Source organism: Coregonus lavaretus (genome assembly GCF_964263955.1).
Source record: "Coregonus lavaretus genome assembly, chromosome: 6".
In the NCBI taxonomy this organism is placed as follows: domain Eukaryota; kingdom Metazoa; phylum Chordata; class Actinopteri; order Salmoniformes; family Salmonidae; genus Coregonus; species Coregonus lavaretus.
Window position 1 is genome coordinate 35,288,571 of NC_139993.1, and position 121,896 is coordinate 35,410,466.

General features: G+C 43.8%; 4 protein-coding genes across 5 annotated transcripts; 2 read left to right on the top strand and 2 right to left on the bottom strand.

Moving 5' to 3' along the window:
• Positions 1–8,546: 8,546 nt before the first annotated feature.
• On the bottom strand, positions 8,547–13,185 carry atp5f1d (ATP synthase F1 subunit delta). Its single transcript, XM_084164662.1, has 5 exons — positions 12,962–13,185; positions 11,766–11,919; positions 10,780–10,868; positions 9,210–9,351; positions 8,547–8,681 (listed from the first exon to the last, which is right to left on the bottom strand). The coding sequence occupies exons 1-4, from the start codon at positions 13,076–13,078 to the stop codon at positions 9,229–9,231; spliced, it is 483 nt and encodes a 160-aa protein (XP_084020788.1). The 5' UTR covers positions 13,079–13,185; the 3' UTR covers positions 8,547–8,681; positions 9,210–9,228.
• A 14,034-nt stretch (positions 13,186–27,219) lies between these two features.
• cbarpb (CACN subunit beta associated regulatory protein b) lies at positions 27,220–50,303 on the top strand (the record flags this gene model as incomplete). Its single annotated transcript, XM_084164396.1, has 9 exons — positions 27,220–27,267; positions 28,954–29,102; positions 30,240–30,301; positions 32,176–32,347; positions 33,869–34,040; positions 34,275–34,445; positions 37,537–37,771; positions 42,967–43,165; positions 48,773–50,303. 9 exons carry the CDS (start codon positions 27,220–27,222, stop codon positions 50,301–50,303), a joined length of 2,739 nt encoding a protein of 912 aa, XP_084020522.1.
• A 5,460-nt stretch (positions 50,304–55,763) lies between these two features.
• On the bottom strand, positions 55,764–103,619 carry LOC311131423 (serine/threonine-protein kinase stk11-like). Of its 2 annotated transcripts, none has more exons than XM_084164397.1 (11): positions 103,424–103,619; positions 101,899–102,770; positions 101,407–101,490; positions 94,788–94,877; positions 94,554–94,686; positions 94,304–94,440; positions 93,753–93,880; positions 92,815–92,872; positions 81,627–81,829; positions 58,296–58,569; positions 55,764–56,341 (listed from the first exon to the last, which is right to left on the bottom strand). In XM_084164397.1, exons 2-10 carry the CDS (start codon positions 102,183–102,185, stop codon positions 58,340–58,342), a joined length of 1,350 nt encoding a protein of 449 aa, XP_084020523.1. In that variant the 5' UTR covers positions 102,186–102,770; positions 103,424–103,619; the 3' UTR covers positions 55,764–56,341; positions 58,296–58,339. The 2 variants fall into 2 exon arrangements, with proteins under 2 accessions (XP_084020523.1, XP_084020524.1); XM_084164398.1 differs by having other exon boundaries at positions 93,765–93,880; positions 103,424–103,521.
• A 3,284-nt stretch (positions 103,620–106,903) lies between these two features.
• On the top strand, positions 106,904–113,110 carry fstl3 (follistatin-like 3 (secreted glycoprotein)). The gene is made up of 5 exons (XM_084163187.1): positions 106,904–107,092; positions 107,935–108,120; positions 110,798–111,013; positions 111,187–111,414; positions 111,610–113,110. Exons 1-5 carry the CDS (start codon positions 107,017–107,019, stop codon positions 111,660–111,662), a joined length of 759 nt encoding a protein of 252 aa, XP_084019313.1. The 5' UTR covers positions 106,904–107,016; the 3' UTR covers positions 111,663–113,110.
• Positions 113,111–121,896: the final 8,786 nt, after the last annotated feature.

A 121,896-nucleotide genomic window follows, 5' to 3' on the forward strand; every position in this document is an offset into this window, starting at 1 on the left:
TGGCAGCCACTCTTACAGAGCACAGCCAGATCTAAATTGTGTAAAGTTAACACCCCCACAAAGTGGACTTGATAATTGCAGCCTTTTATGGCAGTGGCGTTATCACGTTGAAAGGCCCCACAATAAGACTCACCCAGGAACTCGCCTCAATGTGTTAAATAAGCTAATAAAATCCACGCACCGGACACAAGCCAAGCACGATAAGAGCCTTTATTGCGGTGAAGTTGGTCACGCCAGGAGGGTGTTAACTCAATTTGTTTGTTTGGCAGCTAGAGGCAGTGTATCAGAGGGACCCAGCGTGGACTGGAAAAGGTTAAACGTGACTTCATGGGAGGGAAGTGCATGGCAGAGCAGAACAGGGGATAGCTTACCACTGAGGAATGAACTTCTTGGACATTACCAATTTCTTCTGGTAAATCTTAGTGACTTCTCTGCGACTGCCCTTATGAATATGAATCCCATCAGTTGTACGTCTGTCCAGATGTCAGTGACATAATAAAGGCTGCCATGTTCCTGGTGTGTTTTCAAAAGGAACAAAGCACATACACTATGCAATGATACTGTGTACAGTACACAATGATCAGTACCAGATGCAGCCATTTCCTTTCTCGGTCCAAACAAGTTTAGAAACCACCCACTCACTCTCCTCCCACACACGTATGAACACATCCACACCCACATGCCAGGACTCTGCAGAATCCCCTGACCACTAATCCCTGTGTATCTTGGGCTTAATGCTGGATGACGAGCTGGGCTAATCTAATCAGCACTGGACTGGCACCCGCACACTGGACTACCACCATTTTCTTCATGCTGTCTCTTTATTTCTCCTTTTCTCTCTCTTCCTCTGACTCTCGCTCTCTCTTTCACCATCTCTTTCTCTATCCCTATCTCCCTCTTGGTTCTCTAATCATTGATACAGAAGGTGATTATCAGTCACATGGCCCCGTCTGCCCAGCCAGCCAATGCTAGCAGAGTAGAGAGCCTGATTTAATCTCTGATGTCAGGAGAGTAGCTGCGGCCTTCTCCCTATTGCACGCTTAAAATAGCACTCTATCATCGCTGGTGACGTCATTCATTCCCCTCTCCTACTGGCTCGGCCCCGGCCGCCCCCTCTCTCTCCCCATCTCCCTCCTCCTCCCCCAGACTTTTTTCTCTCCCTCTGCCAGCTCCTCTCTCTCTCGTTCTCTCTCTCTGATAACAGCATAGTGTGGGCTGTAAATCTACAGCTGAGGGTTCATTGTACTCTAGACTGCAGACTGGGAAGTCAGATGTTCCAAGAATAGTCACTAGCAGGACAAATAGATGCAAATCAAATGTAGCTATCTTCCCCCACCCTTGACTTCCCCAGTTGGTCACAACTACATTGCACAAACTGATGACTGAAATGATCTCAATCCATCATTTCTTAGAAGGCATGTTTTTATAAATTTTAGTCATTTAGCAGACGCTCTTATCCAGAGCGACTTACATGAGCAATTAGGGTTAAGTGCCTTGCTCAAGGGCACATCGACAGATTTTTCACCTAGTCGGCTCGGGGATTAGAAACAGCGACCTTTCGGTTACTGGCCCAACGCTCTTAACCACTAAGCTATCTGCCGCTTAGTGGTTACCAGTATACCAATTTACTGACAATGATATCCATCTGCAGTTAAAGCATTTATTCTGGATAGATTACATTACATCAATCAGTAGTGAGTCAGAGCAGCAACTTCAAACTGACCGTCTACAGTATATCTACAGAAGTGTATGACTAATGAAGGGGAGACTTGAGAGATCAAAGGGGAGTCTTAAGTTCAAAAGCAGCCGTCTGAAAAGGAATTTGATCACCTCGTGGCTATCAAACGTGTAGGGAAAGATTCTCCACACCAGACCCATTTTAAAAAAAACATTTTCAAGGATTGTATTATTCTGGGAATAATTTATATCAACAGATCTGATGTTGCACAATATACTCACATCGTCGTCTATTATAGTCAAGAAAAATACCTGAGGTAATGATAATACTTCAGACTAAGCATAGCGAGATAGCTATCTGGCTATGTTTAGTCATGTTGGTGTATTATTTCTGTTGACGTTACTCGATACAGACAGTCAGCCAACTATAACTTCACAGTTAATTAGTCAGATGTGTCTATTTTTACTGTCCAGTTGACATATCTGGCATTAACTGCTTGTTAAGGATGTGTTTATCATGCACGGCAAAGTTTAGCCAAATCAATTATTTTGGAAAATACTTGGTAGGAGAGTCAGACCCCTATTAATGACCCCTGGACAATGTAGAATACTCCTGGCCTCACAGTATTCTTAATAGATGCAAAGCTACCAACAGAGAGAGATAAGTACACCACTTCACTTTAAACATCTCCAGTCTCAGTCCTTTTCTGAACAATTTGGAAAATCCCCTGAGATTCTAGTTGGAGGGAGTCCTGGATTGACCACCATGCTTTTGGAAAAGCACGTGGCGTACAGATCAATGAGGGATTCTGGGGATTCCTGACCGCCCTGGCTGTGGCTGAACACACACCTAACCACTGTAATACAATGTCCTCTGACAAACATATAGCTGCAATGGTTATGGGCAGATTGAACCATAGCTGTCCCTGTAGCCCTGTTTGGTCTGGCATCTTAGGTCACTAGGGCACAGGCCATAATATGCAGAGATAAGCAGTGAACGTCATCATCAAGACCATGAAGAGGGTGGAAAATCCAAAGTGGGCTGACGTAGGGAGGAGAGTTAGGGAGGAGGCGGGTGACGCAGGAGCCAGGATGGATATCAGTGGGAATCCTCTATGGAACATTCCCCCTCTAGACAGGGATAGTCATGGCCTATATTAATCTACAGGTGTCTATCTATGGGGAGTTCTGCAGTCTAAATGGGTTCACTGCTATATCAATTCAGACAGTGCCAAACCCCTGGCCGAACCTGTCATTGTTTTTGTCATCGAGTCCCCCAAAGTGTCACTGGCCAATCAGCACGTTGAGTCCGAGGGGACAACTGTGATAACTGCATTCCTCCGGTCCCTTAGTGCTGGTTCACAGCCACCTGACAGAATTTGATTAATGGGCCTGGACTCCGGAGCAGACATTGGTGCCAGCTCCACTGTCCCCCGGACTGGAAGGTGTCGGGGGTAGATTGCGTGCAGGCGTGAGGAGGACAGCTCTGAAATCTGGGCCCTGCCAGAGCTGGTCTAAGCGTGTTAAAGGAGTTATGCATGCCTGCCTGCCTTGGTTGTCCTCTGTGGCATATTTTCCAAGTGCTTCAGAGGAGAGTCATGTGATTAGGAAAACACTGAGCACTCAGTCACACAGGGAGAGAAGAGGGGCAGCTAGCTAGCCAGAGGGAGGGGAGGATGGGGGGGGGGGGGGGGGGGGGGGGGGGTGTGTGACGTGAGTCACTGACAGACCTTGCAGTGCGGGTACATTCTAAATTAAAGTCCTCTGAACTTCAATGCTTGTCAAAAGTTTACAAACAACTCAAAAGGCAGAAAAAATAAAGCAGATACTCACGAAGGTGTTCCCCTAGTTTCCGTTCTGAACCCTTTGACTCTATTCCTCTAATAACAGGTCCTTACACTCTTATAACCACATTATACTTATCTGGACTTACCAGGCTATCAAAAGTGCACTGACATGTCTGAGTCAACACTTGACTCTCTTAAGAGTTCTAGTTGTCTGTCTGTCTGTGTGTGTGTGTGTGTGTTGCACAACTTTGTGTGTGTAAAACAAATGCATTCCTTTGTGGTGCTCTGTGTTACGGAAAGAGAACAACCAGAACAGGAGAATGTGTGTGCACGAGTCTTCTTTAAATTCACATCGGGTAGGAAAACAAAGATCATCCCATCCCAGATCCCTCTGATGGACAGCTCACAGGAAAGTACCACATAGCCAAAACACGACTAACTCAAAAGGCCAGTGAACTCAGGTGGTGGCAGCCAAAAGGTCCCTTGTTTGGTAAGAGTAAAGTGAATGTCTTGGCCAGGATCTACATGTTAGCGCTGTCATCCACAGCTGTCACCAGAAGAGGCCCTCCCATCCGGCCAGGCCGCCATGCAGTATTACTGTAGCAACATGCTGTGAATGACGTGGAATTGACTGTAAGTGATCAGTGACGACAGTCCATCAAAGGATGATAGAAAAAGGTCAATAGGACACACAAAAATATGAAAGTGTTCGCTCATCGCAAAGTCCCCTCTCTCTCCCAACATAGTAACGTCATTGGCCAAATTAACAACGTTGGGGCACTGTTACGATCTTTTTAGCGCTGCTGCAAATTTATTTTCTACCAGACTATCTGACTCAATCTAAATATACAGCACATAGGCCTTCTGTTTTAGTGGGAGCATGAAAGGACATGCTTGCCTTGATGAGCTCTCCCCCACTTACCTAGTGAATCACACAACAGTGTTAGAAAGTGAAGGGGGTTAACGCATTTATAGACCCCTGTGTCCATAGCCTCACCCTGGCACTCCCCTCATCTCTCCCCCGTCTCCCTCTCATCTCTCCCCCGTCTCCCCCTCATCTCTCCCCCGTCTCCCCCTTTGTCCTACCCTACAGTTGGAATGCCACACTGCCACAAACATCATTGTCAGCAGCCCCAGGGAGAGCCGGGGATATTTTACACATCGATCCCAGCCAAGGCACAGTCACGACTAGCCCCAGCCATTTTGTTTTGCACAACCTCAGACGGAGAGAGAGGGGAAGAAACAGATGTCTTTGAATTGGAACACTAGCGGTGTCTGTAAAATCAAGGTGTGTGGAAGATGTTTTTTGATGCTGGCATGAACGCACAACTGAATGAGGATCAAATGTGTGAAAATGTAAGGATTTACCAAGAGAAATCAGAGAAGGCGATGACTCAGAGCTCATTGCATGCAAACATGCAGCACATCTCTGACATAAAATGCGGCCAGCCTCGGCTCTCTCTAGGAAGTGGATAGGCAGCTTTAAACAGCACAGAACAAAGGAAGGCTGGTGTGCTCTGTGTGTGTTCACAAAGTAACAGATACAGATAATAAACCAGAGCAAAAACTATTTCTAAAATGCTCTCTCTCAGGAATACACACACGCAGGCACACTCACACACAATGATTACCTGACATGCCAATGAAGGCCATTTGCTCCTAGCCACAAAGCTGATTATCTCAAGGCAGCAGCAGGAGGTGTTTGTTGCGGATTGGCAACTTTCTCCGAAATGCCCCCACACTCCTATTTGTGGAAATGTTACCTAGCTGGTGCACTGGCTGGCTGTTTGTGAGAATGAGAGAAATGGGTCAGTGGCGTGGGCGCCAGTGTCAGGCCCCAACTCCCACTCCCAGCCTGGATGCAGTATCTGACAGCTGACTGAGAGTCTGCAGGCCCCCTCTTTACACAGAACCACCAAAAGGTCAGGTACTTCAATCAGTTTAGCCCTCTGCCACCTCTCAGTGCACAACCACGCTTTATTTTGCCCCCTTGATGCACACTTAGCTGCGCTTGACCAGGCTGTACAGGTGCCTGCTAGCTTTAGTGCACACTACAGATAAACAACCTGGATTTAATTCTGTTTTTGTGTGTCTGACTACCGATCTAATTTGCGGTTGATGATTTCGCTGTAGGTGATGTTTGTGTGCAATTCAGATGCACTTTAGTAACTATCCTCAATAATTGGGGACAGACTAGTAAACATAAATGGTACCGTAGATATCTGACCAAATGACGCAAGATTTTTGTTCTGGGTTAACTGCGATAAGTAACTATCTTTCAGCATAGACTCTGTAATAGCAGTTGAGTAAGACTGGTGCACCAGAGGGGGACTGATTAGTGGTCAGAAAGCATTTAACCTCTACGGGATCGGTGTCCCGTATACGGGACGGTTGAGCTAACGTGCGCTAATGTGATTAGCATGACTGTTGTAAGTAACAGCAAACTTTCCAGGACATAGACATGTCTTATATGGGCAGAAAGCTTAAGCTTATTCTTGTTAATCTAACTGCACTGTCCAATTTACAGAAGCTATTACAGTGAAAACATACCATGCTATTATTTGAGGAGATTGCACAGCAACAAAAAACGTATCACGGCAACTGGTTTGATACATTCACCTCTGAAGGTAAATAATGTACTTACATTCAGTAATCTTGCTCTGATTTGTCATCATAAGGATCCCAGAGATAAAATGTAGCATCGTTTTGTTTGATCAAATTCATTTTTATATTCAAATGTAGGAACTGGGTTCTACAGTTTGCATCCCTGCTGTCTCTGGCTCCACACCCACCCCACCCGGCCATCTAGATGTGGGAAAGTTAGTGTATAGGCTAATGATCCATCATATATGACATTCCTGGGAGTGTGTAAACTTACATTTTGTATTACAATATCATTTTTGTATATTCTCTATAGTTATGTACTTAAAAATGTATCAATTGACCAATTTGGCACATTTGGGCAGACTTTATACAAAATAGTCCAGTATTGCAATGCTTCACTGGATCAACCTGAAACTTTGCACACACACTGCTGCCATCGAGTGGCCAAAATCTAAATTGCATCTAAACTGCAATATTACATTGTGGCCTTTCTCTTGCATTTCAAAGATGATGGAACAAAAAATAAATAGAAAACGCATGTTCTTTTGTTTGTATCATCTTTTACCAGATCTAATGTGTTATATTCTCCTACATTAATTTCACATTTCCTCAAACTTCAAAGCATTTCCTTTCAAATGGTATCAAGAATACGCATATCCTTGCTTCGTGTCCTGAGCTACAGGCAGATAGAATTTTTGTCATTTTAGGCGAAAATTGAAAAAAAGGGTCAGATCCTTAAGAGGTTTTAACCAGCCTATGGAGTCATGTTATTGTGACATGGTTGAGCCATGCTAGTGCAAAATAGGAACCCTGTGTCCTTGTTCTCTGCCTTCAGTTACAGCTTCCTCTGAGATCTCATTCTAATGCCACAGGACAACCCCAAAAATGGCCTCCCCTTCCCTGTCATTTGTACAGTAACTGGAATTCCCAAAAGCGGCATCCCCCTAGATGACTTCTCAATCCACAGCATCACCAACTGTCACTGCTCAGAAACTAGTATGTAGAGAGTAGATTGTCAATTGATCGCAACCCACTCTTTGGATCTCATGCCCAGTATATGAGTAAGCCTGCCCAGTTTGATTTACAAACTCCTCACATGCCAACAAAGCACGAGCACATGGAAAACGCATGGACATTTTCTGCTTCAGCTTTCTATAATGGGGAGTTGAAAGGGGACAAAACTGGATCAGTATCAGGTTTCTACATACTGATAATCAATCTTGAATAAATAAAAGAGTGTCTGACAGGATTGTTTGATCTCCTCCCGGGCCCTGGCCTGTTCGGAGCGGTTCTGCTCTGTTCTCTTCTGCTTTCAGGCCCAGGGGCTGCGCAGCTGGAAGAAGACTCAGTGAGAGCGGCAGATTGGGGAGGAGACAGGATGTGGAGGCTTTTTTTAAATATCCCATGTTAATGGAAACTGGAGTTTCCACTATTGTGAATCACATGACGTTGTACTCTGCATAATGCTTAGTATAGTCTAATAAAACGTCATGTTATTTTCCTGTAGAAACTGATCCACGTTTTCCACTGTCTAGTCTATGGACAGACAGTGTGCTGGTCAAAGGCAGGGGTACGGATTTTCCTGACAAGGTAGAAACCTCAATAGAGGTGACAAGCCAGCACCTCATTAAATACCCATTTTAATGAGCAGGCTTTAAAAACAATTGACAGTTCCATCATGGGTCCGAATGTGGTTATGACAGAGTTAATGACTTAAAAAGGTGCAATGGGCCTCCTTGCTCACTAGTAAATGGGGCCTGGCTAGAGTTGTGACATTCAGAAAAACGGTTGAGGTTGGAACTCTGAAAGCATCCAGTACGCACATGATTAGGGCTCTAGAGTGCTCACGTTAAGATGAACCCTATGGTTGAGGCCAGAGGCCTTTTCTTCCATGCCACTGCATTCTCTGTTTCAAATGGGCAACTTTCCTGGCAGCGCCACAGAAACCTGAGGTTACCATATTGACTCACAGTATAAACATGCTCACGCCTAGGGACAAAGAGGGAGTAATGGAGACCTTTAAAATGGCCAACAACATTCCCCCGCCCACCACCACATACATGTCATGGACATTGAGTAACACTAAGCGAACCACCTGACAAAATGTCAAACAATGAAATTAGCATGCACACCAAATTCAATATTGGACAAAAATAACATTCTCAGTACCTTTAATCATTTAATTATAAGGCGTGATAAATCAAAACATTGCTGAACCAAAATGTGATTATAATAGCTACCCTTGGTTAAAGTGGTTCTTACCACAAAGGAACAGACTTGCTGTGACTGGCCACGGTTTATGAGGACACACTGCCACCAAGTGGCGGGAATGAGTACTGCAATAAGCTCCATCACAAAATACAGGAGAAACACATTGTACACAGAAGGTTTGTTCACTTTCCCCTTATAATATTGGGCTCACAATGCCACTCACTGAATCCTACATAAGAGGGACAAAGACAGAAAATGACTGGCAGGTAAATCCAAATAAATTTATTGGTAATTTCATTCCACTGTACAAAGCAAGCATGAGATCTTGCGGTTACTGACTTTCCGGTGCGGGGAAACAAACAAAGTTGGAGAATTTTCATTTCTGTTATACCAACACAACACCTAGAACAAAGGAGAAAATATGATTAGGGTAAGTACACAGGCTTTAAATAAACATTTTCACAAGTAATCTAGAAATAACATTGGAGTGTGCTAAAGACCCTGTCTGAATACTACCTCTGGATGGACACTTGCCGAGATAATCAGCGATGAAGTCGTTGCGATCCCCCTGGTGGGTGTGTCCATGCATGATGTCAATAATTTGTTGCAAGCCAATATCGAAGCTTGCCAGCAAGAGCTGCCCTCCTGATTGGCTGTTGCGCTATTCGCCGACCTTTAAGTCGCTGTGTGTCTCCTCAGGTCTCCTCCTTTCATTAAAAATGACTGGTCGCTGGTAGCTAGGTCGCGGATTATCTCGGCAAGTGTGAACAGCGGGTAATAGTTTAGAAATACGCATCAGTGATAGCATCAAGGAGGAAATGATCAAAGGTGGGATGCATTTGAAAAGGTATTCCAACAAGGTCTAGGATGCGAGAATCATATACTCTTCACTTCTTCCACCACACAAAGATAAATGTCTGCAGCACTTACCACAGACCAGTCCCACGGCCTACTCCAGGGCTTTGACGATGGCCTCATTGGCGTCTATGTTGATCTGGACCTCTGCCCTGGCAGCCTCGTCAGACGCAGACGCCATCTCAGACTGGGCCTTCTCCAGGTTGGCTTTGGCAGCCTAAGAACCAGAGAGGCGTTAGATACACTTTAATAAAATAACAGTTTCTGCATATGCATACTATGATGAAATGTGTTGGATAACATGCATACTAAATATGCTAGCACAGTACTAACACTGTCTTTATATTTCTCACATTTAACTGAATAACCAATTGAGGCAAATCGTTTTTAGACGGGTCAACAGAACTAGGCAGCCAGGCCAGTGTAAGCGTTGTCAGGGGAAACACTGCTTCAGCGATACTCCAGCTGCAGAAACCTATACAGTTAAGTCTCATTGGGGCAAAAACACGAGGGGGGCATCGCCTATTGCGCTTTATGATTCTTCCAGGCAGACACACATGAACTCATTCCAATATACCAGTTCAGGTTAAAAAGAGGTCAGGGAGCATATCTGGGAAGAGAGAGACTAGCATAGCAAATTCACGCTGCCTCCTTTCTGTGAAAGACCCATTTGTCACAGTAGCGTTTACAGCGTAGAAATGCCAAACATTAGTTAAAGGTCTCCCAGCGGGGATTTGACACATCTGCTATAACTCAACAGTGACTGACCTTTCCTGCCTTATTAACAGCAGGGCCTCCTGTGCATTTTTATCTCACTGAGGGAAAAAATCATCTATTTCTATGGAGTCAAGTTGACAGTGTGTGCCCTCCTTGGATGGGGTCAGAGAGAGAGATAGAGCACCTCTATGATGAATGTGTGTAATTGGCTGATGTGGCTGTGAATGAACAACATGGCCTTGGGGACATTTCATACACACTGACATGTTTTGACTGACATTTGAGTCAATGCTGTGTGATATACTAATGTTGAGGAATTGATTTGGACATTTCATGGAAGGTTTACTTCATAGCTTTGCAAAGGTCTGACTGAGGAGAGCTGTACACAGTTAACATCTTTATAAAGGGCACTGGGATTGGCAAAGGGCTCGCGTTGGGTTTCAATCAATCAATGACTGACTGGCTCTGCATGGGCTGAATGATCCTGCCAATCACACCTCTCTAGCCTGGCTTTTCCAATCACTAGAGTCTTCCCGTAAACCTAATCTACAAAATGGCATAAACCTAATGTCGAGAATGGGCATTTCTTGAATTGGGTTGGCATCCATTTAAGGCTAGGCGATATATATATTTTAATCTGATAGACAGCCATTAATGAGCATGAATCACTGAACAGGAATAATTTTTCCCCAATTGAAGCATTAGAGAAAACAGAGGGCATCCCTCTGCCTGTCTTCCAGTCCAGCTCTAACACACCTGGTAAAACTATTCATGGTCCAACCAGCAACTATGATTAGCCTAGTTGATAACTAGACTCAGGGTGTGTTGGTGGCACAAGCCTGCCCACCCTGTGGTTCTCAAGGACCAGAATTCCCCATCCATTAACATAGTAATAGTAAATAGGTATATAGGAGTTGGTGATAATTACAGCCACATCCAGCTGGTCCAGGGGGACGGCCTCCTCAGCCAGCAGCTGCACTGAGGAGTCTGCGTTCACTGTGATTGACCCGCTGCTCACTGCAAAACATACACACAGCATCTGTGAATATACATACCAACCTCTTCCACCCAGCCATCATACCACCCAGCAGTAGGACTACTCTGTTGAAATTAATTAAATGCACTGACTTCATGCACTGACTGCACCAGCAAGTGTCTCAAAGTTCAGTGCAGCCACAGATACAAATGTGCCATTTTGTTTTAGTTGATTTCAAATCAGGAAAGTAGCCTACAATTTGAAAGTGTTACACTAAAAAGTGAGATTTCTCTAGGTCTAGGATGCAGTCATCATCATCCCCACAAATTGAGACAGGACTGACCCCTGCTGGACGGCCCACATTAGTGGCCAGATATTGATATGGAACTGACCCTTGCAATCATGATTTTATTCATAGGAATTTCAAGTATTGTCCTCATTTGGAACATTTTACATTAAGAAAGTTAATTAACTTTGAAATTATTGCTTTTAGTAACCAGAGTTTTCAGTATCGAGATAATACAGTGGCAGTGAAAATGCAATCAAAGATTCCAAATTATGTATAGGCCCACTATTGGTATTTCCACATTTCCTGATACCATATGGCTGTCAGGGTAAACTTCTAGCCATAGTGAATCAAATACAGTTCTTGAAGGTGATGCCACTAAAGTCCCTTTTCACATAAACATCAGAGGTTAGACATTGTCCCACCATTTTATAAAGGATTAAAAACAGTGGCATTTTCACCATGTTGCTACACCTATCCAACTCCAACCCTTTTAGATGTAGCCTAGGCAAGGACCTAGAGGTTAGGGAAAAGGCTTAGGGGTTGATTTGGGATTGGGCGATCCTGAACCAGCATCCCCTCTCACATCATGTACGTCAGAGATCATGAGACCCTCCCACTATTCCATCTACATGATCAAGCCACATCTTACCAAAGAATTTAGCTGCTGAGCCGTCATCGTTGAACACTGTGACCACGCCGGGCCTGAGGACCTGCAGCGTGGGGACGTGGGAGGGGAGGATACCGAAAGCACCAGTCAGTGTGGGCACGTCAACCTGTTTCACACTGGCCTCCTTGAAGTACACCTGGGAGGAGAAGGAGAAACATAAGCAGACATTACTGTACTTGACTTATTGATTTTCATAAGAGAATTGAAGTGGGATGTTTCAATATTATCTGTGGAAATATACACTATCTGTGCATGCAGTACGCATATGTGTATGCATATTTACTGAGGTGTTATGTTACTCCATTTTGAGGTCCTGGTGCATTGCAGATAGTTATGATGTTAATATGCCATTACTGCCTGACAGAGGTTGAATAGCAAGCACATACTTTTCTCTTCATTTCATCTTTAAATGACTGTTGAGTTATGTAGCTAGCTAGGTATGACATTGTGTATTTAACTAGTTAGCAAATCTATCAAATAGCCTACTGTCAGATGCACTGTCAGTACATTTTACATTTACATTTTAGTCATTTAGAAGACGCTCTTATCCAGAGCGACTTACAGTTAGTGAGTGCATACATTTTTTTGTTTGTATTAGTGATATCTAACTAGCTAGCTATAGTGTACGGCTAACTTATACATAGCTATCAGAATAGCTATAAGGGTGGATAAAAGGGTGCAGTCTGCACACTACTGAAGATTTAGCCAACGAGATTAAATCAAAAATTCTTACTAACAACTGAATAGTATTCCCTTTCTATTCTCAAGGTGACAGAATAACAGAAACTGCAAGGCCCTGTGACCCAACATTGTGGTAACTAGCTAGCTAGTTAACGTATGGTTATCAATTGCAAGCTAGCTAGCAATTGGCAACACTGACAGTAGGAATGCCAAACTGACAAGCTTTGGAGGCTTGGTTGGAAGAATATCCACGCTCGACCGTCCCTTTCCAACGATGTGCACCACAGACTGGTGACAAGTTCAAGCTAACTAACCAACAAGCTAACTAACCACGCCACTGGCAATGTTGGTAATATTCACATGAATAACTAGCCAGGTGCATAGGGCTTTTATAATGTGTCTTTATTAAAATTAGATAATATAATTGGAGAGGAAGTAAGCTATCTAGCCAATTTACTAGTAGGCCCAAAAGCCTTGCCAACCCCGGACTCTCTTACCTGCGTTGGCGACGCAAATGTGAAGGACATCTGGGAAGAGCCTGACGGTGCGTCGGCGTAGCATCTTGCTTGCCTCAATACAGGGATAGTGCGACGGAGAAACCTTGCTGCCATCATTTTTGTGGAATAAATCTAATTCAGGTTCAAACCGAAGAAAACAGATCACCAAGCCCTTGCGTGAAGTCAGTCAAACAGTGTGCGCCTGATAGGACAAGGACGTTGGTAACCTACCCACAATGCATTATGAGTGCTCAAAGCATGAAGGGAAATGTAGTTATTTTCCAGAGGCGACGCACTCAATCCAAAGATTCAGTGTTTTATCTGAACACAGTGTGTCGTTCATTGTGATCTTTACAATTAAATAAGTCAAATTTTATGAATCTTCTGCTATTGTAAATAACCAGAATAAGTATACGCTTATTTATGGTCGTGTGAAACATCTCATACTTTACTGCCAGAGGGTGGCGCTGTTAGAATGTCAAAGAGTATGAGCTGTTGGTTAGTGCTAACCTTAACCCTCACCCTAACCTTAACCTTAACCCTTAGCCAACCCTTTTACATTTCAACTTCAGTGGGGTGACGTCAGAGTTAGGACGTCCCAAGGATTCCGTTTAGACTTTTCATCCTTGATCGATCATCAGGTGCTAGCTGACCCATCAAGGTGAAGAAAATCAGAATTTTTGTGATAGCCTACTGATCTGTTTTACCAGATGTTAGTAAATAATATAGAGCTGCTAGCAGGCCTACATTAATTAAAGTAGCCTACTACATAAGAATGTTCAGAACAAACTTATCACAGAGTAGGCCTATTTTAGGCCTATTCACTTGTCATCTTGTCGATCTGTCTAGACCTTTTCAATTTAATTATTTGTGCAGTACAACCGATTTTACTGAAAAATTATTCAATTCAAACATAATGTGAATTTAGGCGTACATATTTTCATTATGTTCCACCAGAAGCCTATTCATAACGTCACCACCAAATACTTGAATTGAAGGGAGGGATGCTGATGATCTTCAGCACGCGCCTCCTCCTGCTCGTCAATCACTTACGTCACGTGGTGCGTCTCTGCCGGTTGGTGGGTGTGTCTTGAGCATAGGGTTTCATTCATAAATAGTTTTTCTGTTAAAGCAACATTACAGTGTTCTGCGAAGGTTTGGCTCTATTGGCTTCTGCCTACGTATCCTTTACAGGGATCACCTGAATTGTAATTAGGTGAGTGGCATTTCAGTTTTTTTGCACATGCATGTTTGTGATGAACATCAACCCGTAGTTTATCGGTTGCACATCAAAATCAGGAGATTTTGGTATTCTATTTAATCGAATAGCCTACTTGTTGGTATGAATATTTTCCTTTTTGGTCAAAATGTATCCCACTTGTTTAATTGAATACCAGCCTAAATCGATGATATTGCAGATAATCCTATAGAAAGGCTGGAAACAGCTGGCAGTGCAAGGAAAGCTTTTCTATAATTATGTATTTGAGTAAATAGAATCGAATAGAAGGAAATACATGTAATTGGAATAGTCGCATCTAGAGCAGGCGCTCCTTAACACCCTTAACGAAATGTAAGAGCCTGTGGAATATGAGGCACTCACCAAGACGCGTTCTTCTAGAATAGGCTATTATTTGGAGCGAGCACTACACTTTTCTGTTGATCAAGGCAAATGCATCTCAACGTCTTGGACTGTACAAATGAAATAGCATTATATGGATCCAGACAGAGACAAACCATTAAGAAGTTATGTGTTTTTAATAACAACAAAGGCAAACATTTTGAATTCAAAGGTTTATTGCCATAGCCATGTTTATATGAGGAATGCAGCTGATTCAGAGAGAGCAAGAGGAGAAGGCTGATATGAGATGTAATATACTAGTGCAGAATTATCAATAGTCATTTTCAGTTTTCCTACTGACATACAGTAGCAGTCAACTGAACAGTCACCTTGTAAAATCAGACATGATTCATCATCATGGATCATTATGCATGTAACAGCATTCAGACGTGATGCACTGTACATGATGGGTGGCTTATTTGCATGCATGGTTTTATAGTAGGCTACTTAAATTACAGTAAACATTCCTAGGGATTGCTTCACACTTTTTGAGAATTACAGTAGCCTAATGTGTCTTAATATGGGAAGGGGAAATTCTTAGGAATCCTACAGTACCGTGGAAATACAACATATACCCTGACTGAGGCTTTCTTATTATAATCTTTAATGTATTGCCTATAAAAGCCAGCTTGAGTGATGTTACAGTTGAGGTTTTCCTAGGTTGTGCAATTATTTCTTGTGGGTTTCATCAGAGGCGTCATGCCCAAAGGGGGCACAGGGACACGTGCCCCCCTCAGATTTGTCCTGTTAAATTTTTATTTTTTTTAAAGACTTGCCAGCTAGCAAGTTTATGAACTTGGCTTTAGCTAGCCCAGATATGTTCCCAATCTCCCAACCTCATAACTAGCTACCAAGAAGCCATTTCGGGCTATCAATCAAGTTAAAGTAGATAGCTTGTCGAACTACAGGTAACTGACAAAATAAAGGAAACACTAACATAAAGTGTCTTACATTTTAGCAGACGCTCTTATCCAGAGAATTTAGGGTTAAGTGTGTTGCTCAAGGGCACATCAACACATTTCTACCCTAGTTGGCTCGGGGATTCGAACCAACGATTTTTCGGTTACTGTCCCAACACTCTTAACCACTTGGCTACCTGCCGCCCAGGTAGCCAGAACAGCGTCAATGCACCTTGGCATAGGTTCTACAAGTGTCTGAAACACTATTGGAGGGATGCAACACCATTCTTCCATGAGAAATTCCATCATTTGGTGTTTTGTTGACGGTGGTGGAAAACGCTGTGTCAGGTGCCTCTCCAGAAGCTTTTTGTGCCCCCTCAGATTTTTGGGGTGCATTATGCCCCTGGGTTTCATATACACGTCCTTATAACAATTAAATAATGATGAGACAGGAGACAGAAATCAGTTAAACCATTTATCTAAAATGTACTCATCTCAACACACATTACCCATGATGCTCTGCGTATAGAACTACAGTAAGTATGGAGGTGCAAATGGTACAACCCTAATACACAACACCTCTTCCCCTCCTACATGAACTGTCGAGAGAGTCTGTTTTTACAAGTTCAAGCATCACTCGTAGCGTAACGGCGGCCAACCTGACTCTCAACAACAATGTCTTTGAACTGTGTCACAGTCTTGTCACACACTTGTCAAATCAAATCAAATCAAACTGTATTTGTCACATACACGTGTTTAGCAGATGTTATAGCGGGTGTAGCGAAATGCTTGTGCTTCTAGCCCCGACAGTGCAGTAATATCTAACAATTTCACAACATATACCCAATACACACAAAAAAGTAAGGAATGGGATTTAAGAATATATACATATATGGACGAGCAATGACAGAGCTGCATGGACTAAGATACAGAAGAATATTATAGAATAGAATGCAGTATATACATATGAGATGAGTAGTGCAAGATATATAAACATTATTAAAGTGACTAGTGTTCCATTTCTTAAAGTGGCCAGTGATTTCAATAGGCAGCAGCAGCCTCTAATGTGCTAGTGATGGCTATTTAACAGTCTGATGGCCTTGAGATAGAAGCTGTTTTTCATTCTCTCGGTCCCATCTTTGATGCACCTGTACTGACCTCGCCTTCTGGATGATAGCGGGGTGAACAGGCAGTGGCTCGGGTGGTTGATGTCCTTGATGATCTTTTTGGCCTTCCTGTGACATCGGGTGCTGTATCTGTCTTGGAGGGCGGGTAGTTTGCCCCTGGTAATGTGTTCGGCAGACCGCACCACCCTCTGGAGAGCCCTGCGGTTGTGGGCGGTGCAGTTGCCGTACCAGGCGGTGATACAGCCCGACAGGATGCTCTCAATTGTGCATCTGTAAAAGTTTGTGAGGGTTTTAGGTGATAAGCCAAATTTCTTCAGCCTCCTGAGGTTGAAGAGGCTCTGTTGCGCCTTCTTCACCACACTGTCTGCGTGGGTGGACCATTTCAGTTTGTCAGTGATGTGTACACCAAGGAACTTGAAGCTTTCCACCTTCTCCACTGCGGTCCCATCGATGTGGATAGGGTGGTGCACCCTCTGCTGTTTCCTGAAGTCCACGATCATCTCCTTTGTTTTGTTGATGTTGAGTGAGAGGATTTTTTCCTGGCACCACACTCCCAGAGCCCTCACCTCCTCCCTGTAGGCGGTCTCGTCATTGTTGGTAATCAAGCCTACTACTGTTGTGTCGTCTGCAAACTTGATGATTGAGTTGGAGGTGTGCTTGGCCACGCAGTCATGGGTGAACAGGGAGTACAGGAGGGGGCTGAGCATGCACCCTTGTGGGGCGCCAGTGTTGAGGATCAGCGAAGTGGAGATGTTGTTTCCTACCTTCACCACCTGGGGGCGTCCTGTCAGGAAGTCCAGGACCCAGTTGCACAGGGCGGGGTTCAGACCCAGGGCCTCGAGCTTAATGATGAGCTTGGAGGGTCCTATGGAGTTGAATGCTGAGCTATAGTCAATGAACAGCATTCTTACATAGGTATTCCTCTTGTCCAGATGGCATAGGGCAGTGTGCAGTGTGATGGCAATTGCATCGTCTGTGGATCTATTGGGGCGGTAAGCAAATTGAAGTGGGTCTTAGGTGACAGGTAAGGTAGAGGTGATATGATCCTTGACTAGTCTCTCAATACACTTCATGATGACAGAGGTGAGTGCTACAGGGCGATAGTCATTTAATTCAGTTACCTTTGCTCTCTTGGGTACAGGAACAATGGTGGCCCTCTTGAAGCATGTGGGAACCGCAGACTGGGAAGGGAGAGATTGAATATGTCCATGAACACACCAGCCAGCTGGTCTGCGCATGCTCTGAGGACACGGCTAGGGATGCCGTCTGGGCCGGCAGCCTTGCGGGGGTTAACATGCTTAAATGTCTTAATCACGTCGGCCATGGAGAAGGAGAGGCCACAGTCCTTGGTAGTGGGCCTCGTCAGTGGCACTGTGTTATCCTCAAAGCGGGCGAAGAAGGTGTTTAGCTTGTCTGGAAGCGAGACGTCGGTGTCGGCGACGTGGCTGGTTTTATTTTTGTAGTCCGTGATTGTCTGTAGACCCTGCCACATACGTCTCGTGTCTGAGCTGTTGAATTGCGACTCCACTTTGTCTCTATACTGATGTTTTTCCAGTTTAATTGCCTTGCAGAGTGAGTAGCTACACTGTTTGTATTCTGCCATATTCCCAGTCACCTTGCCATGGTTGAATGCGGTGGTTCGCACTTTCAGATTTGCTTGAATGCTGCCGTCTATCCACGGTTTCTGGTTAGGGTAGGTTTTAATAGTCACAGTGGGCACAACGTCACCTATACACTTCCTGATAAACTCAGTCACTGTTTCAGTGTATATGTCCAAATTATTTTCGGAAGCTACCCAGAACATATCCCAGTCCGCGTGATCAAAACAATCTTGAAGCGTGGATTCCAATTGGTGAGACTGGCGTTGAATAGTCCTTAGCACGGGTACTTCCTGTTTTGACTTTCTGCCTATAGGAAGAGAGAAGCAAAATGGAGTCGTGGTCAGATTTGTCGAACGGAGGGCGGGGGAGGGCCTTATAAACATCCCGGAAGTTTGAATAGCAATGGTCAAGGATTTTAGCAGCACGAGTACAACAGTCGATATGTTGATAGAACTTCGGCAGCCTAGTCCTCAAATTTGCTTTGTTAAAATCCCCGGCTACAATAAATGCAGCCTCAGGATATGTGGTTTCCAGTTTGCATAAGGTCTAGTGAAGTTCTTTGAGGGTCGTCGTGGTATCGGCTTGAGGGGGGATATACACGGCCGTGACTATAACCAAATAAAATTATCTTGGGAGATAATACGGTCGGCATTTGATTGTGAGATATTCTAGGTCGGGTGAACAGAAGGACTCGAGTTCCTCTATGTTACTACAATTACACCATGAGTCGTTAATCATGAAACACACACCTCCGCCCTTCTGCTTCCCGGAGAGATATTTATTCCTGTCTGTGCGATGAACTGAGAACCCATCTGGCTGGAACGATTCCGACAGAATATCCCAAGAGAGCCATGTTTCCGTGAAACAGAGTATGTTACAGGCCTTGATGTCTCTCTGGAAAGAAATCCTTGCCCGTAGTTTGTCGACTTTGTTAACTAAAGATTGAACATTAGCGAGTAGAATACTTGGAAGCGGTGGGTGGTGTGCGCGCCTCATAAGTCGGACTAACAGGCCACTCCGAGTGCCTCTCCTCCGCCGGCGATGTTTTGGGTCAGCCGCTGGAATCAGTTCAGTTCAGCAAACAAAGGATCTGCTTCGGGAAAGTCATATTCCTGGTCGTAATGCTGGTGAGTTACCGCCACTCTGATATCCAGTAGTTTTTCCTGGCTGTATGTAATGATTCAAAACACTTTCTGAGCTAATAATGTAAAAAAGAATACATAAAAAAACAAAATACTGCGAAGTTTCCTAAGAGCTAGTCGCGAGGCCGCCATCTTCGTCGGCGCCTGTACCAGTTGTGCGGGTGTGACTGAGTCAGTGTTCTGAGAACGTAACTGTGAGCCCCTAGGTGATGACTGCTGGGTCAGGGTGTCACCCAGTAACAGTTCTGGACCACTCCCGACGGGTTCTGTCGGTGTTGCTTTACTCAACAGTAACTTATCTGTGAGCCTTTTCCAGATGACTGTAGCAGGAACCCACTTTGGTCCTTTGAGGTAGTTCTTAGCTAAGACCGTTTCTCCAGGATTGAAAGCGCTGTCCTTTGCGCTCAGTTCACGACTTTTGAATTGACTCTCCTGTTGACGTTGCACTGTCTCCTTTACGTTCGGAGGTTTGAGTAAGTCGAAACTTCTGCGTAGCTCTCCATGAGTAGTGATGCAGACGAAGCTTTGGTGGTTGCATGAAGCATGTTCCTGTAGGATAGCAGGAAGCTGTTCAAGCGTTGGCGCAGTGCCGTTGACCCTGAGACGCTTTTAAGGCATGTTTCATGGTCTGTACGAACCTTTCCGCCAGCCCGTTAGTAGATGGGTGATACGGTGCAGACCTGATGTGCTGTACACCATTCACCTGTAGGAACGTGGCAATTTCTTGGGACACTAGCTGCGGTCCGTTTTGTCGCTAACGAGTTCGAATGGCGTTCCCAACCGACTAAACACTTCTCCAAGCTTCTCAATGGTCTTCTCAGCAGTAGTAGACCTCATGATGGCAACCTCTGGCCATTTGCTATGAGCATCCATGAGAAGCATTTTGTCTTTGAATGGACCTGCGAAGTTGACGTGTATGCGAGGCCACGCCTCCTCTGGCCAATCCCACGGATGAAGAGATGCAAGTTGAGGTATGTTGCGAACTTTCTGACATGAGGAATTTTTTTTTTCCTTTCTCCTCAATGATTCCATCCAGTCCAGGCCACCAGAAGTAGCTTCTTGCGATTTCCTTTATGCAAACCATTCCACAATGACCTGAGTGTAGCTGTTGCATCACTGGTTTCCTCAGCGACGGCGGAACGATAACTCTCCTCTCCCACAGCAGACAACCGGACTGTACTGACAGCTCAGTTCTCCTGGTAAGGTTTCAGTTCTGGAGCATCACCTATGGCTTTACTTTTGATGTCCATCACTTCAGATAACACCGGGTGATTTCTGGTTTTTCTCCGCACTTGTGTTGAAGTGACTGGTGCGTTTTCCACTTGTCTGAAGTAGATGTGACTCTGGTTTGACCACAGGTAGTGGTAACCTGGAGAGTCCATCTGCATTGCAATGCAGTTCTGCCTTGTGGTACTTGATGTGTGTGCTGACAACAACAAAGCCCATCTTAGCATTCTGCTTGCAGCAAGTGATGGAATTCCAGTATGTGGTCCAAAGATGCTTGTCAGCGGACGGTGATCTGTAAAAAGGGTAAACTTCCTCCCGTACAGATACTGGTGAAACTTACGCACTCCAAATACGATGCCTAGAGATTCCCATTCTATCTGTGCGTAGTTAGTTTCTGCTTTCTTTAATGTCCTTGATGCGAAAGCGATCGACTTCTCTTCACCTGAAGGCATGATCTGGGACACGACTGCTCCCACAACCTAGGGACTAGCATCTCAAGCTAGTTGGATGGGCAATGACGGGTCGAAGTGTGTCAGTGACTCAGTTTTCAGGAGTATTTCCTTGCTTTTTTGACAAATGCTTCCTCGCATTGTTCTGACCATTTACATGTTTTGTCCTGACAAAGCAACTGACTCCGTTGCTTCAGCTTTGTTGCTAAGCTCAGGATAAAGCATCTGTAGTAATTCAGTAACCCCAGGAAAGAATGCAGTTGGCTGAGGAGCTGGGGCGTCCAAGATCGCCTTGACCTTGGACGGAGCCTTGTGAAGGCCCGTAGCACCTGACGTGTCCGAGGTATTCTACTGATTGGAAGAATGCACATTTGTCCTTACGAACTCGCAGTCCGTAGTCCTTTAATCTCTGTAAGGCCGCATCCAAGTTCTGGATATGGTCCTCTTCATCCTTTCCAGTAACGAGGATGTCATCCAGGTAGCATTGTACTCCTGGCAATCCACTCAAGATATGGTCACCCACTGGAACAGCACTGGCGCACTTGTGATTCCAAATGGTAGACAACATTACCTGAATAGCCCCTTGTGTGTCACGACGGTCAGCAGCTCCTTTGACTTTTCATCAACTGAGAAGGCACTGTGTGCAGAAACATTGGTTGCTATACCCATTCAATGTTTGGCAGCACAATTAGTGTGGGACTTTCATTCTTAATTTTTACCTTTTTTACCACCTGCTCAGCAATCCATGTCCTTAAACCAGCACGTAGACGCCTGATGTCCCGCTTTGCCACAGCGAAAGTATGTGCCTTGATTACCCTGTCTCTGATTTTCAGTTGCAACTCTGTGTGCACTTTTCCTGATGATCTCAACAGCTGAGCCTCTTCCATGGCCACACTGACTTCAATGGCCTTTGCCAAAGACAGATTACTTTCAGTCAATAGTCTCTTTTGTGTAGCTTCGCTCCGTAGCCCACATACTAGTCTGTCTCTAATGGTGTCATTTAGAACATCATTAAACTCACAGTGCTCTGATCGTTTTTTTAATGCAGCAGCAAACATTGTCACTGATTCTCCATCTTCCTGATTTCTTCTGTGGCACCTAAACCTTTCAGCAATAACTAGTGGTTTTGGGGAAAAGTACCCTTTCAGTATTTCCGCAATATCCCCATACGTAATATTGCCTGGCCTGTCTGGCTGTAGCAGGCAGCGAAGAAAATTGTAAATGTCTTTGGCCCCAAAAACATCTAGGCACAATTTTGTCCTCATCAATGTTATTTGCAAGAACATAATATTCAAACCATTCTGTATATGAGCCCCTCTGTATATGAGATGTAACTCAGTTGGTAGAGCATGGCGTTTGCAACGCCAGGGTTGAGGGTTCGAATCCCACGGGGGGTATGATTTTTATTTATTTATTATGTATGCACTAACTGTAAGTCGCTCTGGATAAGAGCGTCTGCTAAATGACAAAAATGTAAATGTAAAATGCTCAATACTTTAATCAAACTGTCTAATATTTCCAACAATTCCAGCCATATTTAGTTTCTCAATAGGCTCCTGATTGTCACTCACTTCAATATTGTCCTCAACCACGGCAACGTTCTGTTCTGCAATATTTAGTGATCTTCATTCACTTCACTCACTGATGTTTCCTCCTCAAGTTCGCTCATTTGTCAAGTTAGTCTTCACAAATGTCCTCCCTTTTTTAATCACGTTGTTTTCTCGCTCCGACGTCCGTCTCGAATCCGTTTCTGCCTTCCATTGGCGATACTAACTCCCTCTTAGCTAGCTAAACTAAGCACTTGCCTCTGCTAGCAATCCACTGAGCTAACAACATTAGCCTAGACTGTACCACGGAAAATAAGTCTTAAACTTGTAAAAACCGACTTATTCTGGACAGAATAGTTCCTGTAGGTTCAGACCTACTCATCGCCAATATTTTGTTATGTCTCGTGGGTTTCATAACCATCTTTATAACAATTCAATATTGATGAGACTGGAGACAGGAATCAGTTCAAACATTTATCTAGAACGTGCTCATCTGAACACATATTACCCATGATGCTCTGCCTATACAACTACCGTAAGGTGCAAATGATACAACCCTAATACACAACATGCAACACATTGGGAAATGTCTGTTTCCATAGCTTAAAATAAATACAATTCAACTGCAATGTATTGTTTTGCTAGCGGCAGTGTATATGATTGCCAGTGACTTTTTGTTGCTTCCTAAGCAGCTGAGCTGCTGGTCAGAGCCCAGGCAAGCCTATGCTGAGAGGATACTACAGCCCTGAGGAGGTTGGCCAGCCAGGTGGGTGGGCAGAGGCAGGCTGAGAATGCAGCAAGTAAGCTGAGGAGGAGCTGAGAAGGGAGAGACCCACATCCAGAGCTGCTGCAAACAGCCCTCCATCAGGGTAAGACACTCTGACAGGCATCTCCCCCGTAGCAGATGCAGCGGTGCTGGGAGAGGGGGGGGGGAGAATAGGTGCTGTGCCAGGCAAAGAGTGCTGCTGCCATGTTGCTTCTCCCCTGCTGTGTGTTTGTGTGTGTGCACCTGCGCATGTACGCCTGTGGTGTGTGTATGCGGTGTGGACGGAACGCTGCAGCAGCATTAATGGCTATGATCTGTTCCGTGTGAGGGAATGCATTGGGCCTCAGCTGTTGAACCACCACAGCTATCTCTTAGTAATGTGATGGCAGAGCCTCTATTTGATGAAGAGGGTTCTGGGGGCTGAGGTGGGAGGATGATTTACAGCATTGATGCTATTCTGCCTGGCTGGCGACTCTCGCAATTCGGCAGACACACGCTAGTTTTGGTTCTGCTTCTTCCCACAGTCTTTCATAGTCTGTTGACTTGTATTCATCCCAGCAAACCAAAAGTTGTAGGAAAGGTGTAAGGACATTTCCCCTAAAAGTTCTAGTGACACAATCTGTCCAGAATAAATATATATATGTGTGTGTGTGTGTCCAGTTGTGTTGATTATACAATGTTTGGTATTAGGGTGGAAAAAATAATGTTAACAGAACATATTTTGCATGTTATTTTAAAGTTCCCAAAATGTTTCATTATGTTGTGAGAACAGTGTGGGTGCATGACAAGATATACAGTGCCTTCGGAAAGTATTCAGACCCCTTGACTTTTTCCACATTTTGTTACGTTAGACTTATTCTAAAATGGATTAAAAAATAATAATAATCCCCAGTAATCTATACACAATACCCCATAATGACAAAGCGAAAACAGGCTTTTAGATTTTATTTGCTAATTTATGAAAAATAAACACATAAATACCTTATTTACATAAGTATTCAGACCCTTTGCTATGAGACTCAATTGTGCTTGGGTGCATCCTATTTCCAATGATCATCCTTGAGATGTTTCTACAACTTGATTGGAGTCCACCTGTGGTAAATTCAATTGATTGGACATGGAAAAGCACACAGCTGTCTATATAAGGTCCCACAGTTGACAGTGCATGTCTGAGCATAAACTAAGCCATGAGGTCAAAGGAATTGTCCGTAGAGCTCCGAGACAGGATTGTGTCGAGGCACAGATCTGGGGAAGGGTACCAAAACATTTCTGCAGCATTGAAGGTACCCAAGAACACAGTGGCCTCCATCATTCTTAAATGGAAGAAGTTTGTAACCACCAAGACTCTTCCTAGAGCTGGCCGCCTGGCCAAACTGAGCAATCGGGGGAGAAGGGCCTTGGTCATGGAGGTAACCAAGAACCCGATGGTCACTGACAGAGCTCCAGAGTTCCTCTGTGGAGAAATGTCTAAAAACCTGTTTTTTGCTTTGTCATTATGGGGTATTGTGTGTAGATTGATGGGGGGGGGGGCTTATTTCATCCATTTTAGAATGGGGCTGTAACATAACAAAATGTGTTAAAAGTCAAGGGGTCTGAATACTTTCCGAATGCACTAACAGATGCATATCTGTATTCCCAGACATGAAATCCATAGATTATGGCCTAATGAATTTATTTCAATTGACTGATTTCCTTATGAACTGTAACTCAGTCAAATCTTTGAAATTGTTGAAAGTTGCGTTTATATTTTTGTTCAGTATACATTCCCTGGCAGGCTAATGAGATCCTTAGGGGAATGTTCTGTGGTAGTTTTTACAGATGTTGTGAACAACATTTTTGTGAATGTTAGAACATTCCAAGGAAATTGTATTCCAAACATTTTCTTAGAAAAAATATTTGGTGATTTAAAAAAAAAACTTTTATTTTAATGTTTGTGGGATGTTATCATCCTAATGTTAGCTCAAACCCTAACAAGAACTTAATAGGAATGTTAGCTAATGTCCTGGGAATATTCCCAGTTTGCTGGGTTACATTTATGGGGAAAATAAATGTTCTGAAGTGTATTTGTTCAGATTCAATGGCACTCTTATAGGCAGCTTTGCTTTTCTGCATATTCCTCAATTATTTTAGAGGGACATATGTCTGCAGATATATTTACAGTAGATCTCTGAGATATACAGTGGAGAAAAAAAGTATTTAGTCAGCCACCAATTGTGCATGTTCTCCCACTTAAAAAGATGAGAGGCCTGTAATTTTCATCATAGGTACACGTCAACTATGACAGACAAAATGAGAATTTCTTTTCCAGAAAATCACATTGTAGGATTTTTAATTAATTAATTTGCAAATTATGGTTGAAAATAAGTATTTGGTCACCTACAAACAAGCAAGATTTCTGGCTCTCACAGACCTGTAACTTCTTCTTTAAGAGGCTCCTCTGTCCTCCACTCGTTACCTGTATTAATGGCACCTGTTTGAACTTGTTATCAGTATAAAAGACACCTGTCCACAACCTCAAAAAGTCACACTCCAAACTCCACTATGGCCAAGACCAAAGAGCTGTCAAAGGACACCAGAAACAAAATTGTAGACCTGCACCAGGCTGGGAAGACTGAATCTGCAATAGGTAAGCAGCTTGGTTTGAATAAATCAACTGTGGGAGCAATTATTAGGAAATGGAAGACATACAAGACCACTGATAATCTCCCTCGATCTGGGGCTCCACGCAAGATCTCACCCTGTGGGGTCAAAATGATCACAAGAACAGTGAGCAAAAATCCCAGAACCACACGGGGGGATCTAGTGAATGACCTGCAGAGAGCTGGGACCAAAGTAACAAAGCCTACCATCAGTAACACACTACGCCGCCAGGGACTCAAATCCTGCAGTGCCAGACGTGTCCTCCTGCTTAAGCCAGTACATGTCCAGGCCCGTCTGAAGTTTGCTAGAGTGCATTTGGATGATCCAGAAGAGGATTGGGAGAATGTCATATGGTCAGATGAAACCAAAATATAACTTTTTGGTAAAAACTCAACTCGTAGTGTTTGGAGGACAAAGAATGCTGAGTTGCATCCAAAGAACACCATACCTACTGTGAAGCATGGGGGTGGAAACATCATGCTTTGGGGCTGTTTTTCTGCAAAGGGACCAGGACGACTGATCCGTGTAAAGGAAAGAATGAATGGGGCCATGTATCGTGAGATTTTGAGTGAAAACCTCCTTTCATCAGCAAGGGCATTGAAGATGAAACGTGGCTGGGTCTTTCAGCATGACAATGATCCCAAACACACCGCCCGGGCAACGAAGGAGTGGCTTCGTAAGAAGCATTTCAAGGTCCTGGAGTGGCCTAGCCAGTCTCCAGATCTCAACCCCATAGAAAACCATTGGAGGGAGTTGAAAGTCTGTGTTGCCCAGCGACAGCCCCAAAACATCACTGCTCTAGAGGAGATCTGCATGGAGGAATGGGCCAAAATACCAGCAACAGTGTGTGAAAACCTTGTGAAGACTTACAGAAAACGTTTGACCTGTGTCATTGCCAACAAAGGGTATATAACAAAGTATTGAGAAACTTTTGTTATTGACCAAATACTTATTTTCCACCATAATTTGCAAATAAAATCATAAAAAATCCTACAATGTGATTTTCTGGATTTTTTTTCCTCATTTTGTCTGTCATAGTTGACGTGTACCTATGATGACAATTACAGGCCTCTCTCATCTTTTTAAGTGGGAGAACTTGCACAATTGGTGGCTGACTAAATACTTTTTTCCCCCACTGTAACTGGTGTCCGAATCTCTGTGAGGTGTTTTATGGTGTCTGTTCCAGCAGCTGCCTAACTTCCTGTTTGTTGTCTCAGGGGGACGCTCACGCTCGCCTGGACCATGAGCAATGAGTCTACCGTCTGGAACAACCTCACCGAGAACTCCACCGTAAGTCACCGCCAGGGCACCCTCCTGTGTGTGTTGTGGTGTGTGTGTGTGTGTGTGCTCTGCTAACTGCCAGAGCTGACTGTTCTCCCTCTATTCTGCCTGACTGGCTAATAGAGGGAACATCCTGGTCTGGGTCTGAAATAATTCAATCCATGATCTAATCTTACATTTATTTCCTCCTTTTAGAGAAATTATTATCTGATGTCAGCAGTCATCAACACTGGGGTAACATGCATATTACTGAGTGTATGGTACAGACGACAGTTTTTAACCTTGGTTACTGCATGGACTGTAGCCTTTGTGACTGTGGTATTAAACGGACGTACAATAGCAGCATAACTCTGTACTGCTGCTCTTGAGCGGTTTGCATCTAACAATGCAATGGATGAAGGAAGCCGCAGAAGTTTGTTTCTGATTGAACTAGCTAGAGAGTTCCTAAGCCTTTTTGTTTGGATAGTAGTGTATCAAGGGGACTTTCTGACTGTCTGATGCTTTTTCAATTAGCCACACACAGCTTCTCTAGAGCCAGAGTGACTTGACATGCTGTTGGCGAGGTAAAGGTTTACTGTCTGAAAGGAAGCTCTTACCTCTTTGTAAAGCTTTTAGGTAGACACAATTCTATCATATGGAAGTCCAACCTCATTCAGAATATGACATTTTTGGTCGAACCTAAACTATGTGTTAGACAGCCAGCCTAAAATCTCCTCCCGGTTGTATTCAGTCAGCTCCAGCACCACCCTCAGAGCACCTTTCCCTGTCTTAGGTGCAGACAGGTTACTAGCACAGGCCACAATTGATGAATAGCTCTGTGGCGTTTATAAATTCACTGTGCACAAATCAGTGGGGGTAAATCAATGGCTTCAAGCTGCATGCTGTAATTGGTAAGGTAATGCATCTGCACAGCGGGCTGTTTGGGGAGGTATTTCTCATAGCATTGTTTGTTTTTCACGTCTGAAAGCTACCAGACTTTGTGATCACTCTTACCATACCTGGTCTTACGCAATAGGTAGAAGTTATGTAGGTAGAGCATAATAATTGCTCTCTAACAAGTTAAAGCAATTAAAAGGAGAACTGTTGCTGAGGAAAGTGTAGCGTAGTGCAGTGTTGTCTTTTTTCCATTTAGCGCTCCTGCTGCCTTGTCTCACCTGAATAGCCTTCTCACACAGAGACCAGGGGAGCAATTAGCCAGGAAGCCCTGCTACAAGTGGCTTCTCTCTGGGCTTTGATGTTCATGTGGGAAGATGTGGTGTTTTTTTCTCCATTCTACACACAGCCTCTGCGGTACCTATCTCTCTCAGTAAACACCCATTCCTCTCGGGATCTTAGTCATGCACTTAAAGTCTCAACCCCAGAACAATGAGCACACCTGTGCACCCTCTCCCACTCTCCCTCCGCCCACTAACCACAGTAGCATAACACACAGGCAGGGTATGAGCCACCAAACCTCAATCTGAAACAATAGATGTAGATCAAATGTAATTACATTGTCTCGATTAATTGGAGGGGGGCACCTTTAAAGATCCAAGGGTTATTTTTATACCTGGTTTTAGCACCTAGCTAAACCCTCAACCAAATTTCTCCTATTCTGGTCTATTCTTTCATCAGTCCTTCACATCCCTTCGTCTCTAGTCTCTACAGTTTCTACAGCTGCCACTGTCCCTCATCCTCTCGCCAATGTTTCTCCAGGGGGTCCCATTTGAGCCTGGTAAACAACAGAATGGTTACGTCCTGCTCCTGGTGCTCCTGTCCATCTTCCTAGGGGGAACACTGGTCCTGCTGTCTGTCATCCTGATTGTCTGCAGACGCTGCTGTGATGGAGACCGCCACTATGCCAGGTCAGACCACTAGTCTACATGGTTTAGTGATGTAGCTATGTATGTCTGAGTGAGACGGAGACCATCCAAATATTTGTATAGAAAGCTATGTTTATTCCATTATCATGCTCCTCCCCTTTCTGTACACAGCAGCAGATACAGAGGCAGACTCAGTGGCAGGATGCAGGCTGGCCGGGGTAGAGTAGTGCTGACTGGTACAAATGATGAGTGTAATGATATTTCATAGCAGCCAATGGCGGTGATTAATCTTGCGTCTCACATTGCTATAAGCTCTGGCTGCAGCCCTGTGAAACACACACGCACACGCAGAGAGCACAAAGGAAATGAAAGCACAGAGCCGGGCGGCCAGAGAAATCCCTCAAGTCATTCTCTCACAGATAATATAGCACAAAGGAACCGCAGATGCTCTACTGCTCCAGTATAAGGCTGTGGTGGGGGTCAAAAACACAGTGCATCCAGGGCAATTAGCAATAATATAGGGAAGAAAAAATTCCTCCCCTTAGAGAAATTTATAGGATTAGAACTGCAGATCAGAAGAAATATTTTCATTTGTACCATAGGTATTAGTAGACATTTAATCTAGTAATATTTATTAGTAGAAATAATACTAATATTAGAAAACCTATCACAGGAGGTTGGTGGCACCTTAATTGGGGAGGACGGGCCCGTGGTATTGGCTGGAGTGGAATGGTATCAAACACATGGTTTCCATGTGTTTGATGCCATTCCATTTGCTCCGTTCCAGCCATTATTATGAGCCATCCTCCCCTCAGCGGCCTCCACTGAAACCCATAGTATAGAACTGACATCCCATGCTCTATTGAAGAGGTCAGGAGGTTCCTTCTCCCTGAAGGTTTCCATGTCACCTGACATGATTTACATGTGCATTGATTATGCTGCTACTAGTCAGATTGACCTTGGTGTGAGAGTATCCTGGTCCTCTCTATGTGCTCCTGTCAGCTGGCCTACAGTTCTAAATGCATAGAAAACATCTCAAATCACACCTTATTCCCTATATAGTGCACTACTTTTGGTCAAAGTAGTGCACTAAATAGAGAATAGGTTGTGATTTGAGACAGAGCCATATACTTCAGGGTTAATCATGTCTGTGCATTGATCTACTCCTATGTGCTGCAGTGCCAGTGACGACCCTGAGAAAACCAACACAACCTACACTGAGGAGTCTCAGCCAGTCCATGGTGAGTGAGGGAGAGTCAAACCATGTTTATCATTCGTCAGCACTTGGGAAAATAATGTATAGCAGCCGAATGCAAATTATTTATTTAAAGTCGCTAATGTTTCGGCAGGAAGCTACCTCCATCAGGGTTTCTTAGCAGTCTCTGGTAAACACTCGTAGCCATTGGACATATTGCCATGTTCTATCCCAAGAACACAACATTTTGTGAAAGTGAGGCTATGCTCCTCTGATACGTAGTCATGCTGTGTAAATACAAACATTTAGATGTGGGTTATCTGAGGATCTGCTGGGTATGACAATTCAGGAACACATTTACATTCATTAAGCAAGACAAGGTACTTAAAGTGCCTTCAGAAAGTATTCACACCCCTATACTTTTTCCACATTTTGTTGTGTTACAAGGTGGGATTAAAATTGATTTAATTGTCATTTTTTTGTCAACAATCTACACAAAATACTAATGTAAAAGTGGAAGAAAAATTCGAACATTTATTTGAAAAATATATATAATAAATAAAACGCTAATATACAGTATCTTGATTACAAAAGTATTCAACCCCCTGAGTCAATACATGTTAGAATCACCTTTGGCAGTGATTTACAGCTGTGAGTTGTTTTGGGTAAGTCTCTAAGAGCTTTGGACACCTGGATTGTGTATACTGAACAAACATAAACGCCATAGATTTTCAAGCCGATTTAAGTCAAAACTGTAACTAGGCCACTCAGGAACATTCAATGTCGTCTTGGTAAGCAACTCCAGTGTTTTAGGTTATTGTCCTGCTGAAAGGTGAATTTGTCTCCCAGTGTCAGTTTGAAAGCAGACTGAACCAGGTTTTCCTCTATTGTGTTCATTGTCCGTAGCTTATGCCTACCCAAACTATAACCCCACCGCCACCATGGGGCACTCTGTTCATAACATTGACATGACCAAAAAGCTCGCCTACACGACGCCATACACGTGTTCTGCGGTTGTGAGGCCGGTTGGTCCAAACACACCAAGACAGTTGTGAAGAGGGCACGACAACACCTTTCCCCCCTCAGGAGACTGAAAAGATTTGGCATGGGTCCCCATATCCTCAAAGTTCTACAGCTGCACCACAGAGAGCATCCTGACCGGTTGCTTCACCTCCTGGTATGGCAACTGCTCGGCACAAAAGAGGGTAGTGTGTACGGCCCAATACATCACTGGGGCCAAGCTTCCTGCCATCCAGGACCTTTTATATTAGGCGGTGTCAGAGGAAGGCCCAAAAAATTGTCAGACTCCCGTCACCCAAGTCATAGACTGTTCTCTCTGCTACCGCACGGCAAGCGGTACCGGAGTGCCAAGTCTAGGTCCAAAAGGCTCCTTAACAGCTTCTACCCCCAAGCTATAAGACTGCTGAACAATTAATCAAATGGCCACCCGAACTATTTACATTACTTTAGTTTATTTAGTAAATATTTTCTTAACCAACAACACCTTTCAAGAAATAGAGTTAAGGGCTTGTAAGTAAGCATTTTACGGTAAGGTCTACACCTGTTGTATTCGGCGCATTTGACAAATACAATTTGTTTAGATTTTTATTGTGTACAGGCCAGTGACACCAAAAATCTAAATTTAAACCATTTAAAATTCAGGCTGTAACAACAAAATGTGGAACAAGTCAAGGGGTGTGAATACTTTCTGAAGGTACTGTACCTAAGACAAGGTACATTTAGTATACTATCAGATCTGTTATGTCTTTTTTAATGTATTCATGTATTAGAACAAGCACAGCTCCATTTGGAATAAAAATGTCATACATAAATTACTAGACATACACACATTTGCATGACAACAAGACAACAGTAAGTGAGGCTGTGGTACTGTTCGTCCACCCCTCCCCCCTCCCCCAGCAGAGATCACCATCCGGGTGGACGAGTCGGACTGCCTGTCGGCCGCCAGCTCCCACATGGACATGGAGACGGAGCGCTTCCTGTCCACGGGCACCCAGGGCGGCCGCCGCGTCTCCTTCAACGAGGCGGCGCTCTTCGACCACAGCAAGAAGGCCCTGGAGAAAGGCCGCAGGTCAGATGGATCCATCCGCCAGATGCCCACTCACTCCCCCACACTAGACCACGCTGAATATGCTCAATATTCTGCACTACAGTACGACTGCCTTAGCAACAAAGTGTTTGTGTTAAAAATGTGTGAAAAGATTGGAGCTTATTTTGTTACATTGGAAGACATTATGGAGAGACTTTCTAAGAGCCTGTGTAATACATTATAAAGGCAGTAATACATTATAAAGGCAGTAATACATTATAAAGGCAGTTTGAAGAGCTGTTATGGATGCTTTATTATAGGGTAATTATAGGGACTGATGCTCTGAAAATACATTATTCATAGAAAGGGTTTCATAATTGTGCAATGTAGCCTACTTTAGCTATAGAATGTGGCTCTGTGTTTGCAAAGGGTTAACCACATCAATTAATTCATATTATAAACTGGGTGGGTTGAGCCCTGAATGCTGATTGGCTGAAAGCCGTGGTATTTCAGACCGTATACCACGGGTATGACAAAAATTTACTGTTCTAATTACCTTGGTAACCAGTTTATAATAGCAATAGGGCACCTCAGGTGTTTGTGGTATATGGCCAATATATGACAGCTAATGGCTGTGTCATTTACATTTACATTTTAGTCATTTAGCAGACGCTCTTATCCAGAGCGACTTACATTTAATTTTTTTAATTTTTTTTATACTGGCCCCCCGTGGGAAACGAACCCACAACCCTGGCGTTGCAAACACCATGCTCTACCAACTGAGCTACATCCCTGCCGGCCATTCCCTCCCCTACCCTGGACGACGCTGGGCAAATTGTGCGCCGCCCCATGGGTCTCCCGGTCATGGCCGGCTACGACAGAGCCTGGATTCGAACCAGGATCTCTAGTGGCAAGGCTAGCACTGCGATGCAGCGCCTTAGACCACTGCACCACTCGGGAGAAACAACACTCCGTGTTGCGCCGTGCATAAGAACAGCCCTTATTCGTGGTAAATTGGCCATATGCCACACCTCCTCGGGCCTTATTGCTTAAATGTATTATGTATGGTAACTAAGCTATGTGTGCTCTCTCTTTCTGACTGTCCTAGTTCTTTGCATGAGCCCTACCTCATTCTGATATGCAAATGAAGAATACAGATTCTGTAGGGCAAAATACACATTACAGCTGAGCCTTGAGTTTGAAGTGAGAAAATCTGTGTTTTATCGCTTGAAAGTAAACGCAGCTCAGTAACTGCATCCATGTTGCATCAGCATTCTCTATACAGCATCTCTCTCTAAACCAATGATCTCTGATCCTGGTCCCAGGAACCTACAGGGTGTGCAAGCTTTTTTTTCCAGCCCAGTACTAAAAACTTCCAACAAAGGAAACTGTTGATTATTAGTTCAATCAGGTGTAGTGATAGTCGAGAACAAAATACTTCACTCCTTGCGGGTCCCAAGGACAAGGATAGAAGAACATTCCTTGAAAGTGATTGCACAATAGCACTTCTATTGCATCAGCCTTGAACTCTCTGAACTGTTTCTCAACTGTTTTCCACCTCAGGTACACGTTGACTGAGGGTGACTTCCACCACCTGAAGAATGCGCGGCTCACACACCTCCACATCCCGCCCCTGGCCCTCAAGATAGACACCATCCACGAGTGTGAGTCATTGGAGAACAGCATTGCCATGACAACCCGCCCCGCCGCCAAGTCCAGCCTCTCCATCTTCCAGGTGACAGCCATGCTACTGTGCTGCTATTAGCATTGATACATCATTAGTCATGACTTGGTCAATTAGGCCATCCATCAGTGTAGGGCCCACAACATGTTTCAGCCCTATCAGATACAGCCCCATGGATCATTCTGCCTCCTCATTCCAATGGGCCATATACATTGATTTTGCATTTAACTGAGGTTTCTCAATCATTGTGTGTGTGTGTGTGTGTGTGTGTGTGTGTGTGTGTAGCCGGCGCTGTGTGCCCTGCGGCCCCTGCGGACCCTGTGTCCCCTGCCCCAGACAGCATTGACCAGTCTGAGTGTCAGCCCCAGCTCAGGCCTCCCTGGGGACACCCTCAACTCGGTGGTGGACTCCAGCTTCAGTGAGAGTGCCCCGGGACCCAAGGAGCCCAGCAGCAGCGTGAGTCACTTACCCCTATCTATCAATCAGTCAACCCACCAACGAACCAATCAATCAAATATTATGTACAGTATTAAACACTACATTAAGCAACTCAGTTAATCACTCATCATCACATACAAAGGGTATATCTACAGTGCCTACAGAAAGTGTTCACCCCCTTGACACATTTTGTTGTGCTACAGCCTGAATAAAAAATTGGTTGAATTGAGATTTCAACCAATTTTATAATGTCAAAGTGGAATTATATTTTTCATTTTAATTTTTTTAACCAATTAATTACAAATGAAAAGCTGAAATGTCTTGAGTCAATAAGTATTCAACCCCTTTGTTATGGCAAGCCTAAATAAGTTCAGGAGTAAACAAGTCACATAATAAGTTGCTTGGACTCACTTTGTGTGCAATAATAGTGTTTTTTTTAATGACTACCTCATCTCTGTACCCCAAACTTACAATTATCTGTGAGGTCCCTCAGTTTAGCAGTGAATTTCAAACACCGATTCAACCACAAGACCAGGGAGGTTTTCCAATGCCTCACTAAGAAGGGCACCTATTGGTAGATGGGGTAAACATTCTAAAAAGGCGACATTGAATATCCCTTTTAGCATTGTGAAGTTATTAATTGCACTTTGGATGGTGTATCAATACACCCAGTCACTACAAAAATACAGGCGTCCTTCCTAACTCAGTTGCCGGAGAGGAAGGAAACTGCTCAGGGATTTCACCATGAGGCCAATGGTGACTTTAAAACAGTTACAGAGTTTAATGGCTGTGATAGGAGAAAACTGAGGATGGATCAACAACATTGTAGTTACTCCACAATACTAACCTAATCGACCCTTTCTGTGTTTGCAAACATTGCCACACAAGGGCGATGCACACAAGTTGGTGGCAGAACAAGGGGGAGTTCTTATAGGACGCCATCAAAAAAGCCTCTATTTACATGTTGCTTATGAGTGCATTACACACTACTTTTGAATTATAATTGGATTATAAGACTCGTATGTATGTCCTGCTTAATATAATGTTTGTGTCATCATCGCAAATCAACTGCATTATACTTAAACACTTCAACTTCAACCAGGAAACTGGTTCTTTGGCTAGCTTTTTCTACAGCGTATATCAATGAGCGTTAACAACTGCTGCATCCAAAATAGTTATTTTGCAAAGATCACAACCAAATGTAATCTTAGCAACTGTTCAAGCAAGAATCAAAACATCATTGTAAGCGTATGAGAACCCCAAAAAGTTATTTGTTGAATGGGCGCAGATGGCGATGGCTTTCTTACTGCCGCCAAGAGTTGTGCGTGATGTCCAACTCCATACCAGAGGAGAGGAGTTTGTGGTCCGCGTATGTACCGATCTGCATGTTCCTTTTTACATCTATTCTGCACCTGTCACTTATTTGGAGAGTAAATATCACACTAATCCAGGGGTCTCTAACCTTTTCTAGCATGAGCGCTACTTTAAAAAAATGAAACATGTTGCAAGCTACTAATGGTTCTGTACTGCTGCTGCTCATTTCATGGAAAAGTTTGCAAATAACAAATAATAGATACAAATAATATACTGTACTTACTCATGGTCTACTTCTGCCAGGTAAGCCTACTTTGCAGTTAACATTTAATTAAAAGGTTTTGGAGAAAAGTGGGGAGGCAGGGTGTTGTGTACTGCAAAAGGGTCTATTGACAGAGTGAAAGAAGGAAGCGTGTACAGAATAAAAATATTCCAAAACATGCATCCTGTTTGCAACAAGGCACTAAAGTAATACTGCAAAAAATGTAGCAAAGCAATTAACTTCTTGTCCTGAATACGGTGTTATGTTTGGGGCAAATCCAACAAATCACAGAGTACCACTCTTCATATTTTCAAGCATGGTGGCTGCATCATGTTATGGGTATGCTTGTCATTGGCAAGGACTAGGGAGTTGTTTTGGATTTAAAAAATAATGGAATGGAGCTAAGCACAGGCAAAATCCCAGAGGAAAACCAGTTCTGTCTGCTTTGCACCAGACACTGGGAGATTAATTCACCTTTCAGCAGGACAATAACCTAAAACACAAGGCCAAATCTACACTGGAGTTGCTTACCAAGAAGGAAGTGAATGTTCCTGAGTGGTCGAGTTACAGTTTTGACATAAATCTACTTGAAAATCTATGGCAAGACCTGAAAATGGTTGTCTAGCAATGATCAACAACCAATTTGACAGAGCTTGAAGAATTTTGAAAAGAACAATGGGCAAATGTTGCACAATCCAGGTGTGGAAAGCTCTTAGAGACTTACCCAGAAAGACTCGCTTCTCTAATCACTGCCAAAGGTGCTTCCACAAAGTATTGACTCGGGTGTGTGAATACTTATGTAAATTAGATATTTCTGTATTTCATTTTCAATAAATTTGCAAACAACTCTAAAATCACATTTTCACTTTGTCATTATGGGGTATTGTGTGTAGAGGGGTGAGAACCCCCTACATGATTGCAAATATACAAATGGGTTACGCACACACACAGTAGCACACATTAAGCTTGAGGAAACGTTGGAGCCTAGAGGTCATCATGAAGCCTCTGAACCATTAGAGGAGAAGTACAGTGTGCATCCAGTGTCCCTAGTCACTCTGTCTGAGTGACAACAGTGGTGGAGGATGATGGGTAAACAAGGGAGAGCCTCTGGAAAGGCCTTGTTCGGGGAAGATTACACACACCACTGCTCCCCACATCTCCTCATCGCTCCTGGCTGTTCACTGGCTCCACTTTCCTTCTCCGTGGTAGATTGGAGAAAGTTAACTGTTGCATGGCAAATTTTCACATTTTTGTTGTTTTTCTTAACCTTGGGAGGAGAGAGAGCAAATAAAAACTAATTTTTCTATCAACTTACATTTTTTCTTTGAGTGGTTGAGTTCCTTTTCATATTACAATCACACAATATGGACAATTCCCTTATCCCCTCCCTGACGTGGATGTCGATTAAGGCAGCCCCCACCCCCGCACCTCTCTGATTCAGAGGGGTTGTGTTAAATGCGGAAGACCCATTTCGGTTGAATGCATTCAGTTGTGCAACTGACTAGGTTTCCCCTTTCCCTCTCTCTCCCCCAGATTGAGGTGATGGTTTCTGGCTCCAGGAATGGGGGCAGTCCGTCTTTGAGTGAGGGGGCATCGGTGACGTCTGTGATGGGTGTGTCCCCTAGCGTGGGGGTGGGACAGGGCCCGGTCCTGCAGTTCTTCACCAAGCTGAGGCGTCATGCCAGCCTGGAGGGGGCCAGCCCATACTTCAAGATCAAGAAGTGGAAGCTGGATAGCAGCCAGCGGGCTTCCAGTCTGGACACCAGAGGTAGAACAGACTTCTTGTTAATACTCATGAATAGTATGTTGTAGGCGTACTGTATGTACAGAATGATAGATGGAGCATCACCTTCATTTAAATGGTTCTTTGTACTCGGATTTAGTGTACAAATTCTATTTTAAAGACAATGCTTCTTAAGAATGAGGTCCAACTGCAAGAGGCTTCACTTGACTGCCAAGGCGCATTGTGTACACACACACACACACACACACACACACACACACACACACACACACACACACAGACACACACACACACAGAGACAGACAGATGGCTTTATGACGCAGTGTTCTTCTCTTCCAAGGCATTGTGAGCCAAACTGAAGCCTCCCCACAGCTTTCCTCACAAACACACAAATACTGCTCCCTCCCCTGCTCCCCCTATACACAGGTAACAACAGAGCACACAGGACTAACACCCCCCAAATACACTATATATACAAAAGTATGTAGACACCCTTTCAAATTAGTGGATTTGGCTATTTCAGCCACACCCGTTGCTGACAGGTGTATAAAACTGAGCACAAAGCCATGCAAAAATACACCTTATGGAACAGCGGGGACTGTGAAGCAACACAAACATAGACGCATGCATACAAACACATAACATACGCACTATACACACATGTACACATGGATTTTGTGTTATAGATATGTGGTAGTAGAGTAGAGGCCTGAGGGCACACACTTAATATGTTGTGAAATCTGTTATGAATGTGTTGTAATGTTTTTAATATGTATAACTGCCTTACTCTTCCTGGGGTCCAGCAAAATGATCTGCTGCCTTGGCAGCAGCTAAGGGGATCCATAATAAATACAAATACAAATCTCCATAGACAAACATCGGCAGTAGAATGGCTTTACTGAAGAGCTCAGTGACTTTCAGCGTGGCACCGTCGTAGAAATCATCTGTCCTCGGTTGCAACACTCACTACCGAGTTCCAAACTGCCTCTGGAAGCAACGTCAGCACAAGAACAGTTTGTCGGGAGCTTCGTGAAATGGGTTTCCAAGCCCGAGCAGCCGCACACAAGCCTAAGATCACCATGCGCAATGCCAAGTGTCGGCAGGAGTGGTGTAAAGCTCACCGCCATTGGACTCTTGAGCAGTGGAAACGCGTTCTCTGGCGTGATAAATCACGCTTCACCATCTGGCAGTCCGACAGACAAATCTGGTTTTGGCGGATGCCAGGAGAATGCTACCTGCCCCAATGCATAGTGCCAACTGTAGAGTTTGGTGGAGGAGGAATAATGGTCTGGGGCTGTTTTTCATGGTTCGGGCTAGGCCCCTCAGTTCCAGTGAAGGGAAATCTTAACGCTACAGCATACAATTACATTCTAGACGATTCTGCGCTTCCAACTTTGTGGCAACAGTTTGTGGAAGGCCCTTTCCTGTTTCAGCATGACAATGCCCCCGTGCACAAAGCGAGGTCCACACAAATGGTTTGTCGAGATCAGTGTGGAAGAACCTGACCTCAACCCCATCAAACACCTTTGGGCTGAATTGGAACGCCGACTGCGAGCCAGGCCTAATCGCCCAACATCAGTGCCCGACCTCACTAATGCTCGTGGCTGAATGGAAGCAAGTCCCCGCAGTGTCACGCCCTGGCTCTGGGGACACTTGTATGTTGAGCCAGGGTGTGAGTTTCATTTGTAATCTGTGTTCTATTTCTATTTTGGCCAGTGTGGTTCTCAATCAGAGGCAACGAGTGTCAGCTGTGGCTGGTTGTCTCTGATTGGGAACCACATTTTAAACAGGCTGTTTTCCCACAGTAGTTGTGGGATCTTGTTCCTTTTGGTTTGTACCGTAGGACTGCACGTATCGTTTGTTGTTTTGTTCGGGTATCACAAATAAAAGAGTATGTTTGCTTTCAACGCTGCGCCTTGGTCCTCCTCTGTTCCCGACGATCGTGACAGAAGATCCCACCAAAACTGGACCAAGCAGCGTGTCCAGGAGCCATCGCCAGGGGAATCTCTAGCGGATCGCCTTTGCAACCTCGACTGGGCCAAGCCAAGTGAAGAGCAGAGAGGTTGGACTTTGGAGCAGTGGAGTAAGAGTCTTGACTGGGCCAAGCCAAGTGAAGAGCAGAGAGGTTGGACTTTGGAGCAGTGGGGTGAGAGTCTGGCGAAAAGTATGGAGACCTGGTCCACGGGTAGGAGAGAAGCCCAGACATTTTTTAGGGGGGGGGGGCTAACGCCGTGGACGACGGGGCAGCAGGAGACCGCGATAGAGCGGCCCAGCGGGTTGGCAGAGGAGGCCGCCAGGTTACGGGGGCCACTGGTCAAAGAGGGGAAGGAAGGTGTAGAAGCACGGCGAGAGGTACTGGGGTGTGTTACCAGTCCGGTCCGGCCCGTTCCAGATCCCTGCGTAGGGCCAGTGGTGTGTGTCCCCAGTACGGTCCGGTCTGTTCCTGCTCCCCGCACCAAGCCAATGGTGCGCGTCGCCAGCCCGGCCCGTCCTGTTCCTGCTCCCCGCACCAAGCCAATGGTGCGCGTCGCCAGCCCGGCCCGTCCTGTTCCTGCTCCCCGCACCAAGCCAATGGTGCGCGTCGCCAGCCCGGCCCGTCCTGTTCCTGCTTCCCGCACCAAGCCTATGGTGCGCGTCGCCAGCCCGGTCCGGCCTGTTCCTGCTTCCCGCACCAGGCCAATGCTGCGCGTCGCCAGCCCGGTCCGGCCCGCTCCTGCTCCCCGCACCAAGCCAATGGTGTGCGTCGCCAGCCCGGTCCGGCCCGCTCCTGCTCCCCGCACCAAGCCAATGGTGCGCGTCGCCAGCCCGGCACGGCCCATGCCTGTTCCCCACACCAAGCCAGTGGTGTGCGTCGTCAGTCCGGCACGGCCCGTGCCTGTTCCACCGGTGCCTGGTCCGGCACCGGTCAGATGCTTCACGCCGGAGCTAGAGCAATCCGCTCCACCAGTGTGCAGTCCAGCTCCGGCCAGCGGGGCCAGACCGGACCAGGGGTACTTTGGGGGGTTGGAGAGGGAGTGGGGATCAGGCCTGGAGCCGGATCCGCCGCCAAGGCGGAGTGCCCACCCGGTCCCTCCCCTGTGGTATTTAGTTGCCGCGGTCGGAGTCCGCGCCTTTAGGGGGGGGGTACTGTCACGCCCTGGCTCTGGGGACACTTGTATGTTGAGCCAGGGTGTGAGTTTCATTTGTATTCTATGTGTTCTATTTCTATGTTGGCCAGTGTGGTTCTCAATCAGAGGCAACGAGTGTCAGCTGTGGCTGGTTGTCTCTGATTGGGAACCACATTTAAACAGGCTGTTTTCCCACAGTAGTTGTGGGATCTTGTTCCTTTTGGTTTGTACCGTAGGACTGCACGTATCGTTTGTTGTTTTGTTCGGGTATCACAAATAAAAGAGTATCTGTTCCCGACGATCGTGACACGCAGCAATGTTCCAACATCTAGTGGAAAGCCTTCCCAGAAGAGTGGAGGCTGTTACAGCAGCAAAGGGGGGACCAACTCCATATTAATGCCCATGATTTTGGAATGAGATGTTCGATGAGCATGTGTCCTCATACTTCTGGTCATGTAGTGTATCTCAAAGCCCGCTGGTATCTCTTCAGCTGACTGGTACTCTACATAACCAGACAAGACATGCTAACCTCTCACCATTACAATAACAGGGAAGGTTAGCATTTTTGGGGGGGGGTATGATATTTGTGCGTCTTTGTCACTCATCATTATTCACGATTCATTCAGGACTATGTGTAATCATGGTAGCATCCACATTAATGTGGAAGTGTTTATTAACATATTCTATTCTCATTTACTTTAAAAGTGATTCCAAAATGACACTACATTATTTAACATTTAATTGCTATTGCATTCAACAAGTTTGTAGAGTCACAAGCTTGATGTAATCATTGCATGCCAGGAATATGGTACCAAATACTAAACATTTGAGTAATTGAAATACACAAGTTAATTTTTCCCAATACTTTTGGTCCCCTAAATGGGGGGACTATGTACAAACAGTGCTATAATTTCTAAACGGTACACCCAATATGGATGAAAATACCCTCATATTAAAGCTGTCAGTCTTTAACCCCATAGTCAGGGTCTCATTTCAAATCCAAAGTGCTGGAGTATAGAGCCAAAACAACATAAAATGTGTCACTGTCCCAATACATTTGTAGCTCACTTATATGTTTGGGGCAAATCCAATACAACACATTACTTAGTCCCAGTCTCCATATTTTCAAGCATAGTGGTGGCTGCATCATGTTATGGTTATGCTTGTAATCTTTAAGGACTGGGGAGTTTTTCAGGATAAAAAATTAACTAATGGAGCTAAACACAGGCAAAATCCTAGAGGAAAACCTTGTTCAGAGTGCTTTCCACCAGGCACTGGGAGATTAATTCACCTTTCAGCAGGACAATAACCTAAAACACAAGGCTTACCAAGAAGTTGCTTACCAAGAAGACCGTGAATGTTCCTGAGTAGCCGAGTTAGATTTTCAAGCAGATTAAAGTCAAAACTATGGCAAGACTTGAAAATGGTTGTGTAGCAATGCTCAACCAATTTGACAGCATTTTTAAAATTAATAATGGGCAAATATTGTACAATCCAGGTGTGCAAAGCTCTTAGACTTACCCATAAAGATATTTCTGTATTTCATTTTCAATAAATGTGCAGAAATGTCTAAAAACATGTTTTCACTGTCATTATTGGGTTTTGTGTGTAGATGGGAAGAATAAATAAAAAAATATTTAATCAATTTTGAATTCAGGCTGTAACATAACAAAACGTGGAATAAGTCAAGGGGTATGAATACGTTCTGAAGGCATTGTATTCATGCTACACACACAGCACAACTGCTGCTACCAGACTGTTTAAATTGTGCAGTATTAAGCTATCATAATAACTCCTTCCCCAAAACACGTGTAAATATTGGACTATAAATTGTGCCTTACTGTGTTATACTTATGCTAAAATGTTTTCTATTCTACTGAGCCATTTACTTTATGTTCGTATTCTTATCTTTTATTAGTTCTTATTGTTGTTGCATTGTCGAGAAGGAACCTGCAAGTAAGCATTTAGTTGAATGGTGTATACCATGTGTATCCCATACATACGACTAATACAACTTGAAACTTGATATGCCATGGTGAATGTTTGTGCTAACATCCCATGTCTCTCTGTAGCCTTGGACTAATGTTTGCCCTCCTTCGTCCTGTGTGTCAGGGTCCCCTAAGAGGAGGCAGTTCCAGCGGCAGCGCGCCGCCAGCGAGAGCATGGACCAGGAGGATAACGACGCCCACCACATGGACCTCATCCAGTACATCGCCCGCACCCAGGACGTCACCTACCACCCCAGCCCCTCCGCCTCAGCCCACCTCCTCTCCCCCTCCTCCCCCTCCAAGCCACCACCCTCCCTCGGCAGGTATCTTTAATTCCCTCGCCATCCTTCCACCTCACTGCTTTGCCTCAATCATCAATACGGTAGCTAACGCCACTCTGCTTAATGGGAGTATTATGGATCGTTTTCCGTATGTTTTTCCTGTTAAGGTTAGGATTTGAGTAGAGCAAGCTGATCCTAGATCTGTGCCTACAGGGAACTTTTACCCACAGCTGCTTAACCAGCCAGCCCATTCCATCACTGATGCAGAGTGATGATGTCAAATCAAATCACATTTTATTTGCCACATGCACCGAATACAACAAATGTAGACATTACAGTGAAATGCTTACTTACAGCCCTTAACCAACAATGCATTTATTTCTTAATAAAAAAGTAAAATAACACAACAAAAAAAGTGTTGAGAAAAAAAGAGCAGAAGTAAAATAAAATAACAGTAGGGAGGCTATATACAGGGGGGTACCGGTGCAGAGTCAATGTGCGGGGGCACCGGCTAGTTGAGGTAATATGTACATGTGGGTAGAGTTAAAGTGACTATGCATAAATGATTAATAGAGTAGCAGCAGCGTAAAAAGATGGGGTGAGGGTGCAAATAGTCCGGCTAGCCATGATTAGCTGTTCAGGAGTCTTATGGCTTAGGAGTAGAAGCTGTTGAGAAGCCTTTTGGACCTAGACTTGGCGCTCCGGTACCGCTTGCCGTGCGGTAGCAGAGAGAACAGTCTATGACTAGGGTGGCTGGAGTCTTTGACAATTTTGAGGGCCTTCCTCTGACACCACCTGGTATAGAGGTCCTGGATGGCAGGAAGCTTGGCCCCAGTGATGTACTGGGCCGTACGCACTACCCTCTGTAGTGCCTTGCGGTCAGAGGCAGAGCAGTTGCCATACCAGGCGGTGATGCAACCAGTCAGGATGCTCTCGATGGTGCAGCTGTATAACTTTTTGAGGATCTGAGGACCCATGCCAAATCTTTTCAGTCTCCTGAGGGGGAATAGGCTTTGTCGTGCCCTCTTCACGACTGTCTTTGTGTGTTTGGACCATGATAGTTCATTGGTGATGTGGACACCAAGGAACTTGAAGCTCTCAACCTGTTCCACTACAGCCCCGTTGATGAGAATGGGGGCGTGCTCAGTCCTCTTTTTCCTGTAGTCCACAATCATCTCCTTTGTCTTGGTCACGATGAGGGAGAGGTTGTTATCCTGGCACCACACGGCCAAGTCTCTGACCTCCTCCCTATAGGCTGTCTCATCGTTGTCGGTGATCAGGCCTACCACTGTTGTGTCGTCGGCAAACTTAATGATGGTGTTGGAGTTGTGCCTGGCCATGCAGTCATGGGTGAACAGGGAGTACAGGAGGGGACTGAGCACGCACCCCTGAGGGCCCACGTGTTGAGGATCAGCGTGGCAGATGTGTTGTTACCTACCCTTACCATCTGGGGGTGGCCCGTCAGGAAGTTCAGGATCCAGTTGCAGAGGGAGGTGTTTAATCCCAGGATCCTTAGCTTAGTGATGAGCTTTGAGGGCACTATGGTGTTGAACGCTATCTGGGATAATGGTGTTGATGTGAGCCATGACCAGCCTTTCAAAGCACTTCATGGCGACAGACGTCAGTGCTATGGGTCGGTAGTCATTTAGGCAGGTTATCTTAGTGTCCTTAGGCACGGGGACTATGGTGGTCTGCTTGAAACATGTTGGTATTACAGACTCAGTCAGGGACATGTTGAAAATGTTGGTGAAGACACTTGCCAGTTGGTCAGCACATGCTCGGAGTACACGTCCTGGTAATCCGTCTGGCCCTGCGGCCTTGTGAATGTTGACCTGCTTAAAAGTCTTACTCACATCGGCTACGGAGAGCGTGATCACATAGTCATCCGGAACAGCTGGTGCTCTCATGCATGCTTCAGTGTTGCTTGCCTCGACGCGAGCATAGAAGTGGTTTAGCTCGTCTGGTAGGCTTGTGTCACTGGGCAGCTCGCGGCTGTGCTTCCCTTTGTAGTCTGTAATAGTTTTCAAGCCCTGCCACATCCGATGAGCGTCAGAGCCGGTGTAGTACGATTAAATCTTAGTCCTGTACTGACTCTTTGCCTGTTTGATGGTTCGTCGGAGGGCATAGCGGGATTTCTTATAAGCGTCCGGGTTAGAGTCCCGCTCCTTGAAAGCGGCAGCTCTACCCTTTAGCTCAGTGCGGATGTTGCCTGTAATCCATGGCTTCTGGTTGGGGTATGTACGTATGGTCACTGTGGGGACGACGTCATCGATGCACTTATTGATGAAGCCAGTGACTGATGTGGTGTACTCCTCAATGCTATCTGAAGAATCCCGGAACATGTTCCAGTCTCTGCTAGCAAAACAGTCCTGTAGCTTAGCATCTGCGTCATCTGACCACTTTTTTATTAACCGAGTCACTGGTGCTTCCTGCTTTAGTTTTTGCTTATAAGCAGGAATCAGGAGGATAGAGTTATGGTCAGATTTGCCAAATGGAGGGCGAGGGAGAGCTTTGTATGCGTCCCTGTGTGTGGAGTAAAGGTGGTCTAGAGTTAATTTTCCTCTGGTTGCACATTTAACATGCTGGTAGAAATTAGGTAGAACGGATTTAAGTTTCCCTGCATTAAAGTCCCCGATGAGCGTTTTCCTGTTTAGTTATGGCCTTATACAGCTCATTGAGTGCAATCTTAATGCCAGCATTGGTTTGTGGTGGTAAATAGACCGCTGTGAAAAATAAAGTTGAAAACTCTCTTGGTAAATAGTGTGGTCTACAGCTTATCATAAGGTACTCTACCCTCAGGCGAGCAAAACCTTGAGACTTCCTTTAGTATTTGATTTTGTGCACCAGCTGTTGTTTACAAATATACACAGACCGCCATCCCTTGTCTTACTGGAGTCAGCCGTTCTATCCTGCCGATGTAGCGTATAGCCCGCTAGCTGTATGTTGTCCATGTCGTCATTCAGCCACGACTCGGTGAAACATAAGATATTACAGTTTTTAATGTCCCGTTGATAGGATAAGCGTAATCGTAGGTCATCTAATTTATTTTCCAATGATTGAAGATTGGCTAATAGGATTGATGGAAGAGACAGTTTACTTGTTCGCCGTCGGATCCTTACAAGGCACCCTGACCTACGTCCACGATATCTCCGTCTCTTTCTCCTGCGAATGGCGGGGATTTGGGCCTTGTCGGGTGTCTGTAGGATATCCTTCACGGCCACCTCGTTGAATAAAAAATCTTTCTCCAATACGAGGTGAGTAATCGCTGTCCTGATATCCAGAAGCTCTTTTTGGTTATAAGAGACGATGGCAGAAACATTATGTACAGAATAAATTACAAATAACGCGAAAAAACACACATAATAATACAATTGGTTAGAGGGCTGTAAAACGGCAGCCATCTTCTCCGGCGCCATCATATGTCATGGAGAGGAATAGTTCAGGGTCAATGGAAGAATCTCAATTGCCAACTCCTCACCTTCTTCTCAAAACCCATTGGAGGAGAAGGTCAGACCCCCTTACTTGAAGTTACTGTGGATGCAGAGCTGTGATGGAGTTTAAGGAATACAAATATGTATTTATATACTGAATAAAAATAAACCACTTTAACCATGCATTTCACTATACATTTCTCCAAGCCACTGTATATGATCAGCTTTTTAAGTAATAATCAAAGCCAGTCCATATTTAATTCCTCTACAGTGCTGGAAGCTGATAGTATTCATGAACATACATGACACATAGTAAGCCATATGTCATGCTTCTGATGGATAACTAAAGTGGGGAGAACAAGTATTTGATACACTGCCGATTTTGCAGGTTTTCCTACTTACAAAGCATGTAGAGGTCTGTATTTTTATCATAAGTACACTTCAACTGTGAGAGACGGAATCTAAAACAGAAAATCACCAGAAAATCAGAAAATCACGTATGATTTTTAAGTAATTAATTTGCATTGTATTGCATGACATAAGTATTTGATACATCAGAAAAGCAGAACTTAATATTTGGTATACAGAAACCTTTGTTTGCAATTACAGAGATCATACGTTTCCTGTAGGTCTTAACCAGGTTTGCACACACTGCAGCAGGGATTTTGGCCCACTCCTCCATACAGACCTTCTCCAGATCCTACAGGTTTCGTGGCTGTCGCTGGGCAATACGGACTTTCATCTCCTTCCAAATATTTTCTATTGGGTTCAGGTCTGGAGACTGGCTAGGCCACTCTAGGACCTTGAGATGCTTCTTACGGAGGCACTCCTTAGTTGCCCTGGCTGTGTGTTTTGGGTCGTTGCATGCTGGAAGACCCAGCCACGACCCATCTTCAATGCTCTTACTGAGGGAAGGAGGTTGTTGGCCAAGATCTCGCGATACATGGCCCCATCCATCCTCCCCTCAATACGGTGCAGTCATCCTGTCCCCTTTGCAGAAAAGCATCCCCAAAGAATGATGTTTCCACCTCCATGCTTCACGGTTAGGATGGTGTTCTTGGGGTTGTACTCATCCTTCTTCTTCCTCCAAACACGGCGAGTGGAGTTTAGACCAAAAAGCTATATTTCTGTCTCATCAGACCACATGACCTTCTCCCATTCCTCCTCTGGATAATCCAGATGGTCATTGGCAAACTTCAGACGGGCCTGGACATGCGCTGGCTTGAGCAGGGGGACCTTGCGTGCGCTGCAGGATTTTAATCCATGACGGCGTAGTGTGTTACTAATGGTTTTCTTTGAGACTGTGGTCCCAGCTCTCTTCAGGTCATTGACCAGGTCCTGCCGTGTAGTTCTGGGCTGATCCCTCACCTTCCTTATGATCATTGATGCCCCTCGAGGTGAGATCTTGCATGGAGCCCCAGACCGAGGGTGATTGACCGTCATCTTGAACTTCTTCCATTTTGTAATAATTGCGCCAACAGTTGTTGCCTTCTCACCAAGCTGCTTGCCTATTGTCCTGTAGCCCATCCCAGCCTTGTGCAGGTCTACAATTTTATCCCTGATGTCCTTACACAGCTCTCTGGTCTTGGCCATTGTGTAGAGGTTGGAGTCTGTTTGATTGAGTGTGTGGACAGGTGTCTTTTATACAGGTAACGAGTTCAAACAGGTGTAGTTAATAGAGGTAATGAGTGGAGAACAGGAGGGCTTCTTATAGAAAAACTAACAGGTCTGTGAGAGCCGGAATTCTTACTGGTTGGTAGGTGATCAAATACTTATGTCATGCAATAAAATGCAAATTAATTACTTAAAAATCATAATGTGATTTTTCTGGATTTTTGTTTTAGATTCTGTCTCTCGCAGTTGAAGTGTACCTATGATAAAAATTACAGACCTCTACATGCTTTGTAAGTAGGAAAACCTGCAAAATCGGCAGTGTATCAAATACTTGTTCTCCCCACTGTAACTGTGACCAGTAAAATCACAATGTAGGGAAATTCAACACATTTGCAAAACGCATGACATTGGTGCATTGCAGTTCAGTGGTTTGTGGAAAACATGCTACAACCATAGCAAGTCATGGGAATCACTTGTAAATCACAGTGGCTGCAAACATACTCAAACATCAGACATCAGATGTGTGTATGGGCGCTCTGTGACTGACTGTTGTACTGTGTGTGCGCACGCGCCTGTCTTCGTACATGTGGGTGTGTCAACACAGGTTAGAGGTGGTGGTGGTGGTGGAGCCCAGCTGCAGCAGGGGCCAGGTGCCGGGGGTGATCGGCCTGTTCCCAGAGCCCCAGGACGAGGCAGCGAGCCTGGGGGACTGTAGACAGGAGAGCTCGGCCTCAGACCACCAGGCCCTGTACAGAGACATCTGGACGCTCCGGGCCTCTCTGGAGCAGTACGGCTCCTCAGACCAGATCAGCAACAACGACAGGGACTCCGTCCGCAGCGACGCCGACAGTGTCTGCTCCCTGGGGGGCCGGACCGAGAGGGGGGAGCTGCCCAGTAACCCCTCCCAGGACATCGGGGACGGGGATGAGCCCGAAGGGGACATGGAGCTGCCCTTGGATGAGGGGATAGGAGAGAAGGAGGAGGAGGAGGAGGAGGAGGAGGAGGAGGAGGAGAAAGGGGGGAAGCAGGACAGTGTGGAGTCAGAGAGGGTCAGTGACGGGGAGTCAGGGAACCGTAAGCTCATGCAGATGGACAGTGGCTATACGTCTATAGAGGCTCCATCACGGGCGCCAGAGGAGCTGAGACTGTTTGGCAGTAGTGGCAGTATAGACAGGACGTCCCTGGAGAAGAGACACTACTTCACCAGTGCAGGGCGCACTGGCACAGTGGGCGAGAGCTTCGAGGCCCGCATCTTCGAGGAAGAGCCAGACGAGGAGATGCAAGCAGGGGCGACGGGCGGCATCGCCATAGAAACGGCCAGGTCTCCCCTGGGCTGGTCTCCGTATGGGCAGATGTTCACTCCACGAGAGGCGCAGCCGCACTCCCACCCACCCTCATCATTACACCGCCGCGACTACAGCATCGACAAGAAGACTGACGCGCTCTTCCATGAGTTCCTCCGACACGACCCCCAGTTCGACCAACAGGAGTCGCCGCGGAAACATCGCTCGCGCATCCACCTCCGCAAGCAGTGGCAGCGCAACAAGCAGTACAGCGACCCGGGCGTTCGCTACCAGTACCTCTCCTTTGAGAGGCAGCGGACCCCCCTGCGACGAGGCGATAGCGTCAACTACCCGCTGGACACGGGCTTCCACAGCACACTCCCACGCATTGTCAGTGCGCCTGACGAGGAGGCCAGCGAGGGGGCCCCCAGTACCCCCCAGACACCAAAGGCCGAGGCGGTGGTGGCGGGAAGGGGAGAGGTGGAGGAAGGAGACAGGAGGAGGGCGAGTCCCAGCAGTAGCTGTGGCAGCAGCACCGTGACCATCAGAGACCTGGAAGGGAGGGCATCCTGTTCCCCTGTCCCGGATAGAGAGGGCCTGCTAAGGGAGCAGCCCGACCCCCAGGAGGACACTAGGCAGGCGGTACACACCCCTGAGCTCCCTGAAGAGCCCCCCCAGCCTCCTGACACGGGCCACGGCCGACAGACCATCACAGCCGAGCTGACGGACAAGCTGAGCGCCACTCTGGATGAGCGGCTGTACACGGGCCTGCGACGGACCAAGGACACGGCGGCGGTGACAGAGTGTGTGGTGACGGTCACTCACGCCTCCCCCGACCACAGCCCAGTGTAGCATGGCTCCAGTCCTCCTCCACTCCTCCCTGATCTTTGTGTTTAATTTGATTTCAGTCTACGCCGGGTAACTACAATTTCTCTGTTTCTGTCTGAATTAGCTGGTCCTAGACCTGTAACATGAAAACAGGCTACACTATACAGTATCATGTAGGCTATTTTAAGAATACACCCCTAGATAGTATCTACAGTACCATAGTGTCTCTTACTGCTGTGATTCCTTTCTCCTCTTAGAGAAATGATGATGTTAAGACCCAGTATCCCTCTGCACTAGTCTATCCACTGTGAAACCAGGCGCTATTAGATTTGAAGTCATCTCAAGATCTGGATACAAAGATTACCTGGGCACTATAGGCCAGTCTTGGGTAAATATCAAAATAGGTTTATTTATGTTTTCCATTACGTTTTGATCATTTCATTCGTTATCTATGGATCTGGATATCTATTGTCTTTGGCCATTGAAATATATAAATCTTGCCATGTGGCATTTTGACTCTTGAAGAAGTAATCATAATTGTTTTACAAATTATTAGGAATCCCTGAGATGTTTTTGAAGCCAAATTTCACATTGCCCCCATATTATTTTGAACATGTTTCTCGGGACGTCTGAATAGTCATCCACTATTTCAGTAGAGTATTGTTCATTCACTGACACAATCCCTTAAATTGTAATCCTGTATGATCAAATGTTTTCTGACAGATAGCTGTTGAATTGTAATGTGATGTAATTTAATCAGAATCTATGGTACTAGGAACAGAAACCGAGCAGACCATGAATTTTCTTCTCATAAACACTCATTAAATGGATATGAAGATGCTGTCCTAATTTGGACACCAAATAAATTGCGGTATTAGGACCGCCTCGTCATATCCACACTGGATCAGAGAATATTCTTCATCAAGTGTCTTTGTTGCTGAATATCTGGCCTCATGTTTCTATAAAAAAATGTCTTACTACTTTCCAGAAAAGTGATAGTTGTTAGGACATGTTGTTCAATGCCTTTTGTATTTGTTGACAGATTTAATTTAAATGTGTCTATGCTTGTTTTATATTTCACTCTGGTTGTGACATTAATAAGTGACATATAGGAGGCCATGGTGAGAGCAGCTTAAATGACAGGTTTTTACCTAATATCTGTGCCAAAAATACCTTGTCAGCAAATGGAGGGATCTCAAGTATTACTGAACCAGGGGTTGGAACCAACATTATTTTTTCCAATCGTTTAGTTTTGAACAGAACCGCTTTTTTTCTCTTTCATTTCGTTCCACTGTCCCGACTAGCAAAATAAAGCTCTGAACAGTTTCGAACCCAAAACAAAGTACTGGTTTAGATCATTCCTTTTTTAACCTGTCAAATCATTTTTTTTTTAACATTTAGCTCATTAAATTACTTCACCAATCAGTTCAGATAGAGCAGGCAAGCTAGTTGTTTACATGCGTGATGAACAGACAAGGGTAGCCTATGGTGCAAGATGCGACTGACATTTTGTGGGTGGAGAGAGCGAGAGAGGGTTGAAGTGCTGGGCATCTTGTTATGACATGCATTGTCTGAATTAGGTCCACAGAATTATACCTAGGAGGAATGGCTTCTATGGAGGAACGTTGAAAGTCCTTTGAGCAAGCTAGCTAGCTAACAAGCTTGTGTGCAGAGCTGCACCAGAATTAAAAACACGTTTTAACTTTTTTGTAGTTAATAAATCCAACATAAAACATAACTAGGCATATAGTATCCTTAACTAGCATTGAAAAAGTAAATCCATTATTTTCTAGCTAATTAAAAAGCTCTCCCCGTCTTCTGAATCAAGCTTGTAACATCAGTACAGTAGCCTATGCTTCGGAGAGGGGAGGGGCAGGTAGCCTAAACACACACGCACAGGCAAAGATTTTCAGCTTGCAGGCAGACACTGGAATACGTTTGAGTGACAGAGTGAGGGTTTGCATAGGTGTTTTGTTGTGGGACTAGAAAAAAAATGCCTGGAATGTAAAGTAACGTTATTAATCGGTTCCAATGCTTTTAAAATAACGGTTCTGTTCTGGAACAGTATGGATCACTTTCATCCTGTTTCTGTTCCTTGAAAAATGTTGTTCCTTTTGTTCCAACCCCTGCTGACAACTCTGTTAGAATCACACATCAAAGGCAAGGCTCCCTTGGCCTCCCCCAACAGTGTTGGTTAGTGCTGGTCTATAACTGTAAAGGTTTAAATTAAGGCTTTGAATGGGGCCGATGTTGCCCTCGCAGACATTTGCAATTATTGAATTTATTTATAAGAAAGGCATGCTTTCTCGTGCATGGGTTTACCAAACAGGCTTTATTTGTTTGCTCACATTCTTCTCTTTCCCCTCCTTCTCCTGTGAAAGTTGATAACGCAGCAGCACATCCCTCTGGGCTATAAGGACTGCACTTCCTGTCTGTTACCAAACCAGAACTAAGTTGTTATTTGTAGCAAATTCCACATCTTCTCCTTTGAAATCCTCTGTGTGGACTTTGCAACCCAATGCTGTTCAAGTATAACCCCATTATCAGATTATGTCTTATGGGCCAAAAGATGGCAAGGAATGGCATGCCCATTCCAGAATTACCTTGGAAACTATTTTGCACTTAACTGTGTAGCGGCTGGGAGACTGCTTCTCCCACATCCCACAATCAGCAGAAGCAGCAGCAGCTCTCAGACCCGGTTCTTCTCCTACATTTCCAGTTTCCTCAGAGGGCTAGTTATTCCCCCACGTTTTGAGGAAACTGCTGCAGGAAGAGGTGTTGAATATTTGATCAAAAACAAAGGAGTCCCCCTCCCTTAGTAGTAGTCTACTCTGCCTGGTCTCTTGCTGAGGGTGTAACACAATGAAGATAGTGAAATTGCCGTAAATGGAAAAGAGGGAGATATTTCTAGCAGTCATTTCCCTCTTTTTGGGTGTGATCGTGCTACTTCACAGCCCCGGTGAATCAGATATATTTCCTCTAATAGGGACATCAGATAGCTCCTTGTTATAGCTGAGTGGACTGACAGGCAGAATGCATCTTCCCTCATTAGGGGAACAATGGCCAAGATGTAAGCTGGTGAGAGGGCTTGAATTGGTCTTCTAGCGTGGAGGCTAGTGATATCCTTCCTTTACATTTTTACATTTACGTCATTTAGCAGACGCTCTTATCCAGAGCGACTTACAAATTGGTGCATTCACCTTATAGCCAGTGGGATAACCACTTTACAATGTATTTTTTTGGGGGGTAGAAGGATTACTTTATCCTATCCCAGGTATTCCTTAAAGAGGTGGGGTTTCAAGTGTCTCTCACCTACTTCACATAGCCCACACATCAGACAGTGCACATGTCACCATGGGAAGGAAACCCAGGGGCTTCACATGTCTCAGCACCATTTTGTGTCATTACCAGGTGCCTTTTTCAGAAAGTCACCTTGGGAACAAACAAGATCAGATGCCTTTGAGGTTACTGGTTGCTCAGCATTCTCTGATTCTTGTCAGTAATGAGAAGAATAGTGCATCATTTCTGGACTTTAGTTGAATTGGTGGAAGCAAGGGGGTGATAACACCAACTTAATGACAAAGACTAGAGGCACAAATAAATTAGTACATTTGTACAAAGATGAACTTTGTTGTGTATACAAGCACAATGTTGCAGGAGCTAGAGTAGTCTGTATTTTATTAGGTGTAGACGTAACTGGGGACACTGTGGTGAAATACGTTTTGTACACTAACAAGTAGCCTGTCCAATGCATCGACGCATTACTGTGCATAGGTTTGCATGATAATTAACCGTTTTAGTACATATCTTCATGTTTTCTCAAACTACTGTACCAAATTAATGATTCCATGGTCGACACTGAGGCAGAACAGACATTTAAATCCACACTGGTACTTATAGGTTTTGCATTCTATGGAATCTACCTTTGTTTAGGAGTCATGCCATGCTAACTGATATTCTACAATTTAGAGATTTATTTCCATGAAAGAGAAAACTATACAATCTATTTCTGTATTCCTGCTTATAACTGCTACATTTCTCAAAGCACTAGTTAAAGTAGAGCTTTATAAATAACTTTGATTTGTTGACCCAGACCTATTTGAGCCTTGAGGGACCAAACAATTAAACCGTTATTTGGGTTTTTTCCAATAAGTAAATAAATGAAGCATTAATGGTTGTGGTGTGTCTCATTTTTACCTTTTAATGATACTCCAAAGCAAAAAGAGGGGGAAGAAGAGGAAGACAAGGGGACTGCAACTCTTTCCTCCTACCTCCCTCAGTTCTCTCTCTTCTCCATCCCCCTCCCGTGTGTTGTTCATTTCAGGTGTTGAGGGTCTGACAGTGTGTGGAACTGTTAATATACACCAGAGCCCATGCACATCAATTAATGACTCCACAGTGATTAGGATTCCCAATCGATAGAAAAGCGGAGGGAAAGTAGGGCAGCAGTCTCAGCCTCCATAAGAACCTCATCACCTAGCCTACATCAGCAAATATGACAGAATAAACAATGCCAGCATTCCATTAGATTCCACGATAGCTTTACTCTGATTCAAATGATTTGTCATTATTGCTATGATCAATAAAAAACTAATACAGTGTGGATTTATTTACCAACCTGCAGCAAAGCTATGACTTCTGTTCTCTTTTTCCCTTGGTTTTATAAAACATGCAGTGTTGGGGTAGGAGTAGCCTTTTGGGTCTGTGTGAACATCCCTCTCGGGGGTGCTCCAGTTCAGTACATGGTTTGACAGTCCAGATCAATCCAGTGGCCAGGCCAGCTCTACTAAAACAAGCCCGTCACAGCAGGAGCCACATATCATCTTATCGAAGTAGGCCGGAGCAATCTGCAGTAATGTTCTAGTGCCAGAGGATCCTGCAGGTACAGCAGCACACTAGCGAAAGCAAATACAGATGTTCCTTAAAGATGCACCATGCAGAAATCGTTTTGCCATTTCCTGGTTGCAAATATTTTACTAGTTCACCTAATTTTAGATATGTGACAAAACAAGCAAGTATAGTGTAGAGAATCAATCATTGTACCAAATATTGTGTTTTCCGCTGTTTGAAGCTGGTGTACAAAACAGAAAGTAAAAGACCCAAAAACAAAACTTAACAGGACGCATAGGAATAGCGCACATAGAATAGATCTACCGCTTCTTAGACTTGCTTTCAATGAGAATGACAGATCTAGAACACATTTCTATGTGAATTTAGTCAGGTCGCCCAAGAAGTTACATATTGCAGCTTTAAAGAATCGGAACAAGTGAAAAACGGACCAGTTAGTGACGGAACTGCTTTATCTCAGTGAAATGTCAAAGTTTATATTCTGGTCCATCAGCTGCCTCGCTCTCCGAACCTAGCAACTGAGCCTGGGGATGAGTCGGTTCTAAAGTTTCAAACGGCCTATTGTTAGATTGACAAGATACATTTATTTATAATACAGCCACAAATAAAGAGAAATCACAGAACAAACACAGCGGGTGATGTTGGGGTGCATTTTATATAAATAATCATTAAAAACATTGTGGGGACTAAAACGCCAAAACAAAACCAAAGACGCAAAACAAATCTAAAACCAAGCCAAGACATTCTTGAATAGTTATGTATACTTGGCTTGTCTATAGTTCCCTTTCCTTTAGCCTGCATATCATGCCGTTTAATGCATTTTTTTATTAAATGATCATAATTATTCCCATTTACAAATATTGTTGTTTATTGAAATGATCCATGTCATTCAATACACATCACAATGTGCGCTTTAATACGGTTTAACTGTAGGATAAACAGTGTAGTAGTCTAAAACGAGCTACATTAATACAGTGAGGGGTGGGAGTCTCAGTATGATTTGCAGAAGGGGGGGGGGGTAAGGTCCTAGCCTCTTCTCCATTTTTCTCTGGTGCTTCACTCTTACATCATCACGTTGTCATTCATCAGACAGACTAGAACTAGTGAAATAAACCACTGTAGTGCATCATGTCCTGTTATTGCATCCTGCAGACTAGGCTGTCAAAACATTCATCTCCCCAACGTCAGGGAGACGGAAAATAGAGAACACAAACCTGAGGGAATCAAAACAGACAATTAGCTACAATCATTTACAGTATTACTCAATTGAGGGGTGCTGATAACTCATTAACATTTGCACAATACAGTTAGAGATGACTGAAACATGGTATTAGTATTACAATCTAAAAGAACAATGGAACCAAGGTTTCATGGATAGTATCCCGCATCTGTATCGCTTCTCCACTCAGTTGGTGCTGTAAGCATCTCTGTGGCCATTCACAGTGAGTGGGAGACCACCTGCCCACACACACACACAGAGCCAGCCAGTGTGACACCCAGTGACAGATGTAGAGGAGTTCCCTCTGTGAACCAACCAGGCAGCAGGCTGTTCCTGCTGGACTCTCTGTTAGACAGCAGGTTCCAGAATGCAGCCAGTACCTAGAATGGCCCGACTTTCACCAAACACAATATCCTGTCCAGTCCATTAGGCCCAGTCTCAGCCGGGCTGTGAGTCATTCACTGTATAAACTAATATAGATTGGATAGTGTCACCTTCTCCACCCTCCTCTTTATTGTGAAAAGGCAGCTCAGTTTTCTTGGATGTCTCTGGGAAGATGCTTCAGAGGAGTGCGATCCCCCTCTCCCCTTCCACCCACACACACTCCCCCCTAAGGCTCTTTCCTGATTGCCTCTTAAGAGTGGAGCAGGGTCCAGACATTGGCAGAATGCGTGGGAGATGCCTGCCCACCCATGAGTCAGAAAGGATGCCGCTCGGCTCACTGCTGCTATTAGACGGCTAATCCATTTCTCACGGATTTGCTGTGGTCCCAGATCCATCCATGTGACTGACAGCAACAACCAATAGGTTGCAAATGATGTCATCTTCTAACACAATTTCATACAGTACTGTAGATGTGGCATTTCAAATATGCCAATAAACTCATTTCTCAGGGGTACTATATTTTATATAGTTCTTTAACAAATATGTTGAAAAATGCGTTGCATATAGCACGATCACAATTCTGTAAATTGTGATAAACGTGCAAAAAACATGTTTGTTAGGAAGGGATATCCTTCAAATTAGCATCAGAATCCCTAATGGCTCATGAGATGGTGTGACGGTTTTGTGTTCAAACGCGATGCATTTGTATGAACCTGTTAACCAGGCAGGAGTAGAGCAGTACATGATAGGATCCTTCATTTTTCCTTCAGAAAGAGGAATGTGAGGCAGGGGGAGCTTGTTAAAGAGTCAGAGCCTGTACTCAGCAATGACTCATATGGAGAGAAAGGAGAGAGAGAGAGGAAGAAAGAGGGGAACCCACATGAATGAGCAGGTGCCACAGGGGGAACACGGAGAGAGGGAGAAAGAGAAAACATTAAAAGGGTAGAGACAGAGAGGGGGGAGGGGGGGAAGGGGGCGAGAGAGGAGAGAAGCCTAGAAAGCAGATTATGCTGCATCTCCCTCCCACGCAGTCCGCCCACACATTCCTCCTCTCCATCCATACAGAGGAGAGCATCAGCGTCAGTCAGGGCTCTTCCAGCCCCCCACCTCGTCCCTAGCACCATACGTGGCGTCATCCAGCCCCATCCTGCCTCTCCACTAACCCAGCCTTCCTCCCCTCTCCTCTCCCTCCCTGGAGACACCACTCTACTGTTCGGCTCCATAATTACACTCAGACTCTTCAGGCCTGTGTTTTTTTTTTACCTTGAGAGCAGCTTGAAAGACAATCAAGGCACACATGCGTAATTACACCAGGCAGACTTGTAGCCAGAATCCTATTTCCATTTGCATTTTTGTATACAGTACATTAAATTAGCTGTAGGTTTCAGGAGGGGATCAAGGGATTATGTCATCTCAGTCAAATTGATAAAACGTCATCTTACTTGGATGAAGTAGCATTATCATCTGAAGGTCACAGGGATGCCACAAGGTCTAAACTACACCATAATGTACAGCTGTTGAACACTCCCCCAATGCCTCCTCCTCCTCCTCCTCCTCCTCCTCACCTGTCCAGTGTGTGTGTTCAGGGCGGGGCGTCCGGGGGCTGCTCTCACTGCTGCTTGCAGTTGGACAGCTTGCGGATGCGGCTGTAGGCGGACACGCCTTTGCGTGAGGGGTTGGAAGAGGAGGAGGAGGAGAGGCGCTCTGATCGGGACCTGGTCCTGCTGGTGGTTGGGTAGTGGTCCTGGTCCGTTTCTGTGTCTGTACCGTTCACACATAGGGTCCTGAGCCCCAGCCCCTGCCCCACACAACCCCCCTGGTCATCCTCATGCACCCGACCTGGGGAGAGGACACAGAGAGACAAGGGTTAGAGGTTGGAGGTCAGTGGTCTGAGCTGACTCAGAGAAACATACGCTGTCAGCCATCAGGTTAGACTCCTGGTAAAAGTCAGTTTTATGCACAGATCTAGGATCAGCTTACCCCCCCACCCCCAAAACCATTAGGGGGAAATAAAAAAAATGCCCTTAAATCATTGTCAAATAAGTATCTAGAAGGAAGTTTTTCCTCCACACACTGTTAGTAACATGTCAGGGCGACCCGAGACAATGGTGGAGGTGAACATTGAGCAGCCTTGAAGAATAGTTTGTAGACAGGCAGAAACTGTTGGGAAACCTTTACTAAATGTAAGCATATTTTTACCGTGTTCTTCAGTGGTTTGCATTTTTACAAGAGACTGGTGATGATAGGCAGTTTTGACTGTTCAGGATCGCTCCCAAGATAATTTTATTAGCAAATGTAGCATAGAAATAAAATGCTGCATTCACAAACATTGACAAGAACAGCACATTCGCACATGTCCCTGGAAATATAAATGTCTCACCTAAAGAGAATCCATTTATAATTAATTCCAAAGTGTTTCATGCCATTTCTTCAAATGTGTGAAACTCAGCACAACCCAAAACAGCCTGCTTTATTTACAGCTGTTGTAGTTCTTCTAAAGTTGCAAAAGTCTTGCTAAACTAAGAAGGTGAGGTGGGCTTTAGCCAAAGAAGTGACTGAGCACATTAGGGGCCGCTTGCCAAATCAAATCCTCCAGGAGCAAACAGTATTCCCACCAGTACAGCTACATCTAGGCCTAGTTTCCAGTTTTGTTTTCCTGTTTCCAGGAAATGTAGCATTAGGGCTGTTGGGGTGACAGTATTACCGCCACAACGGCAGTCATGAGTCATGACCGCAGTCAAATTCCACGTGACTCAATCATCTTTTCTTATGCACTCTGGACATGCGTTGGTAGTAGGCCTACCCAACTCACTAATGAACATCAGGTCACTAATGGCCTGGTACTCAGTGCTTTATTGTCCCTCTAACCACTCTGATATCTATGCAAATGATATCAAAAAAATCAAACACTTATCATCAAAACAGTATCATGCTTTTAAAACTCACCAGTAGGCTACATTTTATTACATCTGTGATGACCAATTTGAATAAAGAAGTTCAACAACAGGTTGAAACTGAGTGGAAAACATGGTTGTTGTGGATGTTGTTTCAAAGCCAAACACAATGAAATGGACAGTGCTTTCTAAGGTGATGATTCATTCAAAAGCATTTTAGATGTTGCATGTAGAACACCCATGAAAGAAAAAACGAAAGAAAATAATGATTGCGCTGTTATACAATACATAACCTACCACATATTACGCAGTGGTGGTCAGCGCCGTTTAAGATGAGGGAGGACAAATGTTTTTATGAGCATGGCCTTATTTCTATTACAGCATATTGGATGACTCTCATTCATATTCCATTCACCCAGTTCAATGTAACAGCGATAGGTTTAGGCTACTACATGATACTCTAATTTTCCCTATACCCATCATGAGGTTGCTACAACCTAGCCTATGAATGAAAGTTTACAGCGTAGGTGCACCCAGGTCAAGAGACAAATTTGAGGTGACGACAGTGACGCATATCAATATTTAAATGGAGGAAGTTTGGAACCACCAAGACTCTTCCTAGAGCTGGCCACCCGGCTCATGTGCCTTTTACTGAGGAGTGGCTTCCGTCTGGCCACTCTACCATAAAGGCCTAATTGGTGGAGTGCTGCAGAGATGGTTGTCCTTCTGGAAAGTTCTCCCATCTCCACAGAGGAACTCTTGAGCTCTGTCAGAGTGACCATCGGGTTCTTGGTCACCTCCCTGACCAAGGCCCTTCTCCCCCGATTGCTCAGTTTGGCCAGGCGGCCAGCTCTAGGAAGAGTCTTGGTGGTTCCAAACTTCTTCCATTTAAGAATGATGGAGGCCACTGTGTTCTTAGGGACCTTAAATGCTGCAGAAATTTTTCGCTACCCTTCCTCAATCAATTGAATTTACCACATGTGGACTCCAATCAAGTTGTAGAAACATCTCAAGAATGATCAATGGAAACAGGATGCACCTGAGCTCAATTTCGAGTCTCATAGCAAAGGGTCTGAATACTTATGTAAATAAGATATGTTTTTTATTTTATTTTTAATACATTGGCAAAAATTTTTCAAAAAACCTGTTTTCGCTTTGTCATTATGGGGTATAGTGTGTAGATTGATACAATTATATTTAACGTAACAAAATATGGAAAAGGTAAAGGGGTCTGAATACTCTCCAAGTTCACTGCATATATATTTACAAATAATATATGGGGGATTGGAAATGATGCAGACAATTACGTTGATGGAAGCTACAATCTGCAATACTAAAGCTGATCTACCCCCTAAAAAAAAATTAAGATCTGTCCTCGGTTGCAACACTCACTACAGAGTTCCAAACTGCCTCTGGAAGCAACATCAGCATAACTGTTCGTCGGGAGCTTCAATAAATGGGTTTCCATGGCCGAGCAGCCACACACAAGCCTAAGATCACCATGCGCAAAGCCAAGCGTCGGCTAGAGTGGTGTAAAGCTCACCGCCATTGGACTCTGGAGCAGTGGAAACACATTCTCTGGAGTGATGAACCATTCTTCACCATCTGGCAGTCTGACGGACTAATCTGGGTTTGGCAGATGCCAGAAGAACGCTACCTGCCCCAATGCATAGTGCTAACTGTAAAGTTTGGTGGAGGAGGAATAATGGTCTGGGGCTGTTTTTCATGGTTCGGGCTAGGCCCCTTAGTTCCAGTGAAGGCAAATCTTAACGCTACAGCATTCAATGACATTCTAGACGATTCTGTGCTTCCAACTTTGTGGCAACAGTTTGGGGAAGGCCCTTTCCTGTTTCAGCATGACAATGCCCCCATGCACAAAGCGAGGTCCATACAGAAATGGTTTGTCGAGATCAGTGTGGAAGAACTTGACTGGCCTGCACAGAGCCCTGACCTCAACCCCACTGAACACCTTTGGGATGAATTGGAACGCCGACTGCGAGCCAGGCCTAATCGCCCAACATCAGTGCCCGACCTCACTAACGCTCTTGTGGCTGAATGGAAGAAAATCCCCGCAGCAATGTTCCAACATCTAGTGGAAAGCCTTCCCAGAAGAGTGGAGGCTGTTATAGCACCAAGGGGGGACCAACTCCATAATAATGCCCATGATTTTGGAATGAGATCTTCGATAATCAGGTGTCCACATACTGTTGGTCACTGTGACGGGAACAAAAGCAGAGCCAAACAGTTGGAGTCTGGGGTGGTGGTGGGCTAGCAGAAAACAGACAATGCATAGCGAGTAGTAGCAGTAATTACAGCAACAGCAATAAACAGCAAAGAAAGAGAAGCGCATAGCTTAGCACAGCAGCAATGCAGCAGCAGAGGATGTTTGTGCAGAACTGGTCAACTTAAATAGACCGCCATAAGGTAGGAAATGTTGGAATCAGATTGGTGCAATCTCAGCTGATGCAAACACTCAAGTTTCTTGTCTGAACTGGTTTCGCTTCATTATAGAGAGCAGAACATGACATCTAGCAGTGATCTGTTACTTGAGGAACCAAGATTACAAAGTGTGCAACAGGTTAGTAAAACAGGCAAGCTGAAAAAGGAAAAGAAAACTAAATTTTCTCAAACCAAATGACTTGACATTAATAATCATGAATCATGACCTTTTATGAATGGGGCGATGAAGTCGCCCTGATTTATGCACACAGGTTCACCAGGCACAAAATGACTAAAACCCCGGTCATAACAACAATCATCACCATAATTAACCACAATTGACATCTGCACATTATTAGACTTGTTCAATCAGAAATCCAAGTGCTTCCGGCACTCTCAGCAAATGAACACCAGCAAAATGAAATCTGTCTGGGCCCTCGCTCTCCCTCTAAACCCCCTGTGAAGCTGTCGACACCGGGCTTACTGATTAGCCTGGGCCATAAATATGTAATCACAGGCAGCACAGCGACACTCGGCTCGCCTTCATCAACCTCCCACTCACAGCACCTCTTTCCTCCCCTTTACTCCCCCGACTCCAACAATGGCTAACCTGTGAAGACCTGTGCCTGTCACCCTCTCTGATAACAGCAAAGGTGACAAATGAACAGGTAGAATCCCAGTGTCAGAGCAGAGAGAGAGGGAGGAAAGGAGGGAGAGGCGGAGGAGGGGGGGGGGGGGGGGGGGATATACAGTGCAAGTGACTTAACGAACTGCAGCAGGATGACTCATCTAGTTGCCATGGCAACTTAAACACTCGCTACCCTCTAATCGGCTATTTCGAACTGCTGCTCGTGGAGCCTGCGAAGGGGGGGGGGGATTTTTATGTTTCCGGAAATCACTGAAATACGTGGTGGTGGTGTTGTGTGTGTGGGCACAAAATGAGCACAAGGCTGACGCCAGGGTCACAAACCAGAACGTTTGACGTCAAATACACCCCAGGCCATACGTACACCTCCCTCTCTTTCTCACCTCTCTAATGCAGTCAAGCTATGCTCCCTCTATAGTGGGTTGCATTGTTGCACAGTATGAGTGGGTGCTGCTGGGGTGGTTTCTATGCCCTTAATGGAGCAGCGACCATGTACTGCGCCTCCCTACACACATACAAACCCCTTAGGAGTTCTTATAAATCACATAAGAAAGCTTCAACCTTAAGAGGAATGAATATATATGAGAGAGAGAGGATGCAGAAGAACACGGGACTATGTGGTGTGCAGTATAGGAGGCTCAGACTGGGGAGGAGGTGGGCTGGAAAATAACAGACTACTACTATGTGACAAATAAAAATATGCACATTTCTATCACACTTCTACATACTAACACTGTTGTTCACCTTTCTTACAAATCAGTCTCCGAACAGGCAAAGCCCTAAAAAGCCACGCTAGTACAAATTGTGCGATTCCTGTTATTTTAAAGCCCTATTCTCCAGCATGGCACAGAGAGCAAACACAGACTCTGATCACGGTGAGGGAATATTAAAGGGTAGTAGAGCCCGACTGATATGTTTTTCTTTGTGTCTGATACCAATTTTGGGGGGGACAAAACTTACTGATATCGATATATGCCAATCTACTGTTTAAATTGACTTAACCGCTTAAATGTAAGGGCAAAATGTTGATTTCCGCCTAAATAGACATACCCAAAAGTAACTGCTATTCACGTGTAATTACATGATTCTGACATTCCAAAACGTGGTATATTTGGAAAGAAGACATCTGGGAGATTATGAGGAAATTATCATTAGATAGATAGGCGTTACATAGTTCAGAATTCACAAGATCAAGCACACATAAAATAACCGTTTTTTCTTTTTCTTTGACAAGTTATAAGTGAATTATTGATTCCAAGAGCTGGAAACACATCAGATGGCTTCCACAACATGTAAACAATATCAGAACAAAAATGGAATTGATAGACCTAACAACTACAAATGGGCAGATGTTTTAGTAAGTGTCGTCAGGTGTGGTCACGGGACGTTTCCAGGTGTCCCTAAACCTCTCCAAAGTGGCATATGTCTGTAAATTAGATAATTCCAGTGCTATTACATATTTGCAATCCCTAAATGCTATTTGTTCAGTATAAAAACATAATTTATACCATATCAACCTCACTCAAACATTGTGGTGGTGTTATGGGGTATCCAGGGTACATTCAAGTGTTCTTTCAACCTCTCCAAAGTGTCCGAATGTGGTAACTGCACTGTTTTTGCACACTGGATGTGCCTAAAAGTTATTGTTTTTTCAACCTCTCCAAAGTGCCTGAACGTTTAGCCTAGGCATATCCAATGTATTGGTCCCACATACAAATGAACTGTTTACAAAAACAATATAAAAAGCAACAGATACATAAAAGATATTTAAAAATGTCTTATCAAACACCAACTTGGTTACACACGTGTCCTTCACTAAAAAAGGTGCAAAAATAGAAATAAGCTGAACTATTTACAAATGCCATTTGTGTTCGTTTTACATCCCAGGTGTAGATGATTAGATTTCACTTTCACCGTAGCTTGTGCATGTTCTGATAGTCTTTGAAGCAGTCCCTCTCTGCCAGGAAACAAAAAGCGAACTGGCATTTCCCCCTTTTTTCCCCCAGTTCTATCTTTTGTCTTCTGGCATGTGTGTTGGATAGTGGCGCTCACCTTGAGTGGGGGGTCTTGTGATGGTTGTGAGGTTACTTTGGGGCCCCAATTCAGCCATTTCTAACACCAGCTGCTCTCGGAAGGCCAACTGGAGGAGAGGGGTTTGACCTTTTGCTTTGGCCATCTGCTTGTGGAGAATGAAAGCATTTACTGTAGCAATGTCCACAAAGTGGTAAAAAAAAAAAGTATTATACCACTTCCTGGTCTTGTGGAGGACCTGGTAGTAGCCTATCAGAGATTCAGATAGGTCGACACCCCCCATGCTGGCATTGTAGTCCTTCACAGAAACAGGAATGGGGACATTCTTCCTTTTTCACCCTCCTTGAGACATGGTTGTTATTGAATGCCTTAAGCTGTGTGGTGAGCATGGTTACTTCCCTAGTGTCCTTCCATTTCACAAAAAGCAGCTTGTTAGTCCTGATCCAACGTATGGTCCCCCTCTCCGCTGTCTTTGTCATGTCGTTTACCTTGGTCTCGGAAACCGATTCTGTTAGGACGAATGGTGCCACAAGCCCCTATGTTCTTTTTCAAGAGGTCTATGAAAAGTGGACGTAGAACCATCAGACGGGGTGATTGACATTGCAGTGGGGGGTGAAGACCTTGACCGGCGGGGGTCATTTAGCAGACGCTCTTATCCAGAGCGACTTACAGTTAGTGAGTGCATACATTTTCATACTGTTGTAAGACACAGAATTACAGTTGACTAAACTTACAAAACGATCACTGTAAAGTAAAAACACCAAGCCTAAGCTTTATCTGTACAGTGACTCACATAGAAGGTGCAAACAGTAACACTTTGGAGACAAAGGCGAGAACCACAAATAAACAATGGCCATGAGAGTTTAGTGGCCTCTCCAAAGCAACAAGGATGAAACTTAGAACAGCAAACAGTGAACTAATATGAAACATAGACAATAACTACTTTGGAATTATATAACATTGAAATTACTTACATTTACATTTTACATTTTGTTACATTTACATTACATTTTAGTCATTTAGCAGATGCTCTTATCCAGACCGACTTACAGTTAGTGAATACATATATATATATATATATATATATATATATATATATATATATATATATATATATATATATATATATATATATATATAAAAAAAAAAAATTCATACTGGTCCCCCGTGGGAATCGAACCCACAACCCTGGCGTTGCAAACGCCATGCTCTATCAACTGAGCTACATCCCTGCCGGCCATTCCCTCCCCATACCCTGGACAACGCTAGGCCAATTGTGCGCTGCCCATGAGTCTCCCGGTCGCGGCCGGCTGCGACAGAGCCTGGATTCGAACCAGGATCTCTAGTGGCACAGCTAGCACTGCGATGCAGTGCCTTAGACCACTGCGCCACTCAGGAGACATTGGCCTATGTAAACTAAATCCAAAGCACAAAAATCAGACAACTTATAAAACACGAAATACATATAGTAAGTTAGCTATGTAAAAGTAATGAAAATAATTTACTTACAGATCTAAAAGTAGATCCAATCTTTCTAGAAAGCAATCTTCGTCAGCCGAGTCTAAATACTCGTTGTCCAAATCGCTCCCCTGATCCGAGTCCGACCAGTATTTTATTCAAAGCTTCTATGTCGGTATACTTATTCATAGCTGCCTTCTTTTTAGCTTCCTGTTCGATATTCTTAGTTTTCACACCCTTTGAGAAGCCATCTTTTATGCTAAAGCAAGGAAATTAAAGCTATGAAATCTGTTTACAATGTAATGTAACGTAGTGTGCCTCATCTCTGAGCCAGGTAGCACTTGTTCGCATTACGCATAAAAGGTTATAGGACTTGCTTTGTCCCACCCAGGTCAACTGCATATCCCTGAAAAGCTTATCTCATTGGCTACAAGACTGTCAAGGGGCCATAGTAGCCAATCCCCTGTGTAATGGATGCCTTCAGAGCGTAAGCAGGCGACATCATATTTTTGATGCGCAAAGATAGTCACTCGGTGGATATTCGATGTTGCCATTCAGTCATACATCATCAGATAACATTAGCAATATGCTAGATTTGTTACTACCAACCTAATGATTAATTTTATACCCCCAATGTAGCTATAGCTCAAACAGACCAAATCGAAGCTTACCTTGTAAGATGTTTGCTGTTTGGTGAAAACGTTATGTAAAATAAACATTTTGACTCTCTGAGTTGGTATTCAATAACGGTAGGTCACAGGTAGACAAATAAGACATCCTCATGATCTGTGGAGTCCCGGCTTTCGGTGTGTATAGACGTATTCCGTGTTTATGCTACACAACGCTAACCGGAATGTAGGTAGCAGCCAACTTGAAATTAGGTAATCGGCTGGCCTGTCCTTATACATTCGTATGCCCATATATGGTAGTAAGTCACACCAAAGATTTTAAGGCACGGGTAAATAGCCAAGATACTCAGCTTTTCGCAGACACCCTGCTTTTGCAGATAGGGGATACCGTTCTCATACCAGACTGAATTGAATTAAACAAATCTAATAGGGTCCCCATACATTTAAGAGGTTAACTTTAAATTGGCAACACACAATGCACAAGAAGCCACTGCAGACAAATTACTTAATAAAAGACTGCCAGGAAATAGTGAATTGAAGGAAAAAAGAAAAGACTGATGGATAGTCTCTCTGCATGTTGTCCTCATGTAATTGGGTCTGGACCGATTGGAAGCATCATCACAGTTCAAACAAGCCCATAAAACTCTATTGTGGAAAGATGCATAATGTAATCTCCTTCAAAGCCAATATAATAAAAAGGCTAATGAAAACAATTTCCATCACTTCTTATCTCTAATAAAGAAGACAGAATGACTAGGAATGACTGAATTAGTGTTTTGAACTTCACAGAGGTTATAAGAGAGGAGGCAGTTTGGGCAATCTTCTATATTATGACTCAGGTAGGCTAATCACTGCAGTCAATAGGAAAAAGTAAAACATTAACCCAAAACCAACCCATACTAGAATGAGTCATTAAAAACAGGCAAGTAGCTGTGTGGTCTTATCATGGCATCTATAAAATGTACTGCTATCAGAGAACAAATCAGAAGATTACAGGGACACAGGAAAAATCTGATTTCAGATTGTATGGCATCTAGGAATCTAATCTAATCTTCACTGTTTCCATCTTATCTTTTGATATAAAATGCCTGATGGGCTTTTTGTATTAATTCAATACGGGATCCCTGTCGCTTTGAGGCTCTGAAACACATAGGTGGCTATAGCCTTGAAATACATAGTGTGTAATGTATCCTACATCACACCCGGTGCCTAGGGCTTTAACAGTGGGCCAAGAATGACTATACTGTGTCTGTAACCAGAGCCATGACACCAACAGCATGCAGTAATTAGCACAGTAATTAGCAGAGGCAGGCGAGAACATATTGAGCGCTTCTAGCACCTTATGTTACAAAATGAGTAAGATACAGCCAATACAAGTCTACCTTCAGGCATTAGCTACTACTATACTACATAACTATGACATCAAACTATGTTAGAATGTGAGAAATGACCAATGCTAAACCAATGTCCTCAAATGCAAAACATAACAAATACATCAATACTTTATACAAATGTGAAATTCCAGACAAACACATCATAGCACCTGTATTACAGTACGTTACGGAGAGAGAAAGAAATGAGTTCTACCATGGAAAGTAGAAATGAACCCAATGACCAAGTCCATGGACATTCTCTGAGCCTGAGGTACTCAACTTAATCTGCTCCCTCCTCCTCCAGACTACTCTCAGCTCTGACCTTGTCCAATCACTAATCTCAGCCTGGGCAAAGTGACGCACTGGTCCATAGTAGCAGCCAGCCCACAGACTCACTGGGCTGATGCAATCACAGATAGACAGACTGACTGATCAGATCTTCTGGAGAGATGGACACACACACACACACACACGTGTGCACTCACACAACACACGCACCCACAGGAGGGTAGCTCTCCAGGAACAGGGTTGTTGAGTCCTGATCTAATTAAATAATGGCGCAAGAGGGGATGGCCACCGTTTTACGGGCTCCTGACCAATTGTGTTATTTTGTGTGGTTTTCTTACGCTGATCCCCCCCCAAAAAAGCCCATTGTTTCATATGACCAAAAAGTGCATCTGGACATCAAAACAGCGATTACTAACCTCGATTTGTGCTATAGAGGTCGGCGTGCGGGATATCTAAGGAGACTGCGATGGTGAGTAGATAAGTTGTCATTACCCTCCTTTCTATTGGCGAACGTGCAATCATTGGAAAATAAACTGGATGAGCTCTGTTCGAGACTATCCTATCAACGTGATCTGAAGAACTGTAATATCCTATGTTTCAGAGTCATGGCTGAACAAGGACATGGGAACATACAGTGGGGAAAAAAAGTATTTAGTCAGCCACCAATTGTGCAAGTTCTCCCACTTAAAAAGATGAGAGAGGCCTGTAATTTTCATCATAGGTACACGTCAACTATGACAGACAAAATTAGAAGAAAAAAAAATCCTGAAAATTACATTGTAGGATTTTTAATGAATTTATTTGCAAATTATGGTGGAAAATAAGTATTTGGTCAATAACAAAAGTTTCTCAATACTTTGTTATATACCCTTTGTTGGCAATGACACAGGTCAAACGTTTTCTGTAAGTCTTCACAAGGTTTTCACACACTGTTGCTGGTATTTTGGCCCATTCCTCCATGCAGATCTCTTCTAGAGCAGTGATGTTTTGGGGCTGTCGCTGGGCAACACGGACTTTCAACTCCCTCCAAAGATTTTCTATGGGGTTGAGATCTGGAGACTGGCTAGGCCACTCCAGGACCTTGAAATGCTTCTTACGAAGCCACTCCTTCGTTGCCCGGGCGGTGTGTTTGGGATCATTGTCATGCTGAAAGACCCAGCCACGTTTCATCTTCAATGCCCTTGCTGATGGAAGGAGGTTTTCACTCAAAATCTCATGATACATGGCCCCATTCATTCTTTCCTTTACACGGATCAGTCGTCCTGGTCCCTTAGCAGAAAAACAGCCCCAAAGCATGATGTTTCCACCCCCATGCTTCACAGTAGGTATGGTGTTCTTTGGATGCAACTCAGCATTCTTTGTCCTCCAAACACGACGAGTTGAGTTTTTACCAAAAAGTTCTATTTTGGTTTCATCTGACCATATGACATTCTCCCAATCCTCTTCTGGATCATCCAAATGCACTCTAGCAAACTTCAGACGGGCCTGGACATGTACTGGCTTAAACAGGGGGACACGTCTGGCACTGCAGGATTTGAGTCCCTGGCGGCGTAGTGTGTTACTGATGGTAGGCTTTGTTACTTTGGTCCCAGCTCCAGTGGCGGCTCCTGAAAAAATTCTCAGGGGGGGCAATTTTTCTGATGATTTAGGTGACCTACACACATTTAAAAAAAGATATGTCCAGCAACAACATGAAGACAGGGGCAGCATATAAGTCAATGCCAGAAGCATTTATTGACTGATCTCAAAAGTGTTGGCTTACAAAAGCAAAATAAGTTATCACAGTAAAAATAATCAAGGGTGTTCTTTCACATTCCTCAACACTGCATAAACAATATGCATTTCCATAAACAAATGAAATATCAGCTGAAAATACAGCATCTTGGTATTTGTTCAGATTGCAGGATCAACAAGAGCTTTTACCACATTTTTTGCCTCATGGTTGAATTGGAAATATGTGCACCTGAGCATAATTCACAACAAGCTAGCAGGAGCTTTTGATAGAGGCTACTGAAAACATTGATGCAAGTTATTGGTAATAAGAAATTTTTATAGACTTCCATATTCTGCCCTCTTGTATAGATTTGTGAAAATGAACAGTGAGACATTTTGCCTGAAAACAGAATTTGAAAATAATTTCTAGAAAAGGTAAACACAGCTATCTGTATGGCTTTGTAAAAATGAACAACCATATTCTGGCCAATTGTATAGATTTGTAAATATGAACAACCATATTCTGGCCAATTGTATAGATTTGTAAAAATGAACATTAACAGATTATTATTATTTTTTTACTTTTTTTTAAATGAAAAATAACTATTTTAAACAACATCAACTGTGAACTGATTTGGGCGTGTGTGTGTTAAAGAGACAGACAGGGAGGGACAAAGAGAGAGAGAGGCTACATTACTTGTACTGAAACTGTTCTCTTCTCTCTTTCAATGCAGCAAAGCGGTCAATGACTTTCTCATTGAAATCAGGCATGCTGAGGATTTAGTTCACTCTCCATGGAAAGCATGGCCAGTGCATTCAGACGTTCCTGGCCCATTGAATTTCGCAGGAATGTCTTAACTCGTGTCAAAGTTGAGAAACATCTCTCAGCTTCAGCTGTTGTCATGGGAGTAGTTATGAGGATGTTCAACAGAGTCACAGTCTCAGAGAACGTCTCCTGGAGGTTGTAGCTCATGAGAACCTGGTACAGTGCCAGTGCACCACAGTTTGACTTTCTCGTCGTCGGCAAAAAGACCGTTCAGTCTCTCCAAAAGCACACTGGCGATTGAGACTGAGGTTGATTCAAGATGGGAAGGAACTCAAAAAAGCGCTCCTGCACTTTGTGGTTGCTATCTATGTACCTCAGCACAAGCACCAGCTGTGTCTGTGTAGAAACGTCCGTGGTCTCGTCAGCTTGGATAGCTACGAAGTTCGCCGACTTCACCTCCTCCACAATATGTTCCCTCATGACCGCTAGCATACACTCCAGTAGCTCGTTTTGAATGGTCTTTGATGTGAACTTCTTTCAAAGAGACAATCGAGTTGCACTGAAGGCTAGCCATCTTGATAGTAGTACGTGAATTGATTGACGCTGCTACCCGCTCTTTTCTTAGTTACGTTCATGGTTATGTTACGTATGACGAAAGCGCGTAAGTGCAAGCCCTCAGAAACCCATAGAGATTGTATTGAAAGCTCTGATATTTGAAAAAAAAAGATTTTACATGACAGGCTATGAGATACTTCTGGGCGATTTTCAACCTGACTGAAATCGCCCCAAAAGGGGCGGGACCATTTGAAGCACGACTTTAGCCTGATTGGACATTTAGTGGCAGATCAGACGTCTAGATTAGAACACTGATAACTACTGTTGCCGTGATATAATTGATTAGAAAAAAAATCCCTTCCTTTTCCCGTTTGGCAGTGCGTCGCCCATATCGCCCTAATGAACACACCGCCCCTGCCCAGCTCTCTGCAGGTCATTCACTAGGTCCCCACATGTGGTTCTGGGATTTTTGCTCACCGTTCTTGTGACCATTTTGACCCCAAGGGGTGAGATCTTGCGTGGAGCCCCAGATCGAGGGAGATTATCAGTGGTCTTGTATGTCTTCCATTTCCTAATAATTGCTCCCACAGTTGATTTCTTCAAACCAAGCTGCTTACCTATTGCAGATTCAGTCTTCCCAGCCTGGTGCAGGTCTACAATTTTGTTTCTGGTGTCCTTTGACAGCTCTTTGGTCTTGGCCATAGTGGAGTTTGGAGTGTGACTGTTTGAGGTTGTGGACAGGTGTCTTTTATACTGATAACAAGTTCAAACAGGTGCCATTAATACAGGTAACGAGTGGAGGACAGAGGAGCCTCTTAAAGAAGAAGTTACAGGTCTGTGAGAGCCAGAAATCTTGCTTGTTTGTAGGTGACCAAATACTTATTTTCCACCATAATTTGCAAATAAATTCATAAAAAATTCTACAATGTGATTTTCTGGATATTTTTTTCTCATTTTGTCTGTCATAGTTGACGTGTACCTATGATGAAAATTACAGGCCTCTCTCATGTTTTTAAGTGGGAGAACTTGCACAATTGGTGGCATACTAAATACTTTTTTCCCCCACTGTATAAATCTAGCTGGTTTTTCTATACATCGGCAGGACAGAACAGCTGCGTCCGGTAAACTGAGGGGAGGGGGGATGTATCTAATTGTCAACAACAGTTGGTGAGCGATCTCTAATATTAAGATAGCCTCGAGGTTCTGCTCGCCTGAGGTAGAATACCTCATGATAAGCTGTAGACCACACCATTTACCAATTTACTATTTTTGTAGCTGTCTATTTACCACCACAAACCAATGCTGGCACTAATAGAGTACCCAACGAGCTGTATAAGGCCACAAGCAAACAAGAAAATGCTCACCCAGATGCAGCGCTGCGGATTTTAATGCAGGAAAACTGAAATAATTTCTACCAGCATGTCTCCTGTGCAACTAGAGGCGAAAAAAAACTCTAGATCACCTTCACTCCACACACAGAGACGCATACAAAGCTCTCCCTCGCCCTCCAGTTGGCAAATCTGACCATAACTCCATCCTCTTAATTCCTGCTTACAAGCAAAAACTCAAATAGGAAGTACCAGCGATGCGCTCAATTCTGAAGTGGTCCGATGAAGTGGACGCTAAGCTACAGGACTGTTTCTCTAGCACAGATTGGAATATGTTCCGGGATTCATCCGATGGCATTGAGGAGTTTATCACATCAGTCATCGGCTTCATTAATAAGTGCATTGACGACGTAGTCCCCACAGTGACCGTATGTACATATCCTAATCAGAAGCCATGGATTACAGGCAACATCCGCACTCAGTTAAATGCTAGAGCTGCCGCTTTCAAGGAGCAGGATACAAATCCAAATAAAAAATAATCACGCTACGCCATCTGACAAACCATCAAACAGGCAAAGCGTCAATACAAGACTAACATCGAATCCTACTACACTGGCACTGATGCTCGTCGGATGTGGCAGGGCTTGCAAACTATCACTGATCACAAAGGGAAACCGAGCCGCGAGCTGCCCAGTGACGCGAGCCTACCAGACGAGCTAAATGCCTTCTATGCTTGTTTCGACGCAAGCAACATTGAACCATGTATGAGAGCACCAGCTGTTCCGGACGACTGTGTGATCACGCTATCCTTAGCCGATATGAGTAAGTCCTTTAAACAGGTTAACATTCACAAGGCCACAGGGCCAGACGGATTACCAGGACGCGTACTCAGCATGCGCTGACCAGCTAGCAAGTGTCTTCACTGACATTTTCAACCTCTCCCTGACCCAGTCTGTAATACCCATGTTTCAAGCAGACCACCATAATCCCTGTGCCAAAGAACACCAAGGTAACCTGTCTAAATGACTATCACCCCGTAGCACTCACATCTGCAGCCATGAAATGCTGGTCATGGCTTCATCAACACCATCCTCCAAGACACCCTGGACCCACTCCAATTCCCATTTCGCCCCAACAGATTCACAGGTGACGCAATCTCTATTGTACTCTACACTTCCCATTCGGACAAAAATAACACCTATGTGTGAATGCTGTTCATTGACAATAGCTCAGTGTTCAACACCATAGTGCCCTCCAAGCTCACCACTAAACTAAGGACCCCAGGATTAAACACCTCCCTCTGCAATTTGATACTGGACGGGGTGGTGAGGCTAGGCAACAACACATCCGCCGCGCTGACCCTCAAACCCAATCAATCACCTAACCTCAGGGGTGTGTGCTTAGCCCCCTCCTGTACTCCCTGTTCACCAACGACTGTGTGGCCGCACATGACTCCAACACCATCATCAAGTTTGCTGACGACACAATGGTGGTAGATGCTGAGTAGATGGCGCCGACGGAAACTATGCTGTATATTTTTTTCAATATATTATTTTTTACATTATTAGCTCAGGAAATATTTTATGTCATTACATACAGCCGGGAAGAAGTATTGGATATCAGAGCGGCGGTAACTCACCAGAACTACCAGCATTACGACCAGGAATACGACTTCCCCGAATCAGATCCTTTGTTAGTTCTCCTGAGAGCAATTTAACTGATTCCAGAGGCCGATTCAAAACATCGCCGGTGGAGGAGAGGCACTCGAGGCGGCCTGCTGGTTCGACTTAGGAGGCGCGTACACCACCCACCGCTTCCGAGTATATATTACTCGCTAATGTTAATTCTTTGGATAACAAAGTTGATGAGCTCAGGGCAAGGATTTCTTTGCAGGGAGACATCAGGGCCCGTAACATACTTTGTCTCACGGAAACAAAGCAACTCGGGATACTCTGTCGGAATCGGTCCAGCCAGAGGGATTCTCAGTTCATCGGGCAGATAGGAATAAATATCTCTCCGGGAAGCAGAAGGGCGGATGTGTGTGTTTCATGATTAACGACTTATGGTGTAATTGTGGTAACATACAGGACCTCAAGTCCTTTTGGTCATCCAACCTAGAATACCTCACCATCAAATGCAGACCGTATTATCTCCCAAGATAATTTTCCTCTGTTATAGCCACAGCTGTTTACATCCCCCCTCAAGCTGATACCACGACGGCCCTCAAAGAACTTCACTGGACTTTATGCAAACTGGAAACACATATCCTGAGGCTGCATTTATTGTAGCTGGGGATTTTAACAAAGCAAATTTGAGGACAAGGCTGCCGAAGTTCTATCAACATATTGACTGTAGTACTCGCGCTGCTAAAACTCTGGACCACTGTTATTCAAACTTCCGCGATGCTTACAAGGCCCTCCCCCGTCCTCCTTTCGGCAAATCTGACCACAACTACATTTTGCTTCTCCCTTCCTATAGGCAGAAACTCAAACAGGAAGTACCCATGTTAAGGACTACTCAACGCTGGTCTGACCAATCGGAATCCACGCTTCAAGATTGTTTTGATCACGCGGACTGGGATATGTTCCGGGTAGCTTGCGACGAAAACACTGATACGGTAACTGAGTATAACAGGAAGTGTATAGGAGATGTCGTACCAACTGTGACTATTAAAACTTACCCTAACCAGAAACCGTGGATGGACACGAGATGTATGTGGCAGGGTCTACAGACAATCACGGACTACAAAAGGAAAACCAGCCACGTCGGCAAGACCGACGTCTTGCTTCCGGACAAGCTAAAACACCTTCTTCACCCGCTTTGAGGATAACACAGTGCCACCGACGCAGCCCGACGTGAGTAAAACATTTAAACATGTTAACCCTCGCAAGGCTGCCGGCCCAGACGGCATCCCTAGCCGCGTTCTTAGAGCATGCGCAGACCAGCTGGCTGGTGTGTTTACGGACATATTCAATCTCTCCCTATCCCAGTCTGCTGTCCCCACATGCTTCAAGATGGCCACCATTGTTCCTGTATCCAAGAAAGTAAAGGTAACTGAACAAAATGACTGTCGCCCCGTAGCACTCATCTCTGTCATCATGAAGTGCTTTGAGAGATTAGTCAAGGATCATATCACCTCTACCTTACCTGTCACCCTAGACCCACTTCAATTTGCTTACTGCCCCAATAGATCCACAGACGATGCAATCGCCATCACTCTGCCCTATCCCATCTGGACAAGAGGAATACCTATGTAAGAATGCTGTTCATTGATTATAGCTCAGCATTCAACACCATAGTACCCTCCAAGCTCATCATTAAGCTCGAGGCCCTGGGTCTGAACCCCGCCCTGTGCAACTGGGTCCTGGACTTCCTGACGGGCCGCCCCCAGGTGGTGAAGGTAGGAAACAACACCTCCACTTTGCTGATCCTCAACACTGGGGCCCCACAAGGGTGCGTACTCAGCCCACTCCTGTACTCCCTGTTCACCCATGACTGCGTGGCCAAGCATGCTGCCAACTCAAATCATCAAGTTTGCAGACGACACAACAGTAGTAGGCCTGATTACCAACAATGACTCGAGGGCTCTTGGAGTGTGGTGCCAGGAAAATAACCTCTCACTCAACGTCAACAAAACAAAGGAGATGATCGTGGACTTCAGGAAACAGCAGAGGGTGCACCCCCCTATCCACATCGACGGAACCGCATTGGAGAAGGTGGAAATCTTAAAGTTCCTTGGCGTACACATCATTGACAAACTGAAAATGGACCACCCACACAGACAGTGTGGTGAAGAGGGCTCAACAGAGCCTCTTCAACCTCAGGAGGCTAAAGACATTTGGCTTGGCACCTAAAACCCTCACAAACTTTTACAGATGCACAATTGAGAGCATCGTGTCGGGCTGTATCACCGCCTGGTACGGCAACTGCACCGCCCAAAACCGCAAGGCTCTCGAGAGGGTGGTGTGGTCCGCACAACGCAATACCGGGGGCAAACTACCCATCCTCCAGGACACCTACAGCACCTGATGTCACAGGAAGGCCAAAAAGATCATCTAGGACATCAACCAACCGAGCCACTGCCTGTTCACTCCGCAATCATCCAGAAGGTGAGGTCAGTACAGATGCATCAAAGCTGGGACCGAGAGACTGAAAAACTGTTAAACAGCCATCACTAGCACATTAGAGGCTGCTGCCTATAGACATAGACTAGAAATCACTGACCACTTTAAGAAATGGAACACTAGCCACTTTAATAATGTTTACATATCTTGCATTACTCATCTCATATGTATCTACTGTATTCTATACTATTCTACGGAATCTTAGCCACTTTAATAATGTTTACATATCTTGCATTACTCATCTCATATGTATATACTGTATCTTAGTCCATGCCGCTCTGACATCACTCGTCCATATAAACTCAGCAAAAAAAGAAACGTCCTCTCACTGTCAACTGCGTTTATTTTGAGCAAACTTAACATGTGTAAATATTTGTATGAACATAACAAGATTAAACAACTGAGACATGAAGTTCCACAGACATGTGACTAACAGAAATGGAGTAATGTGTCCCTGAACAAAGGGGGGGGGGGGGGGGGGGGATCGAAATCAAAAGTAACAGTCAGTATCTGGTGTGGCCACCAGCTGCATTAAGTACTGCAGTGCATCTCCTCCTCATGGACTGCACCAGATTTGCCAGTTATTGCTGTGAGATTTTACCCCACACTTCCACCAAGGCACCTGCAAGTTCCCTGACATTTCTGGGGGGGGGAATGGCCCTAGCCCTCACCCTCCGATCCAACAGGTCCCAGACGTGCTCAATGGGATTGAGATCCGGGCTCTTCGCTGGCCATGGCAGAACACTGACATTCCTGTATTGCAGGAAATCACGCACAGAACGAGCAGTATGGCTGGTGGCATTGTCATGCTGGAGGGTCATGTCAGGATGAGCCTGCAGGAAGGGTACCACATGAGGGAGGAGGATGTCTTCCCTGTAACGCACAGCGTTGAGATTGCCTGCAATGACAACAAGCTCAGTCCGATGATGCTGTGACACACCGCCCGAGACCTTGACGGCTCTCCACCTCCAAATCAATCCCGCTCCAGAGTACAGGCCTCGGTGTAATGCTCATTCCTTCGACGATAAACGCAAATCCGACTATCACCCCTGGTGAGACAAAACTGCGACTCGTTAGTGAAGAGCACTTTTTGCCAGTCCTGTCTGGTCCAGCGACGGTGGGTTTGTGCCCAAATGCGACGTTGTTGCCGGTGATGTCTGGTGAGGACCTGCCTTACAACAGGCCTACAAGCCCTCAGTCCAGCCTCTCTCAGCCTATTGCGGAAAGTCTGAGCACTGATGGAGGGATTGTGCGTTCCTGGTGTAACTCGGGCAGTTGTTGTTGCCATCCTGTACCTGTCCCGCAGGTGTGATGTCCGGATGTACCGATCCTGTGCAGGTGTTGTTCCACGTGGTCTGCCACTGCGAGGATGATCAGCTGTCCGTCCTGTCTCCCTGTAGCGCTGTCTTAGGCGTCTCACAGTACGGACATTGCAATTTATTGCCCTGGCCACATCTGCAGTCCTCATGCCTCCTTACAGCATGCCTAAGGCACGTTCACGCAGATGAGCAGGGACCCTGGGAATCTTTCTTTTGGTGTTTTTCAGAGTCAGTAGAAAGGCCTCTTTAGTGTCCTAAGTCTTCATAACTGTGACCTTAATTGCCTACCGTCTGTAAGCTGTTAGTGTCTTAACTACCGTTCCACAGGTGCATGTTCATTAATTGTTTATGGTTCATTGAACAAGCATGGGAAACAGTGTTTAAACCCTTTACAATGAAGATCTGTGAAGTTATTTGGATTTTTACTAATTATCTTTGAAAGACAGGGTCCTGAAAAAGGGATGTTTCTTTTTTTGCTGTGTTTATGTATATATGTACTCTTAATTCATTCCTTACTTAGATTTGTGTGTATTGGGTATATGTTTTGAAATTGTTAGATATTACTTGTTAGATATTACTGCACTGTCGGAGCTAGAAGCACAAGCTTTTCGCTACACCCGCAATAACATCTGCTAAATACATGTATGTGACCAATAACATTTGATTTGATTTGGTAGGCCTGATCACTGACGACGATGGGACAGCCTACAGGTAGGAGGTATCAGACCTGGCAGTGTGATGCCAGGACAACAACCTCTCCCTCAACACCAGCAAGACAAAGGAGCTTATCGTGGACTACAGGAAACGAAGGGCCGAGCACACCCCCATTCACATCGATGGGGCTGTAGTGGAGACAGTCGAGAGCTTCAAGTTCCTCCGTGTCCACATCACTAAGGACCAATCATGGTCTAAACACACCAACACAGTCGTGAAGAGGGCACGACAACGCTTCTTCCCCCTCGGGAGTCTGAAAATATTTGGCAACTGCTTGGCGTCCGACCGCAAGGCGCTACAGAGGGTAGTGCGTACGGCCCAGTACATCACTGGTGCCAAGCTCCCTGCCATCCAGGACCTCTATAGGAGGCGGTGTCAGAGGAAGCCCAAAAAATAGTCAAAGTCATTCTGTTCTCTCTGCTACCGCACGGCAAGTGGTACCGGCGAGCCAAGTCTGGTACCAAAAGGCTTCTACCCCAAAGCCATAAGATTGCTGAACAGTTAATCAAACGGCTAACTGGACTTTCTGCTTTTCACCCCCTACCTACATAGTACTTTAATCAATCAATCAATCAATCAATCAATCACCTAACCAAACCTACATGTACTTATTACCTCAATCAATCACCCCAACTACCTCCTACCCCAGTACACTGATTCGGTACCGGTCCTCCTTTTATATAGCCTGGTTATTGTTATTTTATTGTGTTACTATTTTCATTTTATTGATTTGTAACTGTTCTTACTTTTTAACTGCATTGTTGGGAAAGGGCTCGTAAGTAAGCATTTCACAGTTAAGCCTATTCGGCGCATGTGACAAATACAATTTTATTTAATTTTATTTGAAGGAAAGAAGTTCAGGGAGAAATGAGTAAGACTTTCATAAGAGGACGTAAGTGGCCTCTGACGCATGACAAATTACATAACACTGTAGTGGTGTGGTGATGACATACTGCCATCTAGGCTAACTGACAAAGGATTAAAAGACTTGTGCATCCATGCCAAACAGTGTTTTTGTCATAAAAACTCCACAAAACATTGACATTAGTGTCATGGTGTGGGTCCTTAGTAGGTCGTAGTGCAGTGCACAATGTCAGCAGTATCCCCTTGGCTCCACCAGACCTGACGGTCTCCTCTCCTGCACTAGATAAGGGTCTGGCTACTGGTTACATAAGATTATTATGAAAGAGACAAACAGGGGAGGACAAGAGGAAAAACCAAATGGCGACAGAACAGAGGTAAATCCACAGTCCCAGACAATCACCTCCCATTACCGTCTAGTCTAGCCAGAGATGACTGAATTACTAATCAGGCTGGAGAGAAGCCACTTCTTCCCCTGTGTGTGTCTGTGTGTTTGTGACAAGAACAAAGGTGGCTGACACAGAGACATGTAGTTGGAGGGTGGTGTGTGTGTCATGGTTGGGGTCAATTCAGAATTTAATTAAATTCAACCCATTAATTTAAATTTGAAATGGCCACACCCCAGAGGAAGCAGAATTTTAATTAAAGGAAGTAGAATTTAACTCAAACCAATTCAAAGAAATTAAAACTGAGACATGGACAATACAAATGTAAATCCTTTTACAAAATATTTTGTCAAAAGCATCTGCCATCTCTTACTAAAGAAACCATTTCAAATATTAAAAGGTGCACTACGCATAAATCGCTTCGCCATTTCCTGGTTGCAAAGATTCTAATAGTTCGCCTAATTCCAGTTTGTGGCAAAACAAGCAACTATAGTGTAGAGAATAATTGTACCATCTAAACCGCTGTGAAATATTTTTTGCCATAACCAAAGTTATTGTATTTTCAGCTGTTTGAAGCTGGTGTACAAAACCGAAAGGAAAAGACGCAAAAACAAACTTAACGGGAAGCATAGAAATAGTACACATAGAACCGATCTACTGCTTCTTAGACTTGCTTTCAATGAGTATTACAGATCTATAACACATATTTCTGTGTGAATTTGGTCAGTCGCCCAAAATTTTTGCATATGGCAGCTTTAACTTGATTACATAACTCAAAATATGTCAAACAGTATTTTGTTTGTATTTGTTCATGAGATGTTAGGTTGTTCACTTCCATTCTGTTCTGAGTGGTTGATCTAATAACGCATTCTGGAAAGAAAAACTATACTAATACTTATAATAACATGAAAGTGAATTTGAATTATTAGAGTGGAAGGAAGTAGAGATGGGGTGGAGGTACTTCATTAACTGTATTCCTCCTTTCAGGTGAAAAATGTTGGGAAATTAATAGCATGTCTAGAGTGATGTAAGCAGAAAATAGCTACAGCTAACGCAACACGGCTGTTTGATGTGGTGTTAAATGTTTGATACATTCTACTTTCTCTGATTTCCTGCTTCTTTTCCCCAAACACATAGATGTTTAATATTCTCATTGATGTAATGCACAGCTGACACTACTGTTGGGAACACTTTACTTGAAGCCTCCACCAACCCCTACATAACCCTGTTGTAACAATAACATAACATACTGTATTTATATTGTTTGTTGTATGTACCTTACCTGCCTACCAGCTGTAAAGTAAAGTAAAGTTCGGAACTCATAAAGATTCTACTCCATTTCTCGATCGATCTCTATCCCTCCATCTCTCACCTGTCATAGTGAAACCCTGAGAGTAGATGATCTCTCCGTCTCCGTAGAAGAGCTGGTCGTCATCCTCGTCGTCCTGGTCGGCGTAGCCGTGCAGGTGCTCCAGGTAGGGCAGTACGGTCATGCTACGCCATGCGTCCCTCCGGTCAGCGCTGGGGGGCATGGGCACCAGAGGCTCTGTGGCAGGGTGTTTCTTCCTCACCCAGCTGAAACCACACAACATTGGTTATACTTCAACTAAGATACAATCTTTATTGTTTTGGGCCCATACCTCATTTTTTGGGGTGATATTTGCCTTTCATTTTGGACCTATCTACATGAAGCTTATTCTTTTTTGTGCAGCTAATTTAGCGTTTATTTAACCAGGTGAGTCAGTTGAGAACCAGTTCTCAATAATGCTCTAGATGCCCAAGGCAAAAAACTCAGTGACACCTGTCTCTGTGTCCAGTATGAAGTAAGTTAGAGGTAGTTTTGCGAGCCAATGCTAACAGGTGTTAGCACAATGACTGGAAGTCTATGGGTATCTGCTTCCAGTCATTGCACTAATGCTAATTAGCAATTGCGCTTGCGCTAGTTAGCAACTTCCTTCAAACTTTACGCATCTGACTCAGGGGAGGTAGATAAAGGGCCTCGTCAAAATCCCGAAGTATCCCTTTAACAAGACGATTTGCTTATGGAAACACAATACAGTGCCTTCAGAAAGTATTAACACTCCTTTACTTTTTCTCCCAGAAAATTTGAGATTGTGTCTCACTGGCCTAACACACACACACAACCCCATAATGTCAAAGTGGAATTATGTTTTTTATTTTATCTTTTACAAATTAATTAAAACTGAAAGGCTGAAATTTCTCGAGTCAATAAGTATTCAACCCCTTTGTTATGGCAAGCCTAAATACGTTCAGGAGTCAAACTTTGCTTAACAAGTCACATAAGTTGCAATAATAGTGTTTAACATGATTTTTGAATTACTTCCTCATCTCTGTACCCCACACATACAATTATCTGTAAAGGTCCCTCAGTCGAGCAGTGAATTTCATCCACAAAGACCAGGGAGGTTTTCCAATGCCTCGCAAAGAAGGGCACCGATTGGTAGATGGGTAAAAATGTAAAAAGCAGACATTGAATATCCCTTTGAGCATGGTGAAGTTATTAATTACACTTTTGATGGTGTGTCAATACACCCAGTCAGTACAAAGATACTAGCGTCCTTCCTAACTCAGTTGCAGGAGAGGGAAGAATACCGCTAAGGGATTTCACCATGAGGCCAATGGTGACTTTAAACAGTTAGAGTTTAATGGCTGTGAGGATGGATCAACAAAATTGATCCAAAATTGTAGTTACTCTACAATCATAAACTAAAATGACAGTGAAAAGAAGGAAGCCTGTACAGAATTAAAAATATTCCAAAACATGCATCCTGTTTGCAATAAGGCACTAAAGTAAAACTGCAAAGAATTTGGCTAAGAAATTAGCTTTATGTCCTGAATACAAAGCGTTATGTTTGGGGCAAATCCTACAACACGTCACTGAGTACCACTCTTCATATTTTTAAGCATGGTGGTGGCTGCATCATGTTATGGGTATGCTTCTCATTGGCAAGGACTAGGGAGATTTTGGGGGGATAAAAATAAATGGAATAGAGCTAAGCACAGGCAGAATCCTAGAGAAAAACCTGGTTCAGTTTGCTTTCCAACAGACACTGGGAGACAAATTCACCTTTCAGCAGGACAATAAGCTAAAACAAAAGGCCAAATATACACTGGAGTTTCTTACCAGGATGACATTGAATGTTCCTAGTTGCAGTTTTGACTTAAATCTGCTTGAAAACCTATGGCAAGACTTGAAAATGGCTGTCTAGCAATGATCAACAACCAACTTGATGGAGCTTGAAGAATTGTAAAAATAATAATGTGCAAATATTGTACAAGCCAGGTGTGCAAATCTCTTAGAGACTTACCCAGAAAGACAGCTGTAAAATCACTGCCAAAAGGTGATTCTAACATGTATTGCCTCAGGGGTGTGAATACTTATGTCAATTAGATATTTCTGTATTTCATTTTCAATAAATTTGCAAAAATGTCAAAAAACATGTAGATGTTTTTTTTTTTTTTTTTAATCCATTTTGAATGCAGACTGAAACACAACAACATGTTGAATAAGTCAAGGGGTATGAATGTGTTGTTAAATGTGTGAACAAAGAAACTACTAAAGGGAGTATGGCCCAGGGCTCTGCAGCTGACATGCAGAGGAACATGGGGACAGGCTTTGTGTGACTGACATCTATGACAAAGAGGCAAGCTTCTGTCATCTGCCACTAGGTAGTGTGTGTTCTCTCCAGACCTGGGTTCAAATACTATTTCAATTATTTTAATTACTTATAAATATATCTCAAAGTAAGAATTTCCATATTGTTTCTTTGAAGATACAAGTAGCGAAATATTATAATGTATTTGGAAATACACTTGGAAAGTATCGGCATGTATTTGAAAATACTCAAATACACAGACAAGTGTATTTTCAAATACAAATATTCAAATACTCAAAGGCATTTTAATCCAGGTCTGTTTGGTCCTAGGGTTATTTGAAATAATGTATTTAGAAATAAGTATTTGAAAATAGTTTCAAATAGCAGGCTATTTATAGGAAATTATTTGAAAAATACTGTCAAATACTTCTAATAGAGGTAGTTGATTCAGCACCACATTAGAAAACACTCAAAATACACAGAATATAAGTATTTAAATAACAAATACTTAGATAACAATGTATTTGAACACGGATCTGGTTCGCTCTCATTCATTTACACACCAAATAGCACACACACACACACACACACACATCTAATAACACACACAGCTTAGGAGCTCCTAATTAGGGGGCATGGTGGAAACAGCTGGTCTCTCCCAAGAGCGCAGGCCTTTTATGTGTTGCATATTAAAAACACTCCCTGTCATCCATTACTGTCATAGTAATTTGACATGCAAATACTCAACTACTGTACTGAAGTACAGTACCGAGATAAAGAGAGACTTGTTAGTGTAGTGTAAAAAGCCTACTCCCAAGCCAGCTTTAAAGCCAAATATCCAGTCTCCTCGCATTGGGCTAAAACTAGTGATGGGGCGAGGGGGGGGGGGGCTCCCTCTTGTCCCTCTGCAGCAGACATACAATACCAGTCAAAAGTTTGGACACACCTACTCTTTCAAGGGTTTTTCTTTATTTTTACTATTCTTTATATTGTAGAATAATAGTGAAGACATCAAAACTATGAAGTAACACATATGGAATCATGTAGTAAGCAAAAGAGTGTTAAACAAATCAAAATATATTTTTTATTCGAGATTCTTCAAATAGCCACCCTTTGCCTTGATGACAGCTTTGCACACTCTTGGCATTCTCTCAACCTGCTTCATGAGGTAGTCACATGGAATGCATTTCAATTAACAGGTGTGCCTTCTTAAAAGTTAATTTGTGGAATTTCTTTCCTTCTTAATGCGTTTGAGCCAATCAGTTGTGTTGTGACAAGGTAGGGGGGGGGGTATACAGAAGATAGCCCTATTTGGTAACAGATCAAGTCCATATTATGGCAAGAACAGCTCAAATAAGCAAAGAGAAACGACAGTCCATCATTACTTTAAGACCTGAAGGTCAGTCAATACGGAACATTTCAAGAACTTTGAAAGTTTCTTCAAGTGCAGTCGCAAAAACCATCAAGCGCTATGATGAAACTGGCTCTCATGAGGACCGCCACAGGAATGGAAGACCCAGAGTTACCTCTGTTGCAGAGGATAAGTTAATTAGAGTTACCAGCCTCAGAAATTGCAGCCCAAATAAATGCTTCACAGAGTTCAAGTCACAGACACATCTCAACATCAACTATTCAGTGGGGACTGTGTGAGTCAGGTCTTCATGGTCGAATTGCTGCAAAGAAACCACTACTAAAGGACACCAATTAGAAGAAGAGACCTGCTTGGGCCAAGAAACACGAGCAATGGACATTAGACCAGAGGAAATTTGTCCTTTGGTCTGGAGTCCAAATTTGAGATCTTTGGTTCCAACCGCCGTGTCTTTGTGAGACGCGGTTTGGGTGAACGGATGATCTCCGCATGAGTAGTTCCCACAGTAAAGCATGGACGAGGAGGTGTTATGGTGTGGGGGTGCTTTGCTGGTGACACTGTCTGTGATTTATTTAGAATTCAAGGCACACTTAACCAGCATGGCTACCACAGCAGTCTGCAGCGATACTCCATCCCATCTGGTTTGGGCTTAGTGGGACTATCATTTGTTTATCAACAGGACAATGACCCAGCACACCTCCAGGATGTGTAAGGGCTATTTTAGCAAGAAGGAGAGTGATGGAGTGCTGCATCAGATCACCTGGCCTCCACAATCCCCCGACCGCAACCCAATTGAGATGGTTTGGGATGAGTCGGACGGCAGAGTGAAGAAAAAGCAGCATATGTGCTCAGCAGGTTGAGAGAATGCCAAGAGTGTCCAAAGCAGTCATCAAGGCAAAGGGTGGCTATTTGAAGAATCTCAAATATAAAATATGTTTTGATTTGTTTAACACTTTTGTGGTTACTACATGATTCCATATGTGTTATTTCATAGTTTGGATGTCTTTACTATTATTCTAATATGTAGAAAATAGTAAAAATAAAGAAAAACCCTTGAATGAGTAGGTGTGTCCAACCTTTTGACTGGTACTGTGTGGTGAGCAATATGTTTGGAACATTGAATCGCAATAAAATCACAGTACCGAATCGCAATACAGTAGCGTGATAATATCGTATTGTGAGGTCCCTGGCAATTCCCAGCCCTAGCATATACAGGACAACAAAGTAGTCCTTGCAGCCAGGCGTGATTTGCTCTGATGTTGACAGACTACAACAGCGCGGATTGAGGACAACAGAAGCAGAGCCGCAATGCACAACAATTGACCAAGGATTTCTTTTTTTGTCATTCTCACTGCAGTATGTTTCACCACTAAATCTCCTGCATGTCATAAAGCAGAATCATTTTGTTGAGTTCATATTTAAGAGACAGAAATGTCCCACGTCCCCTTCCTCCTATTGCCAGAAATAGTGAAGAGCTAAGCAACACACTATGTAACGGGCAGCTTACTTTCTGAAAAAGGAGTGAGTAATAGTAGAGAGAGAGGCCTGTGGAGACCTTGGCCTTTTGTTTCGTAACAACGCATGGAGCGTCAGTGACGACAGCCATACCATGGGGCCATAGAGGTAGGCATGTGTGCACAGTATGATTGTGTGTGTTTTCTGTACATTGTGACGTGGGATAGATTGTGTGTGTTTTCTGTACATTGTGACGTGGGATTGATTGTGTGTTTTCTGTACATTGTGTGTACAACTCCTCTTTACATTCTATCTACACCTCCGTCCATAATCTTCTCCATCTTTTCCTTGATTATAACAGGACACACTCCCACTCACTGCTATTCACTGATTTACATTTACATTTTAGTCATTTAGCAGACGCTCTTATCCAGAGCGACTTACAGTTAGTGAATACATTTTTTTTTTATACTGGCCCCCCGTGGGAATCAAACCCACAACCCTGGCGTTGCAAACGCCATGCTCTATCAACTGAGCTACATCCCTGCCGGCCATACCCTCCCCTACCCTGGACGACGCTGGGCCAATTGTGCGCCGTCCATGAGTCTCCCGGTCGCGGCCGGCTGCGACAGAGCCTGGATTCGAACCAGGATCTCTAGTGGCACAGTTAGCACTGTGATGCAGTGCCTTAGACCACTGCGCCACTCAGGAGTCATATCAAGTGCTGCAGACATTCTCCTCCACTCACTAGTTATATAATGGAATAAGCAATAAGCAGTTACTTAAAGCAACTTATATATGTATACTGAACAAAAATATAAAAACGCAACATGTAAAGTGTTGGTCCCATGTTTTATGAGCTGAAATAAAAAGATCACAGAAATGTCCCATACAACATTCCACAATCAACAGCCTGATCAACGCTATGCGAAGGAGATGTTTAGCGCTGCATGAGGCAAATGGGGGTCACACCAGATACTGACTGGTTCTGATCCACGCCCCTAGCTTTTTTTTTTTTTTTTTTTTTAAAGGTATCTTTGACCAACAGATTCATATCTGTATTCACAGTCATGTGAAATCCATAGATTAGGGCCTATTGAATTTATTTCAATTGACTGATTTCCTTATTAACTGTAACTCAGTAAAATCTTTGAAATTGTTGCGTTTATATTTGTGTTCAGTGTATAATTGGTGATGTGCAGTTAAGAGAGGGCTAGTAAAATGAGGGTTTAGGATAAGAAGTGATCAAGCCTCCATAAGGCAGCCTAGTGAAGCTGCTACACCATAAGAGAAGGGTCCCCTCAGGAGCTGGGTCATTAAAGTTGCATTGACTCCAGCATGGTGTCTCTACCCATAGTAATTCTCCTTAATGTTAATATTTGCACAGAGCTGGGTAATTAATTTTAAAGACCCATCTGCCCTTTTGCCTGGTTAAATATTTATACAGTCATTTTTCCCCAGCTCCTATTTACGCCTCCTTATCGTTTGTTTATTTTGGCATGGCCACAAATAGAAGGACCACATATGAAGGAGCGATTGATTAGATTCTCCTGAATAATTGCATGTTATTAACTTTGTTATTAACATGCACTAAGGTAGGTTAGGTCAGGCGACACAGGACACACTACATCCTATCATGGTGAGCAATCCATACCTGGAAGTGAAAGAAACTTGAAGTTAAACACATTTGCTATCAAGTTAATAAACTATAAATAAGCTATGTTAATAAACAGAATATTCAAGAAGCGTATGTTAGATGTATCTAAACCAACTCTCCAACATAGTTCATAAAACATTTTTAGTTGTACTTTTCACCCCTTTTTTTCCCCCAATTTCGTGATATCCAAATTGGTAGTTACAGTATTGTCCCAGCGCTGCAACTCCCGTACGGACTCGGGAGAGGCGAAGGTCGAGAGCCATGCGTCCTCCGAAACACGACCCCACCAAGCCGCACTGCTTCTTGACACACTGCCCGCTTAACCCGGAAGCCAGCTGCACCAATGTGTCGGAGGAAACGTCGTACAGCTGGAGCGCGATGGGACAAGGACATCCCGGACGGGCAAACCCTCCCCTAACCCGGACGACGCTGGGCGAATTGTGCGCCGCCTCATGGGTCTCCCGGTCCTGGCCGGCTGCGACACAGCCTGGGATCAAACCCGGGTCTGTAGTGATGCCTCTAGCACTGCGATGCAGTGCCTTGAACCACTGCGCCACTCGGGAGGCCCCCACATAGTTCATTACAAGCATGTGTATGTGTGCGTGTCTACACTCTACAAGAATTTGCCTGTTTTCATAATTTCTCTCTCATTCCATTTTGCACCCAATACAGTGAGCCAAAATGAAATATGATTTTAAAGCAGTTTCGAGACGCCCACGGTGAATACAATGCATGATTTTCCCTCCCTCCCTCTCCGAGCTCTAGCATCACACAGATACGCTTCAGTCATCTGTTGCCATGGTAACTGCAGCCGACACTCGCCAGATCATCAGCCCATGTAGTCAAGAGTCTTTAAGGGCTTGGAAAAAAGACTGGAAAGTTAGGAGGAGAGAGAGGGAGCGATAGATAGGCAGCATTTCCCAGCCCAGCCAGTCTGACTGATGCCTTTTTAACTACAGCTCATCAGAAGCCCTGAGGTAGCACCAAATAAGGCAACATATCTCACTACCACATGACTTCTCATAATGTTATTAGATAGAGGCATACAAAAGGTTGGAAGCATAATTGGTTGTAACTAGGGTTGAACGGCGGAAACCCGGTTACCGAGATTTATCACCCAAAACCACTCCCTTTTCCGAGGACAAATAACTGTGAGAAACCGGTAAATTATAATACATTATTTACAGTTGAAGTCGGAAGTTTACATACACCTTAGCCAAATACATTTAAACTCAGTTACACAATTCTTGACATTTAATCCTAGTAAAAATTCCCTGTCTGACTTTAATTTAAGAATGTGAAATGTCAGAATAATAGTAGAGAGGATGATTTATTTCAGCTTTTATTTCTTTCATCACATTCCCAGTGGGTCAGAAGTTTACATACACTCAATTAGTATTTGGTAGCATTGCCTTTAAAATTCTTAACTTGGGTCAAACGTTTCGGGTAGCCTTCCACAAGCTTCCCACAATAAGTTGGGTGAATTTTGGCCCATTCCTCCTGACAGAGCTGATGTAACTGAGTCAGGTTTGTAGGCCTCCTTGCTCACACACGCTTTTTCAGTTCTGCCCACATATTTTCTATAGGATTGAGGTCAGGGTTTTGTGATGGCCACTCCAATACCTTGACTTTGTTGTCCTTAAGCCATTTTGCCACAAATTTGGAAGTATGCTTGGGGTCATTATCCATTTGGAAGACCCATTTGCGACCAAGCTTTAACTTCCTGACTGATGTCTTGAGATGTTGCTTCAATATATCCACATTATATTCATTCCTCATGATGCCATCTATTTTGTGAAGTGCACCAGTCCCTCCTGCAGCAAAGCACACCCACAGCATGATGCTGTCACCCCCATGCTTCACGGTTGGGATGGTGTTCTTCGGCTTGCGAGCAACCCCCTTTTTCCTCCAAACATAACAATGGTCATTATGGCCAAACAGTTCTATTTTTGTTTCATCAGACCAGGGGACATTTATCCAAAAAGCACAATCTTTGTCCCCTTGTGCAGTTGCAAACCGTAGTCTGTCTTTTTTATGGCGGTTTTGGAGCAGCGGCTTCTTCCTTGCTGAGCGGCCTTTCCGGTTATGTCGATATAGGACTCGTTTTACTATGGATATAGATACTTTTGTACCTGTTTCCTCCAGCATCTTCACAAGGTCCTTTGCTGTTGTTCTGGTATTGATTTGCACTTTTCGCACCAAAGTACGTTCATCTCTAGGAGACAGAACGCATCTCCTTCCTGAGCGGTATGATGGCTTCGTGGTCCCATGGTGTTTATACTTGCGTACTATTGTTTGTACAGATGAACATGGTACCTTCAGGCGTTTGGAAAAGGATGAACCAGACTTGTGGAGGTCTACAATTTTTTTTCTGAGATCTTGGCTGATTTCTTTTGATTTTCCCATGATGTCAAGCAAAGAGGCACTGAGTTTGAAGGTAGGCCTTGAAATACATCCACAGGTACACCTCCAATTGACTCAAATGATGTCAATTAGCCTATCAGAAGCTTCTAAAGCCATGACATCATTTTCTGGAATTTCCCAAGCTGTTTAAAGGCAGTCAACTAAGTTTATGTAAACTTCTGACCCACTGGAATTGTGATACAGTGAATTATAAGTGGAATAATGTGTCTGTAAACAATTGTTGGAAAAATTACTTGTGTCATGCACAAAGTAGATGTCCTAATCGACTTGCCAAAACTATAGTTTGTTAACAAGAAATTTGTGGAGTGGTTGAAAATCGAGTTTTAATGACTCCAACCTAAGTGTATGTAAACTTCCGACTTCAACTGTATATGAACAGCATGGCGTGAAATGGAACAGTTAAATTATATGCCATGTCTAAATCTGGATTCTCTACGGCCTCTGCATGATGAATCAATGCTCAGGGTGGGGACAGACCATCTCAGTATGGAGCAGCAGTTCACAATGCATGCAGACCTATCATCTCATCACGGTAACTTTTTTTCTTGTGACAGGTAGACCTAAATTTACTGCAGCATAGCCTATGTTACAGTAATGTAAAGACAGACTGCGTGTTTAATTTACCCATCTCCATCTGGCTTTTGGGAGTCACCTTGTTTTTTAAATTGTAAAGATAATAATTTTGTTAATTGCCGCTGCAGAGTTTTAAAAACAGCCTATCTCTCGAATATCTTTGCTTTAATCAGTGCACCCGCGAGCACTCTCTCGCAGTCTTGCTCTCTCTCCATCAACTCCATTCAAATTGCATCCAAAATAGTTCATCCTGTTCTAGATTGATATATAGCGCTATATATAGGATGTCCTAGCCTACCTCTTTTAGGTAATACATTCAATGCAGTATTAGCCTTATAGTTAGCTCATTAATGATGGGTTATGCATAATAAGCTTCTAACTTATAGCCTCGGTCTCTTGTGCAATACGCAAGCGCCTGTGCTACGCTGGCCTCTCCTTAAACAACGCTCCTTAGCTCTTGGAGTCCCATACAGGAAAAGCTATTCGAAGAGGGACGCAAGCTCTTTTTTGCTGAACGTTAAATACAGCAGCCCAATAGAACTCATGGGTAGTTTGAAAGAAGAGCGAACGCGATGGCGGTCTATAGCAGTTATTTATTCAGACCCATAACCATTCAATATTCGTGAAGAGAAGTGAAAGCCTTCTGCATCTAATTCTAATCCTATATTAATCAAGTATGTCATTAGAATGATGAAGATAAGGACAACGAAACGTATTTCATTTAACTGTTGAAAGCGAGGAAGGAATGAAGCGACAATAGCGAGAGAAAGAGGAGGTAGGCTAATAACAGAGGAAATATTATGAAAAGGTATATATGCGTCAGCTTACTAATTATACAAATAGGCCCTATTATTTTCCCAAATTAAAATACAATTTGCTATCCTATACTTGTAACTTTGTAAGCCGCATGTGCTGCACCAGAACCACATGTTTTCTTCTGCTTTATCATGGTTTGAACGATGTGCGTAATTCCAGTCCATATAATACAGAACAGTAATACAGTTCACAATCAAAAAGATTAGCCTACTGGAGCTAGTTTCATTTATTTACCCAAGAGAGCATATAGCTAGCTACATCTATGGGCTTTTATGTTTTTCTGTCATGCGTATTGTGCAGTAATCTATATCATATAGGTTATGTATTGTAAACAAACAGACAGGAGCTAAATTATCATAAAAGCCTGTTCCAACACAATGGGCCTCACATAAGACCTCCAAATGATACAAGAGAGAGGCAGTGTGTTCTGTTTTCTCCTCCCATCATTATCAAAATGATACAATTTGGCCTTCAGCAGAGCTCAGATGCAAATGACAACAAATCGATCACAAAAATGACAGCCTGTTTCCTCAAACACTTTGATTGGACATCGCTCATCACCGGACTGCTGTTTTCCCCAAATCATCTCCGGTTTCATTTGTATAAGTTAAATTGCTGCTTCAGATAAAAAGGGAGCACGATTACTTACTTGTGTTGTCTAATGTGTTGTATTGAGAACCTCTTCTCAGGGTTATACTCAAGCATTCCTGGAAGAAAAATACAAAATAAATTGACCGTTTTGTAATCATTTGATGAGATACATTTATTCCTTTCATTATGTCCTTATTTTTGTGCAGTGTTTAAATCAGGGCTACTTGACAACAATGAAAACAGACAATTGCGCCATAATGACCGTTTCCTGCGAGAAAAACAGAGTGCCTGTCCTTCAAACACATCTTTATCTTAGAATTTTTTTTTCAATACACTGCATATTCATGATGAATCAAAATGATAATTGTTGTGACACATAAGGTACAATCACCACAGAGCCATCTACATCTCCAAAAGACAAACCTCCAAGAATGAATCACTACTTACTGCTAAGTACATCTGAGTGGTCAAATTAAGTCCAATAAAGAGCTAAATCTATAATTCTGTGGTCATACCCTTTTCGTAATGAGTGATTCCTCACGAAACCAGAACAAAAAAAGGCCATGATTTTGGAGATTTTCACTCAATTTTATCCACAGAATGGTCCTTTGGAGGAATGATTGTTGACATATATATATATATATATATATATATCTAAATGCATAATTGAGAAATAATGTATCAAAGTTGGCATCCCTCAAATACTCTTACTACTGCAGCTAATGCTTTCATCTCTAATAAGGCTTAATAACATGAAATAGAATATTGGGAGTGCCAGCAGCAGTGTTAGTCAGTTTAGACCAGGGCTCTCCAACCCTGTTCCTGGAGAGTTACCCTCCTGTAGGTTCAGTCCAACCCCAGTTATAACTAACCTGATTCAGCTTATCAACCAGCTAATTATTAGAATCAGGTGATCTTGAGTAGGGTTGGAGTGAAAACCTACAGGAAGGTAGTTCTCCAGGAACAGGGTTGGAGAGCCCTGGTCTAGACTCTTACCTCTTAACAGACCAGAGAGTAGAGGGCCACACTCCTCTGGAACACTGTAGTCTCCCTTCCCAATGTTCTCAAACAGCTTATAGATGTTGTCACCTTCGAAAGGGTACAGGCTGGTCGTTATGTTATAACTGAAAGAAAAAATACAATTACAAAATCAAGAAGAGTACTTGAATTAAGAATCATCTGCAGGGGCACAACTTTCACTGGGGACGGGGACATGCCCCCCCACCCCCCACATTCTGAAATTGCATTTTTGTCCCCCCCAGTTTTATCATTGGAATGTGATACAAAAACGAGGCAACGGTGTGCTTTAGGACCATGCGGACACCTCCGAGTGGTCGGGTAGGCTCTTTGGAGTGTTTATCCGACTGAAAAAAATGAATAATAATAATAAGTCCCCCCACTTCTAAAACCAAAGTTGCGCCCCTGATCATCTGTAATTTAAAATCACAGACAGCAAAGTATGTTAAATTCAACAAACTGTATTTATCCCCAAGAGCCATTAAATAAATATGCCAGCTGAAACAATTAATGTCTGAGTGGCCACTCACAGTGTGACACCAGCAGACCAGATGTCCACTTTGAACCCTGAGAAGGTGTCCAGGCCGTTGGCGATCTCTGGGGGCTGGAAGGCTGGAGAGCCCTGGCTCGTACAACACGTGTCATCCTCTGCAAATGGGTGCAGCGCCTTGGGAGGGAGAACAGGAACACACAGATAATCATTCAGCCCCATAAAGGTAACCCAATTAAAATGCAATATAAAGTGGATATCGGAAAACGGTCAGAGGACTGGGGGCTCACCTCTGCTACACCCAGGTCGGAGATTCTTAGTGCGCCGTCCGTCGTCAGTAGTAGATTCCCTGGTTTAATATCTTTGTGAACAATTCCTTGGCTGTGCAAATATTCCAAGCCATCTAGCAGCTGACAAAAGTACCTTGGGAAAAACAGCAATATATCTGTATTAACTTCACTGTTTGGTATTAGTGTTTGGCCAGATATCTTTAACTATTCAATTGAGATGAAAGGTAAACATACCCATGAGCTTGAAAGACTGGAAACCTTTTCTCATCAACACTGTCCAACATCTCCTGCATTCCACATACACAATATTCCATCACCATATACGTAAGCAAAGTCAAGGAAAAGAGACAAGGTGGCAATGGTTTCATATTGGTAATTTAGCAAAGCGCCAAAGGATTTATATTATTTCAACACAAATAACCTTAAATCCTAATGTCTACTACAGTACTGATCAATACGTGGTTGACTGACTAGTCACTAATCCATAAAACTAGCTAGATACACAAAATATCATTGATCCAAGTCTGGGAACATACAATTTGTCCTTGAGAATAAGTTCATCTTCCTGAATGGAACAAAGATGACAAGACAATAAATGCGTACAAATTGTGAAATTGAATGTCAAAACAATACTAAATTCTGTATTCACACTTCTCAGGGTCACTTACAGAAGGCACTTTATCTAGCCAGCAGCCTCAGTCAGAGCGGGGAGGAGAGAGGCGTGAAAGGTGGGGATATTTCCATCCCATTATTGGATTGGGGAGGGCTGGATAGGTAAACAGGCGGCAGGTCTATGACACAGTGGGAGCCTCTTGGTCAGTCAGTGGCCCCCTCTCTTCCCAGAGAGGGGGGAGCCCGGTCAGCCCACAGTATGAGCAGTGCACCCACATTACAACCCCATTGACTAACCACCGGAGGGACTTCACATGACCGGTTAGAAAGGTACAGTGAGGAGAGGGAGGGAGGAAGAGAGAAGAAGGGAGAGAGGGGGACCCAATCCCTGCTTCTCATCGCTTTTTCTCCTCTCATTGCCGGTTTAATCAGTAACACACATTAGGAGTAAACTGAGTGACTAGCTAGATGATTCAGGGGGCTGGGCTGCAGTCAGACGGGCTGGAGGACCAATCACCAATGGCTGGGTCCCGTTCGGCCATCTGACATAGGAGTCATGGGCTTGTAGACAGAGGGTGGGCGGGATATAATAGAAATCATTGCCTCTCAAAATGTATTTGTGTAGCAAATTTTTCAAGGTAAAATTCTACGAATTCCTACTTCTAGCTTTGTGTAAAAAGATGGGTTACAAAAACATATGGTTCAGTGTTGCCTTTAGAAACGGTGATGTTTAGTTTGCAACTATTCTCCTTAGAGTTGTATAGAAGCTGAAGCCAGAGCTCTCACATCCTGGACATCTGTGTGTTCCACACAAATGACAGACACGTCTTCAGCACCACTGCGCTTTTACAGCTGCAAGGCTAACTGACCTGTCACCTGTATGCCACAATGTTCCAACAGAGTAATTCAGGAGAAAAGGAACAGAGGAGGAGCATGAACAAAACAGAGCCCTTCACAAGTCATACACAGAGCCTTGTGTATGAAGTCAAAACGGAGACATTCTATTAAGTCAATCTTCTACGACGCAACAACTAAAAAGACAAACAAAACCATAGGTTTACAACCACGTCATTAGTTCCTATAATATGTTCTCACCTCAACAATTACCCTAAAATGCCAATTGGGATTTATTTGACCTGACATTGGCAGAATCCTTCATGGTCCTAAAGAGCAAGTGGTGAGCCATCTTAAGTGTTAACAGTACTAAATCAATTGGGGAGACCCTTTTAATGTCAGAGACAAAGGTTAATTCGTTTTATGTGGTCTAGAGCAGCAGACTTCTAAAGGACCCGTCAGAGATGATTAGAATTAAAGACAGTGAGTTGGGGGGAGGGAGAGAGCAGAAGGTAAATGTTTGTGAAGTTTGTTAGTCCATCTGATTGAGCTTCATGTAGCCTTTTTCACCCCAAGAGGCCAACAGAGACCCCTTGTGGTCATAACGCTGAATTACAGCAACATGAGCTATGAAGGACAGTCCATGCTTGTTTTTACAGTTGATCTGCATAGCTTACTCTACAACTGTTCCATGGGACAAGATAATTCCCTAAGGTGAGGAAAAAGTCACCCCAAAATAGACTAGCCTATCCCACTATCCACACATTATTACGCTTGGACAAGGGCTCCCGAGTGGCGCAGCGATCTAAGGCACTGCATCTCTGTGACCGTAAAAGCCTTGTTTTTTTCATGTTAACATCAGAAGCCTCCTCCCTAAGTTTGTGTTACTCACTGCGTTAGCACACTCCGTCAACCCTGATGTTCTAGCAGTGTCTGAATCTACTGTAGAGATAGCCAGCAGAACTCTATCACACTATCCAGGTCTGTGCCCAAACAGTTTGAGCTTCTACTTCTAAAAATCCACCTCTCCAGAAATAAGTATCACTGTTGACGCTTCCTACAGACCCCCCTCAGACCCCAGCTGTGCCCTGGACACCATATGTGAATTGATTGCCCCCCATCTATCCTCAGAGTTCGTACTGCTTGGGGACCTAAACTGGGATATGCTTAACAACCCGGCCATCCTACAATCTAAACTAGATGCCCTCAATCTCACACAAATTATCAAGGAACCTACCAGGTACAACCCTAAATCCGTAAACATGGGCACCCTCATAGATATCATCCTGACTAATTTACCCTCTAAATACACCTCTGCTGTCTTCAACCAGGATCTCAGCGATCACTGCCTGCATCCGTAAATGGGTCCGCGGTCAAACGACCACCCCTCATCACTATCAAACGCTCCCTAAAACACTTCAGCGAGCAGGCCTTTCGAATTGACCTGGCCCGGGTATCCTGGATGGATATTGACCTCATTCCGTCAATAGAGGATGCCTGGTTGTTCTTTAAATGTGCTTTCCTCTCCATCTTAAATAAGCATGCCCCATTCAAAAAATTCCAAACTAAGAACAGATATAGCCCCTGGTTCATCCCAGACTGCCCTTGACCAGCACAAAAACATCCTGCGGCGTACTGCATTAGCATCGAACAGCCCCCGCAATATGCAACTTTTTAGGGAAGTCAGGAACCAATACACACAATCAGTTAGGAAAGCAAAGGCTAGCTTTTTCAAACAGAAATTTGCATCCTGTAGCACTAACTCCAAAAAGATTTGGGACACTGTAAAGTCCATAAGAGCACCTCCTCCCAGCTGCCCACTGCACTGAGGCAAGGAAACACTGTCACCAACTATAAATCTACGATAATCGAGAATTTTAATTAGCATTTTGCTACGGCTGGCCATGCTTTCCACCTGGCTACCCCTACCCCGGCCAACAGCTCTGTTCAATGTGTCAAATCGAAGGGCCTGTTGTCTGGACCTCTGGCAGTCTCTATGGGGGTGCCACAGGGTTCAATTCTTGGACCGACTCTATTCTCTGTGTATATCAATGATGTCGCTCTTGCTGCTGGTGACTCTCAGATCCACCTCTACGCAGACGACACCATTTTGTATACATCTGGCCCTTCATTGGACACTCCAACCTCTAAACGAGCTTCAATGCCATACAACACTCCTTCCGTAGCCTCCAACTGCTCTTAAACACTAGTAAAACTAAATGCATGCTCTTCAATCGAACGCTGCTTGTACCCGCCTGCCCGACTAGAATCACTACTCTAGGCGGGTCTGACTTAGAATATGTGGACAATTACCGGTACAAATACCTAGGTTTCTGGTTAGACCGTAAACTCTCCTTCCAGACTCATATTAAGCATCTCCAATCCAAAGTTAAATCTAGAAATCGGCTTCCTATTTCGCAACAAATCCTCCTTCACTCATGCTGCCAAACATGCCCTCGTAAAACTGACTATCCTACCGATCCTTGACTTCGGCGATGTCATCTACAAAATAGCCTCCAACACTCTACTCAGCAAATTGGATGTAGTCTATCACAGTGCCATCCGTTTTGTCACCAAAGCCCCATATACTACCCACCATTGTGACCTGTACGCTCTCGTTGGCTGGCCCTACATATTCGTCGCCAAACCCACTGGCTCCAGGTCATCTATAAATCACTGCTAGGCAAATCCCAGCCTTATCTTAGCTCATTGGTCACCATAGCAACACCTACCCGTAGTATGCGCTCCAGCAGGTACAGTGGGGAGAACAAGTATTTGATACACTGCCGATTTTGCAGGTTTTCCTACTTACAGAGCATGTAGAGGTCTGTCATTTTTATCATAGGTACACTTCAACTGTGAGAGACGGAATCTAAATCAAAAATCCAGAAAATCACATTCTATGATTTTTAAGTAATTAATTTGCATTTTATTGCATGACATAAGTATTTGATCACCTACCAACCAGTAAGAATTCCGGCTCTCACAGACCTGTTCGTTTTTCTTTAAGAAGCCCTCCTGTTCTCCACTCATTACCTGTATTAACTGCACCTGTTTGAACTCGTTACCTGTATAAAAGACACCTGTCCACACACTCAATCAAACAGACTCCAACCTCTCCACAATGGCCAAGACTAGAGAGCTGTGTAAGGACATCAGGGATAGAATTGTAGACCTGCACAAGGTTTGGATGGGCTACAGGACAATAGGCAAGCAGCTTGGTGAGAAGGCAACAACTGTTGGCGCAATTATTAGAAAATGGAAGAAGTTCAAGATGACGGTCAATCACCATCGGTCTGGGGCTCCATGCAAGATCTCACCTCGTGGAGCATCAATGATCATGAGGAAGGTGAGGGATCAGCCTAGAACTACATGGCAGGACCTGGTCAATGACCTGAAGAGAGCTGGGACCACAGTCTCAAAGAAAACCATTAGTAACACACTACGCCGTCATGGATTAAAATCCTGCAGCGCACGCAAGGTCCCCCTACTCAAGCCAGCGCATGTCCAGGCCCGTCTGAAGTTTGCCAATGACCATCTGGATGATCCAGAGGAGGAATGGGAGAAGGTCGTGTGGTCTGATGAGACAAAAATATAGCTTTTTGGTCTAAACTCCACTCGCCGTGTTTGGAGGAAGAAGAAGGATGAGTACAACCCCAAGAACACCATCCCAACCGTGAAGCATGGAGGTGGAAACATCATTCTTTGGGGATGCTTTTCTGCAAAGGGGACAGGACGACTGCACCGTATTGAGGGGAGGATGGATGGGGCCATGTATTGCGAGATCTTGGCCAACAACCTCCTTCCCTCAGTAAGAGCATTGAAGATGGGTCGTGGCTGGGGCTTCCAGCATGACAATGACCCGAAACACACAGCCAGGGCAACTAAGGAGTGGCTCCGTAAGAAGCATCTCAACGTCCTGGAGTGGCCTAGCCAGTCTCCAGACCTGAACCCAATAGAAAATCTTTGGAGGGAGCTGAAAGTCCGAAGGTCTGTATGGAGGAGTGGGCCAAAATCCCTGCTGCAGTGTGTACAAACCTGGTCAAGACCTACAGGAAACGTATGATCTCTGTAATTGCAGACAAAGGTTTCTGTACCAAATATTAAGTTCTGCTTTTCTGATGTATCAAATACTTATGTCATGCAATAAAATGCAAATTAATTACTTAAAAATCATACAATGTGATTTTCTGGATTTTTGTTTTAGATTCCGTCTCTCACAGTTGAAGTGTACCTATGATAAAATGTACAGACCTCTACATGCTTTGCAAGTAGGAAAACCTGAAAAATCGTCAGTGTATCAAATACTTGTTCTCCCCACTGTATATCTCACTGGTCATCCCCAAAGCCAACACCTCCTTTGGCCGCCATTCCTTCCAGTTCTCTGCTGCTAATGACTGGAACGAACTGCAAAAATCTCTGAAGCTGGAGACTCTTATCTCCCTCACTAACTTTAAGCATCAGTTGTCAGAGCAGCTTACCGATGACTGCACCTGTACACAGCCCATCTGTAATTACGGCGGCAGGTAGCTTAGTGGTTAAGAGCGTTGTGCCAGTAACCGAAAGGTCGCTGGTTCTAATCCCCGAGCTCACTAGGTGAAAAATCTGTCGATGTGCCCTTGAGCAAGGCACTTAACCCTAATTGCTCCTGTAAGTCGCTCTGGATAAGAGCGTCTGCTAAATGACCAATTATTATTATTATTATTATTATTATTATTATAATTAGCCCACCCAACTACCTCATCCCCATATTGTTATTTATTTTGCTAATTTGCACCCAAGTATCTCTTTTTGCACATCATCTTCTGCACATCTATCACTCCAGTGTTAATACTAAATTGTAATTATTTTGCACTATGGCCTATTTATTGCCTTACACCCATAACTTACTAAATTTGCACACACTGTATATAGATTTTCTATTGTGTTATTGACTGTATGTTTTGTTTATCCCATGTGTAACTCTGTGTTGTTGTTGTTTTTAATCGCACTGCTTTGCTTTATCTTGGCCAGGTCGCAGTTGTAAATGAGAACTTGTTCTCAACTGGCTTACCTGGTTAAATAAAGGTGAAATAAATAAATAAATAAAATCTCAGTGCTTGAGGCGTCACTACAGACCCCCTGGTTCGATTCCAGGCTGTATAACAACCAGCCGTGATTGGGAGTCCCATAGGGTGGTGCACAATTGGCCCAGCGTCGTCTGGGTTTGGCCGGTGTAGGCCGTCATTGTAAATAAGAATTTGTTCTTAACTGACTTGCCTAGTTAAATAAAGGTTAAATAAATAAAATAAAAAATCTTATGCAGTGCTAGCGAAGGCTTTGTTAGTGTGACTTGTACGACTCGTGAAACATCTCTATGGTTTAGATACTCATGCTAAAGAACAAAAACATTATTTTTAAAGGATATATCTTTTGCTTCTCCTCATTATATAAAACTTCGACCAACTGGATAATGTTCTTGTGCCTCAATCTTCGTAGCAGCTGAATCTCTCTGTAAAGAAATAAAAGAAAAAAGTGTTTAGATATGGTAATAGGAAAACTGGATTAATTGCACTATGGAATACTAATGCAGTTTCATCAGCACTCACAACAGAAACCACAGGGCAAAAGTAATTTGAACAACCTTAATGTTGTTTTATCTTCTGGACTTTCAAAGGCAAGATTTATTGAGATAAATATTATTAGTGTCCTGAAAAGCTCAATTTACATCCCACTTCAATCAATAGAGGTTAACTTTACACTCAGTGATTCCTCAAAGGCAGAGTAACTCCTGAAGTACATACACTGATTAGAAGCACATTCACACACCAAAACAACAACTCCATGATCAACACAACTAGCTTATTCTGTAGATCAACAGTAAAAGCACTAAAAAAGCCATGCGAAGCATTCCACATACTTTTTTACATTTTGCTCCCCATTGGGGATGCGTCTCAGCTTCTTCTTCTTGAGGATCTTGACTGCCCTCCTGCAGAGCGTCTCAGAGTCCAGCATCTCCTTCACCTTCCCGTAGGAGCCCTCCCCCAGCAGGTCTCCCATCAGGTACTTCCCAATCAGCTTGGCCCTCTTCCTCCGCGGCTCGTAGATGACTTCAGTTGAGTCGATGCGGTGGATGAAGGTTTCCATGCCCATGGTCAAGTCATTCTCCAAATAGTCCATGTGTTCATGGATGTCCTCGTCACTCATGGTTGCCCCTTCAGCGATGTGACTGTTCTTTTTTACTACTGTACTGTATGTTTCTGGATGCCCTGGGTCAGACAATATGAATTTGCAAGAAAAATATTCCAATCCTGAATACTGAAATGCAGACTTTATGTATTGAAATGTGGGATGCTGCAACTGCAGAAATGCAACAGAATGTTCTCCTTAACCTGCTGACGATGCAGCACTGCTTGAGCAGGGTGTCCAGAGAGGTGAGTGGCCTGGGTAGTGTCCAATATTACAATGTCTACAGGGTCTGGCTCTGGTATGAGGGAATGGTTTGGATCTTTGTCTTTGTTCCCTGATGATATAGGCCTATTCCCTCCTTCTTAGCCATGTCCTTGTGACACCTGGAACCTGCCGTGTTGTGATGTGTGCAGCTTTCTTTGGTTCTTGGTGAATGTCATGTTTTGGGCAACTTAATTGTGAATCTGGTGTATGATTCTTCTACAATGTTTAGCTGATCTAATTTTCTACCCCCATCCCATGTACCAAATAAATCCTGGGTACTTGCCAAGACTGCAAAACTGGTCTGCCAGCGTCAATGAATCGTTGCAGGGATCCTCAGATCTGCATTACAAATGCACAATTGCATAAGCATTTTGATGGAATTCACATCATGAGATTGCAACGTCCAAATGCTTGGAATATGACAAATACACACTACCAATGATGTGGATGTGCTATCATAACGATTTACATTTCAATACAAGCGCCTATCATTACAACAAACAATGCTAAATCTTCTTATGAACATCACTTCCATTCAACAACATAGCAGATCATGGGTAGTATACAGTAATCAGTGAGATAGGAAAGTGCAAATCAGCAGATAACTAGCGAGGCTAGATAGCTTCCGTACGGGCACACAGAGGCACAATAACAATTCTGAGATTAGATTAATTGTAGCAGCCAACTCTTGTTCAATAAAAACATCTCCCCAACTAGCTAGCCTGTTTGCCAGCTAGCTATTCACTACTGCAACGCTTCGCAGTCACATCCACAAACCAAGCAATGTTTTTAGCATTCGGCCAGCTAGCTTAACAAGCATACTAGATAGCTAGCTATGTACGACAAACTTACTTGCTTGCTAGCTAGCTAACGTTAGCTAGCTAACGTAACAAACACTACATTTATTTCACGTCCTCTGTCACTACGTCATTTTTCATTACATTTTCAGTTATGGGGTAAATAGTTTGTATGTTGAAAGAGGTCAACTTTACCTTGTATGCTACTTGACCGGTATAATCGATTGCCTATGTAGAAGTGCTGGATGTCAGAAACACCTCCATCTTGTTTACATACTCCATGCTCCAAACCAAAGACAGTACAGTATAAAGATAGGCTAAAACTGCTTCTCCAATAGAAATCCCCGATCACACGATGGCGATGTCATGGCGACGTTGGTTAGCAAAGCTCATGCGTAGAAATACGTCATCGTGTCTAATGGTCGTCTCGCGCCAAACTCAAACAAATCAAAGGCACTCCTTCAATATAAAGTTGTTTATTACTCAAATAAAAACGTGTCAGTTTGTCACTTTTGGATTGGAGTAATAACATGTTCAACTACTTAAGTAATTGGCTCGAATCTATGTTGTGCATTTAGATTTCGAGAAAATTAACAACTAAGGAATACTTTTTAATTTCTCTCATTAATTTATCAAGCCCCAAACCCTGGCCTGGTCTGTTTCGCAAGCGTTCCCGGAAGTCTCGCGATGTTGACCTCTGGGTTTAGAAACGCTGTGTCCAAACCATAGAAAATTCACCATGCAGAAATCTATTTCAACCGCTAAGAATTGTGGTATAAGAATACATGGCGCGATCCTCCGAGGGGTTAAAATTCTCCATATCATATCATGGGGCGGCAGGTAGCTTAGTGGTTAAGAGCGTTGTGCCAGTAACCGAAAGGTCGTTGGTTCTAATCCCCGAGCCGACTAGGTGAAAAATCTGTCGATGTGCCCGTGAGTAAGGCACTTAACCCTAATTGCTCCTCTAAATCGCTCTGGATAAGAGCGTCTGCTAAATGACAAAAATGTTAATGTAAATACAGTAGTCTGCTACTAAGGTTGGTTATGCTCAAAACTTTCTACCATATGTTTAGTTTTTTTGTAGAAACAGGACGGTTTCTGTGAGTTGACCTCAATGAAAACATGTCTATGAGAAAATAATTGAGGGCCCTGTGAAAGAGCCCTATCATGTCAATATCAGCTGGTGAGGCTGCATGAATACATTATTGGATTATGCTAATAAATTATAATAATGATTTTATTCAGCCTTCCCTTATGTGGATGTGATGTTAACACTCACCAGTTGATGGCAGCACTGGTATATTATATTTTTCTGGACCAAATGCATAGTGGCCCCAATGATACTGTGGCACATTACAACATAGCCTACTAGTGAACAGACAGATGGATGGACAGAGAAAAGACAGACACATACAAACAGAAGACAGAATATATGATTGATAGGTTGATAGAACATATATCCTTAGTCATATAGCTTTGTGAAAACCCTAGATTCTACACATACTTCAATTTCATGCTGTTTTACAACATTTCTCCAACTTGAAAGGTCCCACCAGTATTGCTTTGCCATAGAGTATATAAATAATAGAGATTATAAGTGGTTAGTCTGGGTCGTAATGCAGTCGCCTCATTATCTGTGTGGCCCAATGATCCAAACCATGTGAGCTGCTGCAGTGACCCAGTGCTCCAGCCCACCCACTGCATCACTCTGATGGGTCAGCATTCCTGCTGTGCCCTAGGGTCTCTGTACAGCAACAGAAGGCAACATCATTCATCACAATTTACAGCAACAGCATATGCTACTTTCATTTTCTCCACCATCAAAGGGACTACATTAAAGCCAGAGACAGAAGGGGGGGGGGGGGGGGTTGTGATGCCTCTGAAAGGTATTCCATTTCCACAGAAATCAATCGGCTAGCAGCCAGATGTGTCCATGTAGGCCACAAGGACGGCTCTCTGATCAACAACCAGGGATTCAGGAAGAAGGATGGAGGCGTACATGTGGCTAAAATGAGGCTCACTCTGCCATTCTCACTTAGGGGTTCTATCAGTGAAATGAGTGCAAGACAGGGTTACGGAGTAACTGATTAAATGTATTACATGTAATCAGTTACATGTAATTTGCAAAAATATTGTAATCAGATTACAGATACTTTTGAAAAACTAGATGATTACTTCTTGGATTACTTTTCAATTCAGAAAGGATGTTTGCGGGAGAAAAAAAATCCTTATGACGCCTTTCTGTTTTCTAAATTACATTCAATTCAGCATTGAAAAAAAGGCACAAGTTTATGTTTGTTCCACCTGAGCGAGTCTGACCACAAGTCAGAGACCGCTATGATGACACACCAAATGAGTTTGATGGATCCTTTAAGTCTTCTTCTAATGCCTCTTAAGGTGAAAGTAATCCAAAGTAACTGAAAGTAATCAGAGTGCGATACTGAGTTTAGGTAATCCAAAAGATTCCAATTTTGGACAGGTAACTAGTAACTGTAATGGATTACATTTAGAAAGTAACCTACCCAACCCTGGTGTCAGACCCCCTCCTAGCTACCACATTCACCTACCATCGCTCTGATACTCATATTTTGCATCTGCTTCTGCTTCTCTGCCTTGGTGGCCCTGCCACTGTTGAAGACTGACTTGGGGCCACAAATGTATTTTATCATGTATTAGCTTAAAAAGTGAAAAGGTCTGTCCCCTGGCTTACCCAAAAGCTGATACCCCATCTCTAACATATGGGTATTTATCTAACCACATCGAGCTTAGTGGTAGTTGTGACTGTCTATGGGCAGGACGTATCTGATTTCATAGGCTAGTTAATGATACAGATTCACTTTGCATACGGTTTAGGTTAATCTACAGTGCAATAATAGTCTGTATAGTTGAGGAAATTAGACTCGTCTGCACTGAGGGAAATTAAGAATCATTATTGAATTCTTGAATTCTTGAACTATTCTTTATTTTTGAGTTAATTAACCCATAAGGAAAATCTGACACACATCCACAAAGCACTATGGACTTGTGTAACAACAGTCTCCCATAATCACATCTCACAATCTGATGAGTTCAATTGGGAGGATAGGACATGCAACACAAACCAGACAGAACCTAGACAACAGACCCAGACAAGTGTTAAGTAAGAGACTGCTTCCATTTGCAAAGAAAATATGCCTAATAAGTCACTATGGTCACTACACTCTTAAAACAATCCAGGCTATAAGCAAAGCAGCATGTCATATATCCTGTTATCAGTATACCACTTTTTTAAAGACAGAATTGTGATATTGTTGTTATTGATTATAGTCAACATTGTCCACAGATCAAATTATCTCTATGTAACACAATTGAAAGCTGAAAAGTGCTAAAGGGGTTCTACATTATTATAAATATTTGAATGAAAAATTATGTATTATTTATTCCCATATAATAATTTAAAATGATGCAAAACCAATTTGAAATGTGCAATAGCTACTCTACAATCACAATAACATAATCAGAAGATGCATGGTGCAGTTACGTCTGTTGCACTCTGGTGAGGGGACGTCTCACAAAGAACACTGTCCGTTGCAGCATTTTAACTGGCTGAGACCATCGCCCATCCCAGCAGCATAACTCAGTGGGTTAGGCCTAAATATTTATATAGAGGGGAACAACATCACTTACAACACATTCATTCACTTAAGAGAGAGAACTCTGTGAACTTCCCCATTGGCAAGTTCACAATATTTTGCAAGTTTTGCCACAACTTTTATTTTACAACTTTATATTTTCTTGTGACCACCACCATGGGCTTTTTGACTGCTCTTTTCGGTGTGACACTTGTTGCTTTGAGTCAAATCTTTGGAAGATACCATGTTAATGGTGAGTAAAGCTGTTCAAATGTATTTTCTAATAAATCATGTTTTATACTAGATTCATTATGATTAATTATGAAATAATTATGAAACAAAGTTTTGCTATAAAAATAATAGTCTAACATTAATATGTTATTTTTAAATGTTATTCAAAGTTTTGTATCATTCAAAATGGACAGTAAAAAATTGAATAATGAACATAAACCAACTAAAGCCATAGTTTTGCTTGCTTGATACTGATAATTCTATATTTACAGAGTGCAGGTGCACATGCTGTTACTACAGCTTAATAATAATGTATGTATTAAAGGCAAACAGTTAGCTACTTCATCACTGGTTGGCATTAGTATACAGAACTGCATGTTTATGGATTCCAAAGTAATTTTAATGTCTCATTTAGGCTACTTTAGTATACTTTATATATTATTATTATATTAAAACAATATGAGAGATGTGTAAGTGATGAGTTCGAAAACCTATAAACAAAACTCTATGATTGTGCAACAGCAGGTCTCTACTCTCCTGTCTAAATTGGGGGATTAGATGCTGATGAAGTGTATTGTTTGTGGAGAGAGAGTTCAGCCAGGTCTGGCTATGACTGATCTGGTCCATTCAGCCCACTTTGATGTAGAGTAGACAGAGTCCTGAATATTGTACAAGTGGGCCAGAGCCATATACTTATATTATGGCCTGAAGTCAACTGAAGTGGGCTATTTGTATTTCCAGGAGGCCATTGTATACATTCAAGTGTGTCTACTTTAAGTATGTCAATCATGTGAAGTCATGTATGTTAAGTATGTAGAAAAACTCAAACTAGACATGTTATTGTGTTTGTTGTGGTGTGTTCAGCGGGGATGTGCTGGCTGCAGCAGAGCCAGGAGCAGCGCTGTGACATGGTGCTGATGCGCGGGGTCAGCAGAGAGGAATGCTGCGCCAGGGGCCGTCTGGACACGGCCTGGTCCAACACCAGTCTGCCCATCAACGAGGTCAGCCTGCTGGGCTTCCTGGGAATCGTGTCCTGCAAACTCTGCAAAGGTAACAACACACTACAGTTCCCACAATGACCTGCAGTGAACCAACTGTGTCAAAATGACAGTATCAGTCAACCCTTTCATTAATGAGGGTGTTTTGCTTTTTCTCAAACTATTTGACTTAAAAGTAGATGCTGATTTATTTTGATTATGATTCCCTACTATAACAATCCTTGACTTTTTATCATTTTATCACAAACCACCATCCCTGGTAGTGTCCAAAAGGTACCTCAGACAAGTTAGATGGTTTTAGCTTCTCCATATGGTCCCCTCTGTTGTCAACCTCTGAAATGCAAGATTGGGTGCAGGTCTTCATTTGTCACTGTGGGAAAATGTAGTCACTGATAAGCAGTGGCAGATCTAAAACGAGTAACAGCTGCTCACAGGTAGCACCAAAACCTCATTACCTTTGTGCTCCTCTCAAAACATTTTTCATACTGCCACATTTCATTTAGATGTGTTGGAGCATATTTGGATGAATTAAAGATAGATTATATTTAATAGATAGCAACATAACTGACAATGAATGAAGCAAAGAAGTTAAGGGGCCACATTTTGAGTATAGTTCCAAATGGTAGCTCATTTGGCCATAACCACACCACCTGTCTTCTTCTTGGGATAACTTTGATCCATGTGGAATTTCCAAGCTAAATCGATTTCCAGAGGTCTCTTAAACGTTTTTTGAAAACCTAGCTGTGGATCTGGGCCAGGCGTTCCATCTAACTCTGTCCAGCTGTTTTGAGTCACTTCCACTATTGGAAGCCTTGGCCAGGTATTCAGGTTCACTCAAGGATATTTATTCCTGTTTTTAGAAACTAAGGTTGTGGAGGCACCTGAACATGTGCATGTGATCTCTGGACAGGGTATAGTGGATTATTTTAAGCCATGTCGGGATGGCCCCGTGTAGCTCAGTTGGTAGAGCATGGCGCTTGCAACACCAGGGTTGTGGGTTTGATTCCTACAGGGGGTCAGTGTGAAAAATAAAAATGTATACACTCACTAACTTTAAGTTGCTCTGGATAAGAGCGTCTGCTAAATGACTAAAATGTAAAAATGTAATGATTAGTGTCAGCAAGGCTGAAGCCTTTAGCAGCTACCAAATACCAATTGAATCCTAGTTTCAAAATGTAGTAGCATCCCTGCCAACGAGTGTATGATGGATGATGTTTTCTTCTTTCAATGGAGATTAAGGCTATTCCTAGCATGCTGTTTATTACCTAAACGGTATCAGCCAAATCAACAGCAGCATTAGAATGACAAGGAAATAATGAAATGTTCTCATTAATAACAAGATGCTTCAATGATAAGTGTATGAACTCAAGTGATCCAGAATGAGAAGCAGACACGTTATGAAAGACAAGCTATAAAATTCAATCATTTAGCTGCATTTGTATATCTCTATCGAGAGGCTGGTCTATCACTTGGAACTGTTCACTAATATATCTCTTCAAAGTTGTAGTGCAAATGAATGAAATTGAACAAATCTAATAAATGGGCAATAACCTTCCTCCGCATCCCTCCTCCCTCCTCTAATTCACTCTGCATGAATTATTTCCCAATGCTGGCTGGGACACAGGCCTGGTTGCCTCCCCTCAGAGAAAAAAATGAATTCCTGTTTACCACAAGAGAAATGTCTGCCACATGCCCAGACGTCTGTTCCTCATAATGTGGAGCACTATCTGGATCATTAGTCAGACTGAAAGAACAGAACTACAGCATCAATGTATATGTGATACTGTGGGGAAGTGCTGTTCTATTATCATAGCACTCCCTGTCAGACTCAGACTGAACCTCCACAGTTGGTCCTCTGGGGGCTACTGATTTCCAGTGTTTCAAAGCATTCCTGGGTGTTGACTAGCGCTCCATGTCTGGCCTATTTTTCAATCTGCATTGATTTGTGAAAACGTATAAAATCATAACAGGCTGCCAGTAAACCGGACCAAAACATCACAGAAAAAGGGAACTGCTTGGATTCGCTGGAAGGGAGGGGGACAAATCTGATACTTGTGTGAGAAACCCAGAGGTAGCAGAGTTGGCCTCTTTGGAGATGGAGAATAACAGGATATTAAAGCAAGTGCTCGCAGAGAAAGGCAATAAAGTCCTGCTTTTCTACCGGATCTCAGGGATCAGGGCCGAACATCACTCTGTATCAGGATCAAACGGGTCCCGAGAAGCCTGTTGAAAAGTGGCGATGGTATCTGTGTTGTTTTAGGGTTACAGTACCAGGATACTTCCTATTGACCTGGCTGGGCCTTGGACAGTCTACTAGTGTCCGTTTAGCCTGCGTTTCCTCCTGCCACATCTGTCAGCCTGTAAAGCCCAGTGACATGCCTTTGAACTGGCTCGGTCTGCTCAAACACCCCTCCATGAATCTATGAGGCTTAGTCCTGCCTTTATCATTACAGGGATCCATCCCACTGTTATGGGAACAGGCACAACCTCAGACACATTCTTACAGACTAGACATCCTTGAGTATGACCATAAACAAAATATGTGTTTATTGTAAATGTTTTGCTGGATGAATCATGCTGCGGTGAAAGACAATATTTTTCATCCATTTGTTCTGTTCTGTGGAGAATGCATCTTGAGCATCAGTTGATCTGGATCACTTGATGACAGACCATTGAATTTAAGTAAATGCTTCGACAATAATACTGACTTTCTACTCTATGTTTTGCAGAGACGTGTGATGGTGTGAATTGTGGCCCAGGGAAGGTGTGTAAGATGATGGCTGGACGTCCTCAATGTGTGTGCTCTCCTGACTGCACTAACGTCTCCATAAAACATGCTGTGTGTGGGAGCGATGGGAACTCCTACCATGATGAGTGTGCCCTATTGATGGCCCGCTGTAAGGGACACCCTGATTTGGAGGTCATGTACCAGGGAGAATGCAAAAGTGAGAACACCTGTGCCCTCGAAATAGTTATCTTGCATGTCAGCAATTTGGTTATTTCAAAACGTAATTGTGCTACTGAAGCCATATTACACACATTATTGGATACAAATAATAAACATTCCTTTGTAGCGATACTGGATCACTAATGCATTATGTGTCCATGTTCTGTCCAGAGTCGTGCTCCAATGTGGTGTGCCCGGGTACCCACACCTGTGTGACGGACCAGACTAACAGTGCCCACTGTGTCATGTGCCGCATGACCCCCTGCCCAATACCGCTGAAGTCCGAGGTGCCTATATGTGGCAATGACAACATCACTTACCCCAGCGCATGCCACCTCCGCAGAGCCACCTGCTTCCTGGGGCGGTCCATAGGAGTGCGTCACTATGGCAACTGCTCTAGTAAGTCCCCTTCACCTTTCCTGATCTGTCAACACAGCCTAAGTATAGAAATGAATAAACAACCTAAATCGATTTTTTCTAATGTGACTTTAGATATTTAGTACTTTTAGTACCGTTGGCTTTTCTTAGCACTTTGCATTGATTTGGCATGTGTTGGCTGTGCTTGATCATTTTGTCTTGGGTTCTCTCTCTCAGGTGTTCCGAGGAACACTCTGGATTTGGAGGGCAGTGAGGAGAATTCACTCTAGAGGAACAGTTCTGGTGTGGTCCACCTGGTACTACAGTCCACCTGGTACGAAGATTTCCAAGAGATCACCTTCGATAGGGGAACCAGTGTTGTCCCACTGTTCACTCCCCAAGCTCTGATTGATGTTGACCTCTTTTTTACAATCACTTATCCCCTCCATCCCTACTACCTGTACATAGAATGACGATACATTTGATGTGGGAGAACCTGCTGGAAGTAACCGTTTTTCTTCCAAAAGGAAACCAATACTGTATTTGTTGATGCATGCAATGTATGTTAAATGGGATGATTTGCTCGTAAAACTGTGGAGACAGATGAAAGGCATATATCTTGAAAAATAAATATGTAGTCGACTTTGAGTAGAGGAATATATGTGTATATTGTAAATAAATACCGCTACTATTTATTGGAGAAGGTATCAAATCTGTTATATTTATGTTTTTACCCTGTATACAAATCCATATATCCATAGGTCAGCTTTTACAAAAAAATGTATTTATTGTGTTTTGTTTTTAGGTGTACATGTATTTCAATGGTCACTGGCATTCTTTTATTTCAAAGAGTTGTTTTTATTTTTGTGTTTTTTCATATCCCTAAATGAAGTGCTTTAACCCCCTAAAAGCAGCATGGCAAGCAACCTCAATTTGTTTGGAAACTGGATAGCACATTTAGAGGATGACAATATGGTTTCCATTCGCTCTCAGCAAAACAGGGCAACTGCTGTCTGTGTTTCAGTCTTTGTTTGGAGGTGAGGGGAGACTCAGCCAAAACAAAACTATACAGTATGTCTCCTCTCGCTCTGCCTGCACAGAGTACGACACTGTTTATGCTGGAGCCCAATCAAAACTCTGAGCCACCCACTGATTACTTAAATTAACAGTTTAGTTCAGTCTGCAGCAGTTTTATTAGGCTGTTGGTTCAACCCCAAGCCTTTACAATACCTCCACTGTTGAAGTCTTGGCTTTGTTTATTTCATATGTTTGTGTGTCATACGAGTTCAATATAATGCCATTCGGGTTGTTGAATACACCATAATAGTGGAACTGAAAAATCGGACAAATGTTGTTAGCCTTATCAAATTGAAAACAGAATCAAATTTGTCTGGGAATGCCAAATGACCTCAAGTTAACTCACCGGATCCCCAGACTATGAAGCTGAATATATCTGTTCAATGTTGAAATACTGTCAACCATTTGAACCAAACGGGCAGATAGCTATTTGCAAATAGCTATTGGTTATTTTGATGTGAATGAATAGTGCTGCCCATTTATCTAGATGATTTCATTGATCTTTGGATTAAAAAAATATATACATAAGGTTGTTGAACAATTAAAAGTAGTTTCTTGTAAATACAACTCCATTTCATGTACATGTACCAGTGTACCTACTGTGAAATTTGAATGATTATTTTTGTATTTTTGTACTCAACATAAACTATAGTATTTGTCATGATGCCTCTTTCATTTCTGGTGCAACTTCAACAGTCATTAAATTCAGCACAAATGAGTAGCACCTGTTACACTTGTCAGAATAGTCTCTCTAGCCTGGGTACCAGTCTCTTTAGCTAACATTGGCAATGACAAGGAGTGGCAAGGAGTGGAATGTTAGCTAAAGAGACTGGTACTCAGGCTATAGTCTCTCTGGTCTAGTGCATAATTCCAGATAGGCTTTGTCCTACCCTCTGTTCTTAACTCTCTATCATACAATATATCACTTACAGTACAGACACTGTATGCACAGTAATTGCCATTCTATATGGAATGTTTACATGCCTTTTGTCAGTCTAACAAGACACACAATAGTAAAGAAATGTATCAATGGCAGTCATTGCAAGCCTCATGGGGCTGTCGTGACAAGCTTATATGCACAGCATCTATCACTTACTGCCAAAAGGAGGTCACGTTCATGATTATGAACTGTGGTGAACTGTCCATGTTAACTACCCTCACAGAGGAGCAGCATGGTGGGCTAGAGTGATGGAAGGCTTTTACTATGCTGCAGCCTCTGTACGTGCAATGGCCCTGGTGGCTGACAGCCCACTGACAGGCTTCAGAGGAGGGGAGAGGAGACCAGAGGAGAGGGGCGGTGGAGCATCAAAGCAGGGGGACAGGCCTCCCTTTCCTGTCCCTGAGGAGCCCCCTCTGGGGGAGAGGAGGTGGGTGAGGTGAGAGACAGAGGGCCACTGACTGACTCACTTTTCTGTATGAAATACCTTCCTTGTTTTCCTTACTCTGACTGAGAACCACTCCTGGACTGACTGGGCCAGCATCTGGTTTAACTTTGGGAGATGTTTATATTCTGATCCAAGCACCCTTTTATTACATTGGAAATGGAATTAAATGTTTGCTCGAACTGGAAATAACAATGCCATTGTAATGAGTACTGAGGATACGAAAAGGCAGGAATCAACAAGGTAAAGGTTTACTTAACAATGAGAAAGAGAATAACAAAGAGCGAGTAAACGACACAACGCTAATAATTACACACAATGACTGAACAGTCCAGGGCTATATAGTGGTGTTGATGAGATGATGAGGTGCAGGTGCGCTGGAGGTGATTAGGGTGCATTGGGTTTCCATTCCTGTGTTGCCGAGGTGGTGTGCTCAGACCGGTGGCTCAGTAGACCGGCGAATTAGAGCGCCGGAGGGGAGCAACAGGAGGAGACGTGACAGTACCCCCCACCCCCCCCGGATGCGCAGCTCCCGCCGCAGGACGTCGCCAGCCTTGAGGACGACCCTGAGGACGAGGAGCGGGCCGGTCGGCGACGGTGGAAGTCCCGAATTAGGTTGGGGTCCAGAACGTCCCCAGACGGAACCCAGCTCCTCTCCTCAGGGCCATACCCCTCCCAGTCCAGCAGGTAACGGAGCCGTCCCCCACGGAACCTGGAGTCCAGCAGGTCCCTCACAGCATATGCCGGACTCCCATCAATGTCCAGAGGCGGAGGGAGCGTACCCCGGGGGACGGCATCCGCCAGAGGACCAGGAACCACCGGCCTAAGGAGAGCCACATGAAAAGTAGGTGAGACACGGTAGTGAGGAGGAAGGAGCAGCCGGTACGACATCACATTAATAAATTAACTTGGTAAAGTAAAGGGCCCCTCATAGCTGCTCGATGGCCGTCGGAACCAGAGGGAGGGGGTACCGGTACTTGATGGTGACTGCGTTCAGCCCCCTGTAGTCAATGCACGGCCTCAGTCCTCTGTCTTTTTTGGCCACGAAGAAGAAGCTGGCAGAGGCAGGAGAGGTAGAGCGGCTGATGAACCCCTGTTTCAGGGTCTCCGCCACATACTTCTCCATGGCCTCAGTCTCCGCCATGGAAAGGGAGTAAATGTAACTCTGCGGGGGGTGATGTCCCTCCAGCAGGTCAATGGCGCAGTCCCAGGGCCTGTGAGGAGGGAGACACCTAGCCTTTGAGGAAGAGAAGACATCGGAGAGATCTGCGTACTCACGTGGAATGTTGGGCTGGAGGGCAGACTCCAGACTCTCCACTGACGTGGAACAACAAACCAGCGGCAGGCAGGTCTTCCGGCATGAGGTGGACCAGGCTGTGATCCTCTTGGTGATCCAATTGATGGTGGGGTTGTGTGGTCTGAGCCAGGGCAATCCCAAGACGAACCAGGGAAGGGGTGACGTGATGATGTGGAATGACAGCTCTTCGTGGTGCTCCGGTAGTGTGGGAATGGTGGTGATGGTGATGGGAAGAGTGACGTGTGTAATGGTGCCTGATCCAAGTGGTTTATTGTCCAGCGAGGTGACGTGTAGCGGAGAAGGCAGTGGCACGGTGGGCAACCCCCATTCAGAGACCAGCTCCCTATCTATAAGGTTCCCTGCTGATCCGGAATCTATAATTTCAGTGGAAATGGAGGAGAAGGAATAACCAGTCACCGTTATGGGAACTAAAAACAATGGTTTTGTGACAGGACTCATACCGCCTAGATTGGGAGCCGCCAGGAGATCTGTGTTCCGTGGTGGTGTAGAGGGTGCTGCCCACCTCCATGAGTGAGGACTCAGAGGCAGGGCGGCTTCCATAGCTCAGATGGGGTGAGAGTCGAGGCTCTGGGAGGTGTTGGGAACACCGTCTGTCTCTCAACATGTCGTCAAGACGGATGGACATGGCAATGAAGGTATCAAGGTCCATCTCGTCGTGCAAGGTCCATCTCGTCGTGCAAGTTCCGTCGTGATGTCCTCCCGTAAGCCTCTACTGAAGGCTGTGCGCAGAGCACGCTCATTCCAACCGGAAGACGCCACCACCGTGCGAAAGCTCAGAGCGTACTCGGACGCGGGCCCCTCTCCCTGTTGTAGCTGGAGGAGATGCTCACCCCTGTCCTTTCCCTCCGTGGGATTATCAAACACCGCCCTGAACCAAGAGAGGAAGGTGGAGTAGGGAAGCGCCGCAGCCTCACCTCCTTCCCAGACTGCCGTGGCCCAATCCAGCACCTTTCCTTTAAGTAGCGAAATCACCAGCGCTATCCTGGCTTGGTCAGATGGATATGCCTCAGGCTGACACACCAGTTAAAGTGAAACCTGTAGCAGGAAGCTGCTACATTTAGCAGTTTTATCGTCATAGCGCTCCGGTAGGGCGAGGGGGTCCCTCAGAAGTTGGTGATAGCACGGTAACAGGTGGACTGGGTGCACTCGCCGCTCCCTGAGGTGGAACTGGGGCGCTGGGCAGATTATGCAGAGTTTGGAGCACTTCCTGCATGGCGGCGTTCAACTGGGCAAGCCGCTGCTGGTGCTGGTCGAGGCGCTGGGAAACTCCAGGAGGATTACCTGCTGCATCCATTTTCGTGAGAGGTGTGTAATTCTGTGACGAGTACTGAGGATACGAAGAGGCAGGACGCAAACATCAACAAGGTAAAGGTTTACTTAACAATGAGAAAGAGAATAACAAAGAGCGAGTAAACAACACGATGCTAACAATTACACACAATGACTGAACAGTCCAGGGCTATATAGTTGTGGTGATGAGATGATGAGGTGCAGGTGCGCTGGAGGTGATTAGGGTGCGTTGGGTTTCCATTCCTGTGTTGCCGAGGTGGTGCACTCAGACCGGTGGCTCAGTAGACCGGCAAATCAGAGCACCGGAGGGGAGCAACGTGAGGAGACGTGACAGCCATTGAAAAGTGGTTGTTTTTCTGATATGTGTGCATCTTATTTCTTATTTCTTATTCTACAATTTCTCTATTGTAGATTATGTTATTTTCTTTTCTGTTTTCTAATTAAAATATACAGTATCAGATGACATAGCGGGAAGAATGTGTCACACTGCTAACCCACCCATTCCATTTAGCTTAGTTTACAGAGTTCTGGTACTAACTTTAATGGCCTGATGATGTTGTCATCAGCAACCAAGACCTGACCTCAATGTGATCCAATGGCATGCACCACTCTTTTTTTGTCTAAATGCTCGATAATGCCTTAGTGATAATTGGCATATAAAAGTATATTACACAGGCTATTCTATATTACAGTAAAGTACCCAAGGGCCTAAAATTTAAGGAATTTCAAGTAAAGTTTAATTATGGAGAATGCATGGGAAAATGTAAACGCTTTAAGGCGGTGGTTCCCAGACCATTTTGGGGATGTGATCCATCTAAAGCCTTTTCAATTGTATTGTGACCCACCCAATAAACAAAACCAATGTTTCTGGCACCAATCTAGACTAAACTGTGACTCAAAGGAATATCTGTGACCGAACAGTAGAATAGAATACAACTTTATTGTCAATTAGTTCGAAAAATATATATATTCTGCCTTTCCCAACACCCCAGATACCAGAGGAGGCTGGTGGAAGGAGCTATAGAAGGACGGGCTCTTTGTAATGGCTGGAATGGAATTAATGGAACGGTATCAAACACATCAAACATATGGAAACCACATGTTTGACTCTGTTCCATTAATTCCATTCCAGCCATTACAATGAGTCTGTCCTCCTATAGCTCCTACCACCAGCCTCCACTACCAGATACACACACACATATTGAGAGGCACAGGGTCAGCAGCAGTGCAGCGCCCCTGGATGGAGAGCAATTGTGGGGGGTTAAGTGCCTTGCTAAAGGGCACAAAGACAGGAAATGGTACATGGGATCAGAGAACAGCAGCCTTCCAGCTGCCAGTTCACGTCCATTCCCATTTTTGTGTTGCCCGGCCCGGGGCTTGTGATTTGTAGCACAACATGATCACATGCTCCACAGTGCAATCTGTTTTCTACACATAAGGGGGCTGTTCTGAAGGCCACTTCCTGAATGGAAGGAGTGGGACTGAGTGTGTAATCCTGCTGTAGAGGATGCGTCATGCACATCCGTGGGTTTTCCCAGAACACACTGCTCTGTTGCTCTGAATCCAACAGATGCACATGGCACAAACCCCTCTGTCTTGAGCTCCAAGTGAAATGTTTAGACTTTCAAACAAACACTTGTAGCAACTGAGTGTACACACTCAAGTTTGAGAGCTGTTAGGTCCATCTATTTTGATCATACATATGTCCTCATAGCTCTCTCTCCATGCCTCTTTTTGTCTATTTTTCGTTGTCATGGTGCGTCATTTCCTACAGTCAACTGACAACTTCCAGTAAGTTACGCCCAATAGTTTGATCGGCATAGACATCTTGACAAAAACATGCTGGGGCTCTCCCAGAGACCACCCACTCTCCACATCACGCCACTTGATTTTAAACAGCCCCAACCCCACAGCTGAAACTAATTGATATATATGAGAGCTAGTTTTCCACTTATCATAGGACTTCCTATCCATTCATTTCCTTTCCATTTCCATTTTTCATAATAGGTCTCCAAAGGTTATAGATTTCACATGCAAAAATCTCTTACAAAATATTGATGTAACCTAATACAATAGTCAAATATAATTTATGTGGCCCATTAAATGTATAAAATACGACATTTATGAATTAGTAGCATAGTAGACAGCTCTTTTAGTATATGATGAGCATACACCTGTCTTTGAGTCTGTTTGCAATTGGCATCAAGTACAGCAAGAGATGTATACCTTTGACTCCATCAACGATATCACTGGGCCTTGGGATCCATCATTACATTGTCAACATAAACTTGTCATCCACTGCGCCACCACCAGGCTAACATATCACTCCACCCCGCACCACTAAACACCAGCAGTGCCCTGTTAGCAATTGAAGGCCATGCTTTCGATTTAGGGGTGAAAATCAGACCATCAAGACAAGAGATCAACAGATTTGGGAAGTTGCGCAAAAAGTTAATTGTCCCCAATTATGCAACTTGTATTTTCCTGGATGCGTCTACTGGGAGAGACTGACCCCTGACTGTGTCTGTGTGTGGTCTAATTGAGTCAGTGGAGACGGCAGCTGGATTTTGCTAGAGTGTGATATCATTTTCATACAGATTCTTAGCAAAATATTACAGCTGTGATGAACAACCATTTAATTGTTTGGTCTAGGAATGGGATAGGATTATTGTTGAAGGACCCTCTGTACCGTGTGATGACAAGGTCACTGATTGAACCAAGGTGCGGGCACAGTTTGAATGTGTCATTGGGGGAAGTACATTATGTTAACTGAATGTTCCCAGTCTTACCCAAAGTCAACTTCGGTAACTGAGTATATCTGTACATATCAGTTTGTATGTATAGCAACTTGATAGCTTAACCACAAGGACACAGCTAGATAGCAAAAGTAACTGCAGAGAATTCCCTTCTCATCACAAGGGAACAATATACCCCCAGTGAACTCCTGTGGCCATATGGAATCAATTTCCTCTGACTATTACACACATCTCAGCAACAGACTTATGGTGAGGGAGTTCTAGACTGAAGGACTGCCTGCCTGCTTGCCTCTGCCCTGATAACATCTGTCCCGGCTCAGTGCATGAACGTGTCGACAACAACAGTCTGACGCACCAGTCCCACTATGTATCTCCTTCACCATCTATATTGTTGTTGCTCTTTTGGTAATTGTATTGTTTTCACTGCACTCAGCCATTTGACACATATGCTGTGTCTAATACAAAGAAAGAAAGAAAGTTCTTAAATGGTTCTTCCTCAGCACTTAAGGTTCCTTGGAGAACTGTTGCCCAATAAAGTCCCCTGTAGCTCAGTTGCTAGAGCATGGCGCTGGCAACGCCAGGATTGTGGGTTCGTTTTTCCCACGGGGGGCCAGTATGAAAATGTATGCACTCACTAACTGTAAGTCGCTCTGGATAAGAGCGTCTGCTAAATGACTAAAATGTAAAGAACCTTGATGTGGCATCTACGGTTCTTCAGAATTCTAAAAGGTCTTTGAAATGTATGGAAGCCGGCAGATGTGTCCCTTTCATAGCAAATTGGCCAGTGTTAACTAGTGCTGTTTTTTCTATGTAACATTTCTAGTGTTGATTCAGGAGTTAAATTAACACTGTAAAGAGTTAAATTAACACTTGTTTGGGTAAAATAACCCCAGTGTTGGTATTAATAACCAGAGTTCAACCAAAACCACGCCCATCATTATCATATTTCCCAGCATGCTCTACTGCAGGTTGATTTGTAGAATTGTTTGTTTCAATATCAGTGCCGATTTTAGTAAGAAAATCTTGGTGGGGCAAACTCAATCATTTTTTATTAGATGCATGCCAGCAAAGCCACTACACTACACAACACAACACTAAACAATACATTAATTGCACTATAACGGTGACAAACGGTGCCCACAAACTGTTATGGTCTACATAAAGCTGTCTTTTCAGCACCATGGAATGAATCCTTACCCCCGCTACACCTGGCTATCAGCGGAGCCTCATCTTGCAGCGAAAAAGTTCATTCAGCCTCATTTACTGCCTTTTTACAAACCATAGCTGACATGGCTGACTGGCTTAAATAAATATTGTTTCTACTGACTCCGTGTGGATTTGTGTAACTCGATAAAAACCGCATTCTCCTTCAATCATAATAAATGCCGACATGAGTTTTGACTTTTGAACCATACACAAACATTATTACATTTATGTTCAGTAGATTCATAATGTTTGTTCTTATATCATTAACACTTAGCTCTAAGTATAAGCAAGTGCAAGCAAACGAGCTGCGAAGAGGTAGGACTTCGTTCAGCACTTTCAAAATGGACACCGACAGAAATTCAGATAGGTGTTAGTTCAGATAAATTCAGCAAGATGTTGAGGCGTTAACTTTACTCATCTTTAAGTCACCAGAGAGAGAGAGAGAGAGATGTGGTTAGCCTACCATTTAAAGTATTTTTTTAGGCCTATGTGGTCTAAAAAGGAAGGAAAATACAATCAAGAGGATCCACTTTTATAGAGAATAGGCCTATACCGAAGCACATTGCGCAAACAAAACAACCCTTGCAATATCAACTGGAATTACATGGGTCTATTACTAAACTTTCACTGGCAAACATGGTTACAGACCCAACAACATTATAGTATCCCCTCCTCGTGGAGAAAAGCACACGGGCTAATTATAATACACAAAGCAAGCAAAACAAAGAAATGCATCATTCCAACATTACCTAAAATGATTAATAAGATACTAATGAGATAGACCTACAGTATATTAGCAATATAACAATTGAGATGTAAGAACTATGGCATAAGGGAACGATGAGTGGATAAGAGGCAAGCCGTAATTTCGATTAAGACATTAATGAGCGAGCTCAGACGGATGATATGCCTATTTGTTCGGCACTTTTGAAACGGACAACGACAGAATTCAGAACATGGGCCGTTCTTACAGTATTCTCCCTGTACACCAAGTCAGAAACGTAGGATAAATAACGGGCATATAAGTAGACAATGAAAGGATGACTGCTTGTCCAGCTTGCTACAGTAAGGGAAAAAAGTATTTGATCCCCTGCTGATTTTGTATGTTTGCCCACTGACAAAGAAATGATCAGTCTATAATTTTAATGGTAGGTGTATTTGAACAGTGAGAGACAGAATAACAACAAAAAATCCAGAAAAACGCATGTAAAAAATATTATAAATTGATTTCCATTTTAATGAGGGAAATACAGTGGGGGAAAAAATTATTTAGTCAGCCACCAATTGTGCAAGTTCTCCCACTTCAAAAGATGAGAGAGGCCTGTAATTTTCATCATAGGTACACGTCAACTATGACAGACATATGAGGAAAAAATTTCCAGAAAATCACATTGTAGGATTTTTAATGAATTTATTTGCAAATTATAGTGGAAAATAAGTATTTGGTCAATAACAAAAGTTTCTCAATACTTTGTTATATACCCTTTGTTGGCAA

Excerpts from the sequence above, each read along its gene's own strand:
- atp5f1d (XM_084164662.1), bottom strand. The coding sequence starts at position 13,078 with ATGATGGCAGCAAGGTTTCTCCGTCGCACTATCCCTGTATTGAGGCAA. Across the intron at positions 11,920-12,961 it reads CATTTGCGTCGCCAACGCAG|GTGTACTTCAAGGAGGCCAG; the intron begins GTAAGAGAGTCC and ends TTCTCCTCCCAG. Across the intron at positions 10,869-11,765 it reads CTCAGCAGCTAAATTCTTTG|TGAGCAGCGGGTCAATCACA; the intron begins GTAAGATGTGGC and ends TATGTTTTGCAG.
- LOC311131423 (XM_084164397.1), bottom strand. The coding sequence starts at position 102,185 with ATGAGTGACGAGGACATCCATGAACACATGGACTATTTGGAGAATGAC. Across the intron at positions 92,873-93,752 it reads ACTCTCTGGTCTGTTAAGAG|GAATGCTTGAGTATAACCCT; the intron begins GTAAGAGTCTAG and ends TTTTTCTTCCAG. Across the intron at positions 58,570-81,626 it reads TCAGGGTTTCACTATGACAG|GTCGGGTGCATGAGGATGAC; the intron begins GTGAGAGATGGA and ends TCCTCTCCCCAG.
- fstl3 (XM_084163187.1), top strand. The coding sequence starts at position 107,017 with ATGGGCTTTTTGACTGCTCTTTTCGGTGTGACACTTGTTGCTTTGAGT. Across the intron at positions 108,121-110,797 it reads GTCCTGCAAACTCTGCAAAG|AGACGTGTGATGGTGTGAAT; the intron begins GTAACAACACAC and ends TATGTTTTGCAG. Across the intron at positions 111,415-111,609 it reads TCACTATGGCAACTGCTCTA|GTGTTCCGAGGAACACTCTG; the intron begins GTAAGTCCCCTT and ends TCTCTCTCTCAG.